The 122,346-nt window shown below is 31.3% G+C and overlaps 2 protein-coding genes across 2 annotated transcripts; both read right to left on the reverse strand.

Annotated features, from left to right (window-relative positions):
- Positions 1-3,495: 3,495 nt before the first annotated feature.
- LOC139487823 (plexin-A4-like) lies at positions 3,496-41,315 on the reverse strand. The gene is made up of 25 exons (XM_071272965.1): positions 41,203-41,315; positions 41,035-41,074; positions 38,288-38,586; positions 37,530-37,882; positions 33,257-33,466; positions 30,723-30,842; positions 30,296-30,399; positions 27,529-27,634; positions 24,345-24,486; positions 23,260-23,344; positions 22,284-22,383; positions 21,298-21,399; positions 20,712-20,810; positions 18,913-18,988; positions 18,214-18,377; positions 17,453-17,595; positions 16,535-16,640; positions 14,941-15,086; positions 13,835-14,023; positions 13,392-13,461; positions 12,331-12,555; positions 10,581-10,739; positions 6,029-6,266; positions 4,906-4,933; positions 3,496-3,902 (listed from the first exon to the last, which is right to left on the reverse strand). Exons 3-25 carry the CDS (start codon positions 38,487-38,489, stop codon positions 3,641-3,643), a joined length of 3,429 nt encoding a protein of 1,142 aa, XP_071129066.1. The 5' UTR covers positions 38,490-38,586; positions 41,035-41,074; positions 41,203-41,315; the 3' UTR covers positions 3,496-3,640.
- Positions 41,316-46,374: 5,059 nt separating this feature from the next.
- On the reverse strand, positions 46,375-90,304 carry LOC139487826 (plexin-A4-like). Its single transcript, XM_071272979.1, has 23 exons — positions 90,239-90,304; positions 83,078-84,184; positions 77,073-77,273; positions 75,395-75,514; positions 74,969-75,072; positions 74,224-74,329; positions 72,146-72,290; positions 71,398-71,494; positions 68,801-68,900; positions 67,547-67,660; positions 66,644-66,742; positions 65,250-65,325; positions 64,430-64,593; positions 63,838-63,980; positions 62,738-62,843; positions 61,872-62,017; positions 61,161-61,349; positions 53,412-53,481; positions 51,161-51,385; positions 50,258-50,416; positions 48,698-48,935; positions 48,202-48,235; positions 46,375-46,858 (listed from the first exon to the last, which is right to left on the reverse strand). The coding sequence occupies exons 2-23, from the start codon at positions 84,074-84,076 to the stop codon at positions 46,549-46,551; spliced, it is 3,945 nt and encodes a 1,314-aa protein (XP_071129080.1). The 5' UTR covers positions 84,077-84,184; positions 90,239-90,304; the 3' UTR covers positions 46,375-46,548.
- Between the last annotated feature and the right edge of the window lie 32,042 nt (positions 90,305-122,346).

Below are 122,346 nucleotides of genomic sequence, written 5' to 3' on the forward strand. Positions count from 1 at the left end.
CGTCCCGCTAGACCACACGACCACCTGGACTCTCAAAATAAGAGCTTTCGCTGGCCGTGTGTTACCTTTCCTCGTCAGTTTTAATCTAGCGGCGTACTACAGTACATGATATATAAGGCATGAAGATGTTATTGTTACAGATCAGCTAAATTATCTATAGTAAAGGATCCTACAAATTAATGTAATATACAGTCACAGAAAATAATTATATTTATAAGTACGTCTGAGTCAGTGACAACTCTACAACAGATGTATCCATCGTATCGCCATCAATGATGGTGATACATGGCTGTGTACATAATGTATATACAACTCGTCTAAACATCAACCCAACAATGTTAGATCTGTAAATTTGCTTTCGCAAATTTTTGGTTCTTCCCTCGCCGGGATTCGAACCCATGCTACTGTGATATCGTGACACCAAATCGCCTGCACTGCAGCCGTCCTGCTAGACCACACGACCACCTGGGCTCTCAAAATAAGAGCTTTCGCTGGCCGTGTGTTACCTTTCCTCGTCAGTTTTAATCTACGGCGTACTACAGTACATGATATATAAGGCATGAAGATGTTATTGTTACAGATCAGATATATATATTTGGTTACATCTTCTTACATCAGACTCGAACTTCTCTTGGACTGAATTTTAATGTGCGTATTGTTATGCGTTTACTTTTCTACATTGGCTAGATGTATAGGGGGAGGGTTGAGATCTCACAAACATGTTTATCCCCGCCGCATTTTTGCGCCTGTCCCAAGTCAGGAGCCTCTGGCCTTTGTTAGTCTTGTATTATTTTAATTTTAGTTTCTTGTGTACAATTTGGAAATTAGTATGGCGTTCATTATCACTGCACTAGTATATATTTGTTTAGGGGCTAGCTGAAGGACGCCTCCGGGTGCGTGAATTTCTCGCTACATTGAAGACCTGTTGGTGACCTTCTGCTGTTGTTTTTTTTCTATGATCGGGTTGTTGTCTCTTTGGCACATTCCCCATTTCCATTCTCAATTTTATATATATATAAATATGTTGGGTTGATGTTTAGACGAGTTGTATATACATAATGTACACAGCCATGTATCACCATCATGGATAAATCTGTTGTAGAATTGTCACTGACTCAGAGTACTTATTAATATAATTATTTTCTGTGACTGTATCTTGCATTAATTTGTAGGATCCTTTACTATAGATAATTGAGCTGATCTGTAACAATAACATCTCCTAGCCTTATATATCATGTACTGTAGTACGCCGCTAGATTAAAACTGACGAGGAAAGGTAACACACGGCCACCGAAAGCTTTATTATTGTGAAGCCCAGGTGGTCGTGTGGTCTAGCGGGACGACTACAGTGCAGGCGATTTGGTGTCACGATATATCAGTAGCATGGGTTCAAATCCCGGCGAGGGAAGAACAAAAAATTTGCGAAAGCAAATTTACAGATCAAACATTGTTGGGTTGATGTTTAGACGAGTTGTATATATATTTATATATATATTTTGCACAACGGTACTGATATAAGATGTTATTATACGAAGATGCTGTTATTAAATCGTGTTGACAAATATTTCGGCTTAACAAATAGCCTTCTTCATGTGTCAATAGTTTTAACAATACTGATCAAATATTTCGGCTTAACAAATAAACTTCTTCATGTGTCAACGGTTTTAACAATACTGATCAATACCTCCTGCAAAACAGAATCAGTTTCATTATACAAAAAATACACAAACTGTTCATGCACAAAACCGGCAATATACCTCATCTGTGAGCGGTTCATATTTTCATTATAACCCAACTGGTATACAGTATTGCTAGAATACATAAACTCATCCAGACTTCCCATCTGTAAGCTGTATATAGTTTTGGAATCTTTGCGATTAGTGAACGACTTTATGTATGGTTCTGCAACCACAATTCCTATTTCGTCTGATAATCTACATTTTATGCTTAACGGAGGTGTGTTAAGATCGATCATAAATTGCTCAGAGGTTATGTCTTTTTCTTTGAAAATCCGGTTCATTTCTTGACATCTACTTTTCCCGTCTCCGAGAGAGGAATATACAATCAGCAAATTTGCGTCATCATCAACTAGTACTGCCCATACATTTTGAACCGACATCAATTTAAGTTCTTCTAACGATTTTTTGTCTAGTTTAACCAGACCTAATTCTCCACCTACATACACATAATCTCCGTCTACCAACAGGACGGGTCGATGGCCAACTTTATGTTTATCATATACATTACGAGAGAAAGCAATCAATATAAAGAACCAAGCGAATATATAAATCTCTGATTTCATGGTTATCTTTCGATCTGAATGACAAATACTCCCAAGACACTTTAACACATACGAAATTGAATTCGTACCATTTCCGTCCTTATTAATCACTTTTAAAATTTTTAATTTACATATACATGTATTTCATGGAACAATGGAAATTTTTCTAAAGAAAACCCAGTATTGCTTTCTATTTCCTTGATTTAATAAAAAGCAACACAAATTTTCTTGTGATAACCTTGCTGTTGCATTAATTGCTGTCATGGTGGAAGAAAATATTCTAAAATGGTACTTTTCACAAAAAAACATTCAATTACCTTTTTACTATTATAGCATTAGCTCGCAAAATTTCCGCAGCACTTTTTTGTCACGAGAGACGTCACCAATTGGAAGATTTTTTCCATTAGTGCAATATTTTTGCAAGCAAATTTCCCACCACTTTTTAAAGAAATATGTTTGCGTTATATATTAATGAATAGAACTGTTCTCCACAGCTACAAACAAAATAGAATAATGTAACCTTAAATTTTTCAAATAAAATACGGACGTGTGACCTAAAAAATGTATGACCTTGGCAAGGTCTAAAAACCAGGACCTCAAATCAAAAGAGCATAGGTCTCTACTGTATATGGTTCATGAGTAAACGTGTATCAATTTACAACTAGTTTTAAATCTGTGTTCAACCAAAAAAATATGTGTAAGACATCCGATAAAACAATTTAGCACATATATTTTGTCGATATCTTATACGGCCTATGATAAGAAATAACAAGCAAAAATCAAAATTTAGAACAGAACCTTGACCTTATTTATCTTTAATTGAACCAATGACCTTCAATCAAAACACCCTAGTTTTCTATAACTTCTGGTTTAAAGGTTACAAACACATATCGTTAATTTCAAATACATCAGTAGAATATTTCATATGGAGTCATTGTAACGCGTCGGCCAAAACTAAACGTAAAATTCTGAGGATATAGCAAGCTATTTTGAAAAAAATGTATCCCTTTCTTTACAGTTACGAAGGAGATGTCATAATAAGAGTGTTCGGGGAGATAACTCTTACAAAGCCAAGTGTTTTCGGATAAAAAAGATAAATTTTAAAAGCGTATAGACTGTATGATATCAAATACAAAACATCTAAGCGAAATCATTTGAAACAACAATACAGCGTAAGAAAAAAAAAAATAGGTGGAAAAAAAATAGTTCTTTCCTTGTATATCAATTTTTATAAAAACAAATACATTTCATATTTGAAATTGATATATTCAAGTATTTTTGTCTAAGTTCATTATCTGTTGATATCCGCCAGTTTTTATATTATCTAAAGTTAACAGACACATGATTTGAGTTGTTGCTTTAATTTGTTGTATCTACCGGTTCCATATAATCCTCGGATTGGCTCAAGTCATTAGACGATAGTTGTGTATTTGTAAGATAATCAGTATTCGACGCTTCTGCTTGTTGTAGAACATTATACGGGTTGGTTGCTGTCATTTGTCCGAGATCTTCATATCCAGACGTTACATCTAAGTATGTATTTCTATGTGTTTTGCTATATGATTCTTCCTCTGAATTTATTTCATCATAAACTTCGTCGTAAGGCTCATCACATTGCATCCTTGCATAAAGAAATGAAACGATTTGTTAGATAAAGTCAGATGAACACAAAGTTGTAAACGATATTAAAATCTTCTTCTATCTTAAAATCGGCTTCATTTATAAACAGTTTAAAAAAAAATCAAAAACAAGAAAAAAAAAACCTTTTACAATAACATACAAAAATCAGTTAGATACTGGGAAGTTTATATACACGCGTTTCACTAGATTGTAGGCCTGGCGGTACATTTTCTTTCTTAACTCTCACAGACATACTTGTCTTTTGTCACGGTAATTGTGGATACCACTTTTGGTAATTTCATGTATTGCAGCATAATAAAGAGTCTGCACTTAATTTATATTACATGTTTGTAATTTCACATATATATTACAACAATGCAACAAGTAATGCGATCATAGAAAACATTTTTCAAGAACCAGTGTGAATGAAACTATACTAAATCAACGAATTGCATTTTACATTTAGACATTATATTCCTGTTAACTTGATTTTTCTAAACTTTATAGATCATCACACAGTAATTTTGTTCTATAAAAATATGAAGATATTCTTTCGTCTTGTAAACGAAATCATGTTCTTATTCCAATAGAACATGTGATACGTATTTGACGTCACAATCAAAATTGGAACAACAGTTGTATTTGAACAATATTGGAGATCAGGATGGACATTTGAGTCAGCGTTGATCGCTAGGAAATGCAATAAAATGCTTATATGAATAAATTAATATTTCCAAATCATTTATTACTGACTGGTTTTTTCTTGTAGTATCTCTGCCTTTTTAATGTGTCTTAAAGATCAGAGTACAAAATGTCTGAATTTTCCTATTAATATAATAGAAATAATTGTATCATGCAATGCACCATCCTCTTTGTAGCAATGGTAGGCATTATACATTGTCAACGTTTTACACCGCAATTACGCTCAATATAAAAATAATCACAAATATAGTGCCCCCCATGTTAAACCTAGCATAGAAATTATTATTTAAACACGTCCATACCTGGAGTTTGCCATTCCTGCAGACAATTCTACAAAAGACAGAAAGTGAATTGCAGATTTTATGTTGTATGCAAGTAATCAATCTAGTTCTAGCAATGTCGCAACATAAAAACCTAATATAATGACCAATCACAGTCAAATCAATCATTTGAATATGTATTGTTAGTTCGAAGAGAAAGTCAGTAAGTGTTTCTTTGTTAGAAGCCATTGTGAAGGAAGTAAACTGCAAACCAACAATAATTAGTAAACCACCAAATAGATTAGCAAAATCAAGATGACCGCCTTTTTCATACCTTGACAACAAAAACATTTAAATGCTTGCAAAACGATCAATCTGACCATGCAAAGGCTAACCAGCCAATCAAGGTCGTTTAACACCGTCACTGAGTATATTATTGTCAAATCAAGGAATTTCATCCGACTGTTATCCAAATTAGAGGTTTAGCTAGCTGTAAATCGAGTTTAATCCATCATTTCCTACACATTAAAATGCTTGTTCCAAGTCAGAAATATGCCAGTTGTTATCTATTCCTTTTAAATTTTCCTAGGAGTACTTTTGTTATTCTACTTTTTTCCAGAGGTATATTATCCAAAGGTTGATAAAAAAGAACTAAAAGCAAAATCCCATGAAAACAACAAGCTGAAAAAAATATTTTAAAGACATTACAATTCGAAACACAAGAAAAATGGCCGCACATTATTTATTGTAATGAAAACGAAAACCCCAATAATATCTAGCTTACAAAATGAAAGAATAACAATAATGATACAAGTAATATTGCATCACATGCGAACTACTTAGACAAATGAAACAAAAATAACTCGCATCGGATGCAGTATTATAAAAAAAAGTTGAAAGTCAAAAAACCTAGTACACACGATGAAGAGTTGATAAATTCGGAAAGAACCACAAGTAACGCCAAACCTTGACAAGGACTGTGAGATTTGCTTGAAGGAGATACATTTTACATTTTCCATATTTTAAAATTTAAATCTAGATTGTTGTTTTGCCGATATTTGAAAAGAGAGTTTGTGATGGAAGTTCTCAATGGTCGAAAGAGTTAGTCTTTTTTTTTTTTTATGGCAGCCATCTAAATCGGATACCACGTGGTTATTAAACATACCATCTGCTTTAACGACAACCTTCCTAATTTCTTCTTTCATTTCCTTCATTTCAGTCTTTGTCTTGTCTATTTTCCTTTTCATTGAACGCCGCATCATTATGACGACAAATGATATGATAACCAAAACTCCTATAATAACACCTCCAGCTACTCCATATAGAACTATATTACTATTTCGAATGGTAGAAGATTCATATCGCAAATATCCAACAGGTTCTTTGATGTTTCCAACGATAACCTGTATATGATAAAAAAATGTTTGAAAACTTTATTCAATGATTTGCTTTATATCAGATCTCATTAGAAACTGGGTCCCCTTGATATGTTTTCGTATTTTAAACATGTCAGTAGTTTCTATCAAATGACCTAAATAATTAAACAAAAAGCCTTTCATTCTAAAATAGGTATTTAAAACTTCAACAGTTAATCACTCAATACAACGATTTTCAATGTATAAAACAAATTAAAATAGAAAAAATATTAACCTCGATAGATGATGGTTCTGTTTACCATTCTCATAGAATATAATAAAACATATATAGACTATGGATATATAATACAAAGGACAGTTGTTCTAATCTGTTTTGAAATCTACTGTATGTTTGCCACTACAGTGTCAAGTTGGTAAGGATTAGCATTGAGTAAGTGTTTAGCTGCCTAGTGTACTGTTCCAAAAAATAGCACATATCTTTATAATGTTCAGTATGTTCATTGATAAGTCAAATTATCGTAATTTACACATTTTCTTGCCTACTAAACCTCATGTAAACACATCGATCTGACGTCAGACACGCGAATCAATGAATGTGTTTGTAGATAGATAATTTTGTGTTCTGTTAAATTGTTCCTTTTAAAATTGTTACAGGATGATGACTGATGTGCCCATATTTTGACTAATTTATTTATTATGCCTGTTTAGTTCACGCATTATTGTAAATATAACGAAATTTGATAAGACTGTCATCAAAGGGAGAGGTTTAGCGCTATAAAACCAGGTTTAATCCACCATTTTCTACATTTGAAAATGCCTGTACCAAGTCAGGAATATGACAGTTCTGGTCCATTCGTTTTTGATTTGTTTGGCATTTGATTTTGCCATGTGATTATGGACTTTCCGATTAGATTTTCCTCTGAGTTCAGTATTTTTGTGATTTTACTTTTTGAATAAACTTATTCTAAAGATATACTAATCTAGCACTATTGATATATTTGAATATTGTTTACAATGAACTAATAATATTATTTGTAATATAAATTGAATCACAACTGATGAAACTTATGGTCCAATATTCTGTCTATATTATTTCCTTATAATTTGGTTTTAAACATAGTCATGTTTTCCTCGCTATATAGACTATAAATGTTGTCTTTACACTATATAATTTGGACGTGCACTAATCGATACTTAAGTCTCATAGACAATATTTATTTCTTACAAGTTATGAATGGTTCTGACATTGTCTGAACCAGCTTTAAGATCTTTAAGTCATTTGATTTTCGCTTATTCTTTTGACAAAATGCATGCCATTTTTTATTTGTTTAAATGGTTTCATATTTTTTTATGTTTGCACATTTAAATGCTGACTTTAATGTAAAGATTTTGTATACTGTTGGAGGCCGTGTGGTTACATAGTTGCCATAATCGGCGTCATTTTGACACTGTTAGGTACTTGCGTCTTTAAAAGTCATTCAACAATTTCTATTTGATACACTCCCCATACAAGTCAACACATTGAAATTACTCATTCGCTTAAACATTTTTTTAATGGTAATACATTTGAATTAAATCAACATGATCAATGGGTTATTGCAATAATTTGATTCATCTATCTTAAATATATTTTGGACTACCATAAACTTACAACCGCAACTTAAGAAAACTATTTTCTTTTGCAGAAAATATTATTCACCATGTAAGTGTAAAGCAAAAATAATTCAATGGACTTTCTGCATATCATGAAATTCTATAGTGCAAAATGAAAATGCTCCTTAATAGATATGTTCACCATAAGCCGATACCGAAACAAAAAATAGTAGTAAGGTAAATGGTAAATGTTGATAATGTTTAGTTAACACAACCCTTTGACTCCATTTTATTGTTTGAAATTTTAAACACTAGATGGAGCATTTATTTAATTTAAAGATTAACATGAATCTATCAAAAAAGAAAAATTGAATTCAACGAGTATTTAATACACTTAAGTAAGTAATCTACAATTAAGAATTGGATGTAAATTTATTATTGATGGTGTACATTAATTATGAATCAAGTTTAGTCTAAGGAAAAGCACTGTTCATAGTTCTTCAATATATGCAATATCATTCCGAAAATATATATGTAAAGGGAACCTTTAATTAACAAATGAACCAAAACAAATACTTATAAAGGAAATTTATTTTTTTTATTTTTCAATTTTATTCGAATTGTATGACAAATGTTTATCTGTGTCAGAAGAACGGTTTCCAAAAAGCTTGATGGTGCTTTCGGCAAAAGTTATTTCAACAGTATGTTATACATTTTCAAGTTTTCTCTCTCCGTTTGCTTTTCTTTTTTTCTGGAACACGTTTGATTACCTCTCTTTATGTGCTAGGTTCTTCAATATTTATCCTCAACTTTTAAGAAAATTATTTCATTGTTTAAATTGTTATCAAGAAAATAAAAACTGACTTTAACACATTTGTGATGGACATACAATAGCCTTTTATATATTTCAAAGTATTGCTTATTATCTATTTGTTCTTGGTGTTAGCAAAACTTAACATAAAGCTATCCATGAAATTTGGTCAATTCTTCATCAAGCTTTCAGATCATTGATAGCATATCCGTCAGCAAAAAATGGGAATCTACGAGGGGTGATTGGCCATAATTGGAATAAAACGTTGGATCTATTGGTGGCACCTACCATATAATAAATCGTCAACCAAACACCAGGCATGGTTTTATAGTGGACATCGTCGTTTACACTATATTCATGTACACTTAAGTGATAGGAGACACAGGAAAGAAAATAAGATACATCAAATATGGTTTCTAGGTCATAACAATGACGCGATGACTTACAGATTGATGGATGCGATCGGTCCACACTATGTTTTAGCGTTTTCTCGTGATTGTTACTTACATGACGATATCATATATCCATTATAACATCCTATTGCAATACTATATATATACTGTAAGGAAGCTAAACAATTAACATTCATTTATCTACGATGAACGCAAATTTGTCGATGAAAAGATTCGTGTAGAACATTCCATAAGACTAATATAGATTCTCTTTATAGACATAGTCGGAACGTTATTGCACCTGTTGTAGTACTATGTGAAGCTATTACCCTACGACAAAACTTGATTAATGTACATCATAAATAAATTGTATCAACATCTTAAATTGTATATTACTTGCATTGGTGTAATTAATTAATGGTTTAATTTAACTTTGCTTTTGATAGATTCATTTGAATTGATGAATTGAAGTAATAGTCTGTCTTTTGTATTCAAATTTCAAACAATATAATGGAGTAAAAAGGTTGAACTTATTAATGTTATAAACATTTACCATTCCCTACTATTTTGGTTTCGGTATCGGTTTCAGTTTCGGTTTCGGTATCGGTTTCGGTATCGGCTAATGGTGAACATGTCTATTAAAACCATGTCACAACCTTTTCTTTCTTTTTATAGTATCTTAAAGCCACTTCTTTGTTTTATACGTATTTATAATTACAAAAGAACTTTTCTTTCAACGTAAAATATCATTATAATTGGACTGTATTGAATACTTAAAAAAACTTTTATTGTGTTTCCCTGGCTTATTCATGCTGTAAACTTTACTTTCAGTGTGTGCATTCTACACAGGATTTTGCTAACAACTCAAGATATGAAAAAGAGTGAAACCAATAAAAGTTATCAGGTTAATCATTAATACGCCAGACATGCTTTTCAACTACATAAGAGTTATTAATCTGTTTGGGGCCGAATCAGTTAAAAGTTAAGTTTGTCTTATGACAACTGTACATCGCAGTAAGGGAACTCTTTTGGTTTCAGATTTTTTTTTAGAATTTTGTAACAGTATATTTAAAAATCACAGTATTACTTATACAAGTTATATTTCATGTGAACAAAGAGGTGCTAACTATCGTTCTGTGAATCGTTTAAAAGAGAAAACAAACAGACCGATTTATCCTTACGCAACACATTAATTACGAAAAGCCATTATGACAGGCAGCTATAAATAGATGACATAGTGTATTTTTTTGATTGAAACATATAAATTGATACGGGTTTACACATGTTTATAAGTATCTTAACCTCCCCCTTAACATGGAACGGTAGTGAAACATTACAACATAACGGACTATAAAAATCATATCAGTTGTAATCAGAAACAAAGGTCAAAACACAATTAAAATGGTCAAAAAGACAAAACTACTGAAAAAAGAGTACTTACACTTTTTGGTAGCTGGGTCAAAGTTGAATTTTGAAGAATTAATGAACCATGCAGTACAACACTAAAATATTAAATAGTAAACCAAAAACGAAAGTTTTTCTTACCACAATAAACACTAAATCACCAGTGTTTGTACGAGGTTTGGTTTTGGGTGGTAGACATGTGATGTTGTCATTGTTTATATCTGTAATAAGACACAAACCATCTAGGCCTACACGGATGAAATAGTCATCAGCTCTAGCACCTTGTAATAGCCCACTACCCTGAAATTAAGAGGCATTACTCAGTCATACAAGTACAAGTACAAATGCAAATCATTTATTTGACTTTTTAAAAAAAAAATTCATGTGATTGAATGAAACTCTATTTGGTTTTGAGGTAATGATGATATAAATATACTTTATGTAAATGTACAAATGCTTGTTATAGTGCCTAACAAGATTTTGTGAGGTAGACGAAATTGACTTTAAAACGATCGTATTGACTTTTGATGTGCAGAAATAGGCAGATCGGACATATTTTGACTTTAGTTACTTACTTCTTAAGTTTGGGATTAATTGTAATCAACATATTCCAATGAGACTGAAAACTGCTTTTTTTTATTATGATAAATAATAATTTTACCTGACGTAGTCGTGCGTAAAATATATTTCGGTATTTCTCTTACGAAAATGACTTGTTTAATGGAACAAAACGTATTATTTGTAAACTTTCTCTTTACTCTTCACAATAGGCTTTTAAAAAATAACCTTTCAACTGTATATTCCGAAAATTTTGTGAAAATCGAATAAACGTCAATTTTTACCTTTCATACCTTAACTTTCATTGATAAAACATAATATTGACTCGTCCAGTGTCCAGTTTGAAGGTCATTTTAATTACCGTACACATTCATGCACGTTCTAATTAATCAATAGTCATGTATGAAAAGCATAAACAAGTTTGAAGGTAAACTAATAACAACTTAATCCAATCAAATTGCCTACGATTCAATAACAATGACCAGTCCACATCATAAAAATGTATAGGGGTAAACTGAGTAGGGAGAAAATGTCAGTAATATTAAGTTCATTATTTTGCAATAACGAGTAAAAATTTGTTAACCAATAGATTTGTTATAATTTCATAAACATGTCGTTATGTATTGGTATAGTTTTTGGATCTTTCATTAGCGTATTTAAGGCTGTAGAAAGTTTGGCCTTCAAAAGTCAACATAATCATTGACTTTATAAAGAAAATTCGCCTTTTTAAAACATTGAATATTTCACAAATATTTCACAAATAATACGAGACAACAAAGCAAAATCATTTCTTAAAACACTGCAAAAAAAAAATTCTGATTGATGCAGTGGTATTGTCATAAATTGCACTGGAGTGAACAGTGGTACATCAAACGTCGAATTCCCTCACACAATGTTATCACACACTATAATATGAAAGTAATACATACATACCAGGAAACACTTTTTTGTGACCGATCGTATAGACAAAAAAACTGGCAAAAAAAACCAAAATAACTAAATATTGACAACAATAATGTATCTCAAGCCCAGAAGTCAGCACTTCTGTGTTGACCTGATTTAACATTGACATGATTTTAATTATAAATTATCTGTTTACCATCTTTGAATATTTGAAATACTAAGGTTTTTCTACCTAAGGAAGAGATCCATGTACCTGTATTTTGCAAAACATTTTGTTTTTTTGGGTCCTCAATGCTCTTCAACTTCTTACTTTTCAACTTTTTTTGATTCGAGCGTTACTGATAGGTCTTTTATCATGTTTATAGAAGAAACGCGCATATGGCGCAATTGCGAAATTTTAATCCTGGCATCTGTGATGAGTTTATGTTACCTTGATTTCTATGACTGCATTACTAATATATACAAAAACTTTCGATAGTTTCTCGAATAGAGGATCATCCACATAAAATACTCCTAAAGATACTCTATAACTATCAAAATTCACATAGATATTTTGTACAGCTGATCTTTTCCTTCTTTCGAAATCTGATTTCACAAAAGGTGGAGATTCACATACAACAATGCTATCAGATATTATTGTACATGGGACAGCATCCTTAAAAATAATCATGATTATACTATAATTGATTACAGCATAACATAAACAATCTATCCATGATCAAATTTGTCTAAAAGTAAAATCAGATAAATAAACAACCTTTCTTAAAACAAATGAACCACGTTCATGTATTACAACACTAACTATCGATTAGTTAACAAAACACGGCAGTAACAATTACCACTGTAGCAATAAATGATAAATCCCTGGTGATTGTACGAGGTTTGGTTTGAGACGGCTGACCTCTTATGTTGTCATTGTTTATATCAGTTTTAAGAATTTAATCCTGTCCCAAGTCAGGAGCATGCAATTAAGTTATTGTCGTTGGTTCATGTCTGTCCTTTCATTTTTTCGTAAATTGTGTTGGTTATACATTAAGTCATCAATTGTAACGTTTGAATTGTTTCACAAATTTCATGTCTGACTCTCTTGTAGCTTAATAAACCCGTGGGGTTTCTTATTGTTGGAGACCGTACGGTTGCCTTTCATTGCTTACGTCCACTGTATTTGATCTCTATTGGATAACATTTCACTCAACTTCATGAGGCTCCTAACCCCTCAATTATTGTTCGTTACTTCGAATTATCTTCTTTGTCGATTTATGAAAATGAACTTCGGTAAACTATAGGTGTCTTGAATTGCAAGTGTTTAAAAAATTTTGTCGACCATTGTGAACTTAATCGAGTTAAATCAACTGTTAACAAATGGTCTTTTAGCTCACATGATATACAGCCATGTACTGCATCATAAGGCTACATATGCTATTTTACGTATAGAACACCTTTAACTGGCTATTTTCATAACTGAACACATTTTACTGATATCATACTTACTGGAGTGTCTACAATAACAACCCCAACATTTGAAAAGCCAGTTCCTGTTATAGTAAGTTTTTGTCCTCCACTGAAAACAAATTATGTTTTCAAATATCAGTAAACCGAGTTAACATATAAGTAACCTATATTATCATATAGTAACAATGTTAATAAACAAATAATCGCTTCAATTCCATTACATTTGATTTAAACTTATTTGTAGCGAAGTACCAAATAACTATCCTTTTAGCTTTATTTAAGTAATTTATGAAAATGTGGAATCGTTTGAAGGTAGCAAATGCAAACATATCTGCCAAAAACGAGACACAAGATATAGATATACAATTGAAAGTCATTGCATGGGTGTTTTTAATTAGGAAAAACTACACCATAAGGTACGTTATTTCTGCTAGAAAAGATTTAATTATTTTTTATAACTCGAAAACTGCTTTTAAAATTACCTTCTAAATACAGTAGAACTGTCTACAGACAGGGGGACAACTAATGGATCGGCAACAATCATAAATTCGCTGTTGAGACGGAGATGTGTATTTCCATCTATAGTTACAGTCAGATATGTTAAAGTTATGAAACTCTCTGATCCTTCCATATTGCATGTCAAAGTATGGTCGTCTTCAATTTGGAGAAATCTATATACAAATAAAAAAATAAAGATACAGAGTTTTAGAAATATTTATACTTTTATTTTCTCCACGATTCATATTCCTTTACATGCATGCGTGTTATTTATCATATATAAATATAGATACTTAATTGTATTTACTTTTCAAAGCTTTTTCATTGCGTATCTTATTTTGCCTTCCTATTGGCTGTCATTCTTTAAATTCCACTGAACTATTATTGATGACGAAACGAGGATCTCTGTGATAATAATAAACCAGATATCTTTCATACTATTAGCCAGTTTTTTTCATGATTTTCTTGTTTTGTTGAAATAAAACAAAAACTGTTTTGTTACATTTGTTTTTTCCTTTTTTTGTAATATTCTACCAATCTGTTGATAGTTGTATTTGTATAAAATACAACGGTTTCAATTCTAGCACTTAAAAATAAAAGTTATACCATTTATTTCACACTATATTACTTTCATTGTTTTGAAAAGAAAAACAAATATTGGTTCAGTCTTGATACAGTGTCGTGTTGTAATGTAATAAATATTTTAAGTTAATACTTAAACACTCTACCAAATTTGTGTACAAAGTCAGGAATATGATAGTTGTTTTCCATTTGGTTGATGTGTCAGCTTTTGATTTGCCATTTGATAAGGAAGATTTGAATTTTACTTCGAGTTTGGTATTTTTGATATTCAACTTTTTACATAGAATGTGTAAATTTCAGAGTGTTAGTTCCATTCACTTTGATTTACGATTGAACAGTTCCGCTACAAATTTAAAACCATTCGTGATAACATGCTATAAGGAAAATACTATCAGTCATCCCTTCTACGTTTAATGATCTGCTAATTTAGAATTAGGCAAAATAAACTTAAAAAAGTATTGAAAAGATAATTAAAAATAAAAAAATATTCGAACATATTTCAAATCACCTGCACTGTATACATTTGATACCATAACAAAATAAAATCTTGTAGCGACTTCCAATAAAACCAATATTTGTTCCTTGGATTGATATCTTTCTTCCACCAGACAAAATACCTTTGCTCGGCGAAAAGGTTAATAATTCTAGTTGACTCTTAAAAAAAATATTAATAATGGCAATTTTGTGTTTGATAATAGGAACATGTCAACTGGAAATCTATTCAAAGTGTTTGTCATCAATAACAAAAGAAACGATACACGACTTTAGAATAAAATCTATCAAAAAGTGTTAAAACTTAAACAAAATGAGATACACTATTTTTAAAAACTTTCATGTGCAATGTGTGCACATATGATAATGAAAATAAAAATCTTTCCGAAAGTAACTAAATTCCGTGTAAACAATCATAGGGTGCAAATTATTTTTGCGGAAAGTAGGACACAAAATCGACACACAATTTTTTAAGTACAAAATGCATTTTTAAATTTGTTTTAAAATATTAAATATGCTAATCAAGTTATGTTCATATTGTAACTAAAGGGTTGAAATATTGTTTTTTTTTTAATTTGTGGTAAAAAATGTTTTTTGAAATCTCAAAAAAAATGCAGAAAAAGAAAGAGAAATGTTTTCGTCTCAAATCAATGTTTAAGATATGAAAACAACAGACTGTAAATTTGGAATCTTTTGGATTAGTTTAAAGGTTGTTAACGTTTTTTTTTAAATTTCACTTTACACATACTGTCAATGGTAAATCAATTGATAATGTTTACATTTTAACGATTTCTTGTGGGGCCGACCTTTGCTTTACAAATAAACAAAGAAATTGTACGATTTAAAAAAAAGAATTAATGACAAACATTGTCATTATCTTCAAATGAGAGGTAGCCATCATAAGTTGGAACTTCTGTTTTAAAAATTGTCGTTTTATGTAAATTTTGTCAAAAAATTCAAATTTCGCCAAATGACGTCATGAAAGCAAGCAAAAAAAATTATTTTAAAACGGATTTATATTTCAAAGGTCATTAAATATTACTACCTTAAATATTGGTCCTACATGTATAAACGGAAAACTTCATCTTTAATTTGAAAAAAAGACGTGTATCTTTTTTTTTATTGAATAGTATACATGTTGTATTGATGTTACACTAGAGCTTTTAAAGATTTCGTTATTATCAAATCATGCAGTTTTTTATTACCAAAAGGGCTGTACACATTTCTGTTGAATATAATATGTTTTACGGTAATACATGTTTATTGAAATTTGAGGTGCATATTTATCAGGAATGTGACAGTCTGTGGCTTCCACTGATAACATTATACTATTTTTATGTATATATTTTCTATGTTAGGCACGATACGTTTTTAAAGTAATTTAGAAATAAAATTAAAAAATTGTAATGTTCAAATCTTATTCGACCTTAGTAATATTTTCAAAATATATTTTATTATCATATATTACATAAAATTTTATCGTATGATTACTTCGTAATCAAAAGTGTACTGGATACATATATTGTCTATTAAAAATAGATTATTTGTTGGATTTGATAATAGTTGTTGTGTGATATGGTCTTCTCCCTTACACAATTTATTTCACTTACCCGAAAAGTGTACTTGAGTCTTGTTAAAAGGCTTATGACTCCATTTACCGTGACTTCTATTCCATCGTGTGTGCTTGCAGATGCATGGTTAGTTATACAACTGATACTGAAAAAAAATTAGTTTTATAATGCGAAACAATAGCATTTCTTCCAAAAAGATCGAGATAAGACATGGCGGCAGTGAATGTGACACAATCTGAAATACAACTTCATAGCCAAGTCTACAGATCAGACGACCATCCTGTAATCTGCAAAGTTTTCAGATAGAATACGCATGTCTTGCAAAATCGTGTAAGTAGATATACATTCCATAACACAATGTACAAATTAGTTTTTTTTTTTTTTTTATCTTTGGTCCTCTCAACGAGATTGATTTTCTTGTTTGTACTGCGAAAACTGAGAAAAGCAACTGAATTTAGTTGACCGATGATAATCTGTTTATCGCTATTTTAGTGGGACGGATTAGTACCGAAATTTGACAAATCATGCAAATGATGATTCAAGCATAGGACTTGGCAAAAACGTTCCTTATGGTGTCATTAAGCCTATGAGAGGGATAACCAACATATTTTTGATTTTTTTCACGGCGGCCATCTTGAATTTAGAATTGACATTATTTACTTAATAGTAGTGATTGAAAACAGATTTACAACTTGTTTAACATGATAAAGGGAATGAAAACTATTGAAATACAACTTAAAATGACAAGAAATTTGTCGACATTACTCCACCTATGTCGACGTTGTTATTTTCATTGACAACGGCACGTGCGTCCTTAGTTTTTAGGGAATTTTTTTCGTATCAATCTTCTGTGCCGAGAACAAAAATTATCAGTCAGTAAGATCAAAAGAAAATTTCATAAAATAGCGATAAATAATAGCAGATGTCTGATAAATCCAATATTAATTATATACGTACACAGTAGATGGTTTGATAACTGTTACATTTTCGCACTTAACACCATTTATGGTAACTGAAATATTATCTCCTCTGTTTCCAATATTAGTTCCATTAATGTTAACCATAGTTCCGCCAAATTCAGGCCCTGCAGATGGATAGACCTGTAAATTGCCAAAAATTTTTTTATGTTGCATTTAAAAAATTCAAACAACGAGGTTACGGTTATAAACCTTAACTCAGTGCTCGGAGTAGTAAACTTGCACGAAAGAAAAAAATCTAACAATTTAATTTGTTGATTTGTAAGTCGGAATGCGATAATAGTACTCTAAATCTTTACGACCGCATGGTCAGGTCTGCGAGTTAATCTTTTTTTCTCACTTAAGTTGACAATTAGGAATACTATTTTTAATTACATTTCAAAAAATATTTTCAATTATAACATTCTTTAACACAATTACACTGTAAGATAGAATAAACATTGGATATCTTGTATTTTTGATCAGGACAATATTTTTGTTAGATAATTCTTATTCTATATCAAGTAAATGAATTTTAAACGACATCAGTTCACTGAAATTCTATAAGACGGTATAGGTATCACTGTGCATTGAAGCTATAACAAATCCTAAATAGCTGATATTTGTCTCGACAGTATGTATTGATTATCCAGTGTATGGTAAACTTTATTTATTATGGAAACATTTTTACAACGGTATCAAGGACGTTTTAAACGAAAAAAGTGCATAAATAGTTAACCAACAAGATGATTTAAAAAGTACCCCTGATAATGATAGCTGACATTGAACAAGTTCGTCTTCTGTACATCTGTCTGGTGCACCACTTATTGTAGGTTTACATGAGCCACACCAATCACATTTGTATCCCTGGGTTTTATGATATTTACAAACTCCACAACTACTATCAACGTCATTACACCTATATACTAAAAATAGCAATATCTATAGACATACACACACATATATATATATACTAAAAACAAACAATTTGCTGAAACATGTATGTACATAAATAATATTCTCGCAAAATTAACGAACTGAGTGCAGAATATTTATAAATCCTGAACAATAGGGCAAAATATGTTTCTATTAAAAATTCACTGCATTTTAAAGAGGAAACCATCCTTTACAACATGTGTACAACATTTGTACAGCCATGAATGGTTTCGCTCTACCGAGACTACGGTAATTTAAGAAAACCGCTTTGACTGCTTTTAAGAATAAAAATATTTTTTTTTAAAACAATTTTGTAATAAACAACTGAAATGACAATTCAATCCACCATTTTCTATATTAAAAATTCCTGTAAAAAGTCAGGAATATGACAGTTGTTATCCATGTTTTTGAATCTAATAAATCAATAGACAACAACTACAAGCTGTTCCATTCTTTTTATTATAATATTCCCTAACACCATTACACTGCAATGTAAAAAGTATCTGACCATTTAAAAAATATTACCTTCTAAATCGGCATCATTATCTAATATTGAACCATTATACTCAAGATACAATTTGGTATTGTTTGATTTTGGAGCCTACAAAACTCTAATAAATGAACTAAAAGTAAAAGTCAAAGGCTCATGAGTCGAATCATGCGCAAAACATGCTTTATAATATCTTAACTGTCCCCTATACTTCTAGCCAATGTAGAAAAAACAATCACACAAAAACGCGCAGAGTACAGATCAGTCTAAAAGCTTTTTAATACATAAACACTCATATTTCGTGTTTGACAATTGCGAAGCGATTCCTCTGTTATCAAGGTAGAATGTGTTTTGTTAAATTGACAAAGAAGCATTGTTTCAAAGGACAAATAAAAGATCATGGCAATTTTGCTTCGTCCGTTCATATCCGCCATTCGTCTAATATTACACCAACCACAGACGATATTTTGTTCATGATCTCAAACTTTTACAAACAAATATTGTTGAATTACAGTATTGACTTTGTATTTCAAGGTTGTTTCAATAATACGAAACCTAAAATAATAGAAGTAATTCTAAGTTTAAAGCTATACAAAGATAATTTAGAAAAAGTCTAAATCATATCAGCTGTTTATTCAGAGATCGTATGAGTAAACAAGGTAAGCTGTTTTGTTATATATGTAATACACTCACAGACAAATAAGAACAAGATTTTACAGGTAAGAAAATACAAATACTGGTAAAAATGTCAGATACACTGTAGGGGAATGTTCGAAAAAGAATTGATATTTACCAATAGTAGATTTATTAACGATCTCCAAATTAATTTTCGTAGCAAAAACCTAAACCGGAGTGTTTGTGTTCGTAAACTCTACTCGAGAGGGCAATATATTTTCTGGAGACGAAAAGACTATCACAATCTACCAGTCGGACGGGCTACCATTTTTACAATCAACGCACATTTTCAAAAGTCAGCAAGTTATGTTAGTTCATCATACTTATTTTGTCATTTACAGCAAAGATACAACAACATCATCTACGGAAGATTACGTTAAACAAATTTATTTACTCCCATCAATTATAGATTACCTTAGACGTATTTGGCACAACTTTTTGGAATTTTGATCCTCAATGCTCTTCAACTTTGTACTTGTTTGGATTTATAAATATTTTGATATGAGCGTCACTGATGAGTCTTATGTAGACAAAAACGCGCGTCTGGCGTACTGAATTATAATCCTGGTACCTTTGATAACTATTATAACCAAACATCGGTTCTTCCAACAAAAAAGGAAGATCTACATCAAACTCTTTAATCCAAATCATTTTGGTATGGTATTAGATATAACCTTAGTATCTTCGTTACTCTGCAATACGTTAACATATGCACAATTGGAGGACTGACTGTATCTCTACAATTAAAAGTACTTTTCTACATTTGAACCATGATCACTTTATGTAAGATCACTTCAACTTACATTGCAAGGACATACAATTATCCTAACATGCAAGTAAACTGAAAATACTGCAGTTTTTTCTCTCGAAAAGACTGATTTGTTTTGTGAATTGATATTTTAAATACGTAGACCATAACATAATTGTTTTTCACGCATTTATCGTCCGACGAATCTGAATTTCTATCCAATGCGTATGAAGCAGAATTTATGCCAAACAATCTTATGGACAAGACAGAGACATCTTGAATTGCATATTAAGATAAATTTCATGTAAACATACTGACATTTAATGATTTGTGAGATATAATCATCGGTATCTATCATTGTGTTCAATTGAATATCGTTAAACAATGTATACATGTAGCATGCAGAAATACCTTAACATTCTTGCATACTGCAAAAGTATATGAATCGTCTACCACTACATCGTACTTCACATTACCAACAACACATTGCAGTTTGTCCTTGCTATTAACCTAAAAATTCTTAAAATTAAAGACTTGCATGCAGATAAAAAAGGAATAGTTAAGTACAAACTCATGATTTGAATAAACTGAATAAGACATTTATAATAATATTTTCTAATATTTTATTTCTTAATAAATCCCTTCTTTAAGATCTTCTGTTGATATAACCTACGAATTCATTATTACCTTTGTTTTTTTATTATAATTGCAAAAGACTATGTACCTTCCATTTAGCAAAAAGGTAATATTCAGGAATATAGTTGAAGAACAAAAAAGTGTTTTAAGAGTTGTAGTTGACTTACTGAGATTCATTTGAAATCTATGCGACTACTTCATAAATATATAGTGTTAATTGAAGGTGAAGCTATATAAATTTGCAGTAAGATGCTTCAAATTGAAAAATTTGTAAATTGTTCCTTGAAAAATAAGCAATTGGTAAGCATATTGACACAATTTACTATTAACTAAAACATTTAAATAAACATTATGTTCTTACATATCTAACCAAATTAACGACATTGATCTCCAAATTTTCAGTCTCGGTAGCCTGTATCAATACTTTGGTACTTGTTAATCTCGGACATATATCTTCTGTCATCTTTAACCAAAAGAAAAACAGAACAGAACTAACTAACACTTTTACAAAATTATCATTATACAAAAACCAAACTCATTTTTTTCTCATTAAATTTTATGTTTGTCTCATATCCCTTTAACAAAACTGTATTTTAATTTAAACAAAAAACAATTTTGGGCATACATGTGAACTAAGGTCCTGTAGTAAGATGCCTAGGACCTCTTCTACTAGTGGGACTTGTTGTTGTGGTCACGGCAAAACAAAATTAAGTGAACATTGATGTCACAATAGTTGCAAAAAGTACGAGATTCTTTTCGCAGTGTTGTTTCAAAAATATTTAATTTATTTCATGTTATTTCATGTTGGACTTTGTTCAAACCACTACTTAGTGATTGTTAAAAAGTTGTCAATGATACTATCAACTTAGAGGTTATTTTTGTACAACTTGGTTGACAACAGTTCTAACCGAGGGTAACATCAACTAAGTTGTCAGGGATTTGTTCACAAACAATGTACATGTACAGGGTATAAACTCTCTCAAAAAAGTTAAACTAATAAATATATTTCAACTTTTTTTTAATTGCAGGGTTCCAGCATTTCTGACAAAGGCATATCCAGTATATAGAGTATGCATGTTTAAAAAAAAAATCCCCGTCAGAAACACTCTAATCTATCAATAAGAAAGGGTATATTCATAGCTCTTTACTATTTAAATTTTTTGTTTTGCTTCAAATTCATCTGAATACAGGTATCTAATGTATAACAAAATAGTATATTTTCAAGGATATGTAAAAACCTGTAAAATATAAAAATGTAAGTTTAGCAACAAGGTAATGAACAGATATGTCAATATAACTCACTCATCCATTAAGTACATCATTATTCTTGAAACAAAACAAACTTACCGAAATGTTAACTGCGGTAGTACAGGTTGATGCTTGTCTTACGCAGGATACAGTTTCCAGACACCAAAAGCATTCCGATATATTTGCACATGCACCACAGCTATAAATTATTTAATTATAAATTTTAAGAACATTTCTACAACTCATGTAAGAAAAACATACATGCATTATACATTGTAGACGAGGACATTCCCGTATAATATAATTGTTATTCGCGTTTCACAAGGGCCAGGAACTCATATTTCGTGTAAACGCCATGTATCCTTTTCGCCTGCCGGCATATGAAGTATAAAATACTATCAGAGAATATGAGCATTTAGGTAAAAGCGACAGTAGTTTATCTTTTAGCTCGATTAGGGAGAGATCGACCAAGGAAGTATTATTACAATGTATTAATGATACCAGTTTTTTTTGCACCAGGTAACCATTTCGACAATAAACTTCTCTTTACTTTGTAGCAATATCTTTTCAGGACATCGTATTCAGAAATCCGATTAAATAATTAGAAAAGGATGCATTTCTACTGTACACTGTGCACCGTTGATTCTAATTAATCATGTTAATTAGTATTGACAATTTTAAAGTCTAGTTAATTCCATCATTTCAAAGTCTAAGCGTTTATTTACATTGAATAGGCGAGTATCGTAAATAACGGGATATTGTGAAAAAGTATATAATTAGAACATATGTAGAATACATGTATATATATTTTGCTAATGAATGCACATATGATATTAATTTTGTTGTGCAAACACCATTTGCTCTTTTCTGAATAACTGTTGTTTGCTCGAGTTCAATATAAGAAAATGTTTGGAAACCCTCAACAGAAATTATTGTACACAAAAGACTAATCCATTGAAGTGATCTTCTGTAATAAACCTCTCTTAGAAAAGTATTTACTGTAGCTATGTTCACATACATTCTCTTTGGCGGTTCTATGATATTAATAGTGTGTGACAAGGAACATTGTATATACCTATTGAACGCAGAGCATTTAATTGCATTTACAGTTGTTGACGCTATAATGACTTTTGAAAGAATCACATTCAACTGGAATGGTTCTGAAATGAAAGTAAAACAACTATCACAGTTTGTCGACACCGTATACAACATGAGGTGGCATGGAAAGATTCATTCGGAACTTTAGTTGCTCTTTTGTCTACGCAACCTATGTCAATGTATCTGAATAGTGTTTTTGGACAAAACATACATTATCAACTAAGCATATTTTTTGGTAATTGTGTATTCATTGCATGAAAAAAAAGCTTAAAAGTACTAAACAGTAAACGGTCATCATATATATTCAAATTTCTTAATATAATAATTAAGCACTTCAGTTAACTGTGTATGTAGTGCTACGGGCAGTGTTAGAACGAACTGAAAATGCTAAAAAGGATCCCATTATTTCTATTGGCCGGGAAATACTTCCGTTCCACCATGAATATATAAAATATCCATGGAATAACTTATCTTTTGGTTTAAACAAAAGTAATATACCGAGTGTCACTTATGGAGGAGATTTACTTATGTCTTGCTTAATCGTGTTAATATCTGTTTTTAGGATTTGTTGTACGAATTGTTTTTTTTTATCGTTTTTCTTTTGACATTTTATGTTTTTGTTCTGCGAAATTTTATAAGATCAGATCGTATCTTCCTGAGTTTTTTTTTATTAATAAAATTTTAATGATTAAGAGAAAAAATATTACTTTTAGCACAAATAATCTCGATCATTTCTATTTAATTTTTTTCAGTTAGTTTACTAAAATCTCAGTATTCCTTTTGATGTGGTTATTATTTTATTTTCAGAAATATGATCCTTTGAACGCAAACGAATATGCACAATTTTTGATGTAGTATTGTATCATAAACATAATGAGTCAAAAATATAACCGCAAAATCTTAGAACTTATGATTTCGGAAGCTAATGGTTCTTTTTGTTTTAGTGTTTTTAAGCTATTACCAATACAACATTGGTTAGTCGTGCGTTGCTCATATGTATGTACAAATGTATAAATACTTGGTCAAAAGGTTTTTATTCAAGATTTTTAAATTATTAGTTACCATCGCCAACTGTTAATACACATTCGTTATATCCCTTTAAGTTCATTATCTGACCATCACTTAATTTATTGCGACATATGGCATTATTAAAGTATATATCTGGATCAAACAATAGATGAACTGAAATATTTTCAGTGTGTTTCTGCAAATAAAATTATACAATTTTAGAAGAAGTCACAAACTTAAAGTTTTGAGCTACATAAGTTTTGATTTATTTTCCAATAACTTTTCTGATTACACGATTATGCCGATTGTTACTTGCCTTCATGTTATGTACACACATAGGTGTTTTGTTCTTACATATTTTGCTTGTAACAGTTATGCTTTTGATTGGTGAAACGCCAATGACATATTTAATTATTTTAATCAATAATTACAGAAAAGTTGGTTCTCGAAACCATTGCGTTACTAAAATGAATAAGTTGAAGGAAGTCATATGATAGTTTCTTCTGGTTCACTCTAACTGAATTAAACATTTTTTCAATCTGTCTAATTCGGTATATTCTTTTTATGTCGGCTTTTTCTCCTCTATTGAATATGAAAACAAAACGGGAATGCCCCACAGGACGCACTACTGATTTTGTAATACTCTATGTTGCATAACTTTGAATTTTGAAAATACCAAGGCTTTTCTACCTCAAGAATAAATTAACGGAGTTTGGACTGTTTAACCTTTCTATGATTTGAGCATCACTGGTGAGTCTTTTTTGGACGAAAAAGTAAAATCGCAAAAATACTTATTCGAGGAAAATTCAAAAAGGAAAGTCCCTGATCAAACAGCAAAATCAATAGCACACACACCAAAGGAATGGATAATAACTGTCAGATAACTGACTCGAAACGCGCGTCTGGCGCAAATACACAATTATAATCCTGGTGTCTATGATGAGGTTATTTTCAAGTCACCTTATGTAACATATTTATTGAATATTAACATTGTAGGCTTTAAAGCCAAAAGGTTCGTAATTTTGTAGTGCAGAGCTTATTTACGAAAAAAATTGTCTTTCAACATAAAAGTTCTGTAGAAAATTTGTCATCTGCAGTGTCTGTTTAAAATAAGGCTGTGATATGTATATCGATAAAACAATAATTGCCATGCAGTTTTCAGGTTGTTTTCATATGAATGTCCCTTTGGTATCTTTTGTCCCGTTTTTTTACATTGGTTTTAAAATCATCAAATCTTTTGAATTATCAATACTTGAAACATCTATTCGTTATGCTCAATTAAAAAAAATAATTACACTACTCTTTCTCCTAGAACTAACTTGCACTAAAAAAGCGGAAATCACTATGTGATCCGTGTAAACTTATCGAATCTTTAAAACAAATTATTAGTAAAGGTTATCTTACCAATGTTGTAATTAGATCTTTGAATATATCTTACATTGTCACTTATATCAATTTTGTCATCAGCAGATTAAAACAAAAATAAATTTGTATAAAGACACACACATGTTCATTTGAATCTATAAAAGGGCTAACTCATAACTACCTGTCGATACACTTATTTTTGGCATGGCACAAGTCATATCTTCTTTGACTGTCCAGGCCATGACGTGAAAATACCAAATCCCTGGGATGTGTTTTAGTTGGTTTTAGTTTGTGCATGATGTTTTATTGTTAATTGTGTTTAGCTTTTAAGTAGCTGACAGTTACTGCGAGTACTCTCAAATTGTACCTTATTGTTTATTTGACCTTTTGAGTATTTTTGTGCAAGCTTATTTTTTTTCTGAAATCGTTTCACATTTCACAGCGATATGTTACTATTTCTTTAATTATTTATCTTTTTATTAATTGATTTTGTACATACATTATATCATAGATCACATTTTTCTCGTGTTAATATGTCTTTTGATTGAGTTAAGCCATTTCAATTGGTATTGTATAGTGTGTTTGTCGTTGTTGTGATGTTACACTATTGTATCAGATAAAGGTTAAAGTTTGGTACCATTAAAACATTAAACCCGCTGCAATCATTTGCAAATGTCTTACATAAGGAATCTGATATTGAGTAGTTGTCGTTTGTTGACGTGGTTTATAAGTGTTTCTCGTTGCTTGTATTTCATAAAGATTAGACCGTTGGTTTTAGTTTGAATGGTTTTACACTAGTATTTTGGTTAGGACCCTTTAAAGCTTGCTGTTCAGTGTGAGCCAACGCTCCGTGTTGAAAACCGTACCTCGACCTATAATGGTTCAGGAATATAACAGTTGTTATCAATTCGTCTGAAATGTTTGTGCTTTTGATTTTGCCATTTGATTAGGGACTTTCCGTTTTGAATTTTCCTCGTAGTTTTTTTCTGATTTTACTTTTTACTTTTATAAATTTGGACTTGGATGGAGAGTTGTATTAATTTCACATCTTCTTATATCTATTTTACTGGTCCCTTTATTGTTTAAATCGGATAAAAAATCACTGTCCATGGTAACATTTTCTGTTGATACACTCTTACTGTTAATTTTCCTATTATAAATTGGCTCGTATATATTTTTTTCAGTTTGGAAGATACCAGCCAAAAATGCTGAAATGGGTGAGCGTAAGGTCAAAAACTCTCATAACTGTCTTCTAGTATTTTGGTGATACCTTTCTTGTTTTAGTTTTCCTTTCTTTTCATTCGTGCTAATTATAATTTCTGTGTAGAACAAACAAATACAGCGGTTTTAAACGTTTTAAAAGGCGAACACAACTACCCTTACCAACTACAGCAGTACTACATTACAACATAGGAAGACACACCATAAAACATCAATAATCAAAAAGAATAAATATTAACAAAACAACTAAACCTACTTTAAGCGGATACATTTTACCTAAGACACAATATAAATATAATATGTCAAAATATGTCAAAAACAAAAATACAACCTTGGACAAAAAGACGTTAAAAATTTAATATATTGACGTATATAAATACAATAATTCTGTTGTCAAGAGTACGGAAATATTAACAGCACGTTGTTTATGATTTAAACATCAGTATTTATAAAAAGGAAAAAAATATTTATTATCAAAAACGTTTTAAGCAGGGATATAACATCTGTTTTTTGATTGATATATCTATATAAAAACTAAGTGTCATTTCGTTAAACACAATTGAACACGTATGTTAATGTTATTATGTGCAGTTTCGATGTTTTACCTCAGCTTGTTATTTACAAAATAATAAAAGAAAATAACGATACTGACATTGTCTGTTGTTTCACCAATCACCAATTCCTTTGCGTTCACTTTAAGACATTCTCTACCAAGAGATGGCAGCCACCAAGTAGAGTTATCAGTGTTGACCCTGCAGCTATAATTTAGAACTTTCCTTATTATACAAAATACATAAGTATAATTATTGTAAGACTGGTGAATGTTTACATTTAAAAAGGATAAAAAACACTCACAAGGTTAACTTCATAAAAGAGTGGCATTGTTTTGCTGTATTGTACATGTTATATATGTTTTACCGCTGCAATCGGTTTAAAAATTGGAACGTGCATAGTGTATTGAAATATGGTCAACAATTTACATTTCCGCAGTTAAACCTTTCCCATGTTTGACATTCGTTTGAATGTGTGGTTTGATAAGTAACTGACTACTTCTGATCGACATAACGGCATTAAATCATGAGGGTGTTTTCTTTGTTTCTTCCACATCATACAGTCCTAGTGTCTTGCACATACCATTTGAGGGGTCTTTAAACCTCTCAAAACACATAAGACTAACTTATCAATCAGTACACATCTTAAACCAAATTTTTTCAGGTATCGTCAGATTGTAGATCCATGACAGTGCATATGTATATAACAGTTATGTAAAGATTGCTTTGAATTTACTGATAGCCGAATGCATATTAATAACAATAAAAAGAATATTTAAAGATCTAAATAAAGTGTTAAATTGGTAACATTTCAGAATTTTATTTATTTAAGTTTGCCAGGATAGTTTTTAAAGTTTTGGGCACGGTAAACAACATCTCCGTAAAAATACGGATGTGCTATCCCGTTAGAAGAACCAAACTTCAAAACCAAATCTATTTATCTATGGAAGAATAAAGTAATTGGTCATGAAATCCCTGTCTTAATTATCACCAGTAAAACATAGATTACGTTCATTAGAATAAGAAAATTCAAAACAGACACTGGCATAGCGAACGAGTTGTGATATATAAACATCGTTAGATTGTGCAAAAGGAATATCACCATCCGAAAGATCGTCCCTTGTGCTGTCAATTTTAGTGTGGAGTTTCCCGTGTAAAACTTAAATATCTATATCTAGGAAAAGACAGTTATTACTGTTTAAATTTGATTTATTTCAAATAAGTTCCATTAGGTAAATGTCGGTAGTATTTGTAGAAAATTCCTGATTATTTAACAAAAAATATATAATCAATAAAACGGCAAGTGTTGTAAACGTTATCACTTAAATGCAATTAAGACGGGTCTTTACTGATTTAGGTCATAATCTGTGTTCCATAACAGTATAAAACAAGTCTTCTATCAAAAGGGCACAATAAGTGACCATAGCAATACCTACAATCTGTTGATAAGCTTTTTGCCGAAACGTACATAAATATTATCAAGGCTTCAATTATCTCATTACACCTTCAGTAAGTATATCAAGCACATTTACCCTTTTCATTAGAGAAAAGGCACCAAACGACCGACCATTTAATTGTTTTTGATAAGATCTCTTTTTCCACGTATCTTAAAAATAACATGTGAGAAGGCAAACATTGTCCTTCTCCTTTCGTTCGTTCTAAGGAAAGAATGTCTACCAATTTCAGTCCGATTTTTAGTTTTCATTGCTAATGACATATTGAATTTATTCTTTATGCATTTTCATCTTAAAATTGGAACTGTTTTCTAAGTGAAAGGTGATTTAACGTTTTATTTTTTGGATTTGACTTAATTACATCGTGTACACGTAAAGCTCTTATTGCTTCTAATTGAGTAACTGTCAATGAATATTTATGCGTTTTTTTTGTAATTACACGCGCTTTAAAAAAATTCGTCACAAGCATTTGCGTATACCTTTTTGAAGTTGTTCTTGGTGGATTTCTGTTCATTGACAATAAAACCACATAATCTGATTGTATACATTGTATACTTTATCTGCATATTTTACCTAAATATAAGTCCTATTTATATACTATCGTTCAAAGAGAAATAGAAATGTAACAATATTTTATTTTTTATGTATAGCATAACATATTGTTAAACAAAATAAACCGTCATGATATCAGTGGTTTAAAAAAGGTCGTTTTTATAATCAGATTTTTGTTTCTCAATCGTTTCATTTAAACTATGTACATGCATCCACGTTGGGAATACTTTTTTTTATGAAATACAGTTTTACTATTTTTGTTTTTCAAGTTAATATTCTTACTGTTTTAAGTAATTCTAAAGTACATGTATATAATTTCACTGTAGCTCTCAAAAGAATGATTCAATTTGTAATAGACTTTCAGTTGAGCATAAGCTGGCAACCCTCAGCAATATAAATTGCGCAATACTGTATAAGTCTTCGTAGCTATCAAATGAGTTTTCATTTATATCCGAAATTGCATAATCTGTCGATGCATTTAATGTTAGCCTTTTTGAGTTACCTCTGGTGTTTTGTACCTTCGTTTTGCTATTCTTAAATTATATCCAATATTTTGTCATACACTACATTAAGAATATCGATAGACTACTGTTGCCATCTGATTATTTGCCAAATTTCATGAAATCAATAAATCTGATGTAGATTTTTTAGACACCAGTGTCAATATCTATTGCCGCCAGGGTTCGGAGTTTGACCAACATATATTTGTTACACAGTTTATATCATACTGACGCTCGTTTAGAACATACATGAAGAAAATCGAACGTAAATTTTCACCTAAAAAATAATATGATTCAGGTATAATTAATATGAAACAATGGATTAAAATGCCAACCAATTAAATGGAAAAACTGATATATACCTAGCACTTAAAATGTCCCATCCACAAGCCGGATTGTCCGATGTCATACATTCCAAGCAAAGTACATCTGCGGGGCATGGCTCAATATCAGCGATATCTATGACCTTAAATACAATTACATGTATTTGTTACTCTGTATCATGTGATAATGCATTATATCACGTGCAACATCTTACAACTTCTTCAAGTCAGTAAGTAAGCTGAAACAGTCTTGTTAAAACTATATTTATGGTTAAAATTGGACTAATAGCACGAAAAGAAACAGGTTTTACTGCATACGAAGAGATTGAAGTTCGACGTGCTTTACCCTCTGACGACATCTTCATTATTGGCGATTTTGAAGTAAGTGCAATTTAAGAAATTTATAAAAGTTACTTTAAAACATATGTCTTGGTTATCAATGTTTATGAATTGTACAAATTCTTACGGTATTCTCAGTCATCACATACACATTCTGGTTCTGAACTTTTATATCTAAAACTGGAAACGAGTGTTGAACGATGTTAAATGTTCCAAATTGTTTACTTCTTCTATCATCCACATATATCTGACAATAGAAAATGAAATCGAAAATCAAAATATATTGTAATAATTGCCGATATTTTTACTAGTCTGCCATTCTAAATATACCTTAAAAGTGCAGAATTGTTTATGATTTAGATTTTATCTCTTTTCAATAGATATGGCATTCTATATGTTCTATAGCTTTGTACACACATAAACATTGGAAAGGTTCAAAACGTCATTGTTGCTCAAGTAGACGAGAGATAAATACAATATACTGACTTTGCATACTGCATACTTTCAAACAAAATCAGAACCTGGGCTGCATGAAAAACACGAAGTATCATTATTTTGACTAAAGTATTTGTTCCTATATAATTAGTTGTTTTTAACGAATATTGTACCTAGCTGTTTATAATGCTATTCTCACAAATTCGTGCAATCGGTTATTAGTCTACAAGCCGAAATAAAGAAATGGTATATCAATATAAAGGAATTTCCAATTTATTGACAGAGAATAAATATAAGACGCTTTATTTTGTTTCCTCGGTATAAATTGCAATTGGTTGTGGAATAGTCTATGCATATTTGTCCTTTAAAGTCCCTTTACACAGGGGTGTTCTTATCTGGCGTCATTTCTGTATACTCATATTATTAATTTCACCTGTACTGTGCAGCAATGTACGAATGATAAACCAAAACAATTTATATCAAGAAAGATAACAACTGACTTAGGTTGTTTTCTAAACTATTTTTTCTAAATGTATTAATGTTTAAGTTTGCCTCATAGGTATTTAAACTAGGATAGCATTTGAACTGAAGCCTGTTTTGTCACATTTCGAACGACATTTTTCTATATATATACTATGACTCATCATGATTGCTTTTTGAGGAGCTTTTCTTTTCAGTTAGACTTAATTACAAGCTTTGAAAAATTATAAGAAACCTGGATTTCACCAAACAGACATACATTCTGTGTTTGAGGAGCCTGTTGTTCAGTGGTTATCGTTGTTTTACGTCCGTATTATTGGTTTTTCGTATTTGTTTTGGTTATAAATGGGACGTTAGTTTTTTCAATTGAATCGTTTTACATTTTCATGTCGGGCCTCTTATAGCCGAGTAGACGGTATGGAATGTTCTCATTGTTGAAGGCCGTACGGTTGTCTTAAATTCTCCTTGTTTTTTTAGGATAGACAAATATTTTGCTGCAATTTTCTCACAGGCAGTCTGAGTTATGGTGAACACAATAACAGATTTTTATACCTTTATTACGACGGGTGCCACATGTGGAGCAGGATCTGCGTACCCTTCCGGAGCAGCCGATATCACCCCTAGTTTTTGGTGGGGTTCGTGTTGCTTATTCGCTAGTTTTCTATGTTGTGTCATGTGTACCATTGTTTGTCTGTTTGTCTTTTTTCATTTTTAGCCATGGCGTTGTCAGTTTATGAGTTTGACTGTCCCTCTGGTATCTTTCGTTCCTCTTTTATTAACTAGATAATATGTGGCACCAAATGTCAGTCTTGCATTTTCAAATTTATATTTACACTAGTACTGTGCATGTCTTTCACTTCCAGGTTCAATCCAATCATTACACATGTAATAATTGTTTGATTATATTTAAGAACAATTTTCGATGTCAGTCTTTGCAGGCTATTTTACGTTAAATAAGATACAAATATCATTTATTCTTTGAATAAAATCAATTTTACGACGCACAAAAAAAAACGCCAAATGATATTAACAGCTCTTTGGGAAGATAATTTGAAAAATTATACAAAAATTAGACCGATGACACATTTAAAACGTTTAAACCTGCTGCATTTGTTAGCATCTGTCTTAAGTCAGGAACCTGTTGTTCAGTGGTTATCGTTTGCTAATTTTTAAATTTGGTGGTTCATAAGTGTTTCTCGTTTCTCGATTTTTATAAAGATTAGACCGTTGGTTTTCCTGTTTGAATTGTTTTACGTCTAGTCATTTGTGGGGTCCGTTATAGCTTGCTGATTGGTAAGAGCCGAGGCCCCTTGTTGAATACTGTACTTTGGCCTATAATGGTTTACATTTTACAAATTGCAATTATGATGGAGAGTTGTCACGTTGGCACTCATACTACATATTTCATATCTTTTAACCAATGCATCGAGTATGATACGACATTTCTCAGGTTAACAGTGGAAACGACAACTCGTCTTAAATAAATTACGGAAGTTGAATCTGTCTCTCAATAGATATATAGATGTTAAAAATAGACAAAATTATTCGCAAAGATACAATTTCATGTATTATCGCCTGTTTTCGTTACAACACAATAATCATATCAGGAAAATGCACACAAGTTTGCGTCACATTTGAACTATTTGAACCAATGCAAATTAAAATGAACCAACTGTTGGTAATAGAAAATGACCTATATTGAAGAAATGCATGAATCGGCTAAAATAAAGAAATCAAATTACATACTTTACCAATCTTTCCGGTTGTGGTTCCAGCAAAAATTACTGAGTGGGTAAAATAACTTAGAATACCCAGTTTTACTATGGTACCAACTTTTCCAGTCTCTTCGCTGTAAATGATCTCAACTTCCGTTAAAGGTAATGTTCCTTCTACGGACCCAAAAAAGATAGTATTGCAGAATCCGTCGTCTACGTCAGTCAACTCTGGACAAGAATGCTGAAAGATACACAAAGTTATTTTATTTTTAGTATTGTTGTGGTGCTATCAGTTTCAATATACCGTTTTAAATGCAATAGATCTGATTTTGTTCTATAGGCACAAAACATTAATTTTGGTCAAACAATTAAATATTTAAGCATTGAATTTCCTGTACTAACAGAAGTACAGGTCACACCATATGCACATATCTCTTTTGTTTAAATGGTCAATGTATGTGTTAGGTACTGTAGTTGGTGTCTTTATAATATCCTGTTATATGTCCACATCTCAAATAATGTCCGAAGGTTTAACAATGTTAAATGGCACGAGCCGATGTTATGTAAGATGTAAATAGCTTGAGGAAAGCGTATGTGTCTCCCCTTGTTTTTCTTTTCGAAAAATCGCTTATACTTATCTTTTGTAGAAAATATTCAATTCAGGTAAATCCAATTATGAACAAGGGGACTTCTTTTTTCGCATTGTGATTTTGAGAAAAGGAACGAATAAAACTGTTTGATAAATTAGATTTCATTTGAAATAAATCAAAATGAATTACTTGTTCGAAAGAACCGGGTATCAGTTTATGTCATGGTTAGTTATTCGTGTTAAAGTGTGTTTATAGATGTAACCCCGTTATGCCAACAGTAACAACTTGTTAGCTTTAATTATGTTTTATGAACTTATTTAAACCTTTCATCGTCTGTCGAATCCTTTCAGATTTTTCCTCAACCCTGTGTTGTTTGTATAAAGGGTTGTGGTATCTTTTTTGTTTTGAAAGGGAAGTAACTCCGTACTAACCCCATATGGTTGCTAACCCTAATTAAAGATTTAATCATTTTGATAGGCCACAAGTCAAAATACCACGTGTGAAGATAGTCGGTAAAATAAATTCGTTACACGGTGTGCTAGTGACCTAATACGCGCTCACCCCAGATAGAATTTTCTGACCCCATATATATCGTATTAGGTCACTAACACCTTATATATTTAATATTATCTTACCACCAATATATTTATGGGGATATGATTGGTTAATGGACTACACGTAGTGACTATGTATACTTGATATAGGGTGTCACATGGTTAGTTACCGTATAGGGTTAGCAACCATATGGGGTTAGTACGGAGTTATTTCCCTTTTTAAACAAAAAAGATGCCACAACCCCTTATACAAACAACACAGGGTTGAGAACAAATCTGAAAGGATTCAACAGACGACGAAAGTGACGATGAAAGGTTGAAATAAGTTCATAAAACATAATTAAAGCTTACAAGTTGTAACTGTTGGCATAACGGAGTTACTTCCCTTTCAAAAAAAAAAAGAAATCTGAAAGGATTCAACAGACGAATAAATAAATACATGTAATACACGATTGAAATAAATTCTTACAATAAATTTAAAGCTAAAATATTCGAGCTTCGCTCTCACCCTATATATCTCGTATGAGGTCACTAACACACCGTGTAACTAATATTATCTTACATTTTTTGTACCTCCTATAGATTTATAGAGATATGATTGGTTAAAGGACTACACGTGGTGACTATGTTTATTTGATATAGGGTGTCCTTAAAAATACATGGTTAGTTACCATATAGGGTTAGCAACCATATGGAGTTTGTAAGGAGTTAATTCCTATTCAAAAAAAAAGAAAAAAGATGCCACAATCCTTAATAAAAACAATACAGTGTTGAGGAAAACTCTGAAAGGATCCAACAGAACAAGAAATTGATGATGAAAGGTTGAAATAAATTCATAAAACATAATTAAAACCAACAAGTTGTTATTGTTTGCACTAAAGAGTTACTTCTCGTTCAAAACAAAAAAAAAAGAAATCTGGAAGTTTTCAACAAAAGAAGAAATTGATACATGTAATGAAGAGTAAAATCACCAAAATATTGAACTCAGAGGAAAATCAAATCGGAAGGTCCGTAATCACATGGCAAAATTAAATGACAAATTAAACATATCAAAAACGAAAGGACAAGAACTGTCATATTCCTGACTTGATACAGGCACGATCGAAATAAATTCATAAAACAAATTTAAAGCTAAAGGTTGTTATTGTGGGCATTTGTTTTATGTATAGACAAATGGAAGTAGGATCTCAATACTAAGTAAATTAAAGACTCAATCATTCTGATAGACCACTAGTCAAAATACCACAGATGAAGATACTCGGTAAGATAAATTCGTTATCGTTGTGGTAGTGACCTAATACGCCCTCACCCCAAATGGAATTTACTGACCCAATTTATCTCGTATTATGTCACTAGCACACCGTGTAACGAATTTATCTGACCGACTATCTACACATGTGGTATTTTGACGAGCGGCCTTTCAAAGTGATCAAGTCTTCAAAATTAAGTATTTAGATCCTATTCTTCCATTTGTCTTTACAGAAAACAAATGCCAACAATAACAACTTTTTAGCTTTAATTTATTGTATGAATTTGTTTCAATCGTGTATTACATGCATTTAATTTTTCGTCTACTGAATCCTTTCAGATTTCTTTGTTTTGTTTTGAAAAGGAAGTAACTCCGTTATGCCAACAGTAACAACTTGTTAGTTTTAAGTATGTTTTATGAACTTATTTCAACCTTTTTTTAAAGGACTACACGTGGTGACTATGTTTATTTGATATAGGGTGTCCTTAAAAATACATGGTTAGTTACCATATAGGGTTAGCAACCATATGGAGTTTGTAAGGAGTTAATTCCTATTCAAAACAAAAAAAAAAAAGATGCCAATATCCTTAATAAAAACAATACAGTGTTGAGGAAAACTCTGAAAGGATCCAACAGAACAAGAAATTGATGATGAAAGGTTGAAATAAATTCATAAAACATAATTAAAACCAACAAGTTGTTATTGTTTGCACTAAAGAGTTACTTCTCGTTAAAAAAAAAAAAAAAAAAGAAATCTGGAAGTTTTCAACAAAAGAAGAAATTGATAGATGTAATGAAGAGTAAAATCACCAAAATATTGAACTCAGAGGAAAATCAAATCGGAAGGTCCGTAATCACATGGCAAAATTAAATGACAAATTAAACATATCAAAAACGAAAGGACAAGAACTGTCATATTCCTGACTTGATACAGGCACGATCGAAATAAATTCATAAAACAAATTTAAAGCTAAAGGTTGTTATTGTGGGCATTTGTTTTATGTATAGACAAATGGAAGTAGAATCTCAATACTAAGTAAATTAAAGACTCAATCATTCTGATAGACCACTAGTCAAAATACCACATATGAAGATACTCGGTAAGATAAATTCGTTATCGGTGTGGTAGTGACCTAATACGCCCTCACCCCAAATGGAATTTACTGACCCAATTTATCTCGTATTATGTCACTAGCACACCGTGTAACGAATTTATCTGACCGACTATCTACACATGTGGTATTTTGACGAGCGGCCTTTCAAAGTGATCAAGTCTTCAAAATTAAGTATTTAGATCCTATTCTTCCATTTGTCTTTACAGAAAACAAATGCCAACAATAACAACTTTTTAGCTTTAATTTATTGTATGAATTTGTTTCAATCGTGTATTACATGTATTTAATTTTTCGTCTGCTGAATCCTTTCAGATTTCTTTGTTTTGTTTTGAAAAGGAAGTAACTCCGTTATGCCAACAGTAACAACTTGTTAGTTTTAAGTATGTTTTATGAACTTATTTCAACCTTTCATCGTCAGTTTCTTCGTCTGTTGAATCCTTTCAGATTTTCCCTCAACACCGTGTTGTTTTATTAAAGGGTTGTGGCATCTTTTGTTTTGAAAGGGAAGTAACTCCTTACTAATCCCATATTGTTCTAACCCTATATGGTAACTAACCATATGACACCCTAAATCAAATATACATAGTCACCACGTGTAGTCCATTAACCAATCATATCCCTATAAATATATTGGAGGTAAGATAATTATAAATTATATAGTTTGATTTATAAAGTGCAATATTTCATATTAATAGAAAATGTCATGTCTCTTATACCATTATTTCAAAAGTTTTAGAAAACACATCCATGTCCTTTGTTGTGTTATCAAATGAAGAGGACACATGCGTTAACTTACATTATTCATGTTATTTAAGTCACGTTGACATAGTTTCGACGTTTCATTAAAACACCAGTCTGCTAATGTCTGCTTTTCGAAGTATGTATTTTCAGTAGTATATGGACATTCTAATCGTTTTTGTCTGGATTTCATAAACTTTTCTGCGATATTTTGAATCTTATATTTGCAGATCACATTTAACGAATCATTACTAAAAGCAACAAACAGGTAGTCTTTCCAGTGAACAGCATCGTAAGCCAGTGTGTAGTTTTTGCCATCATGTGAACATATGATAGGGGTATCTTCAAATGAGTTAGATCTACTGTTAGCATCACCTGTACACATTTTTCCCAATTTTGAATGTCCATCTTCTGTATTAAAGAGAAAAAAAACAAACTTCTCTATTTCTAAAACAGCTCTAAAAGTAACATGCTTCGCTTGTTGTAGATAGTCGACAAAATAATCGAAATGTTTTCTACCTTCATATAGAAAAACATCTAAGGAAATCATTGATATAGCAAGGCAGTGGGTATTTGAATCATGCGATAAACACTTTGAAGATGCTATAATTAAAACATTTGATTGTTTAAATGTAGTTGCTAAATATTTGGTAGACGGTTTATTACTTTGCAGACGCAAACTATAAGTAACAACACTAAGATCTAGTTTGAGTTTCAAACACAATGTGTTGTATTTTAAGTCATAATTACAAACAATTAAAGAGGCATTGTTATCAGTAGTCAATAACCAGTTTTCGTCGTAAATGGATTTCCTACCTTCCATAGAAACATATTTATGGTCTAATTGAATCAAAGATGAATCGAGCTTAATTATTTTACTATTGCCGCCGATGTAAACAAAGTCTGATGTAACAGCTATATTCCGAAATTTCTCATCATGATTTATGTACACTGGTTTTGAATAAAAACATCTTAACTCAGTGACAAGCACGGTTACTATCAGAACCAGCAAATTCATCTTTCATGCTTATCCCACTGTATTACATTTGATCAAGTATTTGTCGAGCGGAGTGTAGAACATTTGTATAATTAGCCTTTTTAGCATGCAAATATACCTGAAAAAAAAAGTTTGTTTATAAAATTAAAAAGAGCAAACGGAAAATATAGATTATGATTTTATGTATTAATAGATAACAATGAATGTTTCTCTTGTATCATTAGATCGTATATTATATCCCTTTTCCATATAATAATATCATTTAGCGCGAACTTAATGTGGTCTGTGAGAAAATTTAACCAATACAATAAACATATATTAAGTTCTCCGTTTTTTAAATATTTCATTATAATGACAAGTTATACCAGTTGAATAAACAAAATATTGCATTTAAATGAAAATTTATACCATTTTGATTAAAAAAATACTGCATTTAAATGAAGAAACATATCAATTCAATAAAAAAATAAGAAAATATGTTTTTTGCAACCAATACCATGTCATAATGGATCTAGTCTACTAATTGCCTGCATCGATGTGATCTGTTTTGCATGATTTGGGCTAACGGTCTATAATTTCATGGTGAAGATCATACAACTTACCAATGGATTACCTTTATCTCTGGAAAAATACACCACTTGTTAAGTAAGCAGTTTGATCCTGTATATAAAGACTTTTTGTCTTGGATGAATAATAATTTTATTGTTAGTTGTTATTGGCTTTGGGGTAGCGATCATTTATCTGGCCATTTTTTCCTAGTGTTTAAACCCTTTCAATCGTTTTGGGTGAATTAACATACATAAATAAAATTAAAAAAAAAGAAGGCAATGAATGAGGTTGTTACATTTAATTTATGACTTTTGTGCATCTTTGTTTAATATTTGTTTGTTTTTATTGGTATTAAGTTACTTGAGGTACTTGTACACTCTGTCATTATTGTTTATGATATTCTCGTATTCTTGTCTTTCATTTTTTTCTAATGTGCTTTGTCTATAGGCCTTTTGGTGTTACTTCGAAAACATGATTGTTGCTCGGTTTTTATTTTTGATATATGCTTTGAATATATCTTTCTTCTTTATATATCTGATGTGGCTCTGTACTTATACACACCGTCATTGTGTTATTGTACTAGTATGTTAAATTTGTGTATTCTTGTCTTAAATCTTTACTAATATGCTTGTTCTGTATGCCATTTTGTGCGTCTTTGTTACATATTTGTATGGTTTTTTTTAGTGATTAGGATTATACCATAATGTTGACTGCTGTATTAATGACATGTTTACCTATTATTTCTGTTTGTTTTGTTCACGCATCGTTGTCAATACAATGGAATTTGAAACGACTGTCATACTAGTAAGAGATTTAGCTAGCTATAAAACCAGGTTCATTCCATCATTTTCTAAATGAGAAAATGTCTGTAACAAGTCAGGAATATGACAGTTGTTATCCATTCCTTTGATGTGTTTCAGCTTTATATTTTACCATTTGATTAGAGATTTTCCGTTTTGATTTTCTTCGGAGTTAAGGGTTTGTGTGATTTTACTATTCAGTAACTGTGAGTAATCGCAGATTTGTACGTAGTGTCTTTTTTGTGGTGTAGATGTAGAAGAACCCATTCACAACCATTTTGTTTGTTTTTGTTAGATGTATATCTATGTTATCTAATGAGTTAAAACTTTTCCCACTGCCCCTCAAACACATTCTGTATATGCCTGTCCCATATTAAAAGCCTGTAATTCAGGAATGTCTTTTGTTGCTGTGTTACCTATTTTTTACGTTCATTATTCTGAACATAAATGAGACCATTAGTTTTCTCGTTTGAAATGTTTTATATTTGTTATTTCGGACCCTCTTATAGATGATAATGCGGTATGGGCTGTTCTAATTTTACAAGACAATACAGTGACATATAATTGTTAATTTCTGTGTCTTTTGTCTCTTATATATGGAGATTGTTTCATTGGAAATTGTACCACATTATCTTTTTACATTATCTGTCAGGACAAACACTTTCTACCTAAGTATAAAAAAGAGGCGTATATATATACATCAAAGGGACATTAAAATGCATACGTCGAAAATATACTGACAAAACCATGTCTAAACACGGAAAAAAACCAAACCAACAGAACACAAAACAACACAATATAGAAAACTAAAGACTAAGTAACAATAACCTTGATATGTTTAATTCCACCAAAAATATATTAAACACCTTATTACTAAGAATTAGAAAAAGCAAAGGAATTTAACATTGATCAATTCCGAATTAAAAACCGCTCATCTGATACCAAACAAAAAAATGTTTACGTTTATCAGTATTTTTTGCGCTTGTCATCAGGATTATTCGTTGAAATTGTTGTTCGAGGATTTGTTTATGTTTGTCGAACTACAAAAATATCATCATAATTGAACTAGTTATTCATAGAATAGCTGATCAAATCAAAACAATAATAACAAAAAAAGTTCATAATTGTGTTACATGGAGAAAATACAGTAAAATATTGCAACTAATAATAATGAAAAATATCATAAATCTTATAGAATTTAAAAAAAACAAACCTACCCGTCAAGTTGGCTTCACGGTGTTTTCCTTCTTTACAATCCTACAATAAACAGTAAAGATAAATTTAACTATTTAAATATGCACTACTAAGGGTTAACATTATTGTGAGCTAAACGCGTAAAATATACTAAAAATTTAAATTGACATGTATTATAATTGTACCCTTACATTCCCTGGTATTCCTTAATGAAGTATTTAAGCCGTGATCCAGTATAAAAAAGCTATTGATCCCACTGAACACAGTTCAAGTCATATTTACCTCAAGAACAAAACTATATTAACTTGCTTACATGCAGACAAATATGTATGATCTAACCACTTTATCAAATTCAATAAACTAAATAAAAATATTATAATTTTATGTCTCTTTCTTTATTCAAAAATAATATTGTATTCATAACACTCACGCATCATTTAATATTAGAGCTTTTTTACAATTTAATGAAAGGTATGTTCGCTTGACGAATCATACGCAAGACTCGTTTTAGGGATACATTTTTGAACTTTATTTTCACATATTAAAGTAATCTTAAACGAAGCGTCATGGAACGTCGATGTTTTTTCACCTTAAATATTGCCTATGAAGGACCATCACACGGCATATAACGACAAGCATTAACTTAATTTATCGTGAAATATAGGAATTCATGACGTACATGTACGACAGGTAAACATATAAAACGACCAGGTTGAAGAAGATAATTGTGTTTTTGTCCTTAACATTTATGAAATATTTGCCACTGGACGCTGAGCGACCAATAATCGTTAATATTCCTTGCATGTTTACTATTCAATCGTTATTAATAAATCCAGAAAATATAACATGAAAGATTGTAAATAAATTTTCTTAATATACATTTAAATGTCAAAATGTGTATGTAAATGAATACCACATTATACACGTTTTTTCTATAATCATAGCTTAATGGCGAATTTACGAGACCTACCCGAGTGCCTCTACTCAGCAGACACATTTCTAGCCTCCTATTCTAGATCTTCACCATGGTCTACTATATACAGCTTAGTCATCAGTGACAAAGACAGTTTTGTTTTTGAAAATACCCCAGTGTTCCGGTTTTTTTTCTTTGAGTGCAACTTGCATGTTTCCCCCTTTCTTTTTTACCATTAAATGCTTGATATACAGCATTAGCTATGTAACGTTTATATTAAATGTTTTTGCATTTATGTTTTTGTTCATCTTTATTTGTTGGTTGACTGTTGTCTAGTGGGCATTTATCCTTTATCGCTCTACTATCAGTTAATTCAAACCTGTTTGTGAGGGTGTACGTATGTGTTAATTATCCCCTCCAACGAAATTGACATTTTATTTCACACTACTATCAATGGTAAATGCACCGATGATGATCATTGGTTCACAATTAATTGTTGATTAACACAAACATATGACGTTTAAAAGAAACATCCCAAAGCAGATACATATCAAAAGCATTTACTGCAGATAATACTGGTTTAAAAAACAGATTATGAACACCATTTGTTGATTACAATATCCTTAAAGGTTTGTTTTCGATCGACCATCATTGTCATCTTTTAGATGTAAGTCTACATATATATGAGACAAACTTCCTGACAAAAGGTCAATTCATTCCTTTTTATCAAATAAATATCTCAATGTTGTCGAAATTTGAATATGGCATTTCGAAAAATTTTGTGAAGAAAATAAAAAAAAGAGTACTTTGCCTATCTATAGGATAGGAAAATAAAATCCAAGTAACCGCAATTTGTTTAATGTTCGTACCGGCCGACAAAACAGCCAACAATGTATGGTTGGTATGGCGAAAATTACATATACCTGATAATTCAAAACACTAACCTCATCTCAATCAGTGAACTGAATCAATGTCTGTTTGAAAATAGTTCATTGTACTCGACATTTATTTATAGGTAATCGTACAAAATCAAACGTATACCTTTTGAGCTTGTCAAAGCTTATTGGACATTGATCAATAGTAATAGGAGAATAAAACCGATGAATTGATCGGATACGATACAAGGTTTCAAGTAAAGGATTACCTCTATCTTTAAGTCAATGAAAATAGTTTAAGTTGTCTCACAATTGAATCTAAAAATAATTTGCAGGTACATTAATTAGCAAATTTGAGAAAACACAAACACCACTAAAATACTTTATTTATAAAATATTTATCCATGGTATACAGAACCACTTATTAACAGTATACCTCCATATTCCAAAAAAATCATAGCCAACGTATTGTACATAAGATAATCTGTAATAGTATTGTAACAGAGGAGGTAAATGTTCCAAGGTAGGGTTCAAAATATTAGACGGGAAAAATAACCCCAGGGTCAATTTTCCATATGGTATTTTGACCCCGGGTTCATTTTCAGGAGACTTAAAATACCGTATATCACCAGAAGTAGCTCGAATTGTGATAATTTGATTTTTATTCATTAATCTCGAAGGAAGGGACTGTTCTCTTCTAAAAAAAGATATGGATGAAATTTACATCAGCACGGATAGTTAGACATGCGGTATAATAACCCCGTAGGCAATTTTCAATATGATATTTTGACCCCTGGTTCACTTTTCAGGGATTTTTAAATACCATATGACACAAGAAGGAACATTTATTGTGATACATTAACTTTTATGTATCAGTCGAGAAGGAGTTGACTATCATCTACTCAAGCAAACACGATTTGAGTGAATATCTTTACCTATAAGTAATTTCGCTCAAAATACTTGTATTAATATATCCCTTACGCGTTTCTTTTCTGCAGAGTTTATTCACATTGATTCATTGTTTTTGCTACATGTTCACGTATATACTGCTAGATAAATCAAGTATATTAAGAATCGTATCCTATTTGATAGTTTAATTAGTAGATCAAATTGACCCCCTGCCCATAAAAGACTATTAGAAATAGAACCTGATTCTTTTTTGGAAATTTGCATTCTTGTGCTACACACAAAAAATAATTATGAACTAAAAGTCTCGTCAATATACGCTACAAAAAAATGTATTACAAGGTATAAAATTACTATGGAAAATACAAAATGTATCCGATAAAAGTAAAAATCGAAATCTTACGTAGCATATTAGCCGTCTACTTCCTGCTAACAAAAGAATAACTCTCAAATTACGAAACTATGAAATGGCTAAATGTAAGTTCATATTAGTCATCAATTTGAGAAATCAAAATAAATGTGGGTATGTATTACTAATACACCCAGATATCATTACAGCGAAACGTTAATAACTTGTAATAGGTCAGCAGTGATTCGTGACGGGAAAATGTGAAATTAAACAAATAAGATACATGTACCAACCATTTGTCCTTCCTGGTATGGATATTGATATGAAAATCATATCTCTGTATGACCTGAGTCAGTGGAAACGAAATCAAACGAAATAAAAACTCAAAAACAATAAATAAAAAGAAAAGAAATAGGAAGTAACGAAACGAAAAGAAATAAACGGTACGAAATAAAAAATGATTTAACATATACTATGATCACGGTATATATAATTATATTCGCTTCGCTTCGTTGATTTCTAACTATCCGGTTTTATTAATATTTCATCCATATCTGCATAAATTACGATCAACTCTTCTTTAATTTCTAATTTCAAATAAAACTTTAACTGAAGATTTAAAACTTGTTGTGTAAATGTATAGCAAGAACAACGAATTAATGTAATATCGAGGAAAACAGCGTGCCTACTGCAAAAGGAACAAAAATGAGAAAAAAAAGAAACAGGTAGAGATGCGAAAGATGAACGAGAAAAATGAGCGAGCGGTAAAGGCAGTAGACCTTAAATCATGTCAACATGCCGGAAAGTGTGTATGCAGCTAAGATTCAATTAAATGAATTAATTTTAAGATAAGAATATCATGATTAAAAAGTGACAATTAATGTATTCAATTAATTAAAGGATCGATGGTGCAAGTACTTTGGCATGTATTTCATGGTTATTCAGGTAGAAAAAGTCACTGCATGTTTAAAAATATCGGCGAATTAGAGTAAGGGATAACAAATTTTCAATAGCTGTACATTGATTAACATTTCGATCATATGATACAAGAAGGTTTGTACTCTTGTTTTCTTTTAGTAAAACTCTCTATATTTTTGTGATAATTAATAGTATCATATGATTTTAATATAAAGCGGAAATTACAACATGTATAAACATTAAAAATTTCACAATGAATGCATAAGTTGGATTTACATAATAAGCAAAAATTAAAATACTGAATTCAGAGGAAAATTAAAAACGGAAAGTCCTTAATCAAATGGCAAAATTTAAAACTCAAACACACCAAACGAATGGATACCAACTGTCATATTCCTGACTTGGTACAGGCATTTCCTTATGTAGAAAATGGTGGATTGAACCTGTTTCTTTTAGCTAGCCAAACCTCTCACTTGTATGACAGTTGCATCAATTTCCATTATACTGACAACGATGCATGAACAAAACAAACAGACATAAAAGGGGAAAATGTCTAAAATAAAGCAGTCAACATAAAGGGTTGATCCGATTGAAGGTCACGCAATGTGAATGCCAGGGGTAACAAGAATGTGTCCATAGTACACAAATGCCCCACTCGCATTGTCCTTTTCCATGTTCGTTGGACCGTGAAATTGGGGTCAAAACTTTAATTTGCCATTTAAATTAGAAAGATTATATCATAGAGAACATGTGTAAGAAGTTTCAAGTTGATTGGACTTCAACTTCATCAAAAACTACCTTGACCAAAAACTTTAACCTGAACTTTGCACTATCATTTTCTATGTTCAGTGGACCGTGAAATTAGGATTTAAACTTTAATTTGGCATTAAGATTAGAAAGATCATATCATGGGTAACATGTGTACTAAGTTTCAAGTTGATTGGACTTCATCTTCATCAAAAACTACCTTGACCAAAAACTTTAACCTGAAGCAAGACGAACGGACGAACGGACGGACGACCGGACGGACGAACGAACAGACAGACGAACGGACGTACAGACCAGAAAACATAATGCCCCTCTTCTACGTTGACATGGGGCAATAGTCTGGACCATGTCATCTCATAACAATTCAACAAGAGGATGTCACAAATGCAGGGAGTGTAACACTTTCCTTACGCAATACGTTAAATGAAAAAAAATATTAGAGAGCATGATATTAAAAATTGATGATGGATGGTCAATGAGACACGAATTACCGTCAGTGCAGATTGTTCTGTAAAAATTGTAAATGTTAAAAAGAGAGACTGTTTTGTATTTTAGGAATCCATTGTGTTGAGTCAAACTGTAACGTACAAGCCTCATATAAGAAATCTCTTAAATTGTTGCCTTCAAAACTAAATTTTAGTTTTTGAAATATTTTTAATACTTTAATCATTGTTGATATTCACCATCATAATTTAAAGCTAGTTTGGTGGTTAATGTGACACGCAGATTACACTACTGATTTTAATTACGGATATATTTTATATTTAATATTCAATTTATTTTATGAAGGTTTGTCATCTGTTGAATGTTATTTACATCTGTTATCATTGACATTATTCGCAGTTAATGGACGTAACTTGTAAGTAGCTGCTTCCATCTGTTGTATCAACCGGTTCCAATCCTCGGAGTCATGTGTAAGGTAACCCGCTATTTCTCGGTCACGGTCTACCCCATTCGTTTGTTGTAGCTGATTGTACGGATTGATTGCTGACATTTGTCCTAGATCTTCATATCCAGATGTTACTTCGAAATATGTGTTTCCGTTTGAGTTGCTATTTGATTCTTCCTCTGCATTTATTTCATCATAAACTTCGTCGTCAGGTTCAACAAATTCTGTCCTAACATGAATGAATAAAACGATTTGTAAGATAATGATTGATTAAAACATTATAATATACTATTTCAAATCTTATTCTATATTCAATCTTTTGCGTCATTAATGAATGGACAATATTTTCAAAATTAAAAGAGAAAAATATGAAAAATAACATCGCAAAAACAGTATATATACTGTTTGACTGCAAATATTTGCACCTGTCCTAAGTCAGGAATCTGATGTTTAGTAGTTGCCGTTTGTTGATGTGGTTCATAAGTGTTTCTCGCTTCTTGCTTTTCATATACATTAGACTGTTGGGTTTCCTGTTTTAATGGTTTAAACACTATAATTTTTTTAGCCCTTTATAGCTTGATGTTCGATGTGAGCCACTTTGAAAGCTCCGTGTTTAAAACTGTACTTTGACCTATAATAATTTACTTTAATAAATTGTGACTTTGATAGAGAGTTGTCTCATTGGCACTCATACCAGATATTCTGATATCTATTGAAGTTGAGAGTCATTGTAAAATGATCCTGTGGTTTAAAAGGTTTTGAAATATTCTATAATTGTTCAGGTTTGATAAAAAAAAAATATAACCACAGTTCGGGCTTAACATTTTCTTTTGCTTTAACGTATTTGTCTTTGATAATTTCATGAATTCTGAAATAAACAAAAGTCTGAAATTATTTCAAATGATATGTTTGTCAAGTATAGATCTAAATAATGCGAGGTTTAAAGCGATTGTACAACACATTTTGCAAGAAACAGTGTGAAAGAAATTATCCTAAAATAAACGATTTGCATTTAAGATTTTGATAATATCATGCTATTAACTTTATTTCTTACTTTTTATGAATAACAAGGCATTTCATGTACATGTAGAATACACAGCGCTTCTTTCGCCTTGTACACAAAATAATGTTTTAATTCCAAAATAACATGTAACTAGTGTTTGACGTCAATATAAAAATTGCAATGCCAGTTGTATTTGAAACAATATCTGGGCAAATATCAAACCCAAGAGTTAAAGGAGAAATCTAACGGCCTTATTAATATACAAAACAACCAACTAAAACACAAATAAGATAAAGAACAAAAAAACGACAGCAAATCATTATTAATACTGACAAACATGGTTTTCTAGACGTTTCAGCTTCATAGTGGTTGCCTTTTGAATGTGTTATATTGATCCGTTTCCGAGTAAAAAAAATCTGAATTTTCCTATCACATGACTGTATAATTATATCAAAATGTATTCTATCATGTCATGCTCTATTCTCATTGTAACATTGTATCATAATGTACCAATACTTCACCTAGCATAGATAATAGCATGCAATACTTGATTTGTAGATAATCCATACCTCGAGTTCGCTGATCCTGTAGACAATCCTACAACTGACAAAAAGTTTGTTTCAGATAGACTAGTAGATAAAAAGCGTTTTATGTTGTATACAAGTAGTCAATCTAGATCTAGCAATCAAGTAACTTAAATATTAACACAATGATTTATCAATGCCAAGTGATTTATTTGAAAATTGAAATAATGAAGGCTTGCACTATTATATAAAACATATCAGGTTTTGTGTCTAAGTTTTCATTCTTTTTGTGTGAACTTCATTCTTGATATTAAAGACAATTAATAGTTCTTGTAAAATTAACTAAACGCTTTCTAAACTTTTAGAGCAATTATTTATACTACTTTCTTAATGAAATTAGTTTCAGTTTAGTCATACAAACATCATATACAAATTGAATATTATCTGTATGTATATATCAAATGCATAAAAAAAAAGAAATATAAGGTTATCTTTTACGTATTTAACTTGTTACATATATATCCACGAAACACCAACATACCATCCTCTTTGGTGACCATTTTGCTAACTTTTTCCTTGATTTCTTTCATTTCAGTATTAGTATTGTCTGCTTTCTTTTTCATTGAACGCCGCATCATTAGTGCGATAACTGATATGATAACTAAAACTCCTGCAAGTCCACCTCCAGCAACTCCATATAGAACTGTACTATTATTTTCACTGGTAGATGATTCATATCGCAAATATCCAACAAGTTCATTGATGTTCCCAACGACAACCTTTATATGAATACGAATGTTGTACATTAACAGCCAACATATAAATTGCAGTATGAGAACTAAAGGAAAGAATGCATGTCTACGTTATTCAAAATAATTACTTTACAAACAACTTTTTAAATTTAAATACAAACTAACATGCGATTTATACAACTGGAACTTCAGATTTTTTTCTGAGTATGCTTTAAATAGTTTACCAATGAACATGAAATGAATGCATCAGAAATTTCTTTACATGTACAGCTTTATTCCAGTTTTATGATGAGATTTACATGAAATCTTCGATTTGATTCATTAAAAATTCAAAAATTAATACGCAGCAATTCAATGTTTTGTAGTTGGCATATGTTTTTTTAAAGCATAATAATAAGATATATTTCAACATCACAATTACCATTTTTAATCACCTTAGATCTGCCAAAAGTAGTTTGTTTTAAATTACAGGTATCCCGTTTTCAGACTAATAGACAAAAGGATACAATTAGAAACTTACGGACCTGCGGACAGAAAAGCAGCATACATTGCCTGTTTCATATCGATATTTTTAATTTTATAAATATTGAAGCTGTGATTTAATTCCTAGTGATACAATGTTTACTATTACACAAAATGAAATCAGTTATGTTGAAAACTACAGATCGTCGTTTTGACATTTAAAATTATAAAATTACATATTGTAGGCAATCCTTAAGTCATAAATGGCCCCGGAATAGAAAAGTATGAAAATCAGTGATAGATATTAGTTTATTATTAGACAAGAACGCTAGACGGGTGTTACATTAGAATAATCAGCGGCGCTCAAATCAAAATTTAAATACATCTTAGGACATGTAGTAGTCGCGGGTAGAAACTCTGAGTTTGAAATTATATAAAATTTGGTAAGAGTAAATATATAGATCACGGTATCACTGATAATCTATTGAAACACAGAGATGCTCACTACTCTGCTATGACTTATTTAAAAAAAGACAATCAGCCTGGTCCTTAACTGAGCAACACATTAATACGAAAACAAATAAAATACGAGGAGTAACCAATATAATTTAGAGTACAAGTTTTGGATTAAACGATACAAATTGTTGAAGGGATATGCATGTTTACGACTAACTTTATCATGTTAATCTCCCCACGGACATGGGAAAGAATTAAAACAGCGTAGAAAGGATCGTGTAATTTGAACTAGAACCATGACCAAAAAAAAACAACGAAGAAAAAGACACAAAGTATCTAACACACAGTTTGTGGTAGATAGTTCAAAGCAAAATTTTAAAGAACAACACTAATATATCATTGAGTGAACTAAAGACAAACATTACACTTACCAAAATAAATACTAAATCCCCTGTGTCTGTACGAGGCTTGGTTGTGGGCGGCAGACATGTGATGTTGTAATTTGTTACCTCTATGATTATGCATAAGCCATCCAAGCCCACACGTATCAAATAATCATCATATCTGGCACCTTGTAATAATCTACTACCCTGCAACAAATTAATAATATCTATGTGTTTGACAAGTTCTTCTGTTTTAGTATATTGACGTAGACTTTTTTATTTTCCATCGCCTCGAAAAAAGAAACCCTCTTAAGGACATGTAGTATAAAATCACTACTGTGTCATGTCCTGACAGCAGATTTTTCAAATTTACGATGAGACGACAAAACAATTATATGTTTTCTTTTTTATCAAATGCAGTTTGTAAAAAAAGGAATATTCTCACTAGGATTATTCACTTCTACGGCACCTGTACTTTTTGTAATGGGTATGGAACGAAAGTACATATTTTCAACCTATTGAACAGAGCATAGGTTAACAGAGAAAGTGCATTTCATATGCAGTATTGTTAACACAAAATGGTTAATTTATCATGTTCTTTATATGATATGAGATCTTCGTTTCTCGTTTTGGCATAATTTGAGTTTTGGTATACATTAAGATTATTTTTTAAATTACCAAGTTAAAGCGTACACTCGTAATCAGTCAGTTTTTGTTATTAACATGATATTTATCAAAAATCAATTTGTTATGATGAAGTTACAAACGTAGTAATATAAACAAATAATGTAAAGCTATCATTTTTAAAACTAAGAATATGTTTATCTACAGGTTATGTTTTACTAGTTTTATATATACATTTTCAATTATCGACAGTTTCAGCTTCAATCGAAAATATGATCATGTTTTGTATGGAAACACAGAATCAAATATAGACAACAATAACGGTACCTTTATTTCTAGAACTGCATTATGAACATATTCATAAACTTTTGATAGTTGCTTCAAAAGAGGATCATCCATATAGAATATTCCCAAGGATACTCTATAATTATCAAAATTCACATAGATATTTTGTATAGCTGATCTTTTCCGTCTATCGAAATCTGACTTTATATACGGTGGAACCTTACACACAACAATATTATCAGATAGTATTGTACATGGATCAGCTTTCTGGAAAAAATTACAAGTTTGAAATCAAAATGATTAGATCAAATGGGTTTCGACTAAATTGTAAACCAGACAAAGAGATGCCTCCACACTTTAATTCGAAGTAATTTGTTCTATAACATAGTCAACATATGTCTTTCTTTGGGATATTATTGTTTATGTTAGACATGAAGCCACCACAGATTCTAAATATTATTTAAGAATACACAACACAAAGTTGGGCATGGGAGCACATAAGTCTATTGTTCAATGATTGAGGAGTTATCCGTAAACGCTATGCACCTCTTATACAAGAATATACTTCAAAAATAGCAAAATTCAACTATCTCACAAAAGAGAAAATATTAACAAAAATCAAAACCGAACAACTAGCACACTTTCAATATTATGTTAAAACAGCAAGCAACGTGAAAAATTCCTAGCATTTAAGCTTTTGGAGGAGTTAACTTAAAACCCGTCATAGGACAGAAGGGCGATAGGAAGGAGAAAGGATGATCATAAGGACTAATATGCCCGAAACTTGTAGTTAAGGATGTACTTAGGTGAGGTTTTGGAATCTGTGTCAAATGTTCGGACTCCTTGGTGTTTTCCATACAATACAATGTAAAATATTTTGCCCCATAACACCCATTTATTTTTACATATAAGACTTAATAGCTCATGAATGATCATTTACCAAAATTTTAGAAGATTCTTGATTTTCTTTCTTTGATTTTGAGACCCAATAATACCAATGCAAATATAAGGTAAAAGTCCGAGTCAGTCTTTTCTCGTCATATTTAAAATCTCAAATATCTCAAAAAGGAGGTCCATGACCTATCAATATTTTTAGCTTATTTTAATCCTAAATTGATGCTCTACCAGCTTATCGTATCATTTTTAACTTCTTAATTTATTAATTTTCACCTAATCTCACCTAAGTACATCCTTAAAAGATGTGAATAAAATTAAAAAAAACTGCTATCTAAGAATAAGATCAGATTAGTTGACAGCATTCAAGTACCACTGATTTATTGGCTTCTGACTAGATGCAGCTTCCTGGATTGCAATGACGGGTGATGCATGCAAAGAACTAGATGTTTATCGTGTCGATTACTACGGTCTAACTACTTGGTTTGTTTCCTTTGATTGAAGAAATTGATGAATCGGCATTTTTCAATGTCTTCAATGCAAAAATTGGATGGCAGGGAAAGACACAATTTCGATCTTCAGTATGCAGAAAGAACGTCTTAACTGTTATTTTACCAATTTTGTTCTTTTCCCGATTTTGACGCTATAATTAAGCGTGAATTTGCATAAGCATGATAAGGTTGAGCATGCGATGACGAAGTCGCTTACTATATCAACGCATAGATATTTCTCATTAAGGAGTAAATGTGACAACCTCGTATTTGTTTTTTTTTACCCTGCTTGAAGTATTTTTTATGTCTTCATTCTTCATTTTCTGATACGTGGGAAGATAAATTTTAAGAAAATGTGGTCGTTCATTTTCTGATACGTGGGGAGAAAACGTTGTCGTGGTCAGTAAAGTCAATGAAAGTTAGGACGTGGCTCATTTTTGTAATTGAGTTATATTAAGCTATTTGCTCACATAAAATAAATGTACTTCATACTTCTGTATGTATGTGCCTGTCCAAAGTCAGGAACCTGTAAATAAGAGGTTTTGTTTTTTTGCTGTGTCACATATTTGTTTTTCGTTTATTTGTTTGTACATTAATCAAGGCATTAGTTTTTCTCGTTTGAATTGTTTTACACTTTACATTTTTAATTTTTTTTATAGCTGACTATGCGGTATAGGCTTTGCTCATTGTTGAAGGCCGTACGGGAACCTTTAGTTTTTAATCTTGGTGTCATTTGGTCTTTTGTGAAGAGTTATCTCATTGATTATCATACAATATATCCTTTTTTATATTCATTAAACTATTACCGATAAAATTTCTTCTGATTACACATAATGTGAAATCATGAAATAAATAGAACACATTTTACTTGTTCATAACACCATTTATAATTTGGAGAACATAATTACCGGAGTGTCTACGATGACTAACCCTGCGTTCGAAAAGCCAGTTCCTGTTATTGTTAGTTTTTGTCCTCCACTGAAAAACAATGTTTGAAAAATAATAGTATACCATTTATAAAAAAGAAAAAGGTGGTATGATCAGTAATATCAGTTACTTAAACTATTAGATTATCTCCCTTATTTGCAGAGTGAGTGTAATTTTGAGCTCCGATAAATTTTCAATTTTCTGTTGTAAAACAGTCTTGGAGTCAATTTTTTTTTGGATTTTCGTATGCATAGAGGATTTTGCTATGCGTTTCCTGTGTTTATAGACTTTTTTAGTCGGGATATAGTGAGATTCTATTGACATTTTTGCTGTACGACATCTGAATTCAACTCACCAGTGTTTCAAAATGGCCAATATACAAAGAACACTATCGGTTCATTTCTATACTCGTGGTTTTAAGGGGATAACACACGATGAAATAATAAAGGAGCTTGAACAACAAATAAAATTAGAGAGTGTTAAATCCATTCAATTGACAGAAAAAAGCTGTGTTGTCACTTTAAGCGACATCGATGCCAAAGAAAGGTTAGTACAGTGTGATTTAACAATAAAAAACAGAAGCGTCAAATTTACTGATGTAGACAACACAATAACAAACATAACAATCAAAGACCTTCCTTATGAACTAAATGACTGCTATGTAGCTACACAAATGCTCCAGTATGGCAAAGTCGTCCCGGGTTCAGTTTAACGGGGATATATTCGTGGCAAAAATATTGAAAATGGTTCAAGATACATTCAAATCATTAATTGTGCTCCGACAATACCAAACAAAACAACATTTGGGAGATATGATGTCCGAATGTTTGCTGATAATGGTCGTACAGAATGTATACATTGTAAACAAAGAAATCATCCATCCTATGCTTGCAAAGATAAACCTGACCATAGTAAGCGCTGCGATAACTGTTCAGAAATAGGGCATTTTGCAAGGGACTGTCAAAACGAATCAAAATGTTCTTTCTGTAACAAAAACGGGCATGTCCGTACTGACTGCGCCGATTTTAAACGCCATACTATATTTAAATCTTATGGTAATTATGCTAGTGAAATTCTCGAAGGTAGAGAAGCTCAGGAAAACGACAAACATGAAAGTGAGTCCATCGACCCCTTACAAGTGGCAGCAAACCATCTACAAACACCTAATACATACCACACCAAATCAAAAGGGACAAACGTAATGTTAGGAGCTTCAAATTCTCTGAGAGTTGGTCGATTTGAAGATAATCTAATCAATGCCTCTATAAATGGTGCCACCCTAGAACAAATTGATAAGGGTTTGGGTGCGGCTTATGAAAATCACCGAGTGAAAAGCAATGGTTCAAATGTAGGCAAGGTCATCATAAGCTTGGGTACTAACGACTTAAGTAGAAACAAACACGAAGGTGATCAGGTGAATGTTTTTGCAACACAAGCTATAGTTAAAGTCAAACAAGCATTTCCAAACGCGGATATTGGTGTGTGTGGTATTATTCCGAGAAAAGGGAACAGTAATCATATTCACACAATAAATGAGACAGCTACAAATGTGAACAAATTCTTGGAAAAATTATGTCTCAAAGATGAAGTGCTGACCTATATCGACGTAGAACACATATTCGTAAAAAATGGTACCGTGGTTAAGTCACTTTATGAAAAAACAGACTCTAGTGGAGTTCATATCACAATTGAAGGGGCTCAAACAATACGAGTCAAACTACGTGAATTTCTTCATCCAAAGATATCACCAATTCAGAACACTCCTCGTCCTTGTGACACTAAGCGCAAACTTAGTGAAATATCGCTGACGCCAATGTCTGCAGAGAAAGAGAGTAAACAGAGTAAACCAGGTTCTCCAGATGGACATGAGTGATGATACACAAACGTAATTACTATTGTATTTCTGACTTTTATGTAAACTATGAAACAAAAAATTAATCCAAAATGTTATTTGTAAATATGTTTTATTTTACTGAATTGCAGATTTTGAATTATTATTATAGATTTTTTTTCAATCTATTGTACTTCAAACTGAATCTTTGTATCTGTATTGTTATATTTTTATATAGACAATTTGAAATGTGTTCACTACTAGTGTATTGCCATAATTGGTCAATGACTCGTAAAATTAAAAGTAAATATAAATCGGTGTCGTTGATCGTAAACTTTCAAATAAATCAACGAGGCATAGCGGTGTTAAAATGTAAACCAAATCATGTACTTTAAATAAGAATGTCGATCCAAATCATAACATTGAATGTAAACGGCTTACGTGATAACAAAAAACGTAACTTAGTTTTCAATTGGTTAGCGAACAAAAAATATGATTTGATTTGTCTACAAGAAACACATTGCACAGTGAATGATATAATACAGTGGCAAAATGAATGGAAAATAAATGGGGGCAATACAAGTGTTTGGAACTGCGGAACTAGTGATTCTCGTGGTGTCTCTATTTTACAAACAAAAAATTGTCCCGGCGAAGTTGTGTTTGATAATACTAACTCACAAAACGGTCGAATAATAAAATGTAGCATAAAAACGGAAAGTGCGATTTATCATTTTTCAAATATTTATGCTAACAATAGCGGCGTCGACAGGAAACGGCTGTTTGAATCATTTCATAATTTTTTGGGTAATTTTACAGACGACAGTGTAGATCATTACAATATTTTGGTAGGTGATTTTAACTGTACTCTTAACAAAACAAATGATAGAAATCCTTCTCACTCTCGTGATGATATTGGTACAAAGGAATTACTTTTTTTATTGTCACAATATGATCTTACAGACATATGGAGAGATAGGTATCCAAAGGACAAACGGTATACGTTTCAGAGAGGAAATTCTAAGTCTAGAATCGACTATATCTTTTGTGACAAAAGTCTTTCAAATAAAGTTTACAATGTTGGTATATCGAATTGTCCTTTTAGCGATCATGATCTTGTGTCGGTAAAATTAAACTTGATGAAATACAAAGAGGCCCGGGTATATGGATAATGAATATAAATACAATAAAAAGTGAAGAATTTAAGAATGCATTCAAAATTTGGTGGGAAACCTGGAAAACTGATAAAAAAAGGTTCGAAAAAATACAAGATTGGTGGGATGTCACAAAATCAAAAATCAAAAAATTAACAATGGAAATAAGTAAAACATTAAACAAAAATTCTCAAAAAAGTTATATTATTAACCTTGAGCAGAAATTAGAAAAACTAAAATTAAACAGTAATAACTCTGGTGAGGTTGAAAATAAGGTTTCAGAAATAGAAGCGCTAATTAAAAAATACTATGAGAACAAATCAGAGGCGTCAAAAATAAGGGCGCGTGTAAAATGGGCGGAAGAAGGTGAAAAATCGTCTAGCTACTTTTTCAATCTTGAAAAGCAAAACGGTAAAAATAAATTATGGAGTCGAATAAAAACAGAAAATGGGCATTATAAACACAATATAGACGGAATACTAAATGAACAAGTTAAATTTTACTCAAATTTATTTAGTTCCGAGGGATGGCATTTGGAAAATGCTCAATATTTAACAAGCCATATCGAAAACAAACTAAATGAGGACGACAAACAATTACTAGACCGTGAAATTAATGCGGAGGAAATAATGAAAGTTCTAAAAATTATAAAAACAAATAAATCCCCAGGGGAGGACGGGATCATATCAGAATTTTATATATTATTTTGGAATACAATTCAAGAGGAATTTTTAACGTTATTGCAAGAAATATTTAATAAAAAAACAATGTCGGACTCACAATATAAAGGAGTTTTAACATTACTATTTAAGGGCGGGGAACGAGAAAACATACGTAACTGGCGCCCTCTTACATTACTGAATTGTGATTATAAAATTATAGCAAAAATACTAGCAGAAAGATTAAAAATAGTCCTTCCTAAGCTTATACATCCCGACCAAAAAGGGTTTGTAAAAGGCAGACATATAACGGAAGCAAATAGAATGATACAGGATATCATAGAATATATTGATAGTGAGGATGAAGAGGGTATAATTGTCTTTCTTGACCAACAAAAGGCTTTTGATAGGATGGAATGGGGATGGCTAGACTTCGTTATGAAGGAATTTAATTTTGGGGACAATTTTCGTGGTTGGGTTCAAATGCTATTAAAAAGTGCTAAGACATGTATAAAAACAAATGGTTACGTCTCTAAATATTTTTCAATTTCTAGATCAGCCAGGCAGGGGTGTCCTATAGCCCCTTTTTTATATATATTACAAGCAGAGCCCCTGGCCTGTGCAATAAGGGCAGACAAAGACATTGCAGGTATTATGCTGCCCGGGGAAGAAAATGGGGAGCTAATAGAAACCAAATTGAATATGTTTGCTGATGACACGCAATTATTTAATAAAAATGAAAGTTCTGTTAGAAAATCTTTCGAAATATTAGACAAATACGAAAAGGCCTCGGGTTCAAAAATTAATTACGAAAAGACTAAGGGAATAAATATTGGCGCAAATAAACGCAAACGGCCTACTTTTAAAAAGATAAGCTGGACAACAGATAACATAAAAACACTAGGTATTCACCATGGTTATAACATTGATAACGATAAAATATGGAAATCAATATTGGAAAAAGTACAAAATTGTGTACACATCTGGAAAAGTAGAAAATTGACATACTCTGGAAAAGTCCTTATTGTTAAAAATTTAATTATTTCAGTGTGTGGTTATGAATTAGAAATAAGAGGTATACCTGAAAAACATAAAAAAGACTTAAATAAGATAATATGGGATTTTATTTGGGATGGTAAAGTAAATCAAGTAGACCGGAAGGTTTGTTGTTTAGACGGCAAAAAGGGGGGCATGGGGATGGTAAATTTGGATAGTTGGATAGAAAGTAAATATATCAAATCGATATATTCAATATTACACAAGCCATTATCAAGTTGGAATGCGATAGGTAAATTTTGGTTAAAAAAATATGATAAAAAATTTGCAGATAAACTTTTTCTGTGTAGATGTTCAGACCTTTCAGGTCTTGAGATAAAAAAACTACCACATTATTACAAAAACGCTTTACAATCGTGGTCAAAATTGACAAGGATCACACAGGGTATAATAACTAATAAAATGGAAGTAAAAAAACAGCCTTTATTTGGAAACTCAAATATTTTATTTCAAAGAAAATCTATATTTTATTCTTCTTTTTCAAAAAGTCTAATAAAAACCATTGGTGATATATGGGATGATAATACCAATGAGTTTAAATCGTGCAATGAAATATATCAACAACTTATAGATAAACGCAATTGTATTTCGGAATATTCACGAATTAAAAGTGCCGTACCGCAAACTTTTATACAGGTTTTAAGAAATAACGATGTACAACGCACTTTAAAAAACTACAAAATCAAAATTTCTGAAAACTTTGAATTTATAAATCCAGATAACAAAATCATTAAAATCAAAGATTTGACATTAAAATATCTTCAGTTAAACTTAAACATAACTGAGACCCCTAAATGTCAAACAAAATGGGAAAATTTGTATAGCGAGTACATAAATTGGGAAAAAATTTGGCTAAATCTCAGTAAACTGGATATTAATAGAAAAGTTAAAGAGTTTCAATGGAAATGTATACACAGGATTATATATACAGAAAACAGACTGCAAATAATGCGTATGTCAAATGGAAAATGTCACTTATGTGATGAAAACAATAACATTGAAACTCTTGAGCATTTATTTTACCAATGTAACAATGTTAAACCATTGATAGAAACAGTTATCAGAAATTTACAACTGTGTAACTTAATAAATAACGATGCACTCGTTGAAAAAGATATTCTATTAGGAATCTGTTTAGATAATTCGAATAATATAATTGTTAACGCAATAATACTTTATTTTAAATGGGCTATTTGGAAAATACGTAATAAATGCAAATTCGAAAAAAATAAACTGAGTATGCAGTCTATACAGGCTTTGTTAAAATTGCATATTAAAAACGAATTAAAACTACTTTTACTACGGTCAGATATAAAATATATATGTAGATTAAAAATTGAACTCTTTATCGGAAATATGTAGGTAAATATATTTAGTTCAACAGCTCTAAACTAAAGGTGTGTTTGATTCCATATGTAATAATAATACTATATCTTAGGAAGAACGTAGGGAACACTATGTTTGCTTGGTATTGGTTTTGTTACAGAAAGAAAGATTTGTACTGTAATTGATATTTGAATCTATGTCTGTGCATATTAATATGTTTATTTGTAAATTACACATATCACGTTTCTTATACATCAGTACTCACCACATGTGCTTTATACTTTTATAATCCATACGTCAGTCACAGAATCATTTCAACTTTTGTTCATTCACATTAATTCAATAATTTCTAATTCTAACTATAACTATTATTATTTTTTCAATCAAATATATAGTTTTCACGTTTAAATCAACACATGTATAATGTAAGTCAGTAAACCGGATATACGTTAATTATTATGAATTACAGTGCCAGTGATGCGTAGCAGGTAAAATCAATTGTATTGGTTATTTTTAAATGTATACTTATGTAAACTATGGGAAGTTTAAACTCATTTGATATTTTCCCTGGTCAAGTGAGGCTGTTAAAAAGCAGGGGTCCCTAAGTATGCGACCTGGGCTACTTAGGTATTTATATAGCAGGAAATAATTGAATAAAAATATTTGTTATCGTTAAAAAAAAAAAAAAAAAAAAAAAAAAAAAAAATATTAGATAATACATGTATCCATTGTATACCTAATCTTGAAGAAAAGAAAAACATGATCCTGTGAAAGTTAACCTAGTAATAGTTATCAAAGGTACCAGGATTATAATTTAGTACGCCAGACGCGCGTTTCGTTTACATAAATAATATATACTGTGGAAAACATAGATCGAACTTAAGATTACAATTGAATATGTTTTAAAACACCGTTGTGCATGGTTTTTGTTTATTAGCTATTTGAGCTATGTGTTGACAGTTGGTATTCAAATTTATCCAACTTGTGTACCTGTAATAACTGACTTGTTTCATTTTACAAATATAATGACGCTGAATGTATAAACATTTTTCTAAAACATGAGAATTAAGTACCTATCGGCAGGTTTTAAATACATGAACCAGAACGGTCCTCTTCTCACTGGATTCACCTATTATGTCTTTTTCTAGAATTATACATTTTACCTTACCTTACATTGAGATGATATTTGTAGTTTTAAAAGCAGAAGACGTTTACCCTGTCGACGAACTAATTGCCGATCTTTTTCCAGTGCTTGCAGTTCACTCAGGTTTTATTTTAGCCTTAATTTGTATCCTTAAAGTGAGTTAAAGAGATTTGAACATTGTCAAAACACTTTTGCCTCTTATTCAAAATAATGGGTAATATGATATCAAATTAGTTTTCAATAGTTAAGTTGCTTAAATAAGGATTTGTTTAACGGAAGCAAATTGAAGATATCTAATAAGAACAGAAGACACTGATGTAAACAAAAGAATATGGGTCATTGCATGATCCTTACGAAAAAGTAAACCCGTCAAAGAAAGATCAGCTACAAAAGATCACGGTTTAACAAAATATTTTACAATAAAAAATGTTAGATTTTGTAGAATTTCATAAGTTTGAAAACTCTTGTATTATAGGTTTCTGTCCAGGAACTGGGCTTTTGCATTCGGTAATGATGTTTAAAAAAAAATAATTAACGAATTAAATATTGCTATTTGCACATACCTTTTAAATACAGTTGCATTGTCTAGAGACAGAGGGATAACTAATGGATCGGCGACAACCAAAAATTCTTTGTTGAGGGTAAGATGTGTATTTCCATCAATAGTAACGGTCAGATATGTAAAGGTAATGACACTGTCTGAACTATCTATTTTACATATACAAGTATGGTCTCCCTCAACGTGTAGAAATCTAAATATAAAATTGAAATTTGAAGATATTTTTTTTTACGAGTCATATATGAAACAAAGGCAGTATATATATGACAAATTAACAAAAGTCGAAAAGCAGAGTTTTTGCAAATTAAAATGTATGAACTTGTTATAAAATTGTATAGTACATGTTTCTCTTTAAAAATGGGAAATTCTGTTCAAAGTGAGACATTCAGAATAGGTGAAACTATCAAATTCACAGGCATATGATGATACAAGCAATAATTCTACTGAACTTATCAGAAAAAGGTGAATACAATTTTGCAGCGTTAAAAAGGGTGTACAATTTATTTTGATATTTTCTTGTCTGAAATGACATGAGTCGACTTATGTAAATTTAAATTCATGTTGAAAATAAAATAATATATCATTCAACACTTACATGTTAAATAAGATATTAATTTAGAGTTAGAATAATGATCATTTAAATCATTCAAAATATGATAAGAAAAGTAAATGTTATTCAGTAAAAAGTGTTTATATTTATAAATATGTCAAATACCTGCAAACTAAACACTTCATATCATTACAAAATGAAATGTTGTAGCGACTTCCTATAAACCCAATATGTGTTCCTTGTATTGCTATATTTCTTCCTCCTGACAAAATACTTGTGTTCGGCGAGAAGGTTAATAGTTCAATTTGACTCTTTAAAAAATAAGCAAAGATATGAATTATAGCATACATTATTGTAATGATAACAATATATCAACAGAATAGTATTATAATGTAGTTCATCGATCTTTGAAGTGCCATTGATATAATCTTCAAACTGGTACAATAGAAAGCTACGCTTAACAGACTTGTTATCGTTATAGTATTTCGTCGGTCTTTTTAAACATTGTGTTGTATATATCATTACGTTAATTATAATTTTAAGAAGGTTATACCATACAAAAAGTAATAAGTATTGAGAAATTTATATAAATAATTATGTTTCAAATACTGATGTTTTAATTACGTAATATTCTGACTTATGTATTAGCTAAATATATTCAATGTCTTATAATTAGATATATAAATAAGGGTTCCGTTGATAGCAACTTTGCTAGATTTGCCTTCATCAGGAAAGTTCAAAGCCAAATATTTGAAGGTTAAGAAAAGTTTTTAGAAACAAATTTATTAAGAAATGCACTTAAAGAGGCAAATGTAAAAGTTTCATATGATTGTAGCAAATATACTCAAACGCTTTTAACCGTAATGCCAAAATAGAATATTAAATATTTTAAAGATACCTTCATGATAATTTGTAATCAGGACGATAAGGTACATACATACGTTATTTGATCTTGGCTAAAAAATGTTTAGTGTTAAGGGATAAAATAAGTTCTCTTTAACTTTTCTTAAAGCAAATATTATGCAACTTACTTGAAAGGTATACATGTGCCTTGGTAATGGGCTATTGATTCCATTTACCGTGACTACTACCCCATCTTCGGTGCTTGCAGACCCATTACATGTTATACAGCTGATACTGAAAAAAATGGAAATAATTCAACAATATAAAAGATGATGAAAGCATATACAACGTCAACATTGCTATCCTAGATTTTTATATATATCTCGTACAAAATAAATGACATTTATCTGGTGCTAGGATAATAAATTAAATTGCGGTGTAAATATGTTTCAAAAAATTAAAAACAAAATTCTTGATTTTGAAGTGCATTTTTTTAAAGTGTGCAGGAATGGCATTGTCTACATACACAAGAGTTTCACTTGATACGTTCCACTCAGTTTAATTGTTTGAATCACCCTTTGTTCTAAGATACATGTATCTATTGTTCATCTGTTGACCATATAAAAGTATAAAAATAAGGTCGGATTGCCAATTATACCACTATCCACCAAAGCCAAAATGAAGAGGATATAGATAATTTTGGGCAACCATACGACCAATCCATGCAGTTCACTATTCTCATAATATTTAGTTTTTATTCTGACGCTCGGTATTTGACACTTTGAATTTCTATGATTGTTGACAGGTTTAGATCAACATGTAAAATCAAATAGTTCTTGTATTGACGATTTAAACTACAAATTTAGAACTTGAACAAATATAAACAAACATTTAAACTTCTATGATCGTTGCTAGGTCAAAACATGATAAAGAAACTCATCATTGACACCAGAATTGAAATTTTGTATTTTCACCAGGCGCAAGTTTCGTTTTCAAAGTACTCATCAGTGACACTCGAAACAAAACAGGATACTTTTGCAAACAATTTTATTATAACAGTCAAATGGGTGTGGCAGTTCTCAGTTATAGTATATTTGTTAATCCTTTTGCATTTTATTTCAATGATTTAAGAGGTGAATCATTAAAAATGTTGCTTAAAATGCTATTGTATGTAAATGATACCAGATGTCTAAGCAATGAACAGATAAGTACATAGTTGAAATTACTATATCTTGCCTTATTCTGAAGGTACGATAACCTGATGATAAAAAGGTTCTGAAATACTTACACAGTAGATGGCTCTATAACTGCTACATTTGTACAGTTAATATCATCTATGGTAACTGAAATATTATCTCCTCTGTTACCAATATTACTTCCAGTAATGTTAATAAGTGTTCCACCGAATTCTGGCCCGGCGGATGGATATACCTGTCGATTGCAAAAAGATTGAAATGTCAACTGATTTTACATGAATGGATTAATAGCTATATATTATGTATTCTTTTTACTATAAGGAATAAAAATTTAATTTCAAGTAGATTCAATTGAAAACTTTAAATATATGGATTAGCTAGAAAACTCATAAATATGTAAGAGTGTTTCCCATTTACAGTTTGTTAATGCATTTTCTGGGGTTCAAAATTTATAAAGGAAACAAAATTATAAAAATGAAACGGGTAGATATTCAGAGTATAAAACCAATATTGTACAAGCAACTGATATCGTCTCAATTCATTTTAAAATATGAACATTGTGTATCAAGTGTTAGTATTAGATAAAAAATATTTGTTTTCAATCTTTTATAAAAACTTTGATGGCATCGTAAACAAAATAACATCATGAGTAATTAATCATCAATATTAATAAAAAAAAATTACCCCTGATACTGATAATTGACATTGAACAATTTGGTCTTGTTTACATGTTTCTGGTGCACCACCAATTGTAGTTTTACATGAACCACACCAATCACATTTATATCCCTCATTATTGTAATGTTTACAAATTCCACAACTGCTGCTGAAGTCCATACACGCATATACTAAAATAACAATATATATTGTCTCTTTAACAAAAATAAATGCGTACATAATTTTGATAACGATTTTAAATAATTAAAAGAACATTACCTTGATTACAGAAAAAAATGGAAATATTTCTTTGATTTAATTGTGTAATGTACAGATGACAGAAACAATTAATATATAAATACGTAAGTTATATGGCTTCAAACTCTATTTTGTTAAGAGAGTTCGATATTCTCTGTTTCAAAATAATGAGTTTTTCAAAACATTTGTTTATATTGATAGGGGATTGACAAAGGAGTCAAAAGAGCAAACAAATATATAGGTCAATGTTCTTGTTTTCGAGATATGAGCCATTGAAATTTGGCGGGAAAATGTTCTCTCTTGACTTTTTATAGCTTTACCATTGACAAGTTTAAGACTTTAACAGATCATCATACATGTAAAAAATTATAGAAAGAAAAATGGGGATCAATTAGTAAACTTTTTAAGGCATTCAAATGAATAAAATCAGAGAATTCCGAAAAATCTAACAAAAATTCTAAAACATGACAAGCGAACATCATTAAGTTAATATATCGAAACAAGTAATATGTCATCTATAATTTTTTTGAAATATTCTAAAAAATAAGTCATCTTTTCGGAAAATTAATAGCCACTGTAAAAGCCTTACCCTCTAGTTCTACAGAATTATCTAATCTTGCACCATTATAAGTTAGATACAGCGTTCTTATGCCGGTCCCAGGAGCCTAAAAGATACATATTTAAAATTTCTATGTAATACCTAGATCAGCTGATACATGTTGGCAGTGGTTCAAACATTTGTACTAAACATGGAGTACAAAAAACTGCTTTATACAATCAATTGACTACCATAAAAGTGTTAAACTGTTCCAAGAAAAGATCTTGGATCTGCATTTATCCTACTTGTAAATTCATCCTATATTGAAATTTATCTGTTAAAAGTCAACAAATAACATCCAAGCTTTTACAACTGCTATCCGACTTTCACGTTGTAGTATTGAAACTTATCAACAGGAATAAATGGACTAACACAAACAGTTTGAACGGTCTTCTCTGTTTTACTTTAAGTTAGCAATATCTGTTTCTGTTTTATTCATTAATAATAGTAATTAACACCCACGCCCAATATTACCATAATTTGACCAGGATTGGTAGTTAACTTACATGTAAGTTATAAATATAGTAATAGTATCAATTTCTATGGAATTTAAAATATACTTATTTACCTCACATCAATTTAATTCCAGTACTCTTTCGAGCACATATTGGATTGAGTTTTGTTAATGTATATATCAACGAATTGTCGGTTTTTAATTTACTTATTTTAAACATTTTCTTGCTAAAGGTTCTGACCTTTACATTTTAATTTTCCTCCAAAAAGGACTGAGGACAAGTGAAAAACATCATGTCAAGTTCCATAATGGCACACCAGGGTCATTATTTTACTAAAGTCCAAACAAATGATTGCTGAGTGGTTTCTCTCTGACATCCCAGATATTTGGAAATTAGAAATACCACTATAACAAAATATCTGCTTCATATCTGGAGCTTGTTTTTGTTATTGACACAAACAGAGGACTTCAAACTAGGATCTCTATTACACGTTATGGTAAATGCTACCCAACTGTCAGCATGACAGCAATAGCGTAGTGTCCACCCTATTGTTGTTTTGTATTGATATATATCAGGTATATTAATTTACGGCTTACTTTATACGGCTTGCATTATCGTAAGAATGATACTTACAACACAGTTGGTACAAGATCAAGTGAAAGCATAATAGAAACTGATTATACATAGATTGGTTCACATATATGATCGGTTAATGTCTGAACTCATACGGGAATATTTTTTAGGTCTAGGATTTGGAGATACCGGAAAAGTCTCACTATCGTCAAAGACTCCGATTTCATTCTTTTCCCTTTTGTTACACTTTGGTTGGAGGTGAATTTGCATTAGACTGATGCATGTAGTGAAAGAATGAGACTGTATACTCAATTGATTTTTATCAATTGATAAAACAAGAAATGTATACATACATACCGTAACATTTTGACAAGACACAAATGTATATGAATTGTCTACCACAACAGCGTACTCTTCTTCACCAACAACGCAACGCAGTTTATCCGTTTTGTTACCCTGAAAAAACTTACAATTCTACAATTTAATTTCGGGTCAAAACGAATTGTAAAGGAACAACTATTATAGTATCAGGTTGCATGATTCTTTCGAGAGGATGAGTACCGAGAACAAAAACAAAATATCATAATTATATATTTTTTTTTTAAAAGTTGATGTGAATTAAATAAATTGTCTTTTGAATATAGCTGCTTAATTCCATTGTATTGAATTACCGTCAGCTATGCAATCAATCTACCTAAAAGGTAACTTTAAGTTTGGTCGCACTTCCGAACAAAACCGTACTACAGACACTGAAGATATATGTATGCTCCAAAAACTTAACAAAAAAACTGCAAATGCTTGCCATCCACAGTGAATTAAATGGATGCTCCAATATTAATGCTTACAAAAAAAATTGGACTGAACAAAAAATTAAAGAAAATCTCCGCCCTTTTCACTAAGCTTTTGCTGATATCATATCTTGATTATTTGGTGTATTGTGCTGATAAAAAATGCATCATCATATTTACGTTAACAATAAAAAAAAAAAAAGAAACTGTCTATATGCGGTCTCTATGCAGATTACGAGACTGTATCACTTTGATGTTAATGGAATAATAAAAAAAGTGATTAAATAATGTAGTTAACTGTTGTGCTAGTCGACGATAAGTTAGCTTAAAGAAAAAGGTGTCAGCAACACAAAGGTTCATTCTTATGTACAGTACATCATTGAGGTGCAAACTAGGTATATTTTCAAAAAGATGATTTCAATAAAAAAAAAAAAATGAAAACAAACCCATAAACACAAAGTTTTGTACTTACATATTTATATAAATTATCAACATTTATTCTCAAACTTTCAGTTAGAACAGTGGTGCCACCAGCATGTATCAATACTTTGGTACTTGTTATTCTTGGACATTGATCTTCTGTCATCTTTCATCAAATGAAATACATTTTTACAAAAAACATTAAATGTCTCCCAAATAGATTGTAGTTTAAGACCATCTATTCAATGATAAAATAGACAAGCAGGTTTTAGAAATAAAGGTTCCAGTTTCCTCAAGTTAAATTTGTCATGATAGTTTGTGTATGAAATCAATGTATTTATTATTAATCATAAGATTACATGTTTAATGAATAAGAAAATGAGCATTTAAGAAAAATCTCGGAACAACGTATAATGTAAAAAGGAATCATTTTGTTTTAAAAGCCGTATCTTAATGTTGCTTTTGCATCATATTTTGGTGTTCAATTTTGTACTATTTTAATTTTAAAGGTGTGCAAAGTTTTACCAGTCATCTATTTCTTAATTTCAAACGATTACATTTGGTTGAGATAAACTTATTTACTGGATTGACTTATGACGATGATTTGTGAATTTTAATGTTTTTTTCCGGGTGAGACAAGAAACCTTTGCTCATCTGCTATTTGTATACTAGTATGATATAATGAACTATAACAAGTATTTCAACAGATTCATATGATGGGTGACCTGATTGGATCAGGAACACCTTGTCCTTCTGGAATTCCTGAGCTTACAAACATTTTTATAAGCTTTTTAAGTAGTGTGTGAAAACTTGTTTTTGTCGATTTTTTTTATGCTAATGCGCTGTCAATTTATTCCCTTTTAATCGCTTTTAGCTATATTTGAATGCACATACATTTGACTGCTTATATTATATTTATGTTTCGTTATATTTTTGTCTCTTAATTAAATAACATAAACAAACATTACACTTGACACAAATATGTAACAAAATGCTACTACAGGTAAACAAACATAGACCATTAACAGAGAGAATACGCTTGTCTTTATATAAGAAACGTTTCGCCAAAAAATTCTTATTACTTTAAGTGTATATCTTATAGATATCACTATATATACCACATTTAATATTGTTTAGAAGGGGTAGTTCAAATGTTGTTCCACCAAGAATGCAAATGTAATGAAGTTTACATTCGTTTCTTGTAATGTTTTCTTGTTGATTTCTCAAAACAAAAAACGAATTGATATATACATATATAAATACGATCTGACACCAATCAAGCATAAACCAATGATTCATAACTTACCGAAAAAGTGTCTGCAGTTGTACAAGCTGCTGCATGTCTTACACATGATACAGTTCCTATACACCAAAAGCAAACATGTGTATTCACACATGCACCACAACTGAAATAAAAGTTTTATAATACAGTTTGAGTGCGTTAGGAACTTCGAACTGTTTGGCTTTTAGAATGTTATGGTTCGATTGTCAATGATGAGTCGTCTGTTGATGAAAAAAAAACAAGAGAGGAATTATCGTCACAGGAAAACGATTGAATTTAATTCGATCTTTGCTACAACGTAGTCTAATATCGTCTAAAGTTGTATCGGGTTATATTTACTTTAAAAAACGATATGTTGAAACAGTTTCGCAACAATTCGTTTGTTTTTCAATATAGAACGTTACTTCAAAGACTGCTATGATATGAACAGCAGTATATCAGGCATATGTAGTGTATGCGCAATTTATTTAAAGAATAAAAAATCATCTTAAGGATTCACTTAAGTGAGCTTTTAGAATAAGTGTCAAAGGTTTGGACCTCTTAGTGTTTTTCTATACGATACCAGGTAAAATATTTAACACAGGACTATTTAGTATATAAAAGGTCATTTGACAAAGTTTAAGCAGATTCTTAATTTGTTTTCTTATGATGTGAGACCCAAATAATACCAATGCAAATATAAGGTTAAAGTCCGAGTTAGCCTTTTTCCCGCCATCTTTTACATATCAAATATCTCGAAAAAGAACCCCATGACCTATCAATATTTTGCTTATTTTGACCCTTAACTAATACTCTTCCACCTAAGCACAACAACTAAGGACAAACTCAAGGTTGAGAAAGCACAGGTTCTGAATGGAAACATTTTGAATGATGGTTACTAGAGTATGCTCATTCAACATTTAAGATATTAAAACATACAAAAAAGTAATTTATGTAGTAATTCATTTAATATAGAAACCGTAAAAATAGACGGTAAAAGCTGTGTAAAACCATTTCAAAACAGAACATTGAGTAGATATGCCTATCCTAAAAGAAGATAACAGATTTCACGGAAGTATGATATCATCTGTTTATTTAATGATGGTAGCACCAGAAATATTTCAACGTGTATTGTCATGATAAGAACGTTTCAACCATATTTTCTTAACTATTTCCTAAACTATCTATAGAGAACATAAAAAAGTACGTTTTAAATTATGTCAGTATCATAGTACCATGGTACTGGTTACTGACCCCGTTAAAATTGCTATCGAAGACTTCTAAATTCTTACACCACAATCAGTTATAAGTGGTTAATGGTTATTTCGTTAAAGTTAGATTTGCTAGAAACTACGATCGATTACAATCACCTGTACATAAACTTTAAACAAATGGTTTGAAACATACATATAGTATACAAATACTTCCAGTTTTTCTAAGCCGTTTGCGTGTTTTTAATATATTTTTTCTGTTGTAAAAATTGAAATAGATTGTTTACCTTTTTCATTGCTTTGTTAGTGTAATATGAATCCTTTTATTAAAAAGGACCTCGCCACTGAGTGATGAGTCTGTCCGTCCGTCTGTCTGTATGTCCATCTGTCAGTCTTTACGTCTGTCTGTCCGTCCGTCCGTTCATCCGTCATATCGTTCGTAATAAATTTGGTCCGCTCTATGTCCAGAGAACATTTATTATTTTTATACTTGACATGTATTTTAACCAACACCAGACGGTGTGTAATAATGTTTGTACAACTTCCTACATGTAGGTAACCGTTCAGTTCAAGGTCAAACATGTTGGTTTCAGTTGACAACACCATATGTAATGGTAAATATCGTATCCGCTCTAATTCATCAGGACCGTTATGATTTCAAAATTTATACTTGACATGTATATGAACTAACACTAGATGATGAGTCATTGTGTATGTACAACTTCCTATCCCAATTTCACTTAAAACATAGAATAAAATCAATCTCAGCACGTAACGAGACTATATAATAACTTAAAAGTAAAGCACAACTGGAGCAAGATTTTCTTATCCTTACGGAGCACCTGAGATCACCCCTAGTTTTTGTTGGTGTTCGTGTTGTTTAGTCTTTAGTTTTCTATGTTGTGTCTTATGTACTATTATTTGTCTGTTTGTCTTTTTTTTAGCCATGGCTTTGTCATATAAAAAAGAAGATGTGGTATGATTGCCAATGAGACAACTATCCACAAAAGACCAAAATGACACAGACATTAACAACTATAGGTCACCGTACGGCCTTCAACAATGAGCAAAGCCCATACCGCATAGTCAGCTATAAAAGGTCCCGATAAGACAATGTAAAACAATACAAACGAGAAAACTAACGGCCTTATTTGTGTAAAAAAAATGAACGAAAAACAGATATGTAACACATAAACAAACAACAACCACTGAATTAACAGCTCCTGACTTGGGACAGGCACATAATTTTTTTTTAAATAATTAGTTTATTTTCAGTCTATGAGCTTGACTGTCCCTCTGATATCTTTCGTCACTCTATTAGAAAACGTGGTTCATATCAGCTTATCTATACACATAGTTTACCACGTAATATTTACAACGGAGCCCATGGACATTGTCTCCATCTTAATGGTGTTAAGTTCACATATTTACCTACTAAACGCAGAGCATTTCAATACTTTTACTGTTGTTGTCCCCAATACAAATGTGTTTTGTGGAATACCATAAGTCACATTCAATTGAAATTGTTCTGAAAGTAGAGGAATCATGCACAATAGTATTATAAAGAAACCGTAAAGAATATTCTAATATCTAATGTTTTAAAATTAAACTTACTTACACTCATGAATAAATATATCGTTTGAACAAGAGTCACATAAAGTATAACAAATATGAAAAAGTCCAATGTTTTAAGGATGCTTACATTTGTTTTTAGTTTTCCAGAAAATTTTTGTTTTTAAGGTTCGCTTTTAAAATTATTGCTCATCATTTATTTTTCTTTGGATCTCTGAATTTTGATTTTTTCAATTGTTTTTGTAGTTTCGTTGTGTTTTCTGAAAATTCGATATCTCCCGTTTCTATTTTCCAAACTTAAATTTTATATACTTATTGAACAGAAAGTAGTATACCCTATCATAATCAGTTGTGTTATTTTCAGCTGATTTACCCTGATATTCGGAGTTCTTATTTTTGTAGACGTTTAGATTGTGCATTGGAATCGTTATTTTTGATACACTATGTTTCATTTTCGTTTAGTAATATTCTACTTCTAATTGAACTAAACCATCTGTTAAATTTGTTTCATTTAGCAAACATTTTTCTATTCTACTCTCCTGCTGTATGTACATGTAGACACTTTTGAGTGTGGGTATTGTACTAGGTGGTCTAATCTTTATATTACCATCACCAACGGGCAAAACACATTCGAAATATTCCTCCATTATGCGCATTGCCTGAATATTATTCAGATCATTCCAACAAGATATATTATAAAAGGGAACATCTGGATGAAACTTGAATTGCACTGATATATTTTCAGGATAAACCTGAAAAAACAATTTGCAGATGTCATAAACTTGAAATTCTCGGTATTCTGGTTTCTCAATGATTGTTAAACAAATTACCAGACACATACATTTGTACCAAGCTTATTCAGATTGTATGTGTATATGATACGTAAGGAAATGTTAGTTTGTGATTTGTCGAACAACCCGGTTAATTCATGTATTTATAGCTACTTTTAGAGTTCAAAATTGTCTTTTTAACCATGATTGCTTACTTGTCCGAACAAAAAAGGACTTGACAAAAATCCATAATTGACACACAAACATATCATCGTGTTCGGGTTTTTATTTCTTTGAAATCTCGCAAAAATTATCTCCATGGTAAGCTATAATTCAGTGGTTGTCGTTTTTTTATGTGTTACATAATTGTTTTTTCGTTTATAGTTTTGTAAATAAATTAGGCCGTTAGTTTTCTCGTTTGAATAGTTTTACATTGTCATTTCGGGGCCTTTTATAGCTTACTATGCGGTATGGGCTTTGCTCATTGATGAAGGCCGTACGATGACCTATACATGTTAATTTCTGTGTCATGTTGGTCTCTTGGATTTTGAGATGCATAGTATGTTGTTAGAATACAGTTAATGAAAACATTACCCCCCCCCCAAAAAAAAAAAGAAATTCTCCAATTAAGTAGTAATAAAAAAGGAAAGAGCTCTTTAAGTTTGTTGAAAATTCCTATGTTTTCTTTTTTTCACGAGGCAAATTCAAACCGAACGAATCAATTATAGAATCGGTCTTTTCCTTGAAAACCACCATTAATTTGGCGACATTTGGAGCAGAATTCGATTATCTCTTCGTTGCACACGAGTATCAGCAGATTCTGGTGGTGTTTCTGTTGCTCAATCTCTTGTTTAAAATATTGTACTTGTATATAGCTGTTTGTCTTTAGCTCTACTTTTTGGCGTTGCTAGTTTACTTTTTCGATTTATAAGGTATTGTCCTTTTGCTATCTGATGCATCCTTTATATTAAAGAAGTTTTTATCAGTAAGACAGTTTTGAATATGTATGTTTTTTTTAAATGTAGAGGAAAAGAAAGGTCAATACAATAAACACTATCAGCATCCCTCTTAAAAAACCCTCTAAAATCCAAAACGGGAAACAACTTAATTAATGGTTTGATAACAAAGTCATTGAATAACATGAACAACAGTCATCAAAACAATTAAATTCAACACTGGTTGTTTCACCTTTGGCAATCAATTACACAAGGGAGGACCATCTGTAAATAATGTAACAAATATGAAAAAGACGATACAGTTTTGGATGCGATAGGTTTAAATGTGAATAATACAACCATTCATGAGCTTATAATTCATAAGTTTTCGTAGGTTTATTTCAGTCATAATTGCTTTTCTGAAATGGTTTTGTTATATATTTAGCGGTTAGGTCTCTCAATTGAATTGTAGTTCTTACAGTTCTTTCAGAAAGCTAAACAGGCATAAACAATTCTACATAAAACTTATTTAAGGTAATCGAATAAGCAATTAAAATTAGCAAATAAATAATAAGGATATCGTTCATACAGAGATATCAAAATAACAACGGTCACCTGCGCTACCTGCGCTAAAGAAATTCATTAGCAATTATTGATACATAATGAAATTTGTAAACCTTTTACTCAGATGACTTCAACTTTACCGTTAACAACCCTTTCTAGCATTATAAACGAGGTAAAAGGTATAGGATTGAATGTTAAATTAAAGTAGGAACCCGAAACCATCCAAAAAAAAATAAAATATCATGAACCTTACCAATGATCTCTTTTCCATGTTTAAATTAGCATATTTAGAAATGTAATTGTTTTTCCATATTCTGTTTTAGGTTGATAACTTTATAATTACTGGTACCATTTATAATTATAATTTCAAAGTTTAATACAAATATAAAATCAATATGGTAAAAGAAAATACTGACATTGTTTGTAGTATCATTGATTATCACTTCCTGTGCCGTTACTTTAAGACATTGTCGACCAAGAGAGGGCAGCCACCAAGTTGTCTGTTCAATATTGACTGTGCACCTACAAATGCAAAATTCAAAGCTAATATTGTAATAAAATTCAAAGCAATATTGTCATGCAGATAAAAGGTTTTTTGGACCAATAATCAAGAGGTGAATTATTAATTCGTTCTCGGCTTGCTGCTGTATATACCAAAAAATAACCAACCAATGTTATTTTGAGATTGTCATGTATACACACGTTTAAAAATATGTGCATCATTCATTACATGTATTGATATTGTGAGGTCATTTCATTAGAACCTTTTCCGTCCCTTTGAAAGATTTAACTACTGCTAAAATAAAAGTTCCCGCAACTAATATTTTAAGATGTGATATACTCTAAAATTTTGTTTTGCTCTCAAACGGGATTTTATTTTGTTTTTACCAATGTTATAATGAAACGCTTAATCTGTCGATGCATCTGGTGCAGATCATTTGGAGTTCATACGTGTCACTTGGTGTATCGTTAACTTCATTGTTCTTTATCAAAAGTTTATTTTGTTTATATATTTAGAATCTAACTTATTTTAAACACGTTCAAAACATTCATACACTGCTTGATCAAGCTATTTTTTTCAAAAGGTGAGGTTCCTATTGAACCTGATAAAAAATGTCTAGAATCAATTTTTTCTTGTCTTAAAGTTTTTTTTATATTTACCTTTGAGATAAAATATGCCATCCACAGGCAGGAATTTCTGATTTCATACATTCAAGGCAATGTACAGTGACAGGACATGGTTCATTATCAGCTATATTTACTACCTAAAATGCAATCAAATGTTAATATTAGATGATTAGTGTATCATATGTAAATTTATTGGTACTACAAATTTAAACGTCTTAAATTATCTATATATTATGGCAGTGTCAGCAGGATTGTTAAAATTTAAAAAAATATATATATACAAGGGAACTTATTCTACTGCATTAGATAACTTGATCTTGATCAATCAACTTATTTACACCATCATCCATAATCAATTTGCAGTTGGAACAATGAAGAAAGAGTGTGGAATTTTAATATAACATTATGCAATACACATGACGTTTTTATGAATGTAGATCAATTCTTAAATACTCTTACGACATTTTCAGTCATTACATAGACATTCTGGTTTTGGACTTGTATATCTACAACGGGAAACGACCGCTGCACGATTTTAAATCTTTCTAGTAGTTCGCTCCTCCATGTATCCACATATATCTGACAATGACATTTGAAATAATGATATTATTGATTATATATGTGTTTCATAGTTTGGAGGTACAGCATATCGCATGATTAAAAAAAAGAAGAATAAAAGTGTAATATTTTGAATACAAACTTAAATGATATGGCATATATTATACAGTTTCATGGGAGTAAGTTGTAAAATCGAATGCTATTTTTGCAAGTAGATTTTATCGGTTTGCATTGTAAAGCTACAGAAAAATGACGAAGAATCATCAATGATGATGAAATATTTTTTACGAAGTTAATAAGTAGTTTTTCACTTATGTTTTCCATAGAAGTATACAATACAAAAAGATATACTTTTCAGAACAAATTATGCCTGTCTTTTTAAATTTTAATGGAATTAACAGTTTTCAAATGTGTAGTAAAAAAAAATCTGTAAAGATATCATGTTCTTCTCTCTTAAAACAAAATAACACTTAATAATAATATGCATGGTTTACAAGTAGGTTTTATAGATTTTATTTCAACAGGAAGACCAAACAGCCGGGTAATATGAAAACCAAACATGTACAAAAGAGGGACAAAAGACAACATAGGGACAGTGGAACTCAAAGATCGAAAATAAACTATCAACGCCATGGCTTAAAATAAAAAGACAAACCGATGAAAATAGTACAGAAGACACAACATAGAAAACTATAGTCTAAGCAACACGAACATAATCAAACATGAAACGCTTTATAACTAGAAAGAACTATAAATAAAGTTCAAATGCTCTGAAGGGCGTACGATACAGTTTCGATCCCATGTTGAATTTTTGACGAAAATATGCATGCAAGCCATTTTTTAGCTAAGCAACGCAAAGATGTAATGATAAATATACCTTCATGTGCTACTTTCAGAGATAATTATGGTCAAAATTTAAGACATTTCCTCAAAATTTCAATTTTGTTCTACATTTCTGTCCTTTGCATAGACATACAAGTGTACCTTACTTTTTTTTAAAAAGATAAACAGAGGCGGAATTTTTGTAAAAACATTCGTAAATCTATTTTTAAATAAGAATGCACACATTTGGATAACAAAGTTTGGGAAATAATAAATTTATGTGTCACAGTTTTACGTCAAGAAAATAATATTTTACATAACCAACCTCATTGCCTCCACTACAACTGTACTAGTACGCTCATAATGTCACCTTTACGTGATGTATTTTGAATCTTAGTTCCGTAATGATTATCAATTTATGAACGACCGATTGAAAAAAAGTTTTGATACAAATCACCACAATACCAAAGTACTGATTATTAAATTGATGAAACCATTTTGGATTGTTAATTCAGCAGTAGCAGAGTATCGATCAAGTGCTATAACAATGCTTTAATGAATTTTCTGAGAGTCTTGGTGAGTTTGTTTTAATTTGTATCGTCTCAATAATAAAGTCAGAGGAATGCAACATAATTTGGCCCCCTTATTTGATTAATGAACAACAACATAACAATATGCATGTATTGGTGATATGAATGACCAAACATTCAAGAGTAGTACGTTTATCGACTAACAATAATGAAATTTGTTCACATACTTTACCAATTTTTCCTGTTGTCGTGCCCACAAACACTAGTGAATGCGTTAAAAACCCTAAAATGCCAAGTTTAACTATGATACCAGAGTATGCAATTTCTCCGCTGTAAACTATCTCGTCTTCAGTTATAGGAAGTGTACCTTCTACTGATCCAAAAACAATTGTGTCACAGAATCCGCCAGTTAACTCTGGACACGTATGCTGAAAAATAGCAAATACCCCAAATTACAATTATCACAATTATCATAGTCAGAGTTTTGTATGTACTTACTTTTATGTCTATTGAACTTTCCATCGTATACTAGTACATGGGTACATATTATGTTAGTGTTTGTGTGCGTGTCAGTGTCAAACTCGTATCCAGCAACATGCACATGTGTGTCCTAAAACATTAACTCATATCTGTGTCATATGTTGTATTACTGTACACTACTGATGGTATACACTTATATGCCTTTTCATTAATCTTTGTTCATTTCAACAAGTCATGCCCTATATGGCTAGTTTTTCGTATGGGCTGACGTCAAACTTTTCAGTCATATTCAGTCATCGAGGGAACTAAGGGGCCTCTACCGACTGTGTGATAAGACTGTCAAGACAGAGGTTGTGGGGTCGGATCCGGCACGTGGCAGAAGCGTTCGACTCTATTCCTCATTGATTAAGAAGATATGATTTTCGACCGACGTTCTGCAGTTCTCTATGTGCACTCCGGTGTCCTTCACAAATACAGACTGACCAGCACGAACAAATTAACTTGGCCTAAAATTTGCGTATAAAGAAATCAATAAGTCATACAATTACGGATACTTTTTCAACACTTTAAACATTTGTTGCCAGACATTTAGGAATAATAAATTATTAATATGTGGCAATAACATGATGAATGTACAACGCCACGTATGAGAAATTCAAAAGCGACATTCCAATCATTTTGACAACCTCATGTATTACAAAAAATATATAGTTACATAAACTATTGCAAAAAAATTGGTTAGTGCTCGCATCTTGTTCTGATTGTTTAAATGAATAAAATATTTATATTTTTGAATTTTTTTTTTATCAAAATTATAAAAGCTGAATAATTGGTGTTTTCAAAATTGCTCTGCACTAAAACGTAGATCTGTAATAGCCATAGGCAACGGTATAAATAAGACGTAAAGTGATTGAGGTAAGAATATATGTCACCGGTTTGCATGGTTTGTAAACAATCGTTCATACAACGTATAGTGAACATATTCAATTCAAGACAACCGTAAACAAGGGGACTTGACTACACAACAGATGCAATAAATTAAACGATTCATGGAAATATTGTTGTTGTAAAATACATTACTGTAAATTCAGAAATTATTGCGAGGTTTTTATTTTTGCGAAAAATGCGTCAGAGTTGTAAACGCAATAATTTAAACTCGCATTTTGAAATGTTTTATATGAATTTAACAGGATTTTTCTCAAAATCGTAATAATTAAAATCGCATTCAAGTCTAAAATGACAAAATCGCAATAATAAATGCACGCAATAATTTCTGAATTTACAGTATTAAAAATTAATATATATTAAAAAAAATGGTATCAGTAATTCAAAAATGTAGCACTCATCTCCGTAGGCTAAAAGCTACATTTTGACCCTCCTTTTCATCCTTAGACATACATTATGTACGTAGTATAAATAAACACAGACAAATTGTCATACACAAGAATCAAATAGGACACGAAACTTTGAAGACGAAACCGTTAAATGAATTTAGCACTTATAGATCTTTTTCTTGTGTCTTTCCTTTTATTTGTCTGTTTTCTTCTTATTTTTATTGTTTCCGTCCTTCTGACGATTCATGCCCATACAAACTGGTTTAATAGTTTGTTTTCGTTAAGTGTTGTTTCATCACGGTCCAAGGTAAAAAAAAAGAAGGTCTAAGCGCTAGTGATTCTATTTTATCTTTCCATCACTTCTAGAATAAAAACATAAAAGCTAAATCGGTAAGGTGGATTGAGTTCTCGTAGATTTCTTTTTCTTCTTTTCACTATTTGTGTCCTTTGTTTTTTTTTCCTTCTTTTTAACCATATTTAATTTTTATGGTTTCTGCAAATTTAATGAGTCAAGCCTATTCAAACTTGTTTCTAGAGCTTTGTTTGTTGTTACATCACGTTTCAAGGTATGGAAAGGGTTCAGCGCTATTAAATATACTTTACCTCGTATTTTTCTATATTGGCCAGTACATGTCAGTTTCATTTCTGAGTGTCTACCTTATGAAAATCACGCACAAAGCGCATCAGATTTTTGTGTCACAACATCTTTGTACGCATACATGCATATATACAAAAAACGATATAAATTTTAGGCAAACCAAAGGGACACATATTTTAGTATCATATCTTCATTTAAGAATTAAATGCTTCTTTTTGTAAATCATTGGAGTGTAAAAGCGTTGACCGAAGTACGTTTTGTATGATGCGCGGAATAATAACATATTTCGCTGTAATCGTGAACACTCGATTACTATCAAGTTTTTCTTTTATTTACTTGTGTACTTTATTATTGAAACATGTGTCATCACGAATTTTAAATTTCACAACGACACGAGATTGCTGTTAATCAATCGAAAGAACGTATTATATAACAAGAATGTGTTCCAAGTACACGGATGCCCCACTCGCACTATCATTTTCTTTGTTCAGTGGACCGTAAAATTAGGATCAAAACTTTAATTTGGAATTAAAATTAAAAAGATCATATCATAGGGATCATGTGTACTAAGTTTCAAGTTGATTAGACTTCAACTTCTTCAAAAACTACCTTGACCAAAAACTTTAACCTGAAGCGAACGGACGCACAGACAGACGAACGGACGCACAGACGGACGAACGGACGCACAGACGGACGAACGGACGCACAGACGGACGACCGGACGCACAGACGGACGAACGGACGCACAGACGAACGGAGGCACAGACCAGAAAACATACTGCCCCTCTACTATCTTAGGTGGGGCATAAAAACATGCATGTAATGTTATTAAAGGATCCGTAAATGACGGATGTCAAATTGGTTCAATATTCAACATTCGACATTCAACATTCAATTTTGTTTTCTTGCATCCATTTTCAACATTCAACATTCGATTTCAACATTCAACATTCGATTTCAATATTCAACATTCAACATTCAAAAATTCAATTTTTTTTTCTTGCATCAATTTTCAACATTCAACTCCGATTTCAACATTCAACATTGGATTTCAATATTAAAAATTCAACATTCAATTTTTTTCTTGCATCCATTTTCAACATTCAACATTCGATATTCAACTTTCAACATTCGTTTTCAACATTCAACACTCATTTTCAACATTCAACATTCGTTTTCAACATTCAACATTCGTTTTCAACATTCGATTTTCAACTTTCAACATTCGTTTTCAACATTCAACATTCGTTTTCAACATTCAACATTCAACATTCGTTTTCAACATTCAACATTCAACATTCAATTTTCAACTTTCAATATTCGTTTTCAACATTCAACATTCGTTCTCAACATTCAACATTTTTCCAAATGTTGAAAACGAATGTTGAAAGTTGAAAATCGATTGTTGAAAACGAATGTTGAATATTGAAAATGGATGCAAGATAAAAAAAAATTAATGTTGAATGTTGAATATCGAAATTGAATGTTGAATATTGAAATCGAAGTTGAATGTTGAAATTGATTGTTGAATGTTGAAAATGGATATGCAAGGAAAAAAAATATTGAATGTTGCATGTTGCATGTTGAAAATTGAAATCGAATGTGGAATATTGAAATCGAATGTTGAATGTTTAAATCGAATGTTGAATGTTGAAAATGGGTATGCAAGAAAAAAATGAAAAAAAAAAATGAATGTTGAATGTTGCATGTTGACTATTGAACCAACTTGTCATCCGTACATAAATGAGAATAGCAAACATATTCGAGACTGGAAATACATTTTACCTTAACAAGTATATTTTGTTTTATGAAATGAATAATATCATTACTATTTGAAAGTGTAATATAAATAAGAAGATGTGGTATGATTGCCAATGAAACAACTCTCCACATAAGAGACAAAATGACACAGAAATTAACACCGATGGGTCACCGTACAGCTTCAACAATGAGCAAAGCCCATACTGCATAGTCAGCTATAAAGACCCCGGAATATCAAATGTTAAACATTTCTCACGAGAAAACTGCATAATTTGTGTACAAAAAAATGAAAGAAATACCATTTGTAACACATCAACAAACGACAACCGATGAATTACAGGCTCCTGATTTGGGACAGGCTCATACATACATAATGCGGGATTAAACATGTTAGCGGGATCCCAACCCTTCCCTTAACCTGGGACAGTGGTGTTCCAGTTGAACAAAAGAACGAACTATACAAATCAGTTGAAAAAGGCCTAACTAATCCGAGTAATACAAATATAAATACAAATAACAAGAGAACATAGTGGACGTCCTCGCGTACATTTTACTTGTATATCCCAGCAACAAAAAGACACAAAGCTCTGATCTGAGAGTACTCGCAGTTACTGACAGCTAGTTCAAAACCACTAAAAACTAGCAAAACAATAATGTATTAAAGACTAAATTGACAATCAGTACACATCCAACATCCAACGGATTAAGTGTAAATACGTCATAAACAGTATAAAAAACCCACAACCTTGTTCAATGCTAAGATACAGGTATCGACAGATTGAAGATCCATGAATGTGTATATGTAAATATTAATAACGTTTAGTTTGCTTTTGATTTACTGATAACATAATCTATACTGATACCTATAAAAACAATATTCAATGATCTAATTACTGTTTTAAATTGACAACCTTTTATAATAAGTTAACCTAAAGGACCGATAAGTTTAGTAGGATCGTCTCTAAATTTCCGGTTTTGAATAAGCCTACAATCAAACTTCAAATCCACATCTTTATCTTTATGAAAGAATATAGTAAAGGTTTTAAGATATGTGGTAACGAAATCCCTAACTTAATAATTTAGCAGTAATGCATAGACTATCTTCGTTAAAATAAAAAACGTCAAAACTGACACGGACATGGCGAACTAGTTGTGGCATACAGTTAACACCGTAAGATGGTGCCAAAGGATTATCACTATCCAAAAAGTGAAAATTAACAATGGGGAACGAAGAATTTTCCCTTTTGTCGTAAATTTTAATCCTGGTACCTTTGATAACTTTTTAGCGTGGAGAACAGAAATGTCTTAATCTTGGAAAGGACAGTTAATACCGTGTGCATTTGATTTATCTAAAGAAAAATCTTTAGAATAAATTTCAGCAGTATATTCAGAAAACTCTTGATTATTTAACGAAAAAAAAAAATCACGATAACAGTAAGTGTTGTTAAAAGTTTCAACTAAATGCAATTTAGGAGGTTGTCATAAACTGTGATTCATACCAGTATAAGAACAAGTGAATTAAAGGGGCGAAATAAGTGCCAATTGGAATACATTGTACCTAAAACCTGTCGATAAAAACTTTTGCCGAAATAACTAAAATATTATCAAGGATAAAATTAACAGCTTCAATCAGCTGAACACACCCTCAGTAAGTATAAATAGCATATTTACCCTTCTAATATGAGCATATAGTTAGCATATCTACAAATGTACATTTCTAAGAAGGATTTAAATGAGTAGGTGCAACAAATATATTTGCATTCGGATTCACCAAGCGACCATTTAATTAAGTAGGAAAACTTCAAAAAGAGTTTTTTACACTAGTATCATGACTTTCATATATTTTATCATAATAGTTTATGATAATTATTTGATAGTAGTTAAGGAACTGGTTAAAAGCACCGAAAGATAAGTTGTAGAACACTTATTAGGAGCAGAGATGAAACGATATTGCACATACTTCATTTCTACTATTATATCAACAATGTAAAAAAAATCATTCTTCTGGAAAATGATTATTAAGTGAAGAAAGTGTCTTTAACATACTTCGTTTACTTACATTTCCTAAGTCAGATTGACATTGTCTTGTCGTTTGATTAAAACACCAGCCTGCTAGTGTCTGCTTTTTGAAATATGCGTTTTTAGTATTATCATTATATGGACATTTTAATCTTTCTTGTCTGGATTTCATGAAAATAACTTTCACATTTGTAATTTTGTATTTGCAAATCACATTGATAGACTCATCACTGAAAACAACAAACAAGTATCCATTCCAGTGCATAGCATCATTGGCCAGTGTGTAGTGTTTGCCATTATGTGAACACATGATTGGTGTGTCTTCAAATGTGTTAGTTGTCATATTTAAACTACCTGTGCACATTTTCCCTAATTTTGAACGTCCATCTACTGTATTAAATAGAAAAAATGTAAACTTCTCTATTTTCACAATAGCCTTGAAAGTAACATGCTTCGTTTGGTGTAAATACTCGACAGCATACGTTCTATTTCTTAGATCTGTATATGGTTGAAATCTTTGCAGAAAAGTATCCAACGAATAACTAGATATAGAATTGCATGTTTTATTTTCTTCTGCATTCGATAAACACATTGACGACGCTATGATCAAAATGGTTGTGTTTTGATTTGTAGTGGTCAAATATTTAATAGCTGGTTTGTTAATTATCAGACTAGAACTGTTAGAAACAACACTAAGCTCGCTATTAAGTTTTAAACATAGTGTATCAAATGTCGAGTTAAAATTACAAACAATTAAAGATTCATTGTTTGGGGTAGACAATAACCAATTTTCACGGTATTTTGAAGTTAAACCATTAATTGAAAAATTCTTTTGGGGTAAGGATATCAAAGATGGACTTAGCTGAATTATCATACTGTTGCCTCCGATGTACACATAGTCTGATGTAGCTGCTAAATTTCGAAATTCCTCATTATGATTCCTGTACACTGGGTACGCTGATGATGCACTCATACATTTTGATATAATGTCAATGACGGCTACATGTACTGTGAGAACAAGTATTGACATTAAACCCATGTTGATAATAATGCAAGTGGACTTTACATTGGATCAGATCGTTGTCAATAGAAGAGTACGCAAAACCAATATGCAAATATTGTATCCCGTATCTTTTTTCAAAGAAACCTGAAAATAGAAATTTAGTTGATTAACGTATAAAAAACGGCTTTTTGACGCTTTCTGTTTTGTTTCGACAGAGTGACTTAGGCTAAACTAACCAAAACTATGATTTCAAATATCATAGTTAGTCAAGTGGTTTAGGGCACTGGAAACATTGCAGGATTTTGTCTTGATTAAACTGAGAAGTTCAAATCCAGCAGAGGAAAAACATACATTGGCTAATGGAAACAAGCAGATCTAACATGTTTGTCTAAAGTTGTTCAATGGAAAAGATCAAATCATTTTAGTGTATCTATAAGGTTATTTTATGCTGCTGAACCACAGTATCATTAACCTCTTTTATTTACACTGTACATAAGTTGTCTATTACATTTATACAAATAAGGCATTACTTGACTATCCAAAGTATTATTTTATACAGCTTAGTAGGTCTAGTGGTCTCGGGCGCTTGGCACGGTTCAGACGGTTTTGATAAGATATCTGAGATACAGGGGTTTAAATCCATGCTGCGGGAAGAACATATTTTTATAACACAAATGAAAGTTGCAGATTTAACATTATTGGGCTAAATTTGAGACGAACCATGTATTTCGTTAAGTTGTAACGTTGCTAAACGTTTAAAATAAACTTTAAATTCGAAATGACGTTATAGTAATTGAAATTGTCATTCTTAACAACAGACAAAAAATAGCTGATCCTTCAAAGGTAAACCATTTCCTTCTCACTATGCATCATGTACTGTGTTCAAAACCTAGATATAGCCGACGAGGAATTGCAATGCTTGACTAACGAAAGCTATAATTTCATAAATCATAGTTAATCGAGTGTTGTAGGGCCCTGTAATCGTTGCAGACTTTTTTGCCATGTTTTAATTTATTGTTCAATACCTGCAAAGGAAGGTCCATCAAGTGACTAACGAAAACAGGCAGATCTAGCATATTTGGGCCAAATTTTTGTAATGCAATTACTTATACAGTGACTTAATATATAATTTCTTGAGGTAAATATATCTGATGTATAACAAACGCGTTCAAAATAACTTTACCATTGTAGACGCGGCATTAATGTTTTATAACGTCCAATTGTAATAAACAAAATCGACATGCGACAACTGTGACTACAAAAGTGCACATAAGTTATGATATTATAATAGTCATAATTGAAACAGTCATACATACGTAAACTATTTGATTGATTTTGCTGAGGAAATGTCGATTTAACACGATTTTGAGAGAATAGTGAATAAGTTGTATAAAGTAGTTGCTATAAAACCTTCTACTATTAATTAACACCACAAAAGAGTTTACGTTACGTACACTGAGTCAATTGATCCTTTTGTAACGTTAGATTATCTCAATCATTATGAATTTCCTTATTTTGAATTGACAATGGAGGTGGGTATTTGTGTTATATTAAATTTTTAGCTTGTTGTATTCATGGGGCAATACTGATATACATGACAATACCAAAGTAAAATATCTACTTTCTTTAATGGATCATATTAGTACTTTCCATTGTTATTTCTTAGACATCGTTTAATTATAGAAACAAATATATTATAAGTGTTAAAACACCTATTACATGTTAATTTTTTCTTCAAAATAACTTACAATCTACCACGATTTTACCTTCTAAATCCGATAGAACAGAGATGCAGTCATGGGATACATTCAGTAACATTTGTAAATAGCCTAGTAGTTTTGTCAATGTATTTAGTCAAAGTGTGCTAATACATATAGAATAAAGGACGTTTTGTTTTTTATACTGACTTAATCACAGTAAAATATCAAGTGAGCCCGAAGAGCGAGTCTGATATTTTCTGTGATAAAGTCAGTATCAAAAACAAAAAGTCCTTTATTCTGTTTATCGGTAATTTCAAAAAAATAAAAATAACTGCAATAATAGAGAAAATAACAAACGAACTTGTTTTTCGCGTTGAATCACGGCGAATCACACTTGACGTCACAGGCTGCATTACGTCATTTGAAATTTTATCACAGTGCAGTAAACATGGCGTTCTCTTGCACAAAGTATTGAAAAGGAATTATTGCATGCGTTTCATTAATATTTTGCTTTGGACATGACTCTAACAAAGCCAGATATAATGGTAGCATACCGGTAAGTCGAATTTCTTTATCTTTTAGAAATCATAGACAGCATAGTCAGAAATAAGAATGATACGATATGAATCAGCAGATTTTTCATCGATCATCATTTTTAAGTTCAACGACAAGTTATAATTATATTTAGTTTAATAATTTAAGAAAGCACTGTGAGCAGACATTTTAGGAGGCAATGTAAGCCGACTGTAAATTCTCTGAATAAACTTATTTCATGTCGACTTCATAATTATTTGAAACATTTTAATAGTCGTCACTAAACTTGTAGCGTATAATTCTTGCTGTTTTCAAAGTCATGTTCATTTATTTTCAACACGGACTAGGCATATGAAACTTGCAGTTTAAAGGCCTTTCGGTTACTTTAATTTAGGGAGCGAATTTGAGGGAAGGCGAACCGGGTCACAGTCACCCCTTATGAATGCTAGAATTATTGTCAATTTCGACTTGTATAGTTTGAACTTTGGGGCCCCCGGTTACCCCCTTTTTAAAATTTATCCCAGATCCACATTTGAATATGTTCACTGTTTTGTTCTTTGTCCTACGAATCTATGTCTTTTTATTGGCAATGAAACCACATCTTTTAAAATTGTATATGATGGTCCCAAAAAGATGTCGGAAATGCGTAAATTTTATTTGTTTTTCTAGCTTCTCTCATGCGATAGTGGTACCTTTTTGGTCATTATTTATGTGTTGCGTTTAAATATGAATTGTAAAACTTTATAGTGACTGAACAGGTAAAATAAATACTTCTCAAGAAACAGAAAAAGAAAACTACAACACCAGACTATGTATTGCAATTATATGAATAAAAACTCAAATTGGAACAGCATGGACGATAGTAGTCCAAATAATGATGACGTCTTGAAAGGCTATGATATTTTTTTTCTTTGACGCCTTACATAAGCGTCATTATTATTTGGACTAAGACGATATATATTACTATTTAGTTGTACGCCCTTGTGAATAGCAAGGAAAGCGTTATATATTAATTATAGATAACGCATTTTTTTAAAAGTCTATCGGGTTTTTCATACATTTTCACAACAATCGTTCAAAAAGGCTGAACTAATTACTCTGTGAAAGTTTCAAACAATGTCAAGTGTTTCATTCGCCAAAAATCTCGTGCGTTCCTGCGAAAAAAAAAACATGCGCAATTTTGTGAATGAAAGGGGAAAGTAGATCCTTACGCGTTCCATTTGCGCATGTCATTTGCATACTGACCCAATAATTTTTATATCACGGCCAGTCTACTGATACTGACATTATCAGCGAGTAAACATCAAACGAAAAATGTACAAATAACCGATAATCTCTGTCACATCCACCCGAAAGTGAAATCAGTTGTTAATTTTATCATTTATTGGACAATGAACTAATGCATGACTATGAGAAGTAATCTAACGATACAACGAAATCAAATTTAAAAGAATCGTTAGATCAGCATATGTTTTGACTACACATATAGACAACCGTTTATATATCTATATGTCTATTGTTATGGCCGAATTGTCCAGAATTCGTTTAAATAAAAGTTAGAATGGATAGAGTATTTGTTTTTCAATAATAAGTGTATGTAAATCTACTCATGTATTTATAGTTGTACTTTGTCTTTGGTATAAATTAGATAAATCAGCGGTTTGTAATAGTTTACTCTTGATTTATGCTTCCTGTTTCAAAATCAGTTACTAGGTTAAAAAAAGGCAATTTCATCTTTTAACACCCAACGTAAGGAGTTTTAATAAACACAAATTGCAACAAACGTTTATTTTAGGAAAGTTTCAACAATTTTTTTTTATAAAAATCAATAGCAGATAAAACTTTTAAACTTTTTTTTATCTCTTTTCACCACATCTCATTTGGTCACCATGGTCACGCGGAAAATGAAATGTGGGAATGTCGTATTCGACATCTCATTCGCTGGTTTCTTATCACGAATCGGTCTTCAAGTAACATTTCATTATCATTTTATGCAACGTAGCTCGTATAACTGGCCGCTTGACATGTAAATGAAATAAAGTCGACTTTAACAAAAATTATTTCATTTGTTTGGTTGATTTAATATGCTTTACCTCCGTTTTTTACAATATTTAAAACGTAGTTGTAAAACTTCTCATATCTAAAATACATTGACATATGAAACGTGTTTCTCTTATCCCTACACATAAAGGTTAAAATTAATGTTTAAACAATTATGTAAATTTAGGGTAAAGTAATATAAATGTCATGTTATCATTCGAGTTTGCCGTTATAAATATTGCATAAAACATTATAGCATAACCTTATTCAACAGATACATGATATATAAGTAGAACAGTTATGTTTGCTTTATTAAATCAATATCGTAAAAGTATCTGTATTTTAACCGAAAGCTACATTGCAGTCATTACACACAAGGGGTTGTAAAAGGAGCAATATCTTCCTACTGTAATAAATTCGGTTTTGGACATATTTGTTTTCGTATGATAACATATTTTGAAATATTTTGTTTAGCGAAGTTCCAGGTTTATGACATTGTACGATCGATATTATAAATGTCTTTTCTTTTTAAATAAAAGTGATACTGATTAGATGCTTTAAACAGTCAAATAACTGACGCTTTTACATAAATTGATTACAAATACTACATTGCTTAACATAAATCCTGGTTTTGAAAATAAAATTCAGACATTTGCAACGTTTATTATCCTTACCATTATGGTAGGACAGAATAAATTGATATTGGATTATATTCCTTTTGTATCAATTCAAAAACAGGTTTTGCTATTTTTGGGTTCTAGTAGAGTACAATTTGTTAATTCGTAAACTGCGCTATCGTAATTAATAAAAAAAATATTGTCTGAATGTTAGTCTTAATGCAATAACGTTATTGTAATCATATAAAGAAAAATAACAGCACACAAAACACAACAGGTAATTTGAAAGAGTAATTAGATCTTGTTACTAATATTGCAGTCCTCGTGTTACTCATGTAGTCATACTATCGATGATGTCTGAGATGAAGAAAAGAAGACGGCATGATGGTTAATACAATATGAACATACATGAGACGTCAAGGAAACAATGGTAGAATCTGAAAGCTCTGGAATATAGTATCAGATGGATATGAATACTCCTTTGTAAGGCGCTACTGAAATGTAGCTAAGTATCAATTGAGAAATTTCAAAATTTGAAAAAGCTGAATTAAACTTTGGTTTTAGCTGACACTTATTGTAGACTTCCTAGAGGTATTCAAGATATTAGACAGACAGCAATTATTGTATTTGTTGAATCCTTTATTATTTAAATCTTTAGTCTCTTAGTCTTATTTTGTTAGCCATAGATTAATGTTGAAATTATTGAAATAGTTTTAAAAAAAATGCCTTTGTTTATCGACCATTATAACCCCATAACGTTTTCCATTGAGTTTGGTATTTTTCGAACACTTTTTCAAAATGTAATATTATTCAAAAGCAAACCTGTTTCTAACGGACATGCACCTGAAAAACGTGCACATAAGATTAATAAATAACATCCTTTTTTAATTGCGTTTAACTTAAACACATGAAATGATTTAGATATATTTCTTTTGAGATATTATAGCTTTGTTCATATCATTCCTCAATGCCATAGCGTTGTCAGTTATTTTCGATTTATGAGTTTGACTGTCCCTCTAGTATCTTTCGTCCCTCTTTTATTCCTCAAATTGAATGTTTCTGGATTCTAGTGTGTTCTTGGATCATTAGCAATAAATAGATCAGGAATATACGGAACAGTAAATAGAAATCACAGATACCAGTAATGCATTTTATTTAAATAATCTGATGAAACGCTATAGAATACTAGGAACGAATGATCTATATTGAAATCCTACTAAGAAAGTTATGTTTAATAACATTATTTGTATGCATAAAAAATAGTTACAATTTGTGTTTTATCAAGTGTTTAAAAAAAATAAGCTTACCTTTACTGTACGCATATGTGTCTTAACAAATTTGTCTTATGTTTGTCTTGTGATAAACCCGGACACAGCTCTGGAATAACCCAAATCAATAAAACCCGTCGTAAAGCAATAACGGAAATATTTAATTAATTGAGTTCACAATTTTCAACATATTTCTATGATAATGTGAGTCAACATTTAAATCTACTTTATGCTATTTTAGAAAAAAACTTTCCATTTTTCTTGGAGTTCGGTATTTTTGTTATTTAACTTTTTCATCTTTTTTTACTTGCTAAATAAAATCGATGACAATATTTTCTAAAAAATTACCCATATTGCAGGATATTCTAATATGACGTCCTTAATACAAAACCATGTTCTAATTAGCACAAAACTTATACATGTGTTATTTGACATACATGTATCCAGACAAATTTACCTCATATATATTGTCGTTATGTTCATTGCTTTTATAACAAAATATATACATTTTAGCAGCTTACATACTTTTTTCTATTATATATTGTAAATCAAACAATACATATTTACCTTGCTCTTAGTTTTTAAACTTATTGAATACGAAAATTTAATGAAAAGTAAAATCACAAAAAACACTGAACTCCGATAGAAATTCATAACGGAAAGTCCCTAATCAAATGGCAAAATCAAAAGCTCAAACACATCAAACGAATGGATAACAACTGTTATATTTCTGACTTGGTACAAGCATTCGCTTTTATAGAAAATGGTGGATTGAGTCTGGTTTTATAGCTAGCTAAACATGTCACTTGTATGACAGTCGCACCAAATTCCATTATACTGACAACGATGCGTGAACAAAACAAAAAATAAACATAATAGGTAAAAATGTCAAAAATACAGCAGTCAACATTTTTTTCATAATCTTAATCACTAAAAACAAAGTATACAAATATGTAACAAAGAAGCACAAAACGGCACATAGACCATGAATATTAGTAAAAATTAAAGACAAGAATATATAAATTTATCATAGTCCAATAACACAATGACGGGATACATAAGTACAGAGCCAGGTCATATATGTAACAAAGAAACATAAAAAGGCACATAGACAAAGCACATAGCAAAAATGAAAGACAAGCAACAATCTATTCTTCAAGACCATCGTGTATTATTTGTGTAGTTGATACGGAATATATATCAACAAACTCTTGGTACCTTCCAAAGAACTTTTTTTAGAAAAAGAACGCGACGTTCTTTGACATATTCCTTGTTCATCAACTTTCTGCTCAGTCATTGGTGATGCTTTACAAAGTATGAATAGGAGCTGCAATCTCTTAAATACCAAATAATTTGGGAAATGTATATCCCATATGCAGGTGAAGTTGGTATGTTGCTACTAAGGTGGAGGAAATTGATAATTTTAATATCAAAATCGTCTCGTTTGCAAAGGATTCTGGTAATGAGATGACTGTGTATATCAAATTCGAGGTATAAGTATAAAAATGAGGCGGAGGAAGCTGTGTCTGTTGTTTCTTAAACTTCTAGTTCTGGGGGTATATTAATGGAACCAAATCACAAAAGTTCGGATTGTTAATCGAAATAACATCATCAATATGAACGCGGGAAGGGAACGATAATAGCCAAACATTTTTAAGGTATTTTCGTACGCTTCAACCTATAAAAATACTGTATTTGTCCAATCAAAATTGTAACCCATGTCATGCACTGCTAATTGTAACATGGGTAGCCATTAAATTTGACCATCTTTTACCCCTCGCCAACGCTCAATGTAAAATAAGGACAAGTATAATGCCTTCATGTACCCATGTTAAAAGGAACATAGAGCAATCGGTCTAGATCTTTAATGAAATGTGGACATTTCGAGAAGGTGATTCATTTGTACGACTCTTCATGTTAAAACAGACAATAACATGTTTTATCATATTTACGGATCTTTTTTACAAAAAATAAAACTGCAATTATATTGGTTTAATGTGTTCTGAGGCATAGGAGACGGGTGTTGATTGCAAACAAAAATGTCTTTGAGACCTTACGTTTTACAGTATTTGAATAACAATCATAGTTTTAGAATCGAAATGAAAAGTGCAATCCTTTGATATAAGTTTAAAGGAGAATTTTAAATTAAAAAATTCAATTAATTTCAAAATTATGATTTGAAAAACAAGAAATTTTAACTGAAGGATCAAACTGTAAAAAATAAGGTCACAAAATTACTTTTAGTGTGCAAATTCATACTCTAATGTGCACTGACATGACCCTTAACCTAAACAAAGTTAAAATGGAGGCATGTTTTGAAAAATATCTCACTAAATTGAGTGAAAATGCAGTTCTTGGCCAAAATGGAGAATGTAACATTTGGACTGGGGCTTGTACATCCAATGGCAAATATGGAGTTTTAAATTGCAAATTTCCTAATGCCTTTGGATGGACAAAAATACATGCTCACAGACTTGCCTACATGATTAAGCACACAAAATTCAACTATCAAGGTTTTGATGTGTCACATTTGTGCCACAATTCAAAGTGCATAAAAAAAGAACATCTTTCACTCGAACCGCATGGCTTCACCAATAGCAGAATGACTTGTGTCTATGTAGGGAAATGTTTAGGACATTCATGTACTCTACATCCTTGTAGAATAGAACTGAAGATGGCAAATAATAATTTGAGTAAATAAATAATATAGTTTTTACTTATTTGATGATTAAACATGATAAGTATACATGACTTTGATAACCCAAATGAATATGAATAAAGGCCTTACAAAGTTATTCTGAAACAACAAATATCAGTCATTTGAATAGTTCAGTGACAAGTTATAATCAAAGTTATATTAAGTTAAGTGAAACTGAAAATCTTGTGTGATTTTACATCATTAAAGTCTTTTCTTTTTTACAACTGGCATGGTCATCCAGCACAAGATCAAGTTGACCTTTTTTATATACATCGCAAATGTTTGTTTTATTTAACTCCTTGTATGTTTTATGCACAATTAAGTTTTCTGCCTTTTGGGAAAGTTTACGGTGCTGTACCTCTTCTCTCTTTTCAAAGATGCCCAAAATACTTCCGTTACTGATTATCGTTCTGTTTTGTATAGATTAGTTGCAATAATAATGGACATTGCTAACCATAGACTATTGAAACCTGTATCGACTACATCCAATAGTGAAGAAAAACGTTATTTGTTTAAGGTAGAGTTCGCCAATAAAGGTTTAGATGCTGTAAATATTAGCAATATTTTCCATCAAAAATCTGTACAAAAAAGCTGTACCTGATTACTTCTAAAATAAAGCTACACCTGTTATTTCTTATACTTACACAAAGTCTATTGCATCCACGATTTCAACCACAAGAGAGTTTTAGAGGCTTTTAACCTCAAAGATACAAAATCCAAGCCTCCGGATTACTTATGTGCATCGTCACAATACAATTACAGTCCATCTGGTCATTATATTACTGGTGACCTTGGCATCGTTACCAATGAACAACTAAGAGAGTTGTTAGCCAAGGAAACCAAAATATAGAATCCCCCAGCCCATCAACTGGAAAATTTTTTTCAAATTACTGATGGATGCAGTTGAGGACTATGCAAGAAAATGGGTAAAGCGCGAACCATACGAACCATAACTGGACACTTTGTCTGAATGGATCAAAGCTATTCGGTCATGCATTCAGAGGCGCACACAAAAGCTACGATGTAATATGAGTACTAGAGTTTCTAACCCTTTCAAGAATCCGGAGGTTGTGGATGATTTATCCTCCTTGCATGACAAATATGTCGTTGTTCCAGCAGATAAAGCCTCCAATAATATCGCCTTCATAAGTAAAAAACATTATTTGCAATGTCTCACTACCAAGCTTGGAATTGATAAAACTACTGGTAATCCTACATATTCTTTAACATCATTTACCAAGGACGAAATTTTACAAAATCATAAATCTGTCCTTCTTTCTTTTGGTATCAACATCAAAGAAAACGAAGAAAACTTGCCTTCATTATACTGGAAACCTAAATTACACAAATCTCCATATAAAGAACGATACATAGCTGGGTCTTCAACATGTTCGGCTTAACATCTTTCTAAAGTACTGACTACTATTCTTTCTACAGTTAAAGATGGGCTTCAAAAATATTGTGAGGAGATATATTCTACCAATGGTGTTTTAAAACCAGATGTGGATTCTCAAAAATTCGAAAGATCTACTGCTTAACCTTCGATCACAATCTTTGCAATTTTGCAGCAACATACAAACTTTTGATTTTTTCTACGCTATATACTACTATTCCCCATGCTCAGTTGAAAGATCGACTACACCATCTCATAAAACAGAGATTTTTCTATAAAAATGGGAATCGTAGATACAAATTTCTTGTTTTGGGTTACAATAATTCATATTTTGTGGAGAATCACACTGAATCTTTCAGAAAATATACTGAATATGATATTATCAAAATGCTGGACTTTTTTATCAACAATATATTTTTTGAGTTTGGAGGATTTATATTTCAACAGACAGTCGGTATTCCAATGGGTAATAATTGTGCACACCTGCTGGCTGATTTGTTTTTGTACTCGTTTGAAGCAGAATTCATTCAGAACCTTCTAAAAGACAAAAAGAAAAAGCACCTTGCGAAATTCTTTAATTTTACTTTCCGATATATTGATGATGTTCTATCATTGAATAACCCATATTTCAGCCAACACCTACATCTCATATATTCCAGTGAACTTGAAATTAAGGATACTACTGATACTAGAAGGACTGCTTCATACCTAGATCTTTTCCTCAATATTGACGTAGATGGACGACTTCACACAATAATCTAAGGCACGATTTCAACTTCCCAATTATCAATTTCCCATTTCTCAGCAGTAACATACCCTCTGCCCCTTCGTATGGTGTTTACATATCACAATTGTGCTCCTTACGCAGAAACTGCTCCAACAAAGTTATGAGGACAGATTAAAATTGACATTCCGTAAATTTTATGGACACCATGACGAATTGGTGGATCCATACGATGTGTCTTTGACCAAACTAGCTAAGGACATTTTTACCACATGGTAGATTGTGGTTTGTCATTATGTCGTCTAATCTGTTAATTACCAAACGTGACTTATTCCCGATTGTGACTGTTTTGCTGAGTGTGAATTCGCATTACTATAAGACGTGTTACGGTACTTGTCTATCCCAAATTCATGTATTTAGTTTAAATGTTTAATGTTATATTTGTAATTCTCATTGGATTTTGTCAAATGTGTTGACGTCTTTTCTATTATATTTATGTGGTATGGTAAAGAAAATTAATCACCGGATTTATTTATTAGATTTGATTTTGTTCAACGTAATCAGTACGACATTTTACGTTTGAAGTTAGATTCAAAACAAACCGGACATAGCTTTATAATATAGTTAATTGCTACCTTAGTTTGCTATTAATAAGTATAGAAGTGTGCATTGTTATTAAATGCAATATCAGTATTTAGTTCAAATATAATCTTAAATCAATCCTAATATCCATCTTATACATTCAAATGTGACGTCATTTTTCATTTATTGATGATCTGTTTACAAATTCAAATGACGTCATTTTTTGTCATTTTTTACAATTTCAAATATGACGTCACTTGGCGTTGAGGTTTAAACTTATTCGGATGTGTCTACATTTTGTGTTGCAAATGTCTGGTTATGTAATGTATTTCAGTTGTTTCCTGTAATTAGTTAATACTTCAGTTTTATCATGTACATCTTTTGTATAGTAATTTTATAAATTTACTGTTTGCAAAAGTATAAATTATTCTAAATAATAGGGAAACCCTGGCCGTTTTTGGCACAACTTTTTTGATCTTTTGGTCCTCGATGCTGTTCGACTTTGCGCTTGTTTCGGCTCTCAAACTTTTGTATCTGGGCGTCACTAGTAAATCTTGTGTGGACAAAATGCACTTCTGGCGTATTAAAATTTTGAACTTGTTGCCTTTTGTTGGCTGTTGTTCGTGTGTTTCTTTGTCAATTGTGTTCTCCAATTTATTTATATTGTAGTCCTGTGGTGTTGAGTTGTCATTTTAATGTTATATTTTACATGGCTATAAAAGAGGGAGGTTTGGCATGCCACAAAAATCAGGTTAAACCCACCATCTTTTCCTTTAAAAATGTCCTGTTAGGAATATGGACATTGTTATCACTAGTAACCCGAATTTAACTTGATCGGACAAAAACGTGTTAACGCTATTTAAATGAGATTGATCGTTATTTGATAAAGATTGACAAAAATTAAAAATTATATTTAATTCATTTCAATTCATATCAATTCATTTTAACGCCAGTCAAAGAGATTTCTCTGCAGTCGATCAATTGAAATCAATTTAGTGGTTAGTTGCGTCAAACTAATAGGCCACGCCCCTGTTAAGCTATTTCAAACATGCATTAATTCGTTTTAAACATGGATGAGACCCGGGCTTTTTACAGGTAAAGCACTCAAGCAAAACGACCTCGATGTATCTATCGTAAGTAACGTGTGATCCTTTGCAACTATATACGAAACTTTATGTATTCCTGTATATTAACCGTTTCTCTTTTTTTCTGTTTACTATATTGTACTCGTAAATCAAATTTAGACACGGAAAACTACACAGAAATTATTTATTGTGTACATAATTTAAATTGATGTGTCTTATATTTCCGGGAAGCAACATATAGTCATTCTCTTGCTGTATATTGATATTTGGAAAAGCTTGTAATGAAAAACAAGATTATTGTTGAATAATAGCCCACTGAACTTTTAAAACTGTGTTAAATTGTAATAACTGTCACTTGCCAAATCGGGCGTTAATTGTGGAAGAGAAACAAATATCAAACAAAAATATTGTTCTTACGATTCTGTAAAAAGATTATTGTGCTATCATGCACCCTGACGTACTTGTAATAAATGAACATGTATTCTGTATATATGAGATAAATTTTAGTCTGCGATAAAGATGGGTAAGTTGATTTAAGTTTAACGACCTTGACAGGCTATTTGTCGGCATACTCTTACGTTTTTTAATGTTTTAAAAGAAAACATACCTTTACGTTTTGGGCATTTAATATAAGTCTACTTACCAAATTGAAATGAACATAAACATTGTTAAAAAAAACAAAAAATGGAAAAGAAACATTCTGCATTGTTGCTTTCATATAATTTTATTTCCTATATATTTGAGCGAAAATTTCTAAGTTAAAACTGATTGTAGTATAGATAAAATATTCCATCTAGGTGCTCTCGTTACATATTAAAATGAATTTCATTGGTCGGAACTTTTGCAAACTTTCAATCCAGGTGTTCTCATCGAGGTCCGCGTTCATGTTTCAAATCAATACACAATATGAAGTCCAGTTCGGCAAAAAGAAATCAAAGTAAAACTCTGCGATGTCCGATTAAACAAACAGAATTTAGAAAAATTACACTTTTACGATTCTTCCAATCACGACAAAAATATCTATCTTTTTCTCCGATGAAAATCATTACTATTTATATTAGAACAAGTCAAAAGTTGCCGGAGCTTGATTTATGATGCATACGAAACTTTAATAAATAATTATCCGGTTTGTATTTTTCAAAATAACTATTATATCCGATAAAAATCGAAGAATAAATTATCGGTAAAAAATACCGATTTTTCTATGAGACAAAAATTATCCTTATTGGAGTCAAATTTGTAATAAAGGACAAACCATATCCTCATGTTTTTTTATGCAGCACTAGTAAGCATAGTTCGTCTGTTCTCGCTTCAAACCAAGTCATCATAAATACACCAGAGATTACTAAAATGAAAGTCTTCTCGCTCATTGAGATTTTTTTGTAGGTATTAAGCATCAATTCTACCATTGAATTTTTCAGAATTACGAAAAATATGTTATAATCCTTGACCTTCCCGAAGCTTATACTTCGTTCAGTCGATTGTATGAAAGATTTTTTTTAAAGAAACCGGTCTTTTACTGCAAAAAAAAGAAGATAAAAGCGATCTTTGTTTGAAGTAACGAATGTCATTCTTAAAAAAAAGAAAGTTTTCGTGTTTTAGGTCGTCCTGATGCAAACGTAAAAGTTGAAATAAACATTACACTCCGAGATTACACTAAAGACATTTCGCTAGCACACATGGGAATAGATTTATTAATCGTTCATTTGCAAGTCAAAAATAATAATTATGCAAAACTAATGTTAAAACTTTCCAATTTAAAATTGAGAAAAATCCGATAGGAAACCAAAGTACAAAGGTACGGCATTTATTTAAAAACAATCTCCATCCAACTTCAAAATGTGAGGTAAATCGATTAGCTTACGCTAGCCAAGCAACCAACAGACAAAATAAATCTTGCCTCCCCGATGAAGACTATCTATAGACACGGAATAAAAAATAAGGAAATAATAGCATGTTAGATTGGTTAAAAACACATTTATGCAAACATAAGTCAGCTGTTTCTTTACTGAACTGGTCAGTGGTAATACAAAACCAGGGTTTCAAAAAGATGAAGAAAAAGAAAAAGACATTTAAACATGTAAAAATTTATTTAAAAGCAAATCAGATATAGTGTTTAACTGAAATTGAAAAAAAAGAATCATAATAGTCTATAATATGTAAAAATTTATATCAAAAAGCTAACAGCAAAATGAAAGGAAAATATGTGTTGCTTAAGAACATTGACCTGGGCCGTAACAGCCTCATGTTTGAAATTTTAAAACAAAGTTGAAACAAAGGCTTGTCTTCATATCAAATTGTTTTCACGGCGAATGTTTTGCAAGAAGCAAACTCCCATTACTCCGGTGTCGCCCTTGCATAATTTTGCGTGATCCATGCATGTTTCTGATTTACTTGTCTTTTGTGCATTTACTTTCCTACTAAATGGCTATAGTATAAGTATTAATTTTCATTTGTAAATGTCTGGTTTCGCAATGATGCATGTCCACCAATATCCAGACATTGTGCGAAAAAATATAGTTTAGAAGATATGATTCTATACTGAATACAGAAAACATATAATCGTTTCTTCATGAAGAATTGAACTCTAACCTTACAGAATACCAAACTGGCTCTCCTTTTTGAGTATTTTCATCTGGTGTCTTACATTTAAGGGTTTAACTTGTATTAAGTCGTGTCAACTTACTGTCAAGACAGACGCATTTATAGAAAATAAAGGAATATGGAGTAAAAGTCCACGGGACCTTATCGAACACAAAGTCAGAGCTTAACAAAAATACAAATTATCAATGGTCAGCGTTTTATTCCTGTTCATCTTTATAGTCGCTAGAGAGTCTTCAACAATGAAAGAATCACTTGTTTACCAGAAGAACAAAACGACAATAGCAAGAAAGGATCTGAGAGTACTTAAGTTTCTGATAGCTAGTTCACACTGTTACGTTTGAAGTCTTCCTGTCCGTCATCCCGCAATCGTTATTTTTGAAGACCATAAGTGAATGAGTAATTGGATTTTCTGTCTCAGGACCTGCGCATATATAAAATACTTGCCACTGAACATTGAACCAAGTAAAATCAATACACATCGTTTCATATATAAAAATCAATCTACAGATGATAAAGCATTTCTTTGCTGGTTAGACTCCCTTTTTTGGGAGTTAAACACTGTGCGGGACAAATTTCTTCTCATGGGAAGATATATTTTCCCATGGGAATATTATATTTTTATTTTATTTTTTTCAGAATTTGTAAAAGTGCTATGAAATATCGATATGGATTGACAATCACTAGTAACCAATGACTGGAAAAATTTAACAGGCATTTCAATAAATTAAAAGTATTTCTATCATACTTTTACACTCAATAGTCTTTTTTTTTTTTTATCGTTGAATGATTGATAGAAATTCTACCGTTCAGCGGCTGATTTTACAATTTGAATCTTTCACCTTTGTTTTCGGTCAATTTCATCGTGCATTTCATGTAATAGTGTTCGCTGAACTGTCAAGTATCAGAAACATTCCTTTTGAATTTCAGAATTTAATTTAAGAATTAAAATTATAATTCTGTTTTAATCTATAAACATGGGGAATGACGAATCGTGTTTTAGATTGTTTTCTAATTATAACTTTATAATTTCGTGAATTTACATCATAATCATTATGAATGTACTTATTCTTTTTCGTCTACGTAACTCGATATGCGTGTTTTTCGCCACTAGAAAGATGTGCACTTACATTTTTTGTTCAAATTTTCTAATCATGCTTATGCAATGTTGTAACTCGTCTACACACAAATCTTTTATTTCAATTCATTTTTGGCAAACACCTTTTGAAGTCTTTTCTAGATCTTTTATAACCTCTCGGGTAATTATCATAGAAAATCCAGAGTTTTGCATTTACAGGGACGCGTACGGATGATCTTTGTGATATATTCACTTGTACTTTACCCGAAGGCTGTCTTCGTGTACTGTAATTTATGGTTTAAAGGAATACGAATACTTTATTTCTCATAAAACTTCAATTGCTAGTTATCAATAACATACATAAACATAACTATAAGGTAAAATTATTACATGCATGTGTAAACGATACAATTAAACAAACTTGGAGGACTGACTTTCACATTTATAACTTTTACATAGTTTTTCTAATATTACAATATTTGATGAGTTTAACTGTTGAACAGCTTTAAAGATATAAGGGTTTGACTAACAGTAGTTCCTTAAACATTTCCTTCTTTTTCTATAGTTTAAATGTTTTACAATTCATAATGTAATGGTACTCGTCATCAATGTTGTTTGAGTCACAGAGACGGCATATTCTCTCTTCTCTGTGTAAATCCTGACACCTTCTATACTCAATCGGCAACTACCACATCTATATCTGCGTAATCATGGTAATATATGAATTTAGAAAGGTAAAAAGGAAAAGTAGTTTTCAAATTGATGATTCTTTTTGAAAATACGACAACATTATGTTTTATGCGATTCTGCAATAAAAGCAAAGAATTCTTCTTGAAACTGGTTTTTAGGTTTTTGTTTAATACATTTTGACACCCATTTATCACAAACAGTGCAGACGGACGGATAACTATTATACGTCCTTGCTGTGCATTATAATTTAAAATAGTTGTAATTTGCAATTGTTTTAAATTTGTATTTTTTCCTCACTAGATAGGTGACAGTATGTTTAAAATTTAATATTAATTGCGAAAATGCATTACGAGCATTAATCTATACTTTTAAGTTAGAATTTAGAGTCTCAACTTTTTTCAAAATCTCTGTAATATTACCATGCATTATGTTTGTTTATGTCAAAGGCGTTTGATTGGATAATAGTTAAAGGTAGGCGTGGTTTTTGGTAACTTTCCTCCAATCAACTGGCCTATTCGACAAACCTGTGTGCGCTGATGCGTGTAAACTGGGTATTGTAACGGTACGTGTCTTACATCAGAATCTATCGTGCGTGACCAATGTTTATTGTATAATTTCTTGTCATGTGGTCAAATTATCTGAAAAAGTTACAAAGGTTGCAACTTTTTGAAAGATTTTTTTCGGCAGAAACCAACAGCACTATTTGACGAAGACGAAGACGAAATAAAGGATTAAATTTTAACGTCCAGTGACATATATTATAATGATGTCGAAACAGAACTTGAAATTGACAATAGGTTTTCATAGAACCGTCGCTTTTCCAAAGAATTCACGCTTAGTTGCTATTTCACAACTTCGGGTTCGCATTATAGTTATACATGTACAAATAACTAACAATAAACAAATTCTGATGATTTCTGCAACTGTTCTAGAACCTTTTAGTTGTAATATAAATCTGTGATTTTTCTATATTCGTACTTTCGACGAAGCAAAGCAAGTTCGATCTAGATCTGGACATTTATGCATTAAACATTTACAATATTCAATAGTTGTACAAATTTTTTGTAGAACATGTAGAAAAATCCGTCTTTTCGGATAAAATCTGAATTTACGTACCATTGTAATATAGAGAATGGACATGGGGAATGTGTCAAAGAGATAACAACCCGACCAAAGAAAAAAACCAACATTGAGCAGAAGGTCATCAACAGGTCTTCAATGTAGCGAGAAATTCCCGCACCCGGAGGCGTCCTTCAGATGGCCCCTAAACAAATATATACTATATATATATATATATATATATATATAGTCCAGTGATAATAAACGCCATACTAATTTCCAAATTGTACACAAGAAACCAAAATTAAAATAATACAAGACTAACAAAGGCCAGAGGCTCCTGACTTGTGACTGGCGCAAAAATGCGGCGGGGTTAAACATGTTTATGAGATCTCAACCCCCCCCCCCCCCTATACCTCTAGCCAATGTAGAAACGTGTCAGAATGCATAACAAAACGCACATTAAGATTCAGTTCAAGAGAAGTCTGAGTCTGATGTCAGAATATGCATATACGGACACTGGATTTAAATCAGATATGATCTGGCGGTTTTTGTCTTTTTTTCAAAATACATATTTTTAATTGTGACAGTCACTGTCTTTAGTTCCGAATCTTTCTATCATTCTATATAATTGATTTAGTTTAAATGAAAATAAGGAACTTGGAATTAAAACACTGTTGAAGAGAAACTACATATTCGGGTTAAATTCACCTCAGTTTGTTAATTCAAGTTTGACATCTAACATCTTAATCCGTAATCCACATTTACCTGACGACCTTAAATTGTTTATTGTTTTATATCAATCGAATATCCTCACAAATAAATTACACTACTTTTTTTTTAGTAATTTCTCAAATTATCTCATTATTATCTAATTATCAATTCGGATAATGGAGTTCCAAATTTAAGAGACACAAAATGTAACCATAAATCTCAATATAATAAATAATACAAACACAGAGTACTTTAATTTTTTAAACTAAAACAAAGTAAACTAGTAATCCTGTGTTAGAATGCTAACACAAAAGTCACCAAAACGGACCCCAAATCATTGTTCTATGGTATCCATGATGCCACATAACCTGTGTGTAAAGTTTCCTGAAATTTAAAGGATTTTGATATTTTTCACATTTTTGCCGTTTCCATGGTTACGGCGGCCATTTTGGAAATTTTAAAGTCAAAAGTAATGTCTACATATGGTAGGCAACATTTGTTTTAAGTTGCATGAATTTTGAAATTTTTGGACATTTTTGCTGTTTCCATGGCAACGGCGGCCGTTTTGAAAATTCCAAACTCAAAAGTCAAGTCTACATAAGCTAGCCAACATTTGTTTTAAGTTTCATTTAATTTGAAGCATTTTCAAGTTTTTGATATTTTTGCAGTTTCCATGGTAACGGCGGCCATTTTGAAAATTCCAAGGTCTAACTTCTGCTACAAATTGTTCTCTCCATAATTATATACCATCATATACATTGTACCATTTAATTTCTCTAAAATAAATTTATCATTGATGTTCTGGAATGTTCCATGAAAATTGACCCGCCTAAAATTTTGCATAAGAAAAATCTGTTGAAGTATGGTATAATTGTATATTTTGTTGCTTGTTGAATTATGTTGTATATTAAATGCAACAGAACTATATATAAAATTTATCATAAAAATTTGCACCAATGAAATAGCTTTTAAACTACCTTTTTCTCAAGTATTGTTATATTTAAGTGTTTAATTTCAGAAATTTAATCTATTTTTTTATTATGAATTTCAAATTATTTTGCTTAAATCAAGGGTTCTATTTAACCATTTTTGTCCTTTTAGAAATTTTTTAATTATTCCAATTTTACTACAACACAATATTGAAAATACTTTATTTTTGTTTCTTAATTTTCATAGAGTAATACTTTAATGCTTAAATATACTGACTGTACTTTACCTTTTATTAATTAATAATTGCTATAACAACACCTATTGTATTTTGTTTGTAGGCATAGGTTGAATATATTTTTATCAAATGTTGGCATAGGTTGAAGACACCCACACAGGAGACTGAGACAAATATGTTATTTGTAATGGTATTTATCAAAACTAAAATGATTGAAAATATCTTTGTAGAATATGAATTTGCCTAATAAGCGTATAATTATAATACATAGATTTCAACATCTTCAATAGAGAGATTACTGATAAGATTTCCAAAATATATGTACATGTATAATGCGATTAGTGCTATATAGTATGTCAATGATATTGAATGCCGCTGAGTGTAAAATATTTGTCAGCTTTAAAAAATGTTTTTGACACTGCTGGTTTTAATTTTCTGACTCAAGTATAAATTTAAGAAAAGTGTATATTTTCTGAATATTTTTAGATTCAATATTTTATCATTATTATTATTTCAAAGTCTCACCACATACAGACATAAAATGAGAATCACAGAACTGAACAAAACATTTAAACATTTGTGTTGTATGCATCAATCTTTAAAAGATAAATGAGAGACGTATAAGACACAATAAATAAATATAAACAAATTTTTACTCATTTAAATTGAAAATTTACAGTGTCCGTATACTAAATGAAATTAAACATCTTTTTCTTTAAGAACAAGTGAAATAAAATGCCGTTTCTTTTCAATAAAATATTGTTGATGTTTTTGGCACCTATTGCAGCAACATTGTCGTTATTGAATAAATATATAAATTGTTAAATTAAAATGTTAAGCTTAATGTAGCATGATATGTCTATAATGGGCATTTTAAAAGCACAGGAATATGAAAAAGAAGATGTGGTGTGGTATGATTTCCAATTAGACAACAGTCCACAAGAGACCAAAATGACAGAGACATTAACAAATATAGGTCACCGTACGGCCTTCAACAATGAGCAATGCCAAATCCGCATGGTCAGCTATAAAAGGCCCCGATATGACAATGTAAAACAATTCAAACAAGAAAACTAACCGCCTTATTTATATAACAAATAAAAATGAACGAAAAATAAATATGTAACACATAAACAAACGACAACTACTGAATTGCAGGCTCATGACTTGGGACAGGCACATACATAAATGATGTGGCGGGGTTAAAATTGTTAGCGGGCTCCCTATCCTCTCCCTAGTCTCGGTCAGTAGTATAAAAGTACATGTACAACATTAAAACGAACTAAAAGAATCAGTTTAAATAGGCTTAACTCATCAGATGGACAAAAACATGGAGGGGTAGAATGTAACATTTGTTACTGGTCGTTAAGAAACCATGAATCATTTAATCTATTCTTTATATTTTCATCTCTTTATTCTGTAATTAAAAGTGCTTATCCCATTATCATCTTTATTTCTGTAAACTCCATTTATTTACTTTCATAGCCTCATATATGTACATGTACATGGTATTTGTTACAGGAACAATTTTTACCTAAAAAAATTACAAAGTTAGTGTCCATATTTTCAGGACACGATAAATGACTTGAATTGAACTAGAAGGTTTTTTTTCTAAGAAAATCCAGTTTTTAACACACTTATGCTTAATACTCACACTATCAGCCCACTTGTGAACTTTTGCATTTAACCGATTTGAGCTCATGTTAGTCAATCTACACCACAAACGAATAATACTTTTCCACTGTTTATATCAAAAATAGGTGGTATTCCTAAGTCTCTCGTAACTGCAGCATTTGGTGCATATTTTCGTACTCCGAGAAAAAAAATCTACAAGCCCTATTATGTATAGAGTTAATACAGGAATATGTTTTTTGACCCCATATACCTGCTCCGTATTCTATTATAGGACAAACCAATCTTTCATACAATTTTACAAATACAACGAAACAAACTACACCTAAAACAATCGTTTTACAAAAATCATCAACTTCGAATTACAATGAAGTTTGACTAAAAAAAACCAAAAAAGTATCATAAAGTCAAAATAATTAACCTATAAAAAAATACACACAAAAAAGAAAGAAATACAAAGTTTTGTTTTAAATCCTACAAAAACAAACAATTATATAACACGGCAAACAAAAAGGTGGAAGCCGTGTATTTGTTATGTTTCTTTATTTCTGCATGGATCAGTGTTTTTATTACCTGGTTAATTACTGGCACGTGTCGTCGGACAAAACCTTTGATGACAGAAAAAAATCAAAATTACGGCTTAACTACAATTTCTAATGACTAAAAAATCAGATACATTATCTTCATGAAAAACAGCGGCCAATGGTATCTTTTTTACATTCATAGCACCATCCCATCATAGGCTTAGTGCACTTTCTTGAGCTTAGTGCACCAAAGCGGCCTAAGTGGTGTTTAGACGCTCCCCAATATACCGTCGTATATTACAAAATTAAGAATGGAAATGGGGAATGTGTAAAAGAGACAAAAACCCGACTAAAGAGCAGACAAAAGAGGACGGCCTATATTACGGGTCTTCAATGTAGCGAGAAACTCATGCGTATACATACATGCATTATTGTATGCACATGCTTGGACTTATAGATGCATATATATACGTGTACAAGTCCAAATTGTGTTATAACGTATTTCTTATAAAAATACAGGAACATTTTAATGCTAATCCAAACGCACGGGGGTCAATATCTGCAAATCTTCCGGTAATTACAAGTTGTCATTTAAAAAAAAAGTGAAATTATAGTGTATTTTAACAAAAAAAATAATTATGGATGAATAGATAACTTTATTTTAAAGAATTCCAATCCCTTAAAACGAGGCACCATCATATATACTTATAAAACAGCTCAAATTCTAATCACTGAAGAGACATGTATTTTCGAAATACGCATCTGGTACAAGAAAATTCGTACCGTTAATTGTATTCTATATTAACGTGTCCTAATTTTTAAGAAAAGGGATAGAAAAAGTATGAAACAAAAATAACCGGTTTTTTAAAACTATATTTTCAAAATGCACTGCATAATTTAAACCGCTTTAATGCGGGGTTCACACATTGCCGATTATTGCTCCCGTTTGAGATCAGACCGCAATACTACACGAAAAGTGAAAAAGTCGGATTAGTATCCTCAATTATCTGGAATGTCCTATCATTGTCTGAACACAGTCGTGTTAGTTCGTAACAGATTCTTACGGGTCGGGAAGGGTCCGAATAGTTCGGCAAAGCACCCCGACAGTTAGGTGCGTCCCGTAACATTCGGGACAACTCAGCCGATTTTGTCTAGTCGGATTACAATCGTGGCTATGTCGTGACAGATTCTGCTGTATCGGATCGAATTCCGAACAATGTCTTGTGTATTCTGGACGGTGTCTTGTGGAACGGGAATGATCTGGAGTAATTTTTTATTTTTGTTTTTCTGCCGATTGAGTCCAGATTGCATCCATTTCTTGTCGATTGCGAACCGTTTTTTGCCGAAACCGTTCCGAAACAGTCCCGTTATTAATACGTGATAGGATTACGTTCCGTCAGTACCTGATCATCCCGAATATGCCGAGAGTTTTCTAACGGATATCTTCCGTCAGCGTCGGTTCACTGTCTGGTCACTGTCTGATCTCTGTCGGATTACGTTCGGTAGAGTCGGGACGAAGTCGTGACATACTCGGTCGAATTTTACCTGGCGAAAAATACAAATCGGGTTAGAAGCGGATTCAGAACGGGATTGTCGGTACTAATTCGCTTAGAAACGGTTGAATATCGTCGCTTCCTGAACATTATCTGATTGTTGTCGCGATCAAATTATTTTTTTTTACAAATTTTGATTTAAGTTTGAATTTCCATCCACGATTCACAGGATCTTGATCAGACTTTTGATAAATTTTAATCGGGAATGGTCCTGTCGAGGACGGTAGTAAAAATCGTGAATGTGTGACCCCAGCTTAAGGTGTTTCATTTTATTTTATGTTTGTGCGTATACGAAAAAATGATAGCAAGTTAAACTTCAATGTTCATGACTTACAAGTATTATATTTTTTGTAAAATTGATAGATGAGCGGTTTTCACAAATACCGAACATAAGAATATAGCGTAAACGTCAATTAATGGACAAGCAACCCAACGAGAAAAATATAATTTCAGAGGCATCTACATGTACATGTATAACTAGTTTTGAGTTAGAGAAATCATTCAACATGTTCAATGCCATGCTTACAATTCATTTCAGATTTGTGCGGTTTTTTTCGATTTACGAATAAGTCAATAAGATACAAAAAAGTAATTGAAGTAAATGAAATAACGAATTAACATAAGTGTACAAATACATACCTAGGTGCATTTACCAAAACAACATTTTTTTTTCTTCATATTATTGTAATTTTATGTTTATGTACATGATGTACCCGATATGGAGCTCTTCTGAAATTAAAAATCACTCGAATGGGTATTTCTGGTGTATATACATGTATAACACGTGATATCTACATGTACAATATACGGAAATGACACGGCTGGGTATTGTAAAGTTACTGAAGGTAGATTACTGGCAGGTGTAATCCCCGGGCGAAAAAATTACTGATTTGTGAAAACGGTTAGGTGTAATTTGTCATATTGTAAACGTTTGAATAGCGCTCATCTCTTCTGTTTTATAATATTAATTGCGCCAATAAATGGAACTTGACACATTCCCCATTTCCATTCTCAATTTTATTAATTGTGTCATATTTACCTCGAAACTATTGCCCAAACTATTAACATATTTACACGTACATGTAACATTATAATACTTACTTCAACTGTTAAATAACTTTATAATTACTAAAATTCGAAATTATGTACTTCTCCTTCCGTATGCCATGTTTTTTGTGTCAATTCTATCTTTCCACCAGGTCCCTAGTGCACTTTTTTGTCAGTCTAAGTGCACTAAGGAGGCCCTTTCAGTTTGCGAATTCTGAACCTACATGTAAATACCGAAAAGGACCTCCTCAGTGCTCTAAGAAGAAACATTCGAAAACAAGTCTATAATATTTGCACAATTAAATGAGTGTTTTATTGGCGCAAATGAATGTTGCAGTTTTTATGATAAAGTGAAAAAAAAAAAAAAAAGAATTCGCGTAATTAACTTGTGGCGCAAATTTATTCTTTTTTAGCCAAACTGGATATCGGCCTTCAAAACATTGTGTATACACAAACAAAGCAATATTTATCTTTTACGCAGTCTAGCCGGAGAATAAAATTTTTTGCAATTTGTGTAGGATTTTAGTTTTAGAATGCAATGAACAAGTAAGAAGATCGTTAGAAACATTAAGTGAATCGGAAAATGAGCTATGCCCGATGAAAGGGAAAAAGTTGGTGCGTCGATAAAAATTTCATGGATGCACTTGATAATTGTAAAATTTCAAGTCTTTAAATAACATCCATTTGTGGAACTGATTATTTCGATCCTTCAAATATATGTAGAATAATAATACATTTTTTTTATTATTAAGTCTCTTTCATATAAATACTGTAGATTTGTATTTGATCATCGATGTTCAGTGAGAAATATTTCATGTATTCGTACAGAGAACAAATCAACTTCTTTCAGAATACAATTGATTGGTTATTGAAGTAAATGATTTGCGACAGAATAAGTGAAACTTGGCCAGCAGCTTACCTCTCAAATAAAGAAATATAAAAAAGGTAGAGTTAATTCTGTATTTCACTCATACTGCACTCAAGCACTTTTTACAGTCAATACCGAAAATGTGAAATACATCGATTTAAATTATGTACACAAACATAATTTCTGTGTAGTTTTCCGTGTCTACATTTACATACGAGTACAATATAGTAAACTGTATAATTTGTGTATGTATTTGATCCTATGAGCTGTATATTTTCTTGCGGAATAAAGAATTATTATAGTAAAACAGAAAAAAGAGAAACGGTAAATATACAGGAATACATAAAGTTTTGTAAATAGTTGCAAAGGACCACACGTAACTTACATGCCACGAGTTTTCATAGAACTTGGCAATTTTTGAAACGCATTTATATATGCGATAAAGATCTAGTGCATTTGAGCAAATCAAAATCATGTTATATATCTAACTATTTTATTTTCAACAGATTCACAAGTTTTGCATTTTTAAACCGCGTGTGCATATATATTTTAATGTTTTTATCTTAATTCCTTATATATGAACATGTCACATGTATTATTCGGGCGCCCTATTATTCATTCGCTTGATTAAATTGTGAAACATGCGACTTTACTAAGACTGTACGCATTTAAAGTTTGAAACAAAAAACTGCAATTGGCGCAAATTGATTCTGCCCAAACGATAGATACATCGAGGTCGTTTTGCTTGAGTGATTTACCTGTAAAAAGCCCGGGTCTCATCCATGTTTAAAACGAATTAATGCATGTTTGAAATAGCTTAACAGGGGCGTGGCCTATTAGTTTGACGCAACTAACCACTAAATTGATTTCAATTGATCGACTGCAGAGAAATCTATTTGACTGGCGTTAAAATGAATTGATATGAATTGAAATGAATTAAATATAATTTTTAATTTTTGTCAATCTTTATCAAATAACGATCAATCTCATTTAAATAGCGTTAACACGTTTTTGTCCGATCAAGTTAAATTCGGGTTACTAGTGTATATTATAGTTCGTTTCTGTGTGTGTTACATTTTAACGTTGCGTCGTTTGTTTTCTCTTATTTTTTAGTGTAAATTCACATTGCGATAAGACGTGTAACGGTACTTGTCTATCCCACATTCATGTATTTGGTTTATATGTTATATTTGTTATTCTCGTGGGATTTTGTCTGATGCTTGGTCCATTTCTGTGTGTGTTACATTGTAGTGTTCGTTGTTCTCCTCTAATATTTAATGCGTTTCTCTCAGTTTAAGTTTGTTACCCCGATTTTGTTTTTTTGTCCATGGATTTATGAGTTTGAACAGCGGTATACTACTGTTGCCTTTATTGATATTCTTTCTGGTATGTACATTCTCGATCGGTACTGTCCAAGAAGGCACTTAGTTTCATTTTTAAAATTTCAAATAACAAATGTTTATCATTTTCATTCATTTGCAGGCGTGTGATCTGATATGATGAAAGAAATATGGATCGATTCCACCAGTTTTTGGTCTCGGCACCAGCACAGACTATGGAATTGGTACTGCACATAGAACAGTCTCCATCATAACACCTCATGGTAGCTTCAAAAGCTTTTGGTAAGTCCTTCTGATATCTTCTGAATGTCACGACCATAAACTTCCATGAGATGACTGGTTATCAATGAAGATCTAGCTTGTATGTCCTGGCTGAAAAGTTTTTGAACTATTTTTGTTTGCTCTTTTGTCCTGCAATATCTTTTTATCCTGGATAGGATCCGCTAGCCACTCTACTTTCCACATTGGATGCAGAGCTTGAATGGCATCATTTATACCATTTGCAGATCTACCATCACCATCTGTTGTTGCATACTTTACAAGAATTCCTTGTACAACTAGCTGGTTACCAATTTGTTTCCCAAGGTCATACTCTGACAATGGAGCTGCACGATGTAGATTTGGACATTCAATAGTAAATCCCTTGCTGTGTAACCATGCGCGCGTCCAAAACATCTGATTTAATGATGCGGTTGCAACAATGTACTTCCGATCTTTCACTGTCTCAATACCGACCGCACATGCTTGCTTTGCATTCTGACCGGGTTTCATTTTGCTTGTTATGGTATTACTTGAGTAACGCACATCGACAGTTAGGTTAATTTCATTTTCAGGGGCTCCTCTCTTTCTATTGACTGCTCTATCTATCTCCAACTTATTAGCCATGTCATCTTGGTTAAGTTCAACTAATTTATCAGACACTTTGTTTGATGTTCTTTGCATACTACTTCCTGAAGATGGTTGACAATTCATATTTGAAAGTAGTTGTTGTACTCTAGTTTTTCCAATTGCTGTCTCTTGGATGCATAGAGCGAAACCAACATTTGCAGCTGCAGGATCTGAACCTGGCTTCTTAGATGGAATAGTTTTGTACAGTTTGTACATCGGTGTAATAAATTTGCAACGATCGCAGTAAAGTTGAAACTTCCAACATACTCCCCACTTCTGAACGTTATAGAATGCAAATGACGGTGGACCACAGGGTTAAGATTTTATAGCATGTAGTTGAAATGCACTGTTCATCAATGTTAATAGTTTGTCATTGTCAACAATACTCATTCCAGCAAATGAAATGTTCTTTTTTTCTGATTTCAGGCCAACTGTTGGAGTCTTTTTTGGTCGCAAGATACACAGTGGACCAGAGTTTCCTACACAGTCTGGAGTTGTTAATAGCATTCCATCCATTTTTGGTTTGACGTTGTTAATGTCTGTGTCATTTTTGTTTGGATAGTTGTCTCATTGGCAATCATACCACATCTTCTTTTTTATATTGACGACAAGATTATACTCGTTGGATTCCATGCGCTCAAAGGTAGTGTTAGTTTTAGCAGTGTTCCAGGAAATGTCAGTACCTTTATCCCAAGGAGTGTGTCCTTTTGTAAAAGCTGATTGTTTAGGTTGTTTGCGATTCAATAAACCAGATTTGTTTTTATTTCATGGAGAATGACTTGTTCTGATACCCAAAACTTGATTATCTTAAATTGAAAGTTGTAAATTGTCATCAGTTCAAAGGTCAAATTTTTTGTGTTTACTTTCTTTTCGTTCGTTAGGTGAACCCCATGGATATGTATTGAGTTGTTACGGACGAAAGCACTGATGAATTTTTCTGGCATTGCAATATTTTCCTGAGAAAAGTATGATCTTTATGTGGAGCTAATGTCATTTTGTTAGAGGCGGTGTAATTTTTTGTATATGTCATTACTTTTACAAAGAATGTATAGACAAATTAATTGTGTTCTGAGGCCAGAAGACATATAAAATAATTTTGTCATTTTAAGTATGTAAAAAAAAATATGATTTCACATGGGGAATGGTGGCATACAGGATTAAAAAATCAATAGTTTTGTTAAAACTTATTTCAGAAAAAGACTGAGATTTAAAATTATCAAGAACTTCTTTAAAGTGTTAAGAATTAACATATGTTTAATTCGACTACGCGAGTAAAATAATTTTGTCGTTCAAAGTATTTTCAAAATTAAAATGAAACAATAACATAATTGCGGGATCTTTAAAGAGTGGAGCCATGTCATATGTACCAGAAAAACACAAAAAGTCACAAGTACAAAACACAACAGCAAGAATGAAAGATAATACAAACACATTGAGGGAATGTATAAGTACCGAGCTACTTCAAATCAAAAGCATCGAACCATTAACAATGCCAATAAAGTACACATACAATCAAATTTCAAGTTTACGCATATGGCGTATAATATGTATATTCAATATAGTATAAATATTCGTAGCGATACAGGACCTCAAGACTAGGAAAACACATATAGCATTGCAGTATCAAAACATAATTGTTGTGTTTAAAGTTAAAGTCTTCGAAAGGAAGACCAACATGCATACACGCTCGTTAACACATATCAATCATTGTTTTTGAATTGGGATTCACAACAAGTCTTTGCTTAAACTGTCATGCTGTCATTGCAGGGAACGTAATGAAAGTAAGAGTATTTATGTGTTTTCCAATTTGCAAACATTGCTTAAAGAACTTACATTTCGAATCTAAAATATTAATGACATTGCAGTATTATTGCAGATGTCATTTATTTAATTCAATGGCAATCTTTATATGTTGGTAAAATCTAGCATAATATTGAAGGGATTGAAGAATCTTACCATTCGTATAATTGCAGCTACAACAATGACACTTCTTGTTCCTTCTAAGTATTTGTTTGTAGCCATACCATTATCAGTTTATGTTCGACTTATGAGTTTGAATGTTCCTTTTTGATCATTCGTCTCTCTTTTCGTACGACTGTTCACATATCAACTAGACATAACTATGATAAATACATAATAATGCCTTATCAATATTAGGTCGTTGGTGCATACAGCAAGTTGAACATATTTTTACAGATATATCAGTGTTCGATATATGTCTGATAGATATTCTTGTAGTCTGAACGACAAAAATATCGTTGTTGAAATGAAATTCAGTTAAAAAAAACCCGAAAAATAGTAACTTACACTGTCGATGCTTCTATCACAGTGACATGGCTACATTTTGCACCATTTATGATCACTGTAACTTTTTCGTTTGGATAACCAATGTTTTTGCCAGTCACATTAACTACAGTACCACCATTTTCAGGTCCAAAAGACGGGTAAATCTTAAAATACAGTATGTGATCATAGTCGTTACACCATTATTGAATAGAATAAAACAAGATGAATGGTATTAATTAAACAAGTTTTTTGAACAAATAAAAACTTGAAGATGAAATTTACAACAACCATAAAGACAATGTTGATATCTTAATATGTTACATAAATTGTCACCTATCAAAGGCTATATAATAAATGTCACAAACTACTCAAGTTATGACGTACAGGTTAAATGAAAACGTGTAGAAAATGATTTTGCAATGCTACACAGTAATAAGCTTCAGATATGATATATATAATATAATATATATGTCTTTATTAAACATGTTAAATGAATAACGTCTTAAATGTACCATGTTTGTTTGTAAGTCTGTTGTTGATGGTTGATATTTACTGCTGTACTGGTCAGTAACCCTGACGATTACTGTAAACAGTTTCATAATATACATCTGTTGGAGTTATTCTTTTATTTAATTTCAACACAATTTTAACATTCTAAGTATAACTTAAGTACTACATGTATAGGTACTAGGACATTCTCATAAAACACTTGCTCTATATATAGATATAGGACATGATTCCAGATTACTGCAACCCCCATTCAGTGTAGTTACACAGCTGCCACACCAACCACATTCATATTTTTGATACTTTTGATGTTTACATTCTTAACAGCTAGCAAAAGTGTCGCATCTATAAGCAATGCTACGTAATCTTTAAGTTTGGAACATGTAATATACAAATTTAAATAAAATTGTACAAATATACTCTTTATATAAACAAAGATTCATTTAAGAGTTAAATTCATGCTAGCTAGAAAATAAAACAATGACTAATTTGATATGTATAAGTGGTATATAAAGCGTGCTATGGCTTTTCTTTTGTTCATCAAAACAAAATGCAAGGCGAAAAATATTTTCATCTAAAAAAAAAAAAATTCGGATACTGCTGCCAGCATTGCCACATCTATATTTTGCAGAGTTACTCATTGCCGTTAGTATGCCAAATATTACCGTGTCAATGATATATATGTCAGCACGGAGGAGCTCAAAGCTTGGTTTGTGGTACACCGGCGGAACATCATTATTTCGCTAAAATGATCCTTATACTAACTTGTCAACGTGTGCCTCATGTGAGGGCTATACTCTTTGAGCAATATAAGTACTACTTTTTCACAGCAAATGTAACGCTTAACACCGATTCTACTTGCAACTTGTGAGTAACACGACGGGTGTCACAAGCGGAGCATAAACTGGTTACCCTTCCAAACTAGATATCGTCCCTCGGTTTTTGATTATGTTGGTGTTTCTCATTCTTAAGTTTTCGTTGTTATGTGTTTAAATATATTGATATAACTGTTGTTTGTCTTTCGTCGTTGATATTTTATATAATCCCCTTGGTATCATCACGTTGTTTCAAATTTAAAATTTCAAGATAAAGGAAATCAAAAATAAAATATTACAATTGAATATAAATAAAAATACCTTTTATGTCTGTGCTGTTGTCAATATTTGAGTTTTATATTGTAGATATTATTTCGTGACCATTTGGAGCCTAAAACATATATATTTATATTCATTATAGGTTTATATTGTTCTGAGATAGAAACGTGCGTCTGGCTTACTAAATTATAATCCTGGTACCTTTGATAACTATGTAGACCTTTTTGTTTTTCAAATTAAGACAATTAAGGTAATTTCTATGTCCGATGTGAATAAGTGTATATCGTTTGTGTAGGCTCTTCCATGAACCTCCATTGTTTGTTTGTAAAGAAGCAAAAAACTGGCACTGTGATTTTTGAGAGGGAGGAGTTTGAACAGCCAATATCAACGGGTGTCGTATCTAGGTTAAATATGTCAATTTCGGAATGCAACACATTACAGTCATAATAAATGAATTAGTAACAACATGGGCATCCTTTAAAAGTATAGAAGTGTTTTTAATTAATGAAATATATTAAATGCACGCCAATCTAATAAAATTCATTATCCTGCAGTAGTCATTATTCGCATGTGTCAAATTTTTTTATTGGATTTAGAGCATGGGTTTGTTCACAAAGCGAAAGAAGCACGTCATATTAGAATCAAAAATAATGTTTCGTAACCGAATTTTATTGCCATGGCGTTATTAAAAGCTATCGATCTGGTAATAGGTGGTCATAAACAAATCACCTCTGACTGTAACAGTTTACTCAGAAGAATTTCTGATGTCTAGCAACACCCTGACAACGTTTTCAACCTGAAATCTACGTATGGCCTGATTCACATTTTCTTTTATCAATGGCAGCTATATGGAAATACTGATGTAGGTATTAGTATTGATAGTTGAAAATGTTTTAAGAAGGAAACAATCTTAAAAAACACTCGAATACCACAGGTAAGCCATGTTGTATGCATTTACCTTGCTAAATCACTAACCAAAATTGTTTGGCTATTTTCTTATAAAGATCGGTTTAATGCGATCTGGCATTGTCGGTACTTTTGTATTTGAATTTTATCTTATTTATTATCGTATGTTATACAAAAATACATGTAAAAACAAATAATTATTTATTGTTTGAAATATTTTATATTTGTCATTTCAGGCCCTTTTATAAATGATTATGTGATATGACCTGTTCTCATTTTTCAAGGCAGTGCGGTGACATTATATAGTTATATTCTGTGTCATTAGGTCTCTTATGGAGAGTTTTCTCTTTGAAATCGTACCGCATTATCTTTTTATATTATCTGTAAGGGCAAAACCTTTCTAGCTAAGTATAAAAGAGAGGATGATATATATATATCAAAGGGACATACAAATGCATACATGTACGTCGAAAACATACTGCCAACACCATGGCTGAAAACGGAAAAAAACAACAGAACTCAAAACAATACAACATAGAAAGCTAAAAACTGAGTAAGTTTAATTCTAACAAACAAATTTCAAACACCTTATTACTATTTATTGTTATTTATAAGCTGATCAAATGAAAACAATAATAATAAAAAAAAGTTCAAAATTGTGTAATATTGAGTAAATGAAGAAGAATATTGCAACTTATACATTCGTAACTATGAAAAATATGATAAATCATATAAAATTAAAGAATGTAAAAACCTAACGTGACGGTACCCAAATTGCACCTATTTTGACAGTTTTTTCATCTACGTTTTTTTATGATGAAAACAAAAATGTCCATTCTGTGTTTATTTTGTAGCCCTATCTTTCTTTATTATAAAGGTACACCAATTTGATTTTTATTCCATATGGAATCACAGAAAAATTGGTCTAAACTGACCTCCAAACCATCAATGATTCTGAAATGAGGAGTACCCAAATTGCTTCCATGCTTAAATTCACAGAGTCAAAAGTCTAATAACAGAGCTTTTGTTTAATTTCTTTAAATATTTTGAACAATTGGATATTAGTCCATGCTTACTCTTCATTATTTTTTAAATGGATACTTGTAACATATTGTATTTGCTCATTTTAAAAAGATGACGTTTTGATGAAGTCGCATGGCGACGTTTCAGTACATTTTGCTTTTTCAATCCAACAATAAAAAGTAAAAAATATATTTAACTATTTGAATATGCACTACTAAGGGTTAACATCATTATGAGCTAAACGACTAAAATATATTGAAAATCAAAATTGGCATGCATTATAATTGTACCCGTGGAATGGTTTTCTTTAATGTAGTAGTTCAGCAGTGATCCAGTATGAAAAAGCTATTGATCCCATTGAACACAACACAGGTCATATTTACCTCATGAAAAAAACCAATATTAACTTGCGTATAGGCAGATGCATATGTATGAACTAACCACTTTATTAATTCAATAAACTAAATAAAAAATCATTTTATATCTCTTTCTTTATTAGTAACTTTATTATAAAAGAGTTTTTTTACAATTTGATGAATCATACGCAAGACTAGTTTTAGGGCTTACATTTTGTACTTTATTTTGACACATTAAATCTTAATTGAAGCGTTATGGAACGTCGATGTCTTTTCACCTTAATGTTTGCCGATGAAAGACCAACACACTGCATGTAACGACACGCATTAACTTATTTTATTCGTGAAATATAGGAGTTCGTGACGTAAGACAGGTAAACATATAATAAGACCAGATGGAACGAGATACTTGTGTTTTTTACCCTAAAATTCATTGTAATTTTTTAGGACGCTGAGCGACAAATAATCATAAATCTTTTGTGCATGTTTACTGTTCGATCGTTATTATAAAATCCAGAATATATATATACAATATACACGTATTTTTAAAACTAGTTGATCTATAATTATAGCTTAAAAGAGGATTCATGAGTGAGACACACCCGAGTGCCTCTACTCAGTAGACACATTCCTAGCCTCCTATTTTCGATTTTAAAGCTACATTTTTACATCAGAGACAGAGACGATTAAATTTTCAAAAAACACCCAAGCTTTCTGTTTTATCTTTGAATGCAAATTGTTTTTTTTTTCATTTTTACCGTGTAGTGCTTGATAAACAGTGTCAACTATGAAACGCTCGTTCATATTAAATTTACTTGTATTTGATGTTTAAGTGCATCTGTATTTGATGGTTGGCTGTTGTCTTCTGGACATAAATCCTACTAATCACGCTACTAAAAGTAACATCAAAGCTGTTTGTGAAGGTGTATGTAAATGATTTTTTTTAAATTGCCCCCTCCAAGGAATGAACTTTTGATTTCACCTGTATTCTCGTGTCACACGTAGGTCTTGTGTGGACAAAATACACTTCTGGCGTATTAAAATTTTGAACTTGTTGCCTTTTGTTGGCTGTTGTTCGTGTGATTCTTTGTCAATTGTGTTCTCCAATTTATTTATATTGTAGTCCTGTGTTGTCATTTTGATGTTATATTTCACATGGCCATAAAAGTGCGAGGTTTGGCATGCCGCAAAACCAGGTTCAACCCGCCAATTTTTCCTTTAAAAATGCCCTGTACCAAGTCAGGAATATGGCCATTGTTATAATATAGTTCGTTTCTGTGTGTATTACATTATAACGTTGTGTCGTTTGTTTTCTCTTATTTTTGAGTGTAAATTCACATATACGATAAGACGTGTCACGGTACTTGTCTATCCCAAATTCATGTATTTGGTTTTGATGTTATATATATATGTTATATTTATTATTCTCGTGGAATTTTGTCTATGTGTGTTACATTTTAGTGTTATGTCGTTGTTTTCCTCTTATATTTAATGCGTTTCCCTCGGTTTTAGTTTGTTACCCCGATTTTGTTTTTTGTCCATGGATTTATGAGTTTTGAACAGCGGTATACTACTGTTGCCTTTAGTTAACATCTTCTGTAACTGATAAATGCATCGATGATGGTCATTGGTCTTCAATTACTAATTAGTTGATTAAAAAAAAATCAACGACATTCGAAAGAAAGTCCCAAATCAGTTGCGTATCTAAAGCATTTACTGACGATATTAATGGTTTAAACGGACCATTTAAAATCATCTATGGCAACTAAGGCAACGAACAATATCTTCAAGTAGGGGGATGTTATAGTATTTGTTCCGTTTCACGTTTTGTTTTCTGCAATCATTAGAGTCGCATTACTTTTTTCACATTAAAAAACATTATAGCATTCTTGACTTCCAAATAATCGATACTCTACGTTAACATTTCATAATCACTTCCTGTATGGAAATTAAAAAATAACTCACGCAAGCCATGAATTTGTTGGTAATTTTCATATGGCCTTGGTCGTTGTATGCTAATTTCATTTCAAGCGATTAAATCCATATTTGAACATGATATACATTCTCTTGAATAGCTAACAAAAACATAGTAAAACATATCAAAACCAGACTATGAATCAGATGCTTTTGCCTGGTATCTATGATGAGTTTATTGAATAATAATACACAACCAATTGGCTCATTCAGCAAACATCTCAACCTTTTAAAGTTAAAATGCAGGTAATACCTCGTCGTTAAAGAGAATGTGTGCTCTGGAACTGTAATCATATACATCATTTGTCTTTCACCAGTTGTAAAGATTATAAGGAGTCTTATTGCAGTTATAAAAATAATACATTAAGATATGCCATCTTTTGAAATCGTCTCAACTGGAGAATTTACACTTAATTTGCAAGTGAGGCTGAAATGTTGCTACATAGAAATGGAAAAGTTCACAATTAGGAAGGTGAAATCATGTCTTTCGTCCAAAAGTTTCGTTCTCCACCGATCATCATTATTTGAAGGTACAGTAATTAGCAAATTTGAGAAAACAAAAACCCCATAAAAAAACTGAGGGCAAATACCCGAATTTAAACATGCTTATAAAGATGTTTGATTTTTTTTTTATTTATCCATGATATATAGAACAACTTTTTTACAGTATACCTCCAATTCAAAAAAAAAATATAGCCAACGTACTGTACATTAGATAAACTGTAAAGGTATATTGATATATAAAAAAAAAAGAAGATTTGGATGACATTTACATCAACACGGATAGTTTGACATGCGGTATAAAAACACCAGGGTCAATTTTCCATATGGTATTTTTTTCACCGGTCCACTTTTCATGGGGTTTAAAAAAGCAATATGACACCCGAAGAAACACTTATTGCCATGCATGAACTTTATTTATCAGTCGAGAAAGAATTGAATGTCTTCTATTCAATCAAACACGATTTGAGTGAGTATCTTTATCTATAAGTAATTTCATTCAAAATACATGTATTACAATTCAAAAATATTCCTCACACGTTCCTTTCCTGCAGAGTATACTAACATTGAAGCATTGGTTTTGATAATGTAAACGTACATTCTGCGAGATAAATCAAGTATAGTAAAAATTGTATCCTATTTGATGGTGTTTATTAGTAAATCAAATTTACACCCCCGGCCATTAAAGACGATAAGAAATAAAACCTGATTCTTATTTGGAAATACGCATTCTTGTACTACACACACAAAATAATTATGAACTAAAAGTCTCGTCAATATACGCTACAAAAAAATGTGTATTACAAGGTATTACATTACTATCGAAAATACTTAATGTATCCGATAAAAGTAAAATTCAAAAACTTACGTAGCATGTAAGCCGTCTACTTCTTGCTAGCAAAGGAATAATTCTCACATTACGAAACTATTCAATGGCCTAATGTAACTTCATATTACTCTTCATGTGAGAAATCAAAATGAACATGGGTGTAAATTACTAATATATCCAGTTATCACAACTGCGAAATTTGAATAAACCAGCAGTGATTCGTGACGGAAAAATGTGAAATTGTTCTCAACAAGTTATATAGATGTACCAGTCATTTGTTTTTCTTTGTATGGATATTGCCATAAAAGTCATATCTTTTTCTGACTTTAGTCAGTGGAAACAAAAGCAAACGATATAAACGCAAAAAAAAGAAACAAAACGAAAAAAAATAGGAATCAATGAAACGGAAAGTAATAAACGGAACGAAATAAAAAATAATTTAATATGTACTATGATCATGGTATATATATAATTATAATCGCTTCTCTTAGTTGATTTATAATTTCCTATTTTATTAATATTTCATCCATGTCTGCATAAATTACGATCAACTCTTCTTTAATTTCTAATTTTAAATAAAACTTTAACTTAAGATTTAAAAGTTGTTGTGAAAATGATTGCCATGTAAAGCAAGAACAACAAGGTAATGTCATATCGAGGAAATCAGTGTGCCTACTGCACAAGGAACAAAATGAGAAAGAAAAAAAAGAAAGAACCAGGTAGAGATGCAAAAGAGGAACGAGAAAAATAAGCGAGTGGTAGAGGCAGTAGACCTTAAATCATGTCAACATGCTGAAAAGTGTGTATGCAGTCTAAGAATTATTAATTATATTAATTCTAAGATAAGAATATATATTATGATTAAAACGTAACAATTAATGTATTCAATTTACTGACAGATGGTGTAAGTACGATGGCATGTGTTTCATGGTTATTCAGCATGTTGATATATATTTATATATATTTATTTATTCCCTGCGTCCTCATTTGTTGATAAACACTTTCTCTTGGATGTTGCACTGTTCAGTGT

The sequence above is a fragment of the Mytilus edulis genome, chromosome 1 (assembly GCF_963676685.1).
Source record: "Mytilus edulis chromosome 1, xbMytEdul2.2, whole genome shotgun sequence".
Classification (NCBI taxonomy): domain Eukaryota; kingdom Metazoa; phylum Mollusca; class Bivalvia; order Mytilida; family Mytilidae; genus Mytilus; species Mytilus edulis.

What these genes read in the sequence shown, in the direction of transcription:
- LOC139487823 (XM_071272965.1), bottom strand. Translation starts at nt 38,489, where the DNA reads ATGAATTTGCTGGTTCTGATAGTAACCGTGCTTGTCACTGAGTTAAGA. An exon ending in AAATGCTCTGCGTTCAATAG is followed by an intron (nt 22,384 to 23,259) that starts GTATATACAATG and finishes AATAATTTATAG; the next exon opens with CTGTGGTGCATGTGCAAATA. An exon ending in GGTTGTCGTTAAAGCAGATG is followed by an intron (nt 4,934 to 6,028) that starts GTATGTTTAATA and finishes TGTCTTTTGTAG; the next exon opens with AATTGTCTGCAGGAATGGCA.
- LOC139487826 (XM_071272979.1), bottom strand. Translation starts at nt 84,076, where the DNA reads ATGGGTTTAATGTCAATACTTGTTCTCACAGTACATGTAGCCGTCATT. An exon ending in TAGTCATCGTAGACACTCCG is followed by an intron (nt 51,386 to 53,411) that starts GTAATTATGTTC and finishes AATTTTTTCCAG; the next exon opens with AAAGCTGATCCATGTACAAT. An exon ending in AATGGTCACCAAAGAGGATG is followed by an intron (nt 48,236 to 48,697) that starts GTATGTTGGTGT and finishes ACTTTTTGTCAG; the next exon opens with TTGTAGGATTGTCTACAGGA.